Source organism: Brassica rapa, chromosome A07 (assembly GCF_000309985.2).
Source record: "Brassica rapa cultivar Chiifu-401-42 chromosome A07, CAAS_Brap_v3.01, whole genome shotgun sequence".
NCBI lineage: Eukaryota > Viridiplantae > Streptophyta > Magnoliopsida > Brassicales > Brassicaceae > Brassica > Brassica rapa.
In genome coordinates this window covers 23,569,605-23,682,190 of record NC_024801.2, presented here as the reverse complement: position 1 = coordinate 23,682,190, position 112,586 = coordinate 23,569,605, and the positions used below count along the sequence as shown (strand labels likewise).

The 112,586-nt window shown below is 37.2% G+C and overlaps 29 protein-coding genes, 3 long non-coding RNA genes and 1 other non-coding gene across 46 annotated transcripts; 15 read left to right on the top strand and 18 right to left on the bottom strand.

Moving 5' to 3' along the window:
* The first annotated feature begins 357 nt into the window (after positions 1 to 357).
* Positions 358 to 4,556, top strand: LOC103831193 (two-component response regulator ARR11). The gene is made up of 5 exons (XM_009107064.3): positions 358 to 2,631; positions 2,727 to 2,879; positions 2,956 to 3,348; positions 3,433 to 3,509; positions 3,591 to 4,556. The coding sequence occupies exons 1-5, from the start codon at positions 2,526 to 2,528 to the stop codon at positions 4,398 to 4,400; spliced, it is 1,539 nt and encodes a 512-aa protein (XP_009105312.1). The 5' UTR covers positions 358 to 2,525; the 3' UTR covers positions 4,401 to 4,556.
* LOC117126884 lies at positions 4,463 to 5,015 on the bottom strand. The gene is made up of 2 exons (XR_004449612.1): positions 4,934 to 5,015; positions 4,463 to 4,745 (listed from the first exon to the last, which is right to left on the bottom strand). It is a non-coding gene; the product is annotated as an uncharacterized LOC117126884 (long non-coding RNA).
* Positions 5,016 to 5,081: 66 nt separating this feature from the next.
* LOC103831192 (protein HHL1, chloroplastic) lies at positions 5,082 to 6,572 on the bottom strand. 2 transcript variants are annotated; one of them, XM_018653275.2, is made up of 6 exons: positions 6,251 to 6,572; positions 6,033 to 6,170; positions 5,855 to 5,941; positions 5,677 to 5,724; positions 5,428 to 5,591; positions 5,082 to 5,347 (listed from the first exon to the last, which is right to left on the bottom strand). In XM_018653275.2, the coding sequence occupies exons 1-5, from the start codon at positions 6,515 to 6,517 to the stop codon at positions 5,445 to 5,447; spliced, it is 687 nt and encodes a 228-aa protein (XP_018508791.1). In that variant the 5' UTR covers positions 6,518 to 6,572; the 3' UTR covers positions 5,082 to 5,347; positions 5,428 to 5,444. The 2 variants fall into 2 exon arrangements, with proteins under 2 accessions (XP_018508791.1, XP_009105310.1); XM_009107062.3 differs by having other exon boundaries at positions 5,449 to 5,591; positions 6,251 to 6,571.
* Positions 6,573 to 6,736: 164 nt separating this feature from the next.
* On the bottom strand, positions 6,737 to 11,764 carry LOC103831191 (probable thimet oligopeptidase). The gene is made up of 20 exons (XM_009107061.2): positions 11,407 to 11,764; positions 11,212 to 11,336; positions 10,977 to 11,140; positions 10,802 to 10,892; positions 10,069 to 10,248; positions 9,890 to 9,970; positions 9,624 to 9,704; positions 9,444 to 9,536; positions 9,284 to 9,364; positions 9,045 to 9,207; positions 8,800 to 8,920; positions 8,642 to 8,714; positions 8,389 to 8,493; positions 8,175 to 8,272; positions 8,054 to 8,099; positions 7,824 to 7,920; positions 7,482 to 7,555; positions 7,288 to 7,392; positions 7,132 to 7,212; positions 6,737 to 7,040 (listed from the first exon to the last, which is right to left on the bottom strand). The coding sequence occupies exons 1-20, from the start codon at positions 11,561 to 11,563 to the stop codon at positions 6,930 to 6,932; spliced, it is 2,127 nt and encodes a 708-aa protein (XP_009105309.1). The 5' UTR covers positions 11,564 to 11,764; the 3' UTR covers positions 6,737 to 6,929.
* An 878-nt stretch (positions 11,765 to 12,642) lies between these two features.
* Positions 12,643 to 15,367, top strand: LOC103831189 (signal recognition particle subunit SRP72). Its single transcript, XM_009107060.3, has 6 exons — positions 12,643 to 12,890; positions 12,968 to 13,104; positions 13,256 to 13,608; positions 13,688 to 13,784; positions 13,866 to 14,147; positions 14,238 to 15,367. The coding sequence occupies exons 1-6, from the start codon at positions 12,752 to 12,754 to the stop codon at positions 15,210 to 15,212; spliced, it is 1,983 nt and encodes a 660-aa protein (XP_009105308.1). The 5' UTR covers positions 12,643 to 12,751; the 3' UTR covers positions 15,213 to 15,367.
* On the bottom strand, positions 15,299 to 15,774 carry LOC103831188. Its single transcript, XM_009107059.3, has one exon. The coding sequence runs from the start codon at positions 15,660 to 15,662 to the stop codon at positions 15,477 to 15,479; it is 186 nt and encodes a 61-aa protein (XP_009105307.1). The 5' UTR covers positions 15,663 to 15,774; the 3' UTR covers positions 15,299 to 15,476.
* A 245-nt stretch (positions 15,775 to 16,019) lies between these two features.
* Positions 16,020 to 17,512, bottom strand: LOC103831187. Of its 5 annotated transcripts, none has more exons than XM_033276107.1 (2): positions 17,429 to 17,512; positions 16,020 to 17,139 (listed from the first exon to the last, which is right to left on the bottom strand). In XM_033276107.1, exon 2 carries the CDS (start codon positions 17,083 to 17,085, stop codon positions 16,150 to 16,152), a length of 936 nt encoding a protein of 311 aa, XP_033131998.1. In that variant the 5' UTR covers positions 17,086 to 17,139; positions 17,429 to 17,512; the 3' UTR covers positions 16,020 to 16,149. The 5 variants fall into 5 exon arrangements, with proteins under 5 accessions (XP_033131998.1, XP_033131996.1, XP_033131999.1 ...); XM_033276105.1 differs by having other exon boundaries at positions 16,020 to 17,126; positions 17,429 to 17,493; XM_033276108.1 differs by having other exon boundaries at positions 16,020 to 17,126; positions 17,409 to 17,459.
* A 237-nt stretch (positions 17,513 to 17,749) lies between these two features.
* LOC103831495 (putative F-box protein At4g11580) lies at positions 17,750 to 20,352 on the bottom strand. Its single transcript, XM_009107376.2, has 2 exons — positions 19,304 to 20,352; positions 17,750 to 19,179 (listed from the first exon to the last, which is right to left on the bottom strand). Exons 1-2 carry the CDS (start codon positions 19,669 to 19,671, stop codon positions 18,585 to 18,587), a joined length of 963 nt encoding a protein of 320 aa, XP_009105624.2. The 5' UTR covers positions 19,672 to 20,352; the 3' UTR covers positions 17,750 to 18,584.
* A 183-nt stretch (positions 20,353 to 20,535) lies between these two features.
* LOC117126885 lies at positions 20,536 to 22,965 on the top strand. The gene is made up of 2 exons (XR_004449613.1): positions 20,536 to 20,673; positions 20,774 to 22,965. It is a non-coding gene; the product is annotated as an uncharacterized LOC117126885 (long non-coding RNA).
* LOC103831185 (protein Iojap-related, mitochondrial) lies at positions 22,715 to 24,366 on the bottom strand. The gene is made up of 4 exons (XM_009107056.3): positions 23,934 to 24,366; positions 23,763 to 23,847; positions 23,562 to 23,665; positions 22,715 to 22,984 (listed from the first exon to the last, which is right to left on the bottom strand). The coding sequence occupies exons 1-4, from the start codon at positions 24,261 to 24,263 to the stop codon at positions 22,907 to 22,909; spliced, it is 597 nt and encodes a 198-aa protein (XP_009105304.1). The 5' UTR covers positions 24,264 to 24,366; the 3' UTR covers positions 22,715 to 22,906.
* An 884-nt stretch (positions 24,367 to 25,250) lies between these two features.
* Positions 25,251 to 28,307, top strand: LOC103831184 (uncharacterized membrane protein YuiD). Its single transcript, XM_009107055.3, has 5 exons — positions 25,251 to 25,477; positions 25,690 to 25,846; positions 25,942 to 25,992; positions 26,086 to 26,178; positions 26,270 to 28,307. The coding sequence occupies exons 1-5, from the start codon at positions 25,326 to 25,328 to the stop codon at positions 26,339 to 26,341; spliced, it is 525 nt and encodes a 174-aa protein (XP_009105303.1). The 5' UTR covers positions 25,251 to 25,325; the 3' UTR covers positions 26,342 to 28,307.
* A 530-nt stretch (positions 28,308 to 28,837) lies between these two features.
* On the top strand, positions 28,838 to 30,787 carry LOC103831183 (remorin 1.4). The gene is made up of 3 exons (XM_009107054.3): positions 28,838 to 30,121; positions 30,226 to 30,307; positions 30,441 to 30,787. Exons 1-3 carry the CDS (start codon positions 29,355 to 29,357, stop codon positions 30,654 to 30,656), a joined length of 1,065 nt encoding a protein of 354 aa, XP_009105302.1. The 5' UTR covers positions 28,838 to 29,354; the 3' UTR covers positions 30,657 to 30,787.
* On the bottom strand, positions 30,654 to 32,009 carry LOC117126886. The gene is made up of 2 exons (XR_004449614.1): positions 31,822 to 32,009; positions 30,654 to 31,789 (listed from the first exon to the last, which is right to left on the bottom strand). It is a non-coding gene; the product is annotated as an uncharacterized LOC117126886 (long non-coding RNA).
* A 145-nt stretch (positions 32,010 to 32,154) lies between these two features.
* LOC103831182 (cyclin-dependent kinase G-2) lies at positions 32,155 to 35,895 on the top strand. Of its 2 annotated transcripts, XR_625866.3 has the most exons (7): positions 32,482 to 34,067; positions 34,440 to 34,575; positions 34,660 to 34,748; positions 34,939 to 35,050; positions 35,143 to 35,249; positions 35,330 to 35,504; positions 35,603 to 35,895. XR_625866.3 is itself a non-coding variant. In XM_009107051.3 (6 exons), the coding sequence occupies exons 1-6, from the start codon at positions 32,482 to 32,484 to the stop codon at positions 35,427 to 35,429; spliced, it is 2,130 nt and encodes a 709-aa protein (XP_009105299.1). In that variant the 5' UTR covers positions 32,155 to 32,481; the 3' UTR covers positions 35,430 to 35,838. The 2 variants fall into 2 exon arrangements, 1 of the variants encoding a protein (XP_009105299.1); XM_009107051.3 differs by having other exon boundaries at positions 32,155 to 34,067; positions 35,330 to 35,838.
* Positions 35,896 to 36,665: 770 nt separating this feature from the next.
* LOC103831181 lies at positions 36,666 to 39,165 on the bottom strand. Its single transcript, XM_009107050.3, has 4 exons — positions 38,379 to 39,165; positions 37,449 to 37,880; positions 37,055 to 37,382; positions 36,666 to 36,965 (listed from the first exon to the last, which is right to left on the bottom strand). The coding sequence occupies exons 1-4, from the start codon at positions 38,871 to 38,873 to the stop codon at positions 36,823 to 36,825; spliced, it is 1,398 nt and encodes a 465-aa protein (XP_009105298.1). The 5' UTR covers positions 38,874 to 39,165; the 3' UTR covers positions 36,666 to 36,822.
* A 344-nt stretch (positions 39,166 to 39,509) lies between these two features.
* Positions 39,510 to 43,491, top strand: LOC103831179. 2 transcript variants are annotated; one of them, XM_009107049.3, is made up of 2 exons: positions 39,510 to 40,584; positions 40,659 to 43,491. In XM_009107049.3, exons 1-2 carry the CDS (start codon positions 40,582 to 40,584, stop codon positions 41,430 to 41,432), a joined length of 777 nt encoding a protein of 258 aa, XP_009105297.1. In that variant the 5' UTR covers positions 39,510 to 40,581; the 3' UTR covers positions 41,433 to 43,491. The 2 variants fall into 2 exon arrangements, with proteins under 2 accessions (XP_009105297.1, XP_009105296.1); XM_009107048.3 differs by having other exon boundaries at positions 40,656 to 43,491.
* Positions 43,344 to 45,290, bottom strand: LOC103831178. The gene is made up of 2 exons (XM_033276104.1): positions 43,467 to 45,290; positions 43,344 to 43,434 (listed from the first exon to the last, which is right to left on the bottom strand). The coding sequence occupies exon 1, from the start codon at positions 45,240 to 45,242 to the stop codon at positions 43,470 to 43,472; it is 1,773 nt and encodes a 590-aa protein (XP_033131995.1). The 5' UTR covers positions 45,243 to 45,290; the 3' UTR covers positions 43,344 to 43,434; positions 43,467 to 43,469.
* Positions 45,291 to 45,666: 376 nt separating this feature from the next.
* On the bottom strand, positions 45,667 to 48,937 carry LOC117126881. The gene is made up of 2 exons (XM_033276103.1): positions 47,396 to 48,937; positions 45,667 to 47,321 (listed from the first exon to the last, which is right to left on the bottom strand). Exons 1-2 carry the CDS (start codon positions 48,546 to 48,548, stop codon positions 46,651 to 46,653), a joined length of 1,824 nt encoding a protein of 607 aa, XP_033131994.1. The 5' UTR covers positions 48,549 to 48,937; the 3' UTR covers positions 45,667 to 46,650.
* Positions 45,742 to 46,348, top strand: LOC103831177 (uncharacterized protein At4g04775-like). Its single transcript, XM_033276111.1, has 2 exons — positions 45,742 to 45,920; positions 46,003 to 46,348. Exons 1-2 carry the CDS (start codon positions 45,747 to 45,749, stop codon positions 46,291 to 46,293), a joined length of 465 nt encoding a protein of 154 aa, XP_033132002.1. The 5' UTR covers positions 45,742 to 45,746; the 3' UTR covers positions 46,294 to 46,348.
* Positions 48,938 to 49,599: 662 nt separating the features above from the next.
* Positions 49,600 to 51,290, top strand: LOC103831176 (p21-activated protein kinase-interacting protein 1-like). The gene is made up of 3 exons (XM_009107045.3): positions 49,600 to 50,513; positions 50,643 to 50,940; positions 51,043 to 51,290. The coding sequence occupies exons 1-3, from the start codon at positions 49,845 to 49,847 to the stop codon at positions 51,108 to 51,110; spliced, it is 1,035 nt and encodes a 344-aa protein (XP_009105293.1). The 5' UTR covers positions 49,600 to 49,844; the 3' UTR covers positions 51,111 to 51,290.
* A 35-nt stretch (positions 51,291 to 51,325) lies between these two features.
* Positions 51,326 to 52,199, bottom strand: LOC103831175. The gene is made up of 2 exons (XM_009107044.3): positions 51,981 to 52,199; positions 51,326 to 51,856 (listed from the first exon to the last, which is right to left on the bottom strand). Exon 2 carries the CDS (start codon positions 51,835 to 51,837, stop codon positions 51,562 to 51,564), a length of 276 nt encoding a protein of 91 aa, XP_009105292.1. The 5' UTR covers positions 51,838 to 51,856; positions 51,981 to 52,199; the 3' UTR covers positions 51,326 to 51,561.
* Positions 52,200 to 52,552: 353 nt separating this feature from the next.
* On the top strand, positions 52,553 to 57,667 carry LOC103831174 (transcription elongation factor TFIIS-like). Its single transcript, XM_033275148.1, has one exon. The coding sequence runs from the start codon at positions 54,300 to 54,302 to the stop codon at positions 55,074 to 55,076; it is 777 nt and encodes a 258-aa protein (XP_033131039.1). The 5' UTR covers positions 52,553 to 54,299; the 3' UTR covers positions 55,077 to 57,667.
* A 2,112-nt stretch (positions 57,668 to 59,779) lies between these two features.
* LOC103831173 (receptor protein kinase-like protein ZAR1) lies at positions 59,780 to 63,023 on the top strand. Its single transcript, XM_009107042.3, has 2 exons — positions 59,780 to 61,569; positions 62,169 to 63,023. Exons 1-2 carry the CDS (start codon positions 60,081 to 60,083, stop codon positions 62,828 to 62,830), a joined length of 2,151 nt encoding a protein of 716 aa, XP_009105290.1. The 5' UTR covers positions 59,780 to 60,080; the 3' UTR covers positions 62,831 to 63,023.
* A 231-nt stretch (positions 63,024 to 63,254) lies between these two features.
* LOC103831493 (transcription elongation factor TFIIS-like) lies at positions 63,255 to 66,508 on the top strand. Its single transcript, XM_033275147.1, has 4 exons — positions 63,255 to 65,364; positions 66,075 to 66,165; positions 66,259 to 66,320; positions 66,456 to 66,508. The coding sequence occupies exon 1, from the start codon at positions 63,716 to 63,718 to the stop codon at positions 64,493 to 64,495; it is 780 nt and encodes a 259-aa protein (XP_033131038.1). The 5' UTR covers positions 63,255 to 63,715; the 3' UTR covers positions 64,496 to 65,364; positions 66,075 to 66,165; positions 66,259 to 66,320; positions 66,456 to 66,508.
* Positions 66,159 to 68,982, top strand: LOC117126621. Its single transcript, XM_033275146.1, has 3 exons — positions 66,159 to 66,516; positions 66,659 to 66,949; positions 67,057 to 68,982. The coding sequence occupies exons 1-3, from the start codon at positions 66,505 to 66,507 to the stop codon at positions 67,660 to 67,662; spliced, it is 909 nt and encodes a 302-aa protein (XP_033131037.1). The 5' UTR covers positions 66,159 to 66,504; the 3' UTR covers positions 67,663 to 68,982.
* Positions 68,983 to 69,269: 287 nt separating this feature from the next.
* LOC103831172 (F-box/kelch-repeat protein At1g67480) lies at positions 69,270 to 72,567 on the bottom strand. 4 transcript variants are annotated; one of them, XM_009107039.3, is made up of 5 exons: positions 71,915 to 72,567; positions 71,623 to 71,692; positions 70,722 to 71,538; positions 69,876 to 70,194; positions 69,270 to 69,804 (listed from the first exon to the last, which is right to left on the bottom strand). In XM_009107039.3, the coding sequence occupies exons 3-5, from the start codon at positions 71,213 to 71,215 to the stop codon at positions 69,496 to 69,498; spliced, it is 1,122 nt and encodes a 373-aa protein (XP_009105287.1). In that variant the 5' UTR covers positions 71,216 to 71,538; positions 71,623 to 71,692; positions 71,915 to 72,567; the 3' UTR covers positions 69,270 to 69,495. The 4 variants fall into 4 exon arrangements, with proteins under 4 accessions (XP_009105287.1, XP_009105289.1, XP_009105286.1 ...); XM_009107041.3 differs by having other exon boundaries at positions 70,722 to 71,532; XM_009107038.3 differs by having other exon boundaries at positions 72,044 to 72,567.
* Positions 72,568 to 76,925: 4,358 nt separating this feature from the next.
* LOC103831170 (small ribosomal subunit biogenesis GTPase RsgA 1, mitochondrial) lies at positions 76,926 to 79,169 on the top strand. The gene is made up of 5 exons (XM_009107036.3): positions 76,926 to 77,671; positions 77,932 to 78,150; positions 78,229 to 78,423; positions 78,510 to 78,694; positions 78,776 to 79,169. The coding sequence occupies exons 1-5, from the start codon at positions 76,973 to 76,975 to the stop codon at positions 78,966 to 78,968; spliced, it is 1,491 nt and encodes a 496-aa protein (XP_009105284.1). The 5' UTR covers positions 76,926 to 76,972; the 3' UTR covers positions 78,969 to 79,169.
* Positions 79,170 to 79,217: 48 nt separating this feature from the next.
* On the bottom strand, positions 79,218 to 80,657 carry LOC103831171 (60S ribosomal protein L17-2). The gene is made up of 6 exons (XM_009107037.3): positions 80,542 to 80,657; positions 80,432 to 80,468; positions 80,298 to 80,338; positions 79,660 to 79,993; positions 79,515 to 79,582; positions 79,218 to 79,421 (listed from the first exon to the last, which is right to left on the bottom strand). Exons 1-6 carry the CDS (start codon positions 80,542 to 80,544, stop codon positions 79,377 to 79,379), a joined length of 528 nt encoding a protein of 175 aa, XP_009105285.2. The 5' UTR covers positions 80,545 to 80,657; the 3' UTR covers positions 79,218 to 79,376.
* LOC117127016 lies at positions 80,050 to 80,182 on the bottom strand. The gene has a single exon (XR_004449776.1). It is a non-coding gene; the product is annotated as a small nucleolar RNA snoR74 (small nucleolar RNA).
* Positions 80,658 to 83,781: 3,124 nt separating the features above from the next.
* Positions 83,782 to 89,946, bottom strand: LOC103831169 (endoplasmic reticulum metallopeptidase 1). The gene is made up of 21 exons (XM_009107035.3): positions 89,318 to 89,946; positions 89,155 to 89,240; positions 88,897 to 88,998; positions 88,508 to 88,614; positions 88,339 to 88,439; positions 88,109 to 88,196; positions 87,604 to 87,692; positions 87,296 to 87,435; positions 87,033 to 87,198; positions 86,815 to 86,950; positions 86,611 to 86,704; positions 86,384 to 86,513; positions 86,244 to 86,303; positions 86,029 to 86,147; positions 85,668 to 85,792; positions 85,309 to 85,533; positions 85,041 to 85,201; positions 84,783 to 84,946; positions 84,607 to 84,689; positions 84,430 to 84,515; positions 83,782 to 84,353 (listed from the first exon to the last, which is right to left on the bottom strand). Exons 1-21 carry the CDS (start codon positions 89,531 to 89,533, stop codon positions 84,210 to 84,212), a joined length of 2,622 nt encoding a protein of 873 aa, XP_009105283.1. The 5' UTR covers positions 89,534 to 89,946; the 3' UTR covers positions 83,782 to 84,209.
* A 5,585-nt stretch (positions 89,947 to 95,531) lies between these two features.
* Positions 95,532 to 100,962, top strand: LOC103831168 (meiosis-specific protein ASY1). The gene is made up of 22 exons (XM_009107034.3): positions 95,532 to 96,281; positions 96,390 to 96,446; positions 96,868 to 96,964; positions 97,050 to 97,118; positions 97,195 to 97,287; positions 97,441 to 97,561; positions 97,651 to 97,720; positions 97,818 to 97,859; positions 98,198 to 98,326; positions 98,402 to 98,515; positions 98,606 to 98,648; positions 98,736 to 98,771; positions 98,863 to 98,987; positions 99,089 to 99,101; positions 99,245 to 99,321; positions 99,408 to 99,509; positions 99,615 to 99,765; positions 99,848 to 99,927; positions 99,990 to 100,050; positions 100,134 to 100,279; positions 100,362 to 100,478; positions 100,573 to 100,962. The coding sequence occupies exons 1-22, from the start codon at positions 96,279 to 96,281 to the stop codon at positions 100,624 to 100,626; spliced, it is 1,800 nt and encodes a 599-aa protein (XP_009105282.1). The 5' UTR covers positions 95,532 to 96,278; the 3' UTR covers positions 100,627 to 100,962.
* Positions 100,963 to 101,281: 319 nt separating this feature from the next.
* On the bottom strand, positions 101,282 to 102,523 carry LOC103831167. Of its 4 annotated transcripts, XR_004449641.1 has the most exons (4): positions 102,266 to 102,523; positions 101,814 to 102,117; positions 101,473 to 101,531; positions 101,287 to 101,438 (listed from the first exon to the last, which is right to left on the bottom strand). XR_004449641.1 is itself a non-coding variant. In XM_018652760.2 (3 exons), exon 2 carries the CDS (start codon positions 102,097 to 102,099, stop codon positions 101,824 to 101,826), a length of 276 nt encoding a protein of 91 aa, XP_018508276.1. In that variant the 5' UTR covers positions 102,100 to 102,123; positions 102,266 to 102,436; the 3' UTR covers positions 101,282 to 101,531; positions 101,814 to 101,823. The 4 variants fall into 4 exon arrangements, 3 of the variants coding, with proteins under 3 accessions (XP_018508276.1, XP_009105281.1, XP_009105280.1); XM_018652760.2 differs by having other exon boundaries at positions 101,282 to 101,531; positions 101,814 to 102,123; positions 102,266 to 102,436; XM_009107033.3 differs by having other exon boundaries at positions 101,282 to 101,531; positions 102,196 to 102,386.
* A 6,501-nt stretch (positions 102,524 to 109,024) lies between these two features.
* Positions 109,025 to 111,202, bottom strand: LOC103831166 (F-box protein At1g67340). The gene is made up of 3 exons (XM_009107030.3): positions 110,415 to 111,202; positions 110,174 to 110,336; positions 109,025 to 110,072 (listed from the first exon to the last, which is right to left on the bottom strand). Exons 1-3 carry the CDS (start codon positions 110,633 to 110,635, stop codon positions 109,338 to 109,340), a joined length of 1,119 nt encoding a protein of 372 aa, XP_009105278.1. The 5' UTR covers positions 110,636 to 111,202; the 3' UTR covers positions 109,025 to 109,337.
* Between the last annotated feature and the right edge of the window lie 1,384 nt (positions 111,203 to 112,586).

Below are 112,586 nucleotides of genomic sequence, written 5' to 3'. Positions count from 1 at the left end.
TTTTGTGTACTTCCAGTTTAAGTTTTAATATTAATCCACCAGATGACAAAAAAAAAAAGACAAGCTGTGTACCATTTTCGTTTTTTTTTATTCTTCTTTTGTCGTTCTACTAATTTTCTGCAATAAAAATATAAAGGTCAAACCTTTAAAGTCTTAAAAGAGTCAAAGATCAAAACAAATGAAGTCTTGACTTAAGGTTAACGGGCATCTATAATATTAAAGGAGAAGGAGTTTTAAAAAATCTACCTATGAAAAGTTGTTGCACCCTTTCATTAGACTTAACTATTTTTTTGGTCTAACTTTATATTTCTCTAATTATCTCTAACTATTAAGATCTTACCATATATTTCTCTAACTATAAAAAATCTACCTACTCATTATAAATTATTTCTATTATATATAACCAAAGTTTCTAAGCACGTTTATATTCTTTCGTTCTCTTTCTACAGATACAAACTTTTCATTCAGCAAAAAATACCTACATGAAACAGACTCACAAAATAAATATTTATTGCTTCACTGTGTCTATATTAATAATTCTTTGAAGCTTGGTGTTACAAAATAAATATCTACACGACTTCAAATGGTAAAGGCGATGATTCTGATAATGGCATCATGTACTTGGTGCTTCGAAAATGTTATCATTTACGAAACTATATACTCTTCATGGATTATCGGTTTAGGTAGAAAAATAGTTCTATATATTTTCAAACTTTCACATATCAACATTTGGTGAATCTTAAATATGTATTATAATTAATTAAAATATAAAAAATAACATTTTAATAAATTTTCTATTTTTCGACTTAACAACTTTAAAATATCCAAATATTTTTATGTCATTTTGTTCATTCAAAATATCTAAGTCAAATAATTAGCTCAAAATATAGTAATATACTAAATCATTTTCTAGATTTTTCATAAGATAGTAGATCAACAATTGTCAAATACGGAAATTCATCGTTACGGGTGATACTTTATTTACATTCTAATATATTGAATCAGTTATAACAAATAAATGCATAAATTTATTTATGGAACTTGAAAACATATTTTATTGACGGGAGATTTAGTTGGAATTGCACATCAAATCTTTATTATTAAAAAGGGAAAGATTCTTAAAAAATCTACTTATACAAGGTTGTTAGACTATTTCATTAGACTTAACTATTTTTTTGGTCTTACCTTATATTTCTCTAACTATAAAAATACTTTACATATTTTTTTCTAATTTAAATGAACTCATTTATTATTCTCCTATAATCTATTATATAATTACTCTAATAATAAATCCCTATGAATATAGACAGATTATTCGAACATGTTTACACATAACGTGATCATTACCACATATAGTTCAATTATTAGTATAAAATTTTCAATGGCTTAGTTATGTTTAATATAGGTTGTAATGGATAATCATCTGGTTTGTAACAAATTTTTTTTTCATTTTTCAGTTCGGTTTATATTTTTCGGTTCCAAAAATATATGATATGCTCGGTTATCTATAAAAATTCAGCGTAATTTTAGTTTTTTTCCAGTTTGGTACAGTTCAGTGCACGCGGGTAAATGTACTCAAACCTATACATTATCTTATATAGAAATTGTATAAGAAAAATTTATTTAATTTCAAAAATAAACCCGCGCTTTCTAAGCGCGGGTCAAAATCTAGTGATCTAGTTATTTAGGAACAAAACTGCTTGCTGGGACCACCTGAACTACGGTACAAATGCTCAATCTATGGTGGTTAATTTATGAACAGTTTCTGTATAAGTCTTCTCAAGTTAGCCCAGAGAGTAGTTGCCGCTGGCCCGCTGGTACCTAGCTTGGTTCTGAAAAGTCAATGACCCGATATTGTATGCTCATCTAAGAAAAAAAAAATTTAATTATAGATGAATACTCTTGTTGCAAAAAGGGTTTTATAATTTGAAATAATCAGATCCGTCCGTTGTAAATTGCTGTTACATGATTATGCGCTCCAAATACGGCTATAATTTTAAAAATATTTATCTATTAGAATATAAAAGTACAATTATAAAGAGAAAATTCCATATTTGTGTTTATAATACCAAAAGAAAGGTATAAAGATAATTAAATATTTAAAAAAGTGTTATAATCCATAATATTATCATAGCAATATTTTAATAACAATTTGAGGAATATTGAGCAGTGAAAGACATCAACTTAGAAATCTAAAGCAAGAGGAACAAAATAGAAATTCTAACAACTTTCTTTTTGTGTCTCCAGTGAACTTAGACCGAACAATATTCTTCTTACACAAAATTAATTAAAACTATAATTAAAACACAAATAATTTGGTAACACAGAGAGAAAATGAGAGAGGCAAAGGACTAACGTACGCCACCAGTGACTGTTTATCTAAACGGCGCCAAATATTCTGAGTGTTGTCTTGTCTTTTCACAATAAAACGCAAACAAAAACCCACTCCCACATTCTTCTTTCTAAAAAAGAACACACACACAAACCACTTTCTCTCTTCTGTCTCTTTCTTTTGCCAGGCGAACATGGATAAAGGCTTCTCTCCCGTCGGTCTAAGAGTTCTTGTGGTTGACGACGACCCAACATGGCTCAAGATTCTTGAGAAGATGCTCAAGAAGTGCTCTTACGAAGGTCTCTATCTCATGTTTTAGACTCACTCCTCAACACCACCTGAGATGTCTCTCCTTAACTTAATTTCCTCTGCTTTTGAATTAACTCTGTTGCAGTGACTACATGTGGGTTAGCTAGAGAAGCTCTGAGACTGCTCCGGGAGCGTAAGGACGGATATGACATCGTGATCAGCGACGTGAACATGCCTGACATGGACGGCTTCAAGCTCCTTGAGCACGTTGGACTCGAGCTGGACCTCCCTGTCATAAGTCAGACTTCTCCACAAGCACAAATCAAGATCTTGTCTGATAAATAGTTACTAACTTTGATGTTTTTTTGTTACAGTGATGTCAGTGGACGGTGAGACGAAAAGAGTGATGAAAGGCGTCCAGCACGGAGCGTGTGATTACCTGTTGAAGCCCATAAGGATGAAGGAGCTGAAGATCATATGGCAGCACGTTCTGAGAAAGAAGCTTCAAGAAGTGAGGGACATCGAAGGATGCTATGAAGGAGGAGCTGATTGGTTCACAAGAAACGATGAGGCACACTTGCTTGGAGGAGGAGGTGAAGATGTTTCTTTTGGGAGAAAGAGGAAAGAGTTTGACTTTGAGAAGAAGCTTCTTCTTCAGGATGAGAGTGACCCATCATCGTCTTCCTCCAAGAAAGCAAGGGTGGTTTGGTCTTTTGAGCTTCATCAGAAGTTTGTCAACGCTGTTAACCAGATCGGTTGCGATCACAGTAAGTACGTTGGGACACTTCAAGTTTCTTTCCCCTTGTCTTTTTCATAGAGACGTGATTTTTAGGGTCTCTTGTGTTTGGCAGAGGCTGGTCCCAAGAAGATATTGGACCTCATGAATGTTCCATGGCTCACTAGGGAAAATGTTGCGAGCCACCTCCAGGTAAAACTTTACCTTCTCGTTAAATCAAAGGGGGAAGTGAAGTGGAGATTAAGCTTTTTGTCACTTTCTGTTTTTTTGTAGAAGTACAGGCTTTACCTGAGCAGATTGGAGAAAGGAAAGGAGCTAAAGTGTTATTCTGGTGGAGTAAAGAATATGGATTCACCTCCAAAAGATTCCGAGTTTAATACAGGCCACCAAAGCCCTGGCAAGAACAGCTATGCCTTCTCTGGAGGCAGTTCTGATCCAAAGCAACTTGCTTCATCTTCTGTGTCTGACCCCAGCAGTGATGTTCATATGCCTCCAAAAGCGAAAAAGACGCGTGTAGAGTTTGATCCTCCCATTTCCTCAAGTTCTGCGTTTGAGTCTCTGCTTCCCTGGAGTGATGTTCCAGACCCACTTGAATCAAAGCCCCAGATTCTGTATGGGAGCAGCTTTCTCCAGCAACAACCATTACCAAGTCAAAGTCCCTATGTTGCAAATTCTGCACCAACTCTGATGGAACAGGAAATGAAGCCTTCGTATGAGACTTCTGTGAATGCGGATGAGTTTCTCATGCCACAAGACAAGAACTCTACCGTGATCCTTCAAGATCTGGACTTGTCCGCTCCCTCTGCCATCTCCAGCATAAATGTAACCAACGATACAGAGTCGATTCTGAGAAGTTTGAGCTGGGAGCTTCCGGAATCACATCATTCTGGTTTTATAGACACTGACTTAGACTTCAGTTGGCTTCAAAACGAGCATTTTCTTGCAAACACCTCCGGGAACTTCCAGTTTCAAGACTACAGTTGTAGCCCATCTCTCCTTTCCGAGCTCCCACCTCACCTTTGGTTTGGAAATGAACCTGACGAGTATACCCTCATGGTAGACCATGGCTTATTCATATCTTGAACTTGCTCCATTAACTTCTTTTCGTATATTGGTCGGTGTTATGCATAAAGATTTTGTGTGTATACCTGAAAATAACCTTCCATGATCGAATGCATGTACAATAATCCATGAGTGTTATAAGCTAATTACACCACAATGATAAGACCACATGTTTCATACTGTCGCTTAAGATCTTCACACTGTCACATTGCTTTCGTGTTTCACGTGTTTCTGCTCCTGGTATGAAAATACTAGACCTATCATATCTTGAGAGCCAAGATCTCTACACATTGTATCTATTTGCAAGCTTAGCATTTCTCCTCGTTCCACACTTGACATTCTTTTTGGACATGACGCATGAGATATCTAACAGATGCCACCAAATCCAAAATAGGAAGCTAAACAGGGTTATGAACTTCTAAAGTATCCCACAAAGTGAATCCCATGTATGCAGGCAATCGATTGGTTATCTGATTGAGATCTAGTTCATTCATAACAAACAAATATGTAGCTACAACATATTGCAGTGTTCAGAAAATTGGACGAGTTTTTACTTACTAGGGCGATCAGGGAGGTCCTACTTACTTTCATCACTGCAAATGGTCTCTGTTCTCCCATAATGCTGCCTACACAAAGTTTTTGAAGATCTCTGTTCCGCAGTTGATAGTTGAGGATTTCTAGGAAACAGTGGGAAAAGATTTTCAGTTTTCTAAGTACTATCAACAACGACTAAGAAACGATGAACTCGCAAAGTTGTAACCAAACACCTCTTTCTTTCAACAAATCTACAGACACAATAAGTTCATATGTTACAAGAGAACTGTTTCTCTGAGAGGTATATAAAGAAAAAATGTGCACAAAATAGTGGGCATCTCGTCCTATCCAGTGAATTTCTGCATCCATATCAACACGGTTGAGAGAGACATTAGGAATCACCCCACCAAGTGTCAATCGTTCAGCCTTGGACCCTGGAAAATAATAGCATGTATCACTTTGGAGAAAATACAGTAAAATCCTACTGAAAATGAAGCAAAGAAACATGTGGTACCTGTTTATACTGTAAACTTACTTGGCTTTGTCATCAGGGCTTCCTTCAGTTTCTTCATCTGTCCCAGGATTTAGTGATGATATCTTTCCGAATGACTCTTTTGCATCCCCAAAAAAGTCTTTCACTTTGTCGAATACTGTTTTAAGCTGGTCCTGGGTTGGGAGCTGTGTTCACAATAAGTACAAACATATATGACAGTAACCCTTTTTATCACACACTATATGGAGTTTTAGTGGCTGTATAGCTCACCTCGATAACATCTGAGGTACTCAGTGCAGCTCTCATATTTCCATTTTCCTGAATGTATAATTCAGACATAATAAGTGGAAAGAAAAAAGAAAAAGAAGCAACCTTTTCTATGGTCTCACAGAATCAGTCCTCCAACAGAGCTACCAATGACTGAAGACAAGAGTTTGGAGAGCATTACAACAAGTTTGTAGCCATATCGAAACTCAGTGGCAGTCCGCAAGACACGATGCTGCTTAATTGCTGTCTTTTGTATCTCCTTCTCATCCTGTTGAAGATGAAAACAATCAGAAAGAGACAAACATTACACAGCAGAATCAGACCAAACAGCTAAATAATAAGCAGCTTGTCTTGCTTACTCTGTAAATAACAGCAGCTATGTTTCTTGCAATGGTGTCTTTGTAGATATACTTCCCCAAGAGGTTATCTTTAGCAGCAACCATGATCTTAGCAGTTGTACCACCAGCAATTATACTTAGTGGATACCAAAGATATACCTGTTTCAAGAAACACTTATTACACAACAAGACTTCAATCTTGACTTCAACAAAAGAGGTGATGGGAGGGAGAGACGAACATTGGCCATACGAATAAAGATAACGAATCTAGGGTTTCCGTCATCTTCAATCTTAGGCATAGGAGGAGGCGTACGTTGATACTGACGCGCCGCCATACCTTTCTTCCCCTTCGCCTCCACCACTAAAGCCTTCCTCCGCTGCGCCCTCTCCAGGCATGGCGTTCTCGAGGTGAACAGTGAATGTCTAGCTAAACCGAACTCTTCGAGTCTTCCCGTGTTCTTCAGTGGAAGCCGAGTTAACGCGTTGAGAGACATACTTACCTCCATTTGAGCACTTAGATTCACCAACGGGGGCTTTTTGGGATGATGATGATGATTTCGTGGATCGTACCTTATCCATTGTGACGTGCCACGTCTCCTACTCGGTTGAACCGAACCGGGATTGTAAACCGGATTTGTGTTTAGCCACTCGATCAACTCTTTTTTCTATGTACCAGCTTGAACCACCTGATGTCAGCGTTGGCCACTCAACTAAACCCAATCCTCTCAAAATCAATTTCGGATTCATTAGTTTCAGGAAAAATAAATTGAAAATTATCTTAGCGTAATCATCAACATTCAGTCCTCTCAACTCATTACCAAACATCAATACACGATGTTTCCGACAGCATTAAAAAAATGTTAAGCTTCGCTAATGGATTCATTAAGGGATCCTCTAAAGGTGCGCACTGCGCAGATATCACAAACTATACTTTGACCGGCTCTCAATGTAAGCTTCTGTTGATGGTTCCCTTCCAAGAAAACTTGTAAGAAGTTCCATGCCCTCTTTGCCTCCTCCCGGGGCCAACACCTAAGAAGAAAGCTGTTGTGTTACACTCACTGTCATAGATTACAAAAAGAAGTAAAGAATAAAAACTACGCTTCTCGTTATCTTTTTTTACTTTGTCTCTGAACTGCAAGCCATTATACAAATTCGGATGCCCATCTCCAAATTGTGAAGCAAATATATCAGCAGCATAAACCTGTGAACCGGATTCTCATTATTAAAGAAAAAACCATGGCAAAGAGCAATCAGCGCAGTGCAAATCAATTAATACCTCACTCCATAAACGGCTGTAACATGTTGCTTCAGAGCCGATTACAGCACGTGGGAAACATGAAGCAGGGTTTGTTCCTTCCACCACTGGTAGCCCTAACATTACCTATAGACGAGACACACCGCTACGTACGTATTAAGACAACTTAAGCGCCGTAAATGAAACATACTGCTTTGAGAGTTTCTGCTTTTTACCTTTGGATGAAGACTCCTGATTAGTTGGTGAAAGTCCACATCATCATCCGAATATATTTTCTGATCGAATAGACCTGAGATTATCAATGGTTCAAGTATCGTTAGTCAATCCCAATATTTGCCTTAATCATGAAATGCCTATTACTGAAGTTATAATAAGAACCACTCTCTACTGATCATACTAACAAACCATTAGTCCTAACAGTGGTGAGAAAATTAAAATGAAGTGGATACACTAAGATGAATCAAACTGAAGAGGTATATAATCATAAAGACATGTTTTGACAGTAGCCTATTAAAAGTCACTTTGTTCAGATAAGATCACCGAAAGAGATGCCTCACAGTATAGTAACTCTTGAAGCGACTTGAGTGCAGAGAAGGAATATCGCCAACGTTTGAGTGTTTTGCAGACTTCATCCACAAGTGGCTTGGTGATATCCTGCATGTCCAGCGAGTTAAATAAAGCAGTCAGTCTAAAAGGGCATCAGGAATAAATCTCAAGTTGAGCCAAATTATTATTACTAGCCGACCAAAAAAGAATTGTCAACCATTCTGTCATGCAAAGCCCTCACCTGACGATAACCTGATATTAACTTCAAGGTGAAACTCTCGTAACACCTAGAAATACAAGAATCATATTCCATCTGTAAGGCACTGTGTTAATACAGAAAATAAAAACTACAGTTAACTTGCCAGTTTTCCAGTAGTTTAGAAGGGATCTCTCGAAAGTCAGGGTCAACACGTAGGCCTGAGAATCTAGCAAATGAAGCACGATTGCAGATATGTTGGACCTATATTCCAGTGGTTAACAAGTAACATTAGTTCAAAACATGCTTCAACATATACAAAAAACAATGTACAGCATCATCTATTCATTTTTTCCAAGTAACCAATCTTATTCACGTACCACATGGCCAAACTCATGAAAAAGATTAACCACCTCAGAGAACCCCAAAGGCACAGCTTCACCACCATCCTTTGCTAATTGTGCAATAAGCAATGCCACAGGAATCTAGAGACAGAAACAGAACAAAATAAATGCCAGAATAAGAATACCAACACGTTCAGTTTCATTGGCCCAAGATTTCCAATATCATAATTATCTTCGAACTGCATGACATTTGCGCACAAAGGTATGACATGGATGTAGGATTTGTCACCTGACATGCACCATTGGAGAACAGTGCATTGTTCTGAAGAGCAACCACACAGCTCTGACTAAATTTCCCTTCCCTGTTAAACAATATAATGCTCACAACTTAAAATAAAGTGGAGAAATGAAAGTGAAAAGGGGATTAAGCTAAGGTTACTTATGGACCTTGAAAACATGTCAAGATAGAAATATCCCAAAAGCTTTCCAGATCCGGAGTCAAAGACGGCAAATGCTCGAACATCATAATACCAGACATCAATTTCTGTAACCTCTTCAATCTTTATTCCTGCATAGAGAAATTGGTCAGCAAGCTATGTCGAGGATGGAATAAATAAATATCCTCGAGCCACATAATCAAAATAAAAAATTATTAAGAGCCAAAAGATAAAGAGTAAAGACTCTAAACTCACCAAAAAGGTCCTGACATATTTTAAAGATCCCGGGAAGGACCAAACTGACAGGAAAATATTGTCGGATATCTCCAAAATCAAGATCAAACTGCAACTCCTCTACCCTCTTTATATAATATAGAAGATCTTCTACACTAAACGGAAGCTCCCCTTCTTCTTTCCTCTGATATTATAACCCAGCAAGTTGAGTATTGTGAAAGGCATCACAATTATATGAAATAGACATCATTATATTTTACCTTCAAGTCTTTCAAAAAGGACAACTCTCTACTAGCCAAATCAGTTAAATTGGAAGAGATGTCCTCCAGGAACCTGATCACCTGGACACAAGAAGGCGCATCAGTTTAAACGACATGATGAATAATGATAAACTAATAACTTGAAGGATCTTTCACAAACCCTTGTTGATGTCTTTGACATCCTATGATCAAGAGCATAATCTGCAAAGTGTGCATAACCAAGTAAGCGAGCTAATCTATGGCGCGACTGCACCTACAGAGACGAGTATAGTAAGATGTCAGCTGACTGAAATCTGCTGCAGGCTTCTGTCAAGGGTTACTAGAATAAACATGCAAGTACCAGTTTTTGTAACACCGGAATATTGGCATCTCCACATCTCTTCCCATATGCCATAGCCACCGTCTTCCTTGTCTTGGCTATCTGCAAAGATTAAAACAACAGCCAAAATATGTTCATAGAAAAATTCAAATGTATTGGCGTGAACACATAGAGAGATGATGAAACTGTACCCAGTTATAAAAAGCAATATCAAGAACTGGTATATTATTGTATCTTCAATGTTTTATGTGGCATGGCAATTAAAAAAGGTTCATGGGAATTGTTACCTTGCACAACTCTAGGATAGCTGCCACGTGATTACTTTCCAAGGTGAGCTTGAATTCTTTATTTTGAGTTTTATCCAAACTCTGAAGGAGGAAGTGTAGAAATGGAATTTAGTTATGAAAAAGTCAAACTCACAAATTTGCATGTGAATAGTAAGCTAAATAACATTTCGCGTAAACACCTGAAGGAATTCCAGAGGCAGACCACCAAGCTCAGCCTCGGTAAAAAAGAGACAAGAACTATCTTCATTTAAATTCTGAACGTATCGCAAGCTTAGCTCATCAATTTCATTTCTCAATCTATCCACTTCCTCTCTTTTTGTTGCAGTAAGGTTCAGACCATTGTGCTCGAAGTCTCTAACCTGTCACTGATAAAACAGAAATCAATACATTTGTTCAACTCACACATCTAAGTAAAGAAAAAAGAAGGGTGCAAGCAACTCTTGCAAATGTGCTACGAAATAAAGCTCATTACTGCAACCACTTTCTTCTAGAGCAACGGAAGGAAGATCATAAATCCAAAACCTCTAGTCAAACCCTAAATAGTGCTATTTGCTTGTCCATGAGGATAAGAAAATCTCAAAAGACTTTTGTTACATAGGTAGAAAAAAAAACAAGTGTTGGTTCTTATCCACAAGTCGACATGTTTTACACAATTCAAGGCCTATCAATCTACTTACTACAGCACAAGTAAAGCACATTAAGTAAACATCAATAGTACAAAGTCATGGACTAACAAACTCTGGAATTGTGAAGGAGACACTACAACTGATAACAACTACGCTAAGGAGGACATATCTACACAACTATTGTACTTTAAAATCAGCTAATAGAATGATTCTTTTGCTTCAGAAACTCCATGATCATGTGATATATGACAGTCAGTGAAAAGCATATGATTCAGTTTTTCCTTACCAGACACTGTAGGTAGCGTTTAGCTTCGGGAGAAATTGATTCCCCCTTTGCAGCATAAATTCTGATAACACGGTAAACATCTTCGCGTTTTCTGATAAGCTTGCACAAAGATACGATCATCAGTTCAATCCAAGAAGACAGTAAACCAAAAGGAATCATTGAATCAACAAAACACCTGCAGGAGAGAAGATGAGCGTCTATCTTCACCTCTGCTTCAGCGCTAGCTTTACGAACATTATCGTGTGGAGATAACATCTTAGGAATCACACAGCATTGTATAAGAGGAAGCTGCCTCGCTTCAAGTTCCGCCAGTGGCAACACAACATTCTCATAAGAGATCTACATAAATCAACAATCAAGTCAGAAACGTTTCCATATCCATCTCGTTTCTTCAAGTAATTTCGATTAACCTTGTTAAGAGGAACCAAGGCAACAGCATCATGAACTCTCGTGGAGATGGAGATAATCTCGTCAGCTAAATCGAGAATCTCCTTCGCAGATAGGTTAACACAAACAGTATCGCATCCAGGAAGACCTAAATCGAGAATCCCTCGTCAGCATTGTGAGATTCGAATTCAATCAAGCGGGAGCTAGAGAGAGAGTACCTTTCTTCTTGGATTTGTGCTTCTGAGACTTGAAAGCGAAGATGGCGAAACTGACGGCGAGTCCGAGCAGCCCGGCCGCTCCGGTGAAGGTTACAAGTTTGAGCTTCGTAAGATTAGATCGTCGCATTTTCTTGTCGTTTTCATCGTTTTCCGTCATTTTCGTCTGCTGTTTTTCTCTCTCTCTCGGGAAAATAAATTGGGAGTGTGGGAGGGAAAAGCTTCGCGTGTAGTGCCCCTCGCTCGCCGATGGCCCAAGTTAGACGGACGGGACAATCTTCTTGTAAATAATATTTTTGATAATTGTCATCATTTTTCTTCTTCTTAATTCCAAGATATCTAGAATAATCAAAATTATAGTATTTCTTTTTAATATTTATTATTAATCTGATAAGTTTTAATTTAGTAAATCAAGCATGAATTCACAATGTGTAGGACAACATATGGTATTTTTTTTCCTAAATGATATCTGTAAGTTATTTCAAACAATACATGTTTTTAAAGAAATGTAATTGGCATATTTACAAGAAACAAAAGTATGGTCTAATTTTACAAAAAAAAAAAAAAAGAGAAAGAAGTATATGGTCTAAGGCTTCGAATGGTAACTGCGGTTTGAGCGGTGCGAGACAAACGGTTTAATTCTGGTGCAGTTTTAACAGTTATAAAAACGTATAAATATATAGTATATGTAGAGACTTTTGTTACTGTTAACTGCAGTGCGGGGGGACGGTTCGTAACATTCGAAGTCTAAGTCTATCTCTTCTTTTATTTCTGTTATTTAGAGAAAGAAAGAGTCATGGGTAATATAATTATATAACAGTCTGACCTTAATCTCATCGTTATCAATCTAATTAAAAAAATTAATTTTCACGATAATTTTGTTTGGATTTTTTAAAAATATATTTTATCTATTTTCGTCTTTGTATTTAGAAAATTTTCCTCATTTCATAGCTTGATTTTTTTTCTAGCAACAATAAAATGGTCGAAAAAATGATATATAATTCTTCTTTTAATGCAAAATTATTACAAACAAACAAAAATTAAACTTCAAACACCGGATAAAAACATATTCTCTTTTAGTGATAATCCATATATCCATTTTTAATAATCGATAAAAGTTTCCATAATCTTATCTTTTGCCATTCTTAATTCCGCATGATGTGTGTTTCAAATAGTTGTTCTACTTAAGCACCACCACTAAAAGAGACTCAAAAGAGAATCTGGATAATGCCATAGGCCCATTAAAAAGCCCATAAGTATCGTCAACTATTTGTTGAAGGAAAAAGAAATGCAGAAAACCCTTCTCTAGCCCCAATCTCCGTTGTCATCTCCGCGAAAAAAATCCGCCATGGCTCCTAAATCGAAAGAGAAACCGAAAACCTCGGCATCGTCACAGCCTCCTCCAGCAATCGAAGATCTCTTCACTACTCTCGATAGGCACATCCAGCGATCTGAATACGAACAAGCCGTCAAGGTAGCTGATCAAGGTATACAGATCCAACGTCTCTATGATTCTTCTTAAATTTTATAATGGTGAAATTGAGATTGTGATTGTTGGTTACAGTTTTGTCGATTGCACCTGCCGATGAGGACGCGATCCGATGCAAAGTTGTGGCTCTTGTCAAAGACGATAAGATCGACGATGCTCTCTCCGTCATTCATTCCTTCCATAAGCTTCCCATCGATCTAGGCTTTCAAAAGGTCACTTCTCGTATACTAATCGAACTACGTTTAGTCTAAGAATCACTGAAGAAACCAATTTTTCTTGAGTTAGTTGAGATCTACAAAGATAATGTTTATCAAAAGCTCTTCTGAATCTAAGCTCTGATGGTTTCTCTGTTGCTTTGAATAGGCATATTGTTTATACCGTCAAAACAAGCTAGACGAGGCTTTAGAGTGTTTGAGAGGTCGAGAGAGAGATTCAGAGACTTTGCTTTTGGAGGCTCAGATTCTCTACCGTCTGGGGAAAACAGATGCTTGTGTGGATGTGTATCGGAAGCTGCAGAACTCCGAGATTGAGACTGCGGAGGTCAATTTCGTGGCCAGTTTGGTTTCAGCTGGTAAAGCTTCACAGGTGAAAGGAGCGTTGGAGTCGTGGAAGATCAAACCAACTAGTAGCTTTGAGTTGGCTTTTAACACTGCTTGCTCTTTGATTGAAAACAACAACTATGCTGATGCTGAACAACTTCTGCTGGCTGCAAGGAGGTATGTCACTATAAGTACGCTTGACTACTGATTGTACACTATACTCTTCTCTGATGAAAATACTGTTGGGTTGAGACAGAATTGGTCAGGAAACCCTCACGGATGACGGATTTGCTGATGAGGATATTGAGAATGAGCTGGCCCCAATCGCTGTCCAATTAGCATATGTCCAACAGGTATTTTTGTGCTGCTCGTCTTGTACTTAGCCTCCTGTTTAGATATCTTCTAGTTGTTAGTGACGACATTTTTATCATCAGGTCCTTGGACAAACTCAAGAATCCACCAGCTCTTATGCAGACATCATTAAACGAAACCTGGCTGATGAATCGTCACTTGCTGTTGCTGTGAACAACCTCATTGCCTTGAAAGGTTCCAAAGATGTTTCTGATGGCTTGAGGAAGCTTGATCGCCTCAAAGAGAAAGACTCCCCAAATTTTCAGCTTTCTCAAACACTTGACGCAAAGCTTTCACAGAAACATAAGGAAGCTATATATGCCAATCGCGTCCTTCTGCTCCTCCATGCAAATAAGATGGATCAGGTCCTTTTTAAATCATAAATCTTGTTTGTTCCTATCTTATATCTTCTTTGCATATTTGGCTTGACCATTTAAGAGAATCTTATACCGCAGGCACGAGAACTCTGTGCTGCACTGCCAGGTCTCTTTCCTGAGAGTGTTAATCCTGCATTGCTTCAAGCTGCCGTTTTGGTGAGAGAGAACAAGGCTGCCAAAGCTGAAGAACTTCTGGGACAGTTCGCAGAAAAGTTCCCGGAAAAGTCTAAGTCGGTTCTCTTGGCCAGGGCACAAATTGCTGCATCGGCCAGTCATCCTCATGTAGCAGCAGAGTCCTTGTCCAAAATAACTGATATTCAGCATTTCCCTGCAACTGTTGCTACAATTGTCGCTCTGAAAGAGCGAGCTGGGGACAATGATGGTGCTGCTGCTACTCTTGACTCAGCCATTAACTGGTGGTCAAATTCGATGACTGAGAACAATAAGCTTGGTATATTGATGCCGCAGGCTGCTTCCTTCAAGCTCAGGCATGGTCAAGAAGAGGAGGCTTCACGGCTATACGAGGAGATTGTGAAAAAGCATAAAAGCACAGATGCTCTCGTGGGTCTTGTGACTACACTTGCTCGTGTCAATGTCGAGAAAGCAGAAACTTACGAGAAACAGCTAAAGCCGTTGCCTGGGTTGAAAGCTGTTGATGTGGATAACCTAGAGAAAACCTCTGGTGCAAAACCCATGGAAGGTGCCGCTGCTGCTGCTTCAGCGATGCAGGAAGAAGTGAAGAAAGAGAAGGCAAAGAAAAAGAGAAAGAGAAAGCCAAAGTACCCCAAGGGATTCGATCCAGCAAACCCGGGTCCACCTCCGGACCCTGAAAGGTGGCTTCCGAGAAGGGAAAGGTCAAGTTACAGACCCAAGAGAAAGGACAAGCGAGCAGCTCAAATCCGTGGCTCGCAGGGCGCAGTGACCAAGCAAGAGAAACAAGAAGCAGCTCCTTCGACTTCAAAGTCAAACCAAGCGACCACTAAGAGTGCAGCCGCTGATCCCAAAACCAAGCCTTCTTCCTCTAAGGCTTCCAAAAAGAAGTCTAGGAGATGAATGAAACATCCTTTTTACAGTATTTTCTAAGAGAACAAATGGACTACTTAAAATGACGACACTTTGTTTTCTGTTTTTTGGATTTGTTAAGTTTTGGTTGTCATGACCCATTTAAGATTTTGGTTAATTTATCAGTTTACATATGTTCGTTTGCATTGGTATTGAATCAAGAAGAAGAGCAAGAAGAGTCGATTAAATGCACAAGAATGTCAATAATCAAAGTGATATAGATACAATGAAACAGTGATTTTGGTTATTAACTAATCACTTTTCAGGTTTCTTGCGGAGATCCTTCATCCATTTAAATCCAAGTATGGTTTTCCCAAAGATTCTTCTGCTTCCATCTTTGTCCTTCTTTGTTTTCTTTTTGCCTTCATCTTCTTTTGTACAACTCGGTGGAGGGTCAGGGTTTGTATCCCATTGATCAGCCCATGATAGCCCTGAATCCATCTTCTTTTCTTGAATATATTTCAGAATCAAAGAAACATTAGCCTACCTAGAGGAGTATCTTCATAACTTATTTGTAGCTTTCTTCTTCTTGTCTCATTTCCCTTGGTTTAACTCTATTAGTTTTCAGTTTTTTTGTTGTTGTTATTACTGGTAACCTAACTCTTGTTTTACTACATTCCTCTCTATTTTTGGTCATCTGCTTGGCTGGCAACTTGGCACAAAGAAACAATCTTATATTGTTTTTCTTAATTGAAAATTAGGCCATCTTACGGTTTAACCGTCTTTCACCTACTTTTACAAATGAAAACATTTCACATCCAAAAAAGCACATCCCATCTCCAGACTCCAGTCTCCAGATAGTCCAGAACTATAATTTGCTTTATCTGATTTAAATTATGTTACATAATCCTTAACAAGTTTTCAGAACTGACACAATGATTCATCAGTTCAATAATCAAAAGCTATCACGAGATCGCTAAAAACTCATCTAAAAGAACTCGACATGATCAGCTATTTCTCTGCATACCAGTTTTGATTCCGCAGCCAAACTAATGCTTTTAGCAATAGCAAGACCAGTAAGCTTATGCGTAGACGTTGGCTCATACTTCTTCACCTCTGCATCATCCTTCCCTAACAACAAAGCCCCTCTCGCAGGAATCACATTCTCCCACCAAAACTCCCTCAACACCTCATAGATAATCCTCCAATAGCTTCGGTCTCTCATCACACGGAAAACAGAGCTCCCGTTCAGCGTCCAGCAGTACAAGTCCACCCATTCCCGGTCCATTATCTCCATCTGACCCTGCATCTGAGGCATGTAATAGAACGGCACTTTGGACCAAGGCAATACAGTCTCTGTCTTCCCTTTGTTATACGGACACTTCACTTCTAGAATCCCAACGTCAAGAACTCCATCTGGAGAAGCACCAAGCCAGTGAAACTGCTCTTGGGAGTGAAGAGCAAACCCCATCGAGCCAACCTCACACCCCATGATTCTCTTGTACCTCTCTATCGCAGCTGATTCCATCTGCACACCCCAGTTCATTGCAAATTTTGCAGAGTCCTCCACCACTCGTGACGACTCCGAGTCATACACCTTCTCGTGCCAGAGCTCGGAGCGGCGATTCTTCTTCCAGAAGCCGAGCGCTGTACTGAATGTGCTCGTGGTTAGCTTGTCTTTCCGTAAAGCAAACCATTCTTCTGATTTCTGAGGGATGTCTGATGGGGAGAGATGGCTTGAGACAGCTAGTGAAGAACGGGGAGGAACAGCAACAAGGGGTAAGCTTGTCTGAGAGAGGACTTGTAATGCAGTGGAGGAAAAGGGCTGTGAACTGCTTCTGTTCCTAAACTTTGGTCTCGGTGAAACTGAAGCGCTTGGTTTAGGGATAAGAGTGTGGAACATGGGAATTGAACAAGTCCTCATTTGGTGTTGAAAGGAAGCAACTTTACTTTGGCTTCAAGACCCTACAGAGAAACCCTTTTCAAAATAAGGTGAAAAATGCAATCTTTGAACTTTTATAATCATCAAACAGATTCAGAAACTAGTGGAAAACAAGAGAGCACATACGAAAGGAACTAAAGCAGAACACTGATAGAGAAGTTTTGTGATTTGCGTTTCAATGTTTATCCACGAAAAGGCGAAATGATTTAGCAATCACCAGAGACACTAAACGATCCTAATTCTGAAGAACCCCTTTAACCAGAAAGAGAAATTGGATTATATAAAAGATAATATCGCAAGCGCACAAGGTGTTCGATGATATTACCAGAACCGCACTTCAGCGACCGAGCCGGGGGAGAGGAAGCAGAAGATATGGATTTAGTTGGTTTCATTTGGTTATTTATTTATTAGTTGTGATTTTGATTTGGTCTACCGGTTTAGTCAACTGTATACATATACGAATGCGTTGACTTTGTTTAATTAAAAATTCAGAATACTTATTGCTAGAATTCTTCTAAAGTTCTCAAAAATTTTAAAATAAATACTTTTATTTAATAAAATCACTTTAAAATCAATCAACCATTAATATGATGACATATGGAAAAATAGGTTCTAAAAATCTGAGAAATTATCTCTGCACACAGAATCAATTCTCTATCTCTTTCCTACTTTATTTGTATTTTTTACCTTTTTGATCTTTAAATACTCTATTAGAACTCATCAATGGAGCTGCTCTTATGCTTGCTTACATTTTTTATTATGGTATCAAAATTTTGTTTCCGTCAAATTTTGTGATTTCATATTCGTTTTCCTCCATTTGTTTATACAGTCAAGCCAAATAAGTGTGGTATTGGTGTTCTTACAGTGTCAAGCCAGTTGGTGCACAAAGGATTTTTTTGGTGCGGTTAGAATCTAAAACTTTTGGGTTACTGTATTTTTCTACGGTGGTTGTTGGGTGATCGGTATCTCTTCAGCCGGTTTTTACAAAACTTGTACAGTTTCGGTGTCAATCTATTAGAGCTGAGCTTTGGACAAACCGGTATCTATCAATAATACAAAAAAAAAATGTAAATGTGAGGAGCAAGAAAAAAAATTTAGTGACAAAGTAATTTCCATGAAAATAAACATTTAATCATGAACAAATGTTAACTTTCAATAAACTGTTTTGAATTTATGTGAAATATAAAAATAGATTGATAACAGATTTATAACGATTGTAGAAAGGAATAGTGACAAATATTTTCCATGAAAATAAACATTTACTCAAACCTTAATCATGAAAAAAATGTTAACTTTCAGTAAACTGTTTTGAATTTATGCGATAAATATATAAAGTAAATTGATATATATATATATATATAAAATAAATTGATAAGAGATTTATAACGATTGTAGGAAGGAACAATAAAAATAGTCCAATAACCAAATATTTTCCATGAAAATAAACATTTATTCAAGACACTAAACAAAACTTAGAAATTTTAAAACTCAAGTTCCTTTATCTCATCAGTTTTCCATTGCGCCATGGACAACATACAGTAGTTGCAGTGAAAATCCCAACGACCTCGCATACGTCTCCGCAACTCGTTGCATGTCTCGCAATGATTTGAACACACGATAAATGTGTCAAGCTTTTGAGTGGCAGTTTGTACGATATTTTCGGTCTCTAAACCTGACGCCTTTATGTAGTTATTGTAGTATACATTAGCAAATCCTTTACAATCTATGTATAAGCAATGTGAAAGATTTAGGTTCCTGAGGTTTTGGTGATCAGTGACAAGCGACAATAGTGCATCTATGTATAAAGCTGCACCTCGGAAGCTTAAACTCTCCAGGTTTGAGAAGTAACTCACAATTTGATAGGCTAAGTCATTGTCTAAAAGCCGGATAAGCTTTAGGCTGGTGAGGTTCTTGCAGTTCTCTCCAATGGCGCGAAAGTTAGCATTTCTAATGGGTAAACCAGGTTGAGTAATGACTAACGTTTGGAGATTCTTCCACTGGCTGAATGTAAACATTAGTGAATTCTCATTTAGATTATGATAGAGCGGCAGTGACAATTTTTTTACGTTTGGCATCCTGAAAAAAAAACAAGAAAAAGTAAATAAACACACAAGATAAACACACAAGATTGCACGATACCACGCTTATACACAAATTTTTCTATCATATAATGTGCAAATCTGTTTAAGGGATAACTTACCTTGGAGCAATGATCGCGAGTTCCTCCACTTGTATATAGTAACAGTTATCAAAGACTAGATTTGTCGTGACTGAGCTGTTAAATTTAGTTATCTCAGCCAATATATTTCTGAGCTCATATTGGTGTTCTTCGTCATTAGACAGATGGTCTGCCTTATCAGGAATTTTTGAAATAATTGACTTGAGATTACTTAAGTCTATAGTCTTCCATAAAGATTTGTTGTGAGAAGCAAGGAACCAAGAGACACAGACGCGAGATGTCCCCTTGATTATATCAACAACGTTGAGCATCCCAAATATCTTGGCTAATATGTTTTTCTCCATATTTTCCCACCTTGAGATTTTTTCTAAGCTATTTGGTGTTTCCATCTTAGTGCAGCTAAAAACAATGCAAATTGCAAAGTAATAGAGTTTTCTAATGATTAAAGTTCAGAAATTTTAAAGAAAATAACAATAGATTCAACAGTATTGAATAACCGATTTGTTAGAACAATCAAAAGAGGCAAACAAAAACGTTGAGGAAATGATACAATTTATAGAGAAGTCACAGGACACATATAGGGGATTTACTTGTGGGGATTGTAAACCATTTCTGAATTGTGAAACTTTGGCTACTATATTAACTGAGCACAGATATTTTATGATGGGGCATATTGAAATACTATTACAAAATAAAAAAAAACAATTTAAAGACTTGTATGGCCTATAAGTAACCCATTATGAGATATTTTTCCAAAAAGTTATATATAAACAATTTAATAAAATGGATATATTTGATATGAAATCAATTTACATGATAAAGTTATTTATAAATAGTAATATATTTCTGTAAAATTAAATAAGATATGTAAATAAATAGTAATTGATCTTTTTGTGAAGATATTAAGAAAATCTATCTATATTATTAAAGTAGAAGTCTCATCTCTTCTCTTTTCAGCCATTGCTACAAGAAGCATATGCGGAAATTCATTGATTCCTCTAAAGACAACAAAACCACCCCTCCACATCGAACACCTTACGAACCAACATGATCATTCTTACCCTAACTATTATATTTTTCAAACCCCCCCCCCCCCCCCCATCAACAAATATTAGTATTACCAAAGGCTGTACCAAATAAAAAAAATCTAAGAATATACAATCATAGGTCATGCTCAAATATGAATAAGAGCTAATGGAAAACATATTACACAGTCTAATAAATAACATATTTCACATTCCCGAGCCTATTACAAACCATATGCTTAAGGGTCTTTATCTTGGCTGATAACTGCATCCAGACCATTCACCACATTAGACAACTTTCTATTTGAGCCACTGAATGAGCTACTAGTTCATGCGAAAAGAAAGCCACCACAGTTACTCGTGCTGGTTAGTAACTAAGATTCGTTCAGACCTTTCTATAAGACTACATGTATGGTGTGTTGATTGTATCTTGAGGGGGCACTTACGGTCATTTCTTAAAACTCAGCTTGGACCGTTTGTGGATTCTGAGCATCCAGAGATTATGTCGAACCCGGGGGCTTTTGAGGCAAACCAGGTACAAAAATCTCTTCCGAGAAGCCATATTCTCTCAACTCTCAAAGTCCTTAAACCATAAACATTCAGGTGAAGGTAGGTTGCTGCACGTTGGATGTACATAAAGCATCTGAGTGGGAATGGGATGTCTCTAGAAACCCAAGTGGAGTCCCCACAGATCGCATACCAGACTCGCAACTCATCTCCTTCGTCAGAGAAGCTATAAAAAACACTCTAACTTTCTAGTCAAACTATACTGGGGTTAAAATCTTAATCATGAAGCAGAACCTTTTCCAAAATTGAAGATTTAAGTGGCATATATTTTCATATAAATCATATGGATGTATGATGTATCCAAAGAGCAATAATATATAAAAGATACCCAAATATAAACAGTTTATTAATTAATTTCTGTTTATTATCACAATTCACTCACTAGTAGTATCAAAAAAACATTTTAACTTCATGATCCCACAGACAGATCTCACATGCAGAAGAAGTATTCATGTCGTTATCCTCGCCGTATCGATGCCAAGCACAATTATATGCTAAGAATTCACTAGTTCGACCATCACACCCGCACTTGTCTGGAACGTACGCTCCTTTGAGCTCTTTCATCACCTGTGTGCCAAGCCACCGAATGCTGCCTCCAATCTTGTCCCTCATATCCACCAGCTCCTCCAACGTTTTTGACATTAACGGTTTTATTAAAGAAGACAAGATCTTGAAACCCTCTTGTTTTGTTTCGCCTCCATGCAAAACCGGTCCTGGTATATACATAGACTCAAAGCATATCAAAACTTGTTTGGCTCAAAACGTTTAAATTGCTAAACATGAAGATAAACGCAAAGATACACAACATGCATCGAACTTATAATAACAAAAAAAAAAAAAGAGAAACTCAGGTTAACAATTAATATATATCTTGCTTACCCTCCTCGTAGATGTCTCTGCCTCCACCACAGATTAGGATCAGTCCATAAACATAGGTTGCTTCTTTGTTTCCTTTTTTCGCAGCTTGAGATAAAAGTTTGAGTCCTTTGTGTTTATGGTTTCTTCGAAAATAGTTGATGATTCCTTTGCGATACAAGGCTTCAGGATTCCCGTTCCTTCGACATCTCTTGTAGAAGTTAGATAATCTTTCGGTCCTTACCTTCCTTTCAAGTTCTTTTTTTTTGTTAAGTACCTTCCTTTCATGTTCGGTCCTTACCTCCCTTTCAAGTTCAGGGTCTTGATAATGATACCAAGTCAGAAGAGTGAGTTCGTGGAGGGAAAGTCGAGAGATTACGTATTTTTCATCGCATGTTCTTTTAAACGTTTTGGAAACTAATCTGAGATTACGAACGGCTGACAAGGAAGAAGCAGCGGTACGTGAAGAAATCTCCACAAGAAGATCATCAGGCAAAGAATCGAGAGAAACTCTTCTTTTGTTAGAGTTCTTGAATATGCAAGACGCGTGCAAAGAGGAAGATCTCATGTTACCTAAGCTTCGTTTTCCTTTTTTTTTTTAAGGATACTATTTACATTCTAATTAAGTTGGTCAATTGTTGTTATATAGAGAGGCCTACATTCGTTTTCCTTTTTTCAGTAGGAATAGGAAAAAAAACAAGTGGACGAATGAAAACACAAATTAGTTCCTTTTTCCATATTTAAAAAGGATAAATAAGATAGAAAATCAAAATTAAAGAAAAAAAATGCGTAAATCTTATTGTTTTTTTAGCTCATATATATCTTGTGTTTACTTTTATCCAATTTTCCATATTTGCGCTATTCTTTCTCTCGTTTGAATTTATTTATTGGATATATAACTATTTATACCGGTTTATTTTCCATAAAATGTTTAATAGATTTAGAAAAAAAGTCATACCTTTCACCGGTCTCGATTTTAGTGACATTGTTACATATCTTGTGCTCTAATTTCCACTCCACCGGTTTTTGAATCACACACCATGTATTCTCCATCAAATATTTTATAAAATTTAGAAGAAAAAAAAAATCCCATCCTCAAACCCATCGAGGATAATATCCTTAATGGGGAATATGTTTATTACAAACTGTTTGTCAATCGAACAGTGGGCTTTCTGGATCAAGAACTCACTTGAACCGGTTTCTTCTTTTTGGAGTTGTTAATTGGTCGGACCTTTACAAAAGCGTTTTGCAAATCCTGCAAAACAAAAAAAAACAAAAAGAAAGGGTTCGTTTGGAAACTGAATGAAGGAGCAACAACAGGAATCTATGAAGGCATTAATAACCTAGCCTTTGAAGACTACTCAATTGTTTTGTCAACAGATGAATGGTATCAGATGAACACATAAAAGAGAATAATGGCATGGTAACATCTCACAAACTTTAATAGATCCTAAATGAGTTTCTCTACTAGCAAGGGAAATAACGCATAATGTAAAGAGCAAACACAAGCTTATTATAGAGAGATCGGGGAGTGTCTTTTGATAAATGCAAATGAAATCCCAAAAGAGAGCAAGAGAAGCATTGTAGTAGTCCTATGGTAAAGATCTAGTAACAGGTTAGTTCAATGAATCAACTACTTGTCCTAGCCATATTATATCATACTAGAGGGCACACTTTCTAATACAATCTCTAACCTCTAATTGTTGGATGATGATGTCTAAACACAAACCCCAAGCTAAAAGTTTAAGCTTTTACAAACGATGACCTGATAATTAGCAGTAACCAATATACACTAATCTACACCAAATCTGAGTAAGGTGAAATGTTTATACCTTGTCTGAATTATCATTAGCTGACGCCGGTTCACCAGTCCAAAGACTCTCCAAATTGAAGTAAACCCTGGCCTTCTCATCAAGCGCATGTACTACAAACTTCCCTACACCAATACAAAAGGCAATTACTGCAAACTCCACAGAGAAATATATAAAAAAAAATCAAAACTTTGAAGTGAAAAATAAATAAAAAAGACGAACCGTAGTCAATGACAATCCACTTGGTGTCGTAGCCTTGTACACAAGGAAGCATCACATGTTTCTCTCCTCTCTGCTTCTGCTTAGCCTGTTCAGTGAATGCAAGAACCAAACGATCAATAAAAGTAGATTCTGAAGTATCTGATTCGAATGTAGAAGGAGTTATATACATACCCTGTAGACGAGGGCCTGAGCGATGTTCTTCAAGTGCCAATCGGATCTTCCGGTGGCGATGATCGTGACATCGGCCCAGCAAGACTGGTTCTCCGTTGGAATCACAATCACGTTGTCTGCTTTCACGTCGGAGAGTATCTTCTCCACTTCGGCGACGGAGAGGACCTCTGAGATATCACGGGCGGCGCCGGCGGAAGAAGAAGAGAAGGAGGGAGGATTCGAAGCGGAAAGACCTAGTAGCTTCCATGACTGATCTGGAAGCGACGGTGACGGTGGTGATTTGAGGAGGGAGGGGAGAGAAGAGCAGCGAGATCGGAGAGCCGCCAACATTAGGTTATACCTTTGTCCTTCGACGATTGACCTCAACGGCGATGTGCTGGGTTCGATTTCCACTTTTCTTTTTATTTGCTTTATTAAATCACTTGTTAAAAATAAATTTATTTGAAAATCACGTGTTGTCTTAATCCCGAGTCTCCGATCACCGTATTAGCGAACGCGTACTAGGCTAGCTAACCACATTTTAGAACACAGGTTAAAATCATATTCATTTAAATAATCATATTAAGTTTTGTTATACTTCTATTTCTATTTAGATGTGGATAGTCCCATTTGAGACTCTAAACTTATGATCATTAATAAATCATGGTTGAAACCGACTCTGATGGAAGAGTTAAATCAATGGTAAAAGTTATACAAAGTTGTAGAGGCTTTTTTTGTTCTCTAGTCATTTTATGTGAACAAGAATTTGTGTGTTTCCATCTTTATAAATCTATCATACATTTAAAACTTTGTATTATTGTTTGGAATTTCAAGTCCACGATAGTTCTTCTAGAGTAAAACCATAAAGGCATATTCCTTTGTAGACTTGCAAACAAAGAAGCATATTCTGGTCAACCACACATATTAACCAAAATATAAAATTAAGTTAACGTGAATATAAATTCTCATTTCACATGGTATATTTTTGTGAATATACACTCAATTTGCTGGATTTTAAACAAGTAGCCGACTTTTTTATTTTCTTCGGGATAAGTTATAGTACAATAAAAAACTCTATAAAAGTACTAAGAAAAAATGTAATTAAATAAAGTCTTTGGAAACAGAATTTATAAGATAATTCTGGATAAATTACATTTTTCTACTTCCTTAAAAATGTTAAAATAGAAGCAGAAACGTTGGTTGTTGCCGAAGCAAAAGCGAGAAAACAAACTAAAGAAATATTTTGAGGAAGAAGAAGAAAAGAGAACCTGAGGATTTGAACGGTAGCTGTACACGAGATTTTTTCCACGTCTTATGGTAGAAGAAGAACCGTTGGTTGTCGTGTCTTCTTGTCGGCTTTACGTGAACGGTAGAAGTCGAACCGTTGGTTGTCGTGATTGATTTAAAGCCCTAATGAGATCCATCGATCATCGTCTAATGGAGGAATCAGCTGATACGTCTTCCTCTTCCTCTTCCCCTTATTTCTCTATTTTCACGAATTATCCTCTGATCTCCGCCGTCTTAGCTTTTACCATCGCACAAGTCATCAAGTTCTTTACCACCTGGTACGTTTACGGCTTTACGTGCGCGTATCACTCATATATATTTGTTCTCCTTCTCTTGTCTTCTTGTTTAGAGATTATTTGATCAGACTATTCATAGCTTCTGAGAATGTTTTAAATAAAATATTTATTCTAAGATTGTTGAGTTGCAAGCATCAGGTATAATTGAGCTTTGAAATATAGTGAATTAAACTATTTTTGTAAGTTTTATGAAGGTATAAGGAAAAGAGATGGGATCTGAAACGACTTGTTGGGTCAGGAGGGATGCCTTCTTCACATTCGGCAACAGTCACAGCTCTAGCTATGGCTGTTGGTTTACAAGAAGGCTTTGGAGGATCTCATTTCGTTATCGCTTTCATTCTCACTTCCATTGTACCTTTTTGCTCACTCAGTACTTAATCACCTTCCTTATCACATTTTGATGGTTAAATAGCGAAGGGTCTTGTGTTTTGTGTTTTGTGTGGCAGGTGATGTATGATGCAACTGGTGTAAGATTACATGCTGGACGCCAAGCCGAGGTTTTTGATTTTTTACTGTTTTCTTTAGGTGTCGCAAGCTCTGTCTTTTTTATATTTTTTTTCATACTCATTTTGAGTCTGTTTCATTTTCAGGTTCTCAATCAGATTGTGTATGAACTCCCAGCAGAGCATCCCCTCGCTGAAAGCATGCCACTGCGTGAACTTCTCGGTCATACGCCTCCACAGGTAAGATCAGACCAATAGGGACTTTTTTTTTAAAATGGCTTTCATTAATTGTCAGTACCTGAAGCATAACTATTTGGTGTCGTGTCATCAGGTCGTTGCGGGTGGAGTGCTTGGAACTGCCACAGCAGTTTTTGGATACTTTATCACCTTGATAGTCAAATAGCTATTTAATAAGGTGCAGTAAAAGCTCGCATTTTCTATTCCAATATCGTGTGTGGGTGCCACTGGTGCATAGCTGAAACAGCCATATTTGTGTTTTTGCTAGTTAGCATTTATCTTTATCATTGACAGCATAGTATATAGGTTTGATCATGTAAGGAAAACATGAAAATGTCATTACACAGATTGATGAAGTTGTAAAAAAGGAGCTTGTGCCGTGAACTACAAGTCGACAACGAACATGATCTATTTGGATGTAGCAGAAGGCATACTTTGATAATCAGCTTTATGAAAAGTTCTATCTCTCTCGTAAATTTTAGAGTAGCATCCAATGCAAATCAAATCCAAGCAGTGGATCCTCTCTCCCAAATCTTGAGGTTATTCCACCTCGAAGTTTCATCACTTTTAATTTCCTTTTAACTTCCATGAGATAGGCATAGTTTTTTCATGTAGTAATGCTTATTTTTCTCTAAATTATTTGGCTCATTAAACACATGTCTTAGCATTAACTTAAGTCTCCTATGCCACTTGATGGATATTGATTCCTTTAATGTTGATTCAACCTCCTGAGAAGAATCAGTAGATGTATAGTATAAATAAATACGTCAAGATGGACAAGGGAACATACTTGTCTTCTCCGACTAGTCGCCGCTCCGAAATCACCAGTTCAAGACTCATCATCAGGAATATAAGAGGTTGTGACTTTAAATGGTTCTACTCATAATTTCCATGAAGCAAATGTGGTGAGGATGAAGAAGGATGACAACAGAAAGGTTAGTAGTCTATGTCCCCATGAAAGAGATTGTGGATGAGCATTCTGGATGCAGGGGGGACATTGATAGAGGAAAGAACAAACGGAAATATCAAAGATCGGTCTTGTCGATTTGATACACTATAATCTACGCCCGGACTTTACATTCCACTAACTTCACTTCTAAAAAAAAGAAAAAAACTTCACTTCTAAAGTAATAATTTCAAAACTCAATTTGATGCAGTTACTTTTAAAGTTTCTGTGTAAATAAAATTTTACATAAAACTGCACGAACCATGTTTCTATCTATGATATTTCTAAGTACATGGACCAATAAAACCTGCTTTAAGTAATGTTATATTGTTCAGATTTTTTTTGTTTTCTTATACATTAATCCATCCCAGTTTACAGCTACTGAATGCACTCTTTCATCAATAATCAGAAACTTAGCAGAAACAGAAAATGTGAGTTAAAAGAAGTACCATAATAATGAATCCATAAGAAACCAAAGACGGTCCACAAGCAGTAGAGGGGACTGTCAGGAGGACCACGTGAGTTTGTCAGTCAAACACGGACCCGCCTTTGTTCCCAGCCCGGACCGACAAAACCCATCTCTCGCCGCTCCTTCCAAGATCTCTACCCGTACACGTGCCATAGTCTTCACGAAACTGCCTTCTTTTAAAATCTTAATCAAAGATTCTAAAGTTACCGTTAAAAAGTACAAGTGTATCTTTAAAAAACACCACTCTCGGGAACTACATTAGAAGTTTTAACTTTTTTCATAAACTCTTTGCTTCATCCGAGATTCCTCCTAATTGTTTGTGATTGTTCCCATTGCATTTGCATTTGCATTATTACCATCGCTTTATATTATTAACACTGTATTTAGTAGTATTATAATGGTGATTGTTTAGTCACTTTCTCCCCACGTACACATGATTATTAATAATACTATTTTTTTTGACCAAAAAAAAATAATAATAATACTATTTTCTAACAGTGTTCGCAGCATTTTCACGAACGAACCAGATCTGAACATTATTATAAAAACCATTACCACTATTAAATCTGAAAAGAAAACAAAGAAAAACCCTGGGCCTATATGATTCTGTGTTAACTGATGTTTAAGAGACTTACAGTCAGATTAGTGATACGTAGAAGAAGTATTCAAGCGATTTAAAAGAATGGTACGTAGTTGCCTAATTATGCAAATACTAGAAAAAAAATTTAAGAGATTTTTAAAGATGGATGTAACGTTTTTCAATACTGTTTTGTGATTGATACCGTTTTGGGCTAAGTGAGGTGTTCTATCTATTATTAGACAAACATTGTTTTGTGATTGATATTAAAACGATACAATCATTTTCGTTACACCAATCAAATCTACGGTGGATTATACAGTTCAAGTAAATCCAAGTGATGTAATGTATGAATTATCTAAAATAGAAATCAATGAGTGGCATAATAATGCGGATACGAAATCAGCAATTGAACAAAATTTGATACTCGATTATAGGAGACTAGAAGGTCTAATATCTGAAAGCAACAGAAGCTAAAATCATCTCTAACCGTATTTCATTTTTTTAGTTCAAACTTCACTTAAAACTATTTTTTATCTACTTTATTTTTACCTTTATAATTAAATAAAAAGAAAACTATTACAAAAATAAAAACTAATCATATATATTATTTTATCTTTTGCTGATTACTATATTGTGGAGTACAAAGTTGAATAAAAACGTAATTTTACTCTAGAAATACTTCATTTGCCTTTTTCAAAAAAAAAACTTCATTTTATAGTAGAAATGGTGTAGTACGTTGAAAATGCTCTATTCACATAAAAATATCAGTACCACAGCGTTATCACGAACCAGATCTGAGTATTATTACAAAACCAACATTACACTATTTTCTTAAAACAAAAACAGAGAAAACGTTGGGGCTATGTACATTAATATCTGCCATTCCAATAGAAAAAGACAGAACTAATTGGAGTTATAAAGACTATCATTCTCTATACACAACAACCCATCTGGCATTAATGGTCTCTCTCTGCTAAATCTCTCACATCATCAAGTTAGGTGTACGAGAGTGACGACTCTGTGATTGCTTCGCCACATCTTCCTCACTTCCTCAAAGTCATCTCTCTTTCTCTGTCCATAACTTTTTAAATGGATGTATAAAACCTTATAGTACTGTATTTTTATAAGAGTTGAATATAGATCTTTTTGTTTTATTTTCTTTTCATTTATTTATCTTGAGAAGAATGAGATCTCAAGGAGTGGAAGATAACAAAGGGTGGCTTGGACCAGCCACGCCGGAGATTTCTAACGGAAATGGAAACACCGGTTTTGAGTTTCAAAAAGGTGCAAACCGGACACCAAACCACCAACACCGGTCCACCATTGGAAAACCGGCACCGTCAAAATGGGACGACGCTCAGAAATGGCTCTCCGGCGTTGGTCTTGCTCGCGGCGGAGGCGGAGAGAAGAACCACCACAGCTCGAGGAACTGTAAACCGAGAAACTCGAACGCTGATGACCTCAGACTCATAGCTTCAGCTTCGCAGAGAGAACGCGAAGGAGAGGATCAGTACGTTGAGTACGACGAAGAAGAAGGAGCGGCGGGAAGGCCCGAGGTGGAGACTAAGAACGTAGACTGCGGAGAGCCAGGTGGTTCGGTCTGGAGGAAAGAGAGTATTATTAATCCGACGGCTGTGATTCGATCGGTGTGTGTGAGGGACATGGGGACTGAGATGACTCCCATCGGTAGCCAAGAGCCTTCTAGAACGGGTACGCCGGTTCGTGCCACGACGCCGGTTGGTAGAAGCCCTGTGACGTCACCAGTGAGAGCTTCCCGCGGCGTTGAGGCGGTGAGGACGGAGACGGTGGTGACGGAGGGTAGAAGCGTTGAGAGTAATAATAATGAGAGGATTAGATATGGAGAAAATAATAATGATAATAAGGCGATGAATGCTATGGAAGCTCGAGCCATGGCTTGGGATGAAGCAGAACGCGCTAAGTTCATGGCTAGGTGATTAGCATTAATTACATTAATAGATGGTTTAATTAGTGTTAACGTGGCTTCATTATGTAGACCAGTGTTTGAGGATTTATTATTTTTTGGAATGTGATTAGGTATAAGAGGGAGGAAGTGAAGATACAAGCTTGGGAGAATCATGAGAAGAGAAAGGCTGAGATGGAGATGAAAAAAATGGAGGTAATATTATCCTCCAATGGAAAAATTACACGTGTTCAATCCGAGTTTCGGTTCGGTTTATAAAACCAAAAACATTGTTGATCGGTTTAAACACAATTCAAAATGTTTGAGAAAATGTGTGAATGTTGTGTAGGTGAAGGCGGAGAGGATGAAAGCTAGGGCGGAGGAGAAGTTGGCGAACAAGCTGGCAGCGACAAAGAGGATAGCGGAGGAGAGGAGGGCAAACGCGGAGGCGAAGTTGAACGAGAAGGCGGTGAGGACATCGGAGAGGGCTGATTATATAAGGAGAAGTGGACATTTGCCTTCTTCTTTTTCCTTTAAGATTCCATCTTTCTCTCTATGTTGGTAGCCACTAGTTTGTGTTTACTTATTGATCTCATTATTGTGTTTAGAATGTAATCGTGTATGGATTTATGTGATGCAATAACTAACGGCTTTGTTTGGGGAAGTATAGATAGAATAAAAGAGAAAGTTTGGAGAGATGGATAACGGTGTTACAAGTCTTGTCAACTTGGAAGCTCCAACTCTTGACCCTCCAAGTGTCCCCTCTTGTGAGCCACTTAAAACTGTAGAATCCTTCTAGCTAATGCTTCTCATCCAGACCTTAAACTCTGCTAGCGCATAAATCATCTTAGGTGGAAAGTTCCCTCAAGCCTTTTGTCAGTTCTAACTTTTCTTAATGAACCATAATATCCTTGGAAAACGTCGTTTAGGATAGAATAAAAATGAACAGAAAAAAACACATGCTAAGGTTTAGTTGAGCACGTTTTGAATTTTGCACAGCTAAAACAAAAAGATCTACATAGATAATGATTGTTGCATAGATAATGATTATCCACTGGTTAACAAGCTCAGAGAAAGTTGACGGGATTAAGATTTGTGATATTGGTTTGCACATTGGTTTCAGTTGTTTTTGGTTATTACTTTTGTATGTGTTCACGCAGCTGATCTAAATATTTTCACCAATTTTGGTGTTCTTTTGAATTTGCAGAAAGAACATCTTTTATGGAGAAGAGTGCATCTCTCATTTTTCTAGGTATGGGTGTTGATAGAATTGCTAAAATGACAAAGAAAACCATTACCAATAATTTGAAATGATATCAAATGTTGAATTTAAAGAGGTCAAAGCTAAAGTAAAACCCTGATATAAGAACTGAGATACATAATCATTAGTATGATATGTGAAATTATAATTTGTAGACAACATTGCAAATCAAACATACAGTTAGTAGTCATAACAAATTTAACCATCGAGAAAGAAAATAATGTGTTTAATCTTCTGTTAGCATATAATATTATACCTAAAAATTATCCATATATTTATTTATATAGTATTATTTTCTAGAAATTTTGTATATTAAATTTTTCCTTTCAGTATGATATTATTGGAAATTATTTGTCAAAATAAATTATTAATTAGAAGAGAATTTCCATAAAAGCAGCCTAATTAAATTTTGTTAATTATTTTTATAATGTGCAAACCTTTTTGCTATCCTTTTTTTTTGTCAACCAACCTTTTTGCTATCCAATCTATCAATTCAATAAAATTGTGTTGAGTTTAATATTCAAACTAAGCTAATTTAATTAAAAAATAATAAGTTTAAAATATCTATATAATTAAAAAATGTTAACAGTTTCGAATTTTATTTTAAGTTTTAGGAATTATAAAAAAAAACTAAACTGTGGATAACCGACTACAATGAAATAGTATCAATTAGACTTGGACATAACAGAAAACTACAAGGCTTAGGGGGCTTCTCTTAGCAATGCAAATAAAACAGAGGGGTACAATACTAAAACTAATATAGAAGGGAACTAAAAATCGATAACTAATTTACAATTACGTCCTTAAGCTCCCCGACTCGAGAGACGCCTCTTTTGTCTCCTCTCCGCCATTGCTCCGTCCCCTCTCGACGGTATCCACCCGTACTACATCCTCAACCTCATCTCTACTTCACATATATCTTCTCGTTTCCTCCTCTCTTCCAGCAGGTCTCGCTTTCAATTTCTAGGGTTTCGCGGTTCAGATCACGAGCTCTTGCTTTCAATTCATACCGATTCAATCGCGAGCAGCTGCTTCTTCCGGCGAAACCTAGAGAATCAGTCTCTGCGATTCTGAATTTGAGCACGGTTAGTCACTTTAGCTTTGATTTCGTGGAATTGAAACTGTCTATATGACGGCTGGGAGGAGTATTAGGTATCCTGATCATGAACTGAGAGGCCGCCAAGATTCGAATTCTAGACTTTCGAGGCGTGATAGTGTTTACTCAAACGAGAGTTATGAACAGGGACGGGTTAGTAATTTAAGACACGAGGATATGATTAGGTCCGGAGCTGTTAACAGTAGGGAAGCCTTTGTTGATCGTGGACCTAAAAGATGTGGCCTTTCAGTTTCAGCTAGGTCTGTGGATAGGGAACCGGGTGAGCTCTCTAGTGAGAGTGGCTCTGATGAGTCTGAATCTGTGGTGAAAGGTAATGGAGATGTGAAGCAGGTGGAGGATAGAGCTCAAAGCCCTGTAGAGAAGAAGAGAAAGTTTTCACCGATTGTATGGGATAGAGATGAAAAACCTTTGGAGGCCACCCCTCTTCCTCCCCCACCTCCACTTGTTAAGAGGTCAAGCCAGCCACCTACGGTCAACTGTGATGGTGACTCTCGTTTTCCTCCGGAACAGAGTAACATGCGTGAAGATCCTAAGCAAGTTGGTCTTCTTGAGGTTTCTGCTCCTACTTTGTCGTCTCCGGTAGAGATATCTTCTTCGTGTGTGGTGGAACAATCATCGAATGCTGGGAAGGATGGAAAACAAGAGGATGCAACGCACCAGGATGAGGAGGAAAACATGCCAACAAGGCATATCTCATCCTCTAGGTGGGCTGCTGGTAATAGTTCTCCGACTGACGAGGGTGAAATAGTAGAATTGGAAATAGATAAAAGGAGGAAGAAACTACTTCAGGGCAGATTGCCCAATAAGTCTTTAACGCCTGAGGCTGGGGAGTCTGTTAGGGAAGGTTGTAGATCATCTGGTTCCGATGAAAGGAGACACCATTCTTTGCCGGGAAGCAGAGATGATTTTGAGGAAAAAACTGCTGTTAAGGGTGACTATATGGAAATAGATGAGGAGGAACGTAGAAGAGGAAATGCTAGCGACAGTCTTACTGAAACAGATTCTGATGACGAATATGTTCGCCATGAGACACCTGAACCTGCTGGTCCTCCATTGAGAAGTATAAACATGCTCCAGGGTTGTCGAAGTGTTGATGAGTTTGAGAGATTAAATAAGATAGATGAAGGCACTTATGGTGTTGTTTACAGAGCGAAGGATAAAAAGACAGGTGAAATTGTGGCATTGAAGAAGGTGAAGATGGAAAAAGAAAGAGAAGGTTTTCCGTTGACTGCTCTTCGGGAAATTAACATACTTCTTTCTTTTCATCACCCATCAATAGTGGATGTTAAAGAGGTGGTTGTGGGTAGTAGTCTTGATAGCATTTTTATGGTGATGGAATATATGGAACATGATCTTAAAGCATTGATGGAGACAATGAAGCAGCGTTTCAGTCAAAGTGAAGTTAAATGCTTAATGCTTCAACTTTTAGAAGGCGTCAAGTATCTTCATGACAATTGGGTGCTTCATCGAGATTTGAAAACATCTAACCTGCTTTTAAACAATCGGGGTGAGTTGAAGATATGTGACTTTGGTTTGGCTCGGCAATACGGCAGCCCGCTGAAGCCATATACTCATCTGGTTGTTACGCTTTGGTACAGGTAAAGCCCGTTTACCCTTTCTAGTTAAAAATGGTGCGTTCTTGATTTTGTAATTTAGTTCCAGTGACTTTGCCGTATATTTTGGCCATCATTAGCATAACGTTAAGAGAGTCTTGAGGTTGACTTAAATCCTTTATGTTTCCACTTTGAGTATAGTTTCATTATATGCCAGCTTAGCTGTTGAATGCTAATGTTTTTGCGGTATTACCTTGGACATCACAGAGAATGGCACATTCAGAACTAGACACATTAGGAAATATTCGTTCTTCAGCTTTATTTTCTTGTTTTGTTCCTTCTGTTGACTCTCCCTTTTTTATAGAAAATAATCACTTCCTCCAGGACCAAGCTCAATGACTGCATTTGTTTTCCCAGGGCACCTGAACTTCTCTTGGGAGCGAAACAATATTCTACAGCCATTGACATGTGGTCACTGGGCTGTATCATGGCAGAACTATTAGCAAAAGCGCCATTATTCAATGGTAAAACTGAGTTTGATCAACTTGACAAGGTATTTCAAACACAGGTTCTGACGTGGGTTTACAGCCATCCAGGCACATTCAGCTTATAAAGAATTGCTTCTTTTAATTTACAGATTTTCAGAGTCCTGGGTACTCCCAATGAATCAATTTGGCCTGGATTCTCCAAGCTGCCTGGAGTCAAGGTCAACTTCGTCAAGCATCAGTAAGTGTGTAATATTCAGCTGTTATGCAAGCATACCCTTCGTATAAATTTGCTGAAACTCTCTATTGTTCTCAGGCTTTCTAGCTTTGGGTGATGTGGTCTGGCATTCTTGTTCATTAGTGATTTCTTTTTTTTTCCGGCTTTGCATAGTTGTTATGTCGTGCTTCTTACCACTAGCTTGTTCTTTCAGGTACAACCTATTACGTAAGAAATTTCCAGCCACTTCATTTACTGGTTCACCAACTCTGTCCGACGCTGGCTTTGACTTGCTGAACAAGCTCCTGACATACGATCCTGAGAGGGTAATAAAATATATATGACATGTATGCTCATTCAATATGCACCTTGATAGTTTTTTTGACTTTTGAATCTGTGGGGATTTTTTTTTCCATAGAGAATAACTGTTGATGCTGCTCTTAAGCATGAATGGTTTAGTGAAGTCCCTCTGCCAAAATCCAAAGATTTCATGCCTACTTTCCCTGCTCAACATGCCCAAGACAGGTGCTGAGATCTATCTCTTGCTTAAACTGAAACAATCACTGGTCAACTTGACTTTTCTAACTTTTATTTTCTGTGCCAAGGCGTGGGAGGAGGATGATAAAGAGCCCCGATCCTTTGGAAGAGCAACGTAAGAAGGATCTAACACAAACCGAACTTGGGTCTGGTGGTCTGTTTGGCTGAAGTATGGCTCACGATTGATGCTCTCAGATACCTTGGAATTACCACATTAAGGCTAGGGCTGCTGCTTAAGCGGAGGTTGGAACGTTTGTATCTCAGACTATCATTTGTACTTTTCTTTACTCTTTTCGAGGGTCCATGGTGATTTGTGAAGATGATTTTCCTCCTATCGCCAGCTGGATTCCTTGCAGGTTTAATGTGTTCACAAGCTAGGTTGGTCAGTTAGTAGAGCTGCAGCTTTCTGACAGTGCTTGTTCTACAAGGTGTGAAATGACAATAAAAACTCATTCCCTACTGAAACTTATGTATGTAGCAGTGTTATTGAACCGTTTATTTTTTTCTTACCGCTGTTGAGGGAGAAAACCTATTCTTTTCACCTACAATCCTCTTAATCAACTCGGTGTTTCTTTTATTATGTATTATTGACATTGCGATTGCAAGAAACACTGGTGTTGCAGTTGAGGTGACAGTCTTGTCTTTGAAGAAGAAAGATGGTTGCCGATGAATCTCTACAAGGTACTACATAGTCTTTGATTTTGATTTTGTTTCCCTAGTTCCTCAAGGTCAGGTGATTGCTTTGAAACTTCAGAAATGTTATTGTCTTTGATTTGTAGGGAAAACAGTGTTTTTGAATTCCTTTTATACTTTAATCGCCTAGGAGCCCAACCCTGCAAATGTCCTCGGTTCTCGTAACACCGTTTAGTAAACCATCCTAAGTTCTCTGAGATACGCTTTTGTTGTTGACTCCAAAGTCCTTGAAACGCTTTGTTAGGCTCTCATTCGTAAAACTAAATTGTCATTGTTTGTTCAACTTTTAAAGAAGCTTTTGCTGGAAAGTTTTTATAAACCAGCCAGCTCTTCTTGAATCCTTGAAAGCTTTATCTTGCATTTGTGCATGTGCTCATTCCACGATTTTGACATTTTACCATGATTTTAGCCGGGAATAGCAGTATTCAAGCTGTAACTCTTGGCCGGAGACACTTACTAATGGTGCTCCAAGCGAGTCATTTTCAAAAGAGTTAAAACCTATCCCAGATTTTGTACATATACCAATCATTTCACATGCAACTTGCTGGAGTGCTTTGGTAATCTATAGCTTCAGGTCCCATGCTGTTATCGGTCAGGAATAGATATCAGCCAAGCGTTTAAAGAAAGAACACACGAGAAGTGCATTGTGGTGGCGATCCGTGTTCGAGATGCTAAAAACAACAGTTTATAGTAACAAGGTTCCTACAAGTATGTGGTGCTAAAACCTCATCAAAAAAGCTTATTTATACACTAGACGTAAACAAATTAAAGAGAAGCCTGTTGTGTCCAGTTTTCTTCTCATATCAATTGAAAAATTTACTATATGGCTAAAAAGTAAAAAGGGTAAACCTGTTTTATGATACACCAGTCATTCCGGACTGAAAACTATAGTCTTCCCAAGTACAAAGGTAACTAATGAGAGCTCAATGAAGAATATTGTGTTTATTAGATGCCTGTCTACTGTCCACCCGAATATCGTTATCCCTCCTGGATTCATCTGCAAATACAAAACTGCAACAACAATCATCTATAATCAGCCATCATGCCTTGTTTGCATCCAAACAATGAAAATGAAAAAAGGGTCAACACAATCATCTCACCAAAAGCTTGTCTTTTATGGTATGCGGACATGGACATGTAAGAAGGGAAGTGATTGTTATTATTATTAGCAGGCATCCTCATGTAGTGATCCATCGACTCCACATCGCTCTCAGAATGTGAAATCTGAAAGGAGATGGGCGGATTCGTGGTGGCCTCCAAGTGAACTCCACTAGGAGAAGTCCTTATCTGAGTTGCATCTGTAGATGAGCAAGACATAATCGCATGCCATTTACTTGCAACTGATGCTATCGCTTGAGCTCTGTGAGATATCTTTGTAGCTGCGTGCAAACATAAAATGATTCCAACAACTTGAACCACCGCCGAGACCTGAACAAAAAGCTTTAACCTCACCGTATAACAAGAAACCAAAGAAGAAACAAAAGCTTGACTCACCGCGAAATCACCACCGTTTATATACGTGATACGTCCGCTATACGCAGTGGTCTGGAAAAGCGTGGTAAACTGGCTAACCGTGACGACCAGAAACTGTAGAAGCAGAAAGATGCGGAACCTGTGACTTATCTTAGAGAGGTAATGACGCAAACGGATGTGCTCGTAGATGAAAAGAGAGATCTCAGACTCTCCGTCTAGGAGCTTTGCGTAATCTTCAAAGTGAATGACTTGCAAGTTGCAGACCAGATGAAACATGGCACTCGCAGCTAGAAAGATAGTGCTTAAGTAAGTCCATGACATGATCATAGACAAGAGAATCAAAACAGAGAGCCATGGCTGGTCATGAGGTACGTATAGCATCCTAATAATCTCACGAACAGCTTTTAGTCCGAAACAGGGGAGAGACCAAAGTGCAAGCAGCCTCACAGAGTTCTGTAATAATGGAAACAAAAAAAAAGGTTTCAGCTTTCCATAACCCATGATCTATCACAGGGTTCTGTAATAAGGAAACACAAAAAAGAATTCAACTTTCCGACAACCCATGATCTATCACAGAGTTCTGTAATAAGGAAAACATAAAAAAAGGGTTTCAGCTTTCAATCCAAAACAGGGGAGTGACAAAAGTACAAGCAGTCTCACAGAGTTCTGTAATAAGGAAAAACATAAAAGGTTTCAGCTTTCCGACAACCCATGATCTATCACAGAGTTCTGTAATAAGGAAACACAAAAAGAATTCATCTTTCCGATAACCCATGAACTATAACAGAGTTCTGTAATAAAGGAAAAAAACACAAAAAGAAATCAACTTTCCGACAACACATGAACTATAACAGAGTTCTGTAATAAAGGAAAAAAACATAAAAAGGTTTCAACTTTGATGCAACCCATGATCTATCACACAGATTCTGAACCAAAGATAGAAAGAATCACCGAGATTTGCTGAATATACTGAGCCTTGAGCCGTCCCATGCGACCACTGAGCTGATCAACGAACAGAAACTTTCGAATCCCGTGCTTTCTCAAGTTATGAGAAACGCAAAGAAGAGAGACGCCAGCTAAACACGCCTGCGAGACGACGATGTTGAGCTCAAAGCTCTTGTACTGATACCTCTCACAGTCTTTGCAATGCCCTAGCTCCAACACTGTCACCGGAATCACCAACCCGACTGTCAAGAACACGATCCAAGACAAGACGAGGCTTTGCGTGGAGGATTGGTTAAAGCCAAGGAGAGTTAGAAAGGTCTCGAGCCACTGGAGGGTTTGACCGAGGTCGTCGTCTTCGTCCTCGACGACGCCGGAGAGAGGTTGTTGTTGCTCTTGATCGTGATTCGAATCGAGCAACGGCGTTTCGATGAGTGGAGGTTGATCACTCGACATCAGAGAGTGAATAAGTTTACAGAAGAAATTCACCGCAAGGGGAAACATCGGAGCTCGTTGGTGGCGGTTTCGATCTCATTTAAAATCGCCTGCATGATGATGTCTCGGCTTAGATCGACGGTTGTAAATCATTCCGATTAATCTGAAATCGGGAACCGGAAAAAAAAATTAAATTAAGAAATGTAATAATCCAAGAATCGAGGGATTGGCATTTAGCGCTGTGACTTACAGTGGGAGGAAGTTTATAAAATTAGTTTCTCCGTTGCGTCTTTTAAGCCGTTAGATTGAAGATTAAGTTTCAACGGTCGATGGTGGATGAGGATCATAATTGATAGAGTGAGACCAGTACCACCTGATTATTCATTTGAGATAAATTTTCCTTTCCTTATAGTATTTGCTGATTTTCACTTCATAATAGTAATCACCGTTTGATTTGGTTTGACAAAACAGGTATATACAGTACATGGTTTCTTTTTGTTAAATATGATAGCATTTCCACTATTAATGGTGTTAAATTAAAAAAAAAAATCCTATTAATTATGACAAGTATTATGATGTATGATGATCTGCAGATAATAATTCCGATTCGATTTTTTATAATATCGCCAACGTATGGTTTCTCAAGTTTTTCTTTGTTTATTTGTTAAAACTTAGAAGCAGGCCATCATAAAGTTCAAAGCCTGCACATCCTGGGTTGTTTCAGTCTTCGAAAATCAGATCCCAGCTCTTAAACTATTCAGCATATCAGTATTATTATTTTCTTACGTCATCCGGAAAAAAATAAAGTAAACACTAATAGCGAGGAACACGAAGCCCATATCTAAACGCAGCTAGAAAATCTGCTAGTAATGTCACATGATTCACATATTTTTCCCCAAATAAACTTTACCTGCTTCCAGAAATTGATTTGAGATAAGATTATGCTATTAAAATACGGGTTAGGTGACATGTTCATATTTATTGTTGGTACTTGGAATTATAGTTCAATCAGGAATCGTTGAAAAGCTACTGCGACTACAAAGACAGCACAAGATGACAAGAAGCATGCATAGTGGTTTTTGTAGACTGTTCTGGTTGTGTTTTTTTTTTTTTTTTCCAGCAAAAGTACTTATCATTCAAAAGAAACATACATGATTCAATACATAAACCGGCGGATGCATGAACAATCTCCAGACACAAAAGCCCACATGAAGGCGGCAACTAGAACTCACACCGGGGCATTTATTAAATATGATAATGATATTACCGTTCATTAATTTTTATCACATGTATTAAAGTGGTAACAGTCATTTTCTCCTTTTCTTTTAATAAATCTAAGCTTTAGCTGCGGCCCGTCCTGAAACTGTATAAGGATGAAGCTTTATGTACAGTTGATAAGTTAGTTATCTAATTAAATCTGTAAAAGTGCCAAGTTTTGTTTAAAATATAGTATTTTATTTGTAACACGAGTGAATCATTATCCAACCATACAAGTTCATCATCCAACCCAATATCATTATCTCCACAAATATGGGCCAGTGGGCCGGACAAAGAAGGTCCGAAGATAAAAGGAAGAAAAAGCATAACCGCTGATTCAAAAAGCGTTCTAGCTGAAATCAAGATTAACCGCTCACTTTCCTTTGACGCTAAAGCAGGTACGTATAAAACGTTCAAACCCAACATAACCAAAGTAAAAAAGAAAACAAAAAAAATATCTACAAAATTTTCACAAAATATATTTTCATCTCAATCTGCATTAGCATTCAATCCTCAAAAGATGGTATATAATTCTCTATCTGTTTCCTACTCTCTTGCCATGTTGGTTAATATTACAATGTATATATATTATAGCAGGACCAACCAGCGAGAAGAAGGCCAAGACCTCGACCTCTTGAGACCTCTGGTGCTACAATACTCGCCACGTCTCGCGTCGTTTACACAAGAACCAAGACTTCGAAGAATCCAGCCTCTTTCCTTGTCCAGAAACTCTTCCAGCTCGTTCTCTTCTTCTCGTCCATCACAACTCCCTTTCATCGCCACCTTCTCGCCATTCTCTCCGTAGCCGATGATCACATCCTTGCGTTGCAAGAAACGGTCGAAACATACTTCCCTTCTTCCACCTTCGCCTTCCTCAAGATATCCGACTTGCTGCTCGCATCAGAGTCTCTCCCCGAGAAACTCGACGCGGTTCTTGAGAGGCTTCCATGTTTGATGAGCAGAGCCGCGTGGCTAGACTGGATCCTGATCCACGCCATTTATTGTCTTGATTCTCTTGTGAACGTGTTGGGACGTTGGAGAGATAAGAACAAGGGGGCGAATGAGAAAGAGATTACGGTGGATAGGAGTTTTAGCAGAACAGGATCAAACTATGAAGAGGAGCAGGAAGAAGAGAAGATGAAGTTAGGGGACGATGAGGGAAAAAAAGTGACGTACAAGGAGGCGTTACAGAGAGGAAGCAGCGGAGAAGATGGTGGAGGAAGCACAGGTCGTAGCAGCAGCAGTGGCGGCGGCGATCCTATTATGGAAATGTTTGAGAACGGTTGGATCACGAAGCCCATCAAAAGAAGTAGCAGAAGCGCTGATTCGCTCACATGCTCTCGTTCTGATTCCTACGAAACCACTACATGAGATGTCTTTTTAACTCTTTGTCTTTTTTTTTCTTCTTCTGTAGCAATATAAGGATGGTTGGTTACACAACAGCAACAACAACACAAACCAATAAACTATATTGTCCTAGTCAACTTTTTGTAACTTTTTATGTTGATATCTTTGTAATTATCATATTCTACCACAATCTTTGTGTGTTTTGTATAAAACATAGAAACATAATAGGCTTGTAAGGATGCTTTAAGGAGAGGCTTGTGTTGTTATGTTAATATTGATGTTCCGTCCACTGAGATTGACACTAAAGATGGTATCACACCTTCTTGAAGCACCATCTGGATACAAGACTCTCTCTTCCACTGAATAGAATCAAAAGGCATGAAACAGCTTGCTCTTGCTCTGTCGTGTCACCCATGTCTAGCACAGTTGCTAGACTGCTGATCATGCCTTTTGTGAATTGTGATGATACAGTTTCTGTAGAAAGAAGCGGAAGTAATAGAAAAAATAGAGAGAATAGAACAAAAATAATCTATATATTCACTTAACTAAATTGTAAAAGATGATACAAATATACAGAAGGAGAAAATAGTTGTTAACTACTAAATGAGATATCTTCATGAAAGAGAAAGAGAAAGAGAATGAGAATGAGAATGATCCATTCTGTATTTATTTCATTGGGTAGCTATGCGAGACAGACTTCAAACAGCAGATAGAATGCAGCATTGGAACGTCGCAATCAACACAACTTGTGTTCTGTGCAATGAAGAGCAGGAATCCTGTTGCCATTTGTTCTTTGATTGTCGATACTCGAGACATATATGGAGAAGGCTGATTGGAGGTCTCTTGCTTGCCGATTTCACCACAGACTAGAATGCGCTCAAACTGCTCGTGTCCAGGCCGAGACTCACCCCAACAAAGACTTTTATCCTTCGGTATGCTCTACAAGCGACAATGCACACAATCTGGAGAGAACGCAATGCTAGAAGGCATGGAGAACATCCACAAGATGCTAGCTGCTTGATCAGGTTTGTGGACAAGACAATGAGACTCATGTTGCTTTCAGTGAAAGGAAAGGGCCAGAAATATCTTGATGAAGGATTGAGCACTTGGTTTGGGATACAAGAAACAAATGGAGGAGCTGGATAAATTCTTTTATTTATAGCATTCTGCTGATTCTTTAAATATAAAAAAAAACTAATGCACTAGATGTAAATAAGATTTTTTTGGTTTGAATAAATTTTACATTCATTCAAAAAAAAAAAAAGAGAATGAGAATGATCCACAGTTAAGGGGATCATGGCAAAGATCAAGTAGACCAAGTTGTCCTTGAATATGACTGCACACCTTAAACTTGGTGAAAATGTCAGCAAATTGATCAGAAGTCTTAGTGTAAGTTGGAGATATGATTCAAAATTCCACCTTAACACGGATATGATGGCAGTCAATTTTACAATTAATGTACTTGATTTGTTCATGAAAGATTTAATTCAAGGTAATGTAAATATCTAGAAACCCTTAAGAACCTATGATACATATGTAAATTTTTGATTGAGCAATCTACATAATTAATAAGACAATTATAACAATATTAATATTTTAACATTAAGAACCTCAAACGGGTATCATACCGTTGATGTTGCTCTAAGAAAGTCGGTGATAGGTTGATAAAAAAAAGTCGGTGATAGATGAGGTTTTGGTGCGAAATCGGGAGAAAATGTGCCCATGCTTTAAATGGACCCAATTTTTTTTTTTAATTTTTAAATGGACCCAATTAAACTCAGAAATGAGTTTTTGCATCAACAATGGAAAAAGAGACAACAAGTCATTAATATTGAGACTGGGAATCCAAATACATTTTCGTTCTTTTTGTTTGTCGAGGTGGTTACATATAGTTAACGATCATGAGCTAGGTAAATGATAGTTATAAATAAGAGAAAAAAGAAAACATGAAATATCTGATAACATATTATTTGATACAGCTTTAACTTATAAAGAAATCTCTAAATACCTAGAGATTATCGTCGGACTGATTTCGCAACAACATTACTTTCAATCAACTAATTATTCTTCATAACAAGTATAAGAACAGAATAGGTCTCCACCAGATGTCTTTATCTTTATTTTGTAAGGACAATGCCTTCCGCAAGTTTTGCATATAGGTCGAGTTGGATGAGTGTTTGGAAGATAATGAATCGTTTCCTTGTCAGATGTAACAACAGTTTGTCCGGATTTCATATACGGATCCCTTCCCAATAGACAGTCGACGTGGAGGGTGACTTCACACTCGTTGCATGCATATAATCCTTCCTCATGTGGAAATATATCTTTTTCGCATATTTCGCACCAGTAAAGTTCATCATCATCTGCATATTCTTTGTACGAAAATACGAGCAAATGCTCATCATGCTTGTACCTTAATTTATGTGGAAGAGTGGCACAACGAAAGCACAGAACAAAACCGCATTCAACACAATCTAAAGGTTGTTCCTGTCGGTATCGACAAATATAACACGGTATGCTTGTGTATTCACCACAAGTTATGAACAAGGGATGTGGATGAGAGTAATGATTAAACGGCTCACAAATAGAAGCACACAGCGTGTCTAGCTTCCAATCACATCCCTCGATCGGACACACATACGCGAAACCGCATGAGTTACGGTCACATTTCCTACACATGAAGCAACTTGTGGTATACGCGAGCTCTAGGATCAATGGATGAACATGTAGCATAAATTGTTTCACCCGGGGAAGATATGCACATGATTCATGTAAAATGAAATCACATGATTGCATACAACGATACACATTACCATCACCGTAGAACGGAAGCATGCACGCTTGACAATGCTTGTTTTCATCATGGAATTGTTTTTCAAGTTTTATTTGATGACAAGGATGACCCTGATGCAGTATAACTCCATCACCTTTATCTTCAAATATTTTAGTATTTTCATATGTTTCTTCAGGTTCTCCTTCAAGTTCTTTCCCGTTCGACACGTCGCGTCGTAGTGCACATCTAGAGTGCATTGCATAAATGCATCCTTTCACACAAGAATATTCTCCGTAGTTTATGTCTATCTTTTGATAACAAACTCCACAATCAGCCGACTCCTTGAAAGGGTTACTAGGAGTAAAAGCGAGACGGTGATTATGACGAGATACCTTTATAACATATGGTAAGTCGATACACCTTTTATGAACAAAGAAATCACATAGGAGACATGTGTATAATAAGTGAGAATAATCATCATCCACCAATCCACAAACATCACAAGCCAAAGTAGATTTCCTGGGAAAGTAATGGAGGGTATGCTTGTGCCTTTTAGGATTGTATATCTTAAGGGATATTGGTTTTCTCGAGCAAATAACATCAAGTGCAAAATCGCAAACAAGGCAATAGTATAATAGACAAGAAAAAGGACAGTAACCTTGACAAGAACAACATCTTGAATTAGGGTATTGCTCAGACCAGAGAAGTTGAAGAGGATGCTTTGGATGATCAGAGGAATGGTAAATAGAAGGAGACTCAACACATTCTTTGTGATATGGACCATTACAGTAGCTGCAAAAGTAATAGGTATCTGTTTCGATCTTCATGTGACAATTTTCGCAAGTATCGTAAAATATTTCTTCACCCTCTTTTTTGCTGCAATGAAATAGAGAATGGAGATTATTGGAATTTTCGTTGAAACAGGAAGTTTTGACTATGCGATAGTTGAACTGAAAGCTTTGTCCGCTAATTTTTGCCGGTTTGGTATGCTCTTTTTCTTTTTCATATCGTTCTTTTGGGCACAAGAGATGACATGAACGAACTTGGTTAAGAGGATCCATGGGTTAGGTTATTATTTTGGTCTGAAGATTTAATGTTTACTTAATACAACAACTAATATGGTATATATATAGGGCTGCCGATCTATTTCCCCACCAGAACTATGGTGTCGCACTATTTCTCCATCAAACTATTGCCTCGTTTCGTTTCCCCACCAAACGAAAGTTAAATATCTATATACCCACCATATCAAAGTTAAATATCTCTTTCCCCACCCGACCAATTTCGATGGTTAAATGTCGAAACCCCAGTACCAAACCATCAAACCTCCGTTAGTAAACCGAAGGAAAACCCAAATATTGCTAAACCGGACCTATATCTCGGTGAATCCCCGACACAACGGTCAAAAATCCCAAATCTAAAAAATCTCAGATTGGTAAGAACCCTAGAAAAAACTGTAGAATGTGAATCTCAGAGTTCTTCTTCTTCTTTTCTTATTGTCGAGTGCTTATTGCTTTTTGTTCTTAATCTCTTCTCACTTTGTGTTAATTTTCAGATCTAAAGCCATGAGTAACGTGTCTGGAGCTTCTAGTGGTTCGTCAAGTGGACGTTCTGGAGGCAGAGTGTTTGGTGTGCCGAGACTTTGTCATTGTGGGGTTCAAATAATGGAATTGGTTTCTAAATCCAGCAACAATCCGTACCGGCGTTACTATCGTTGCGGATATGCTGTATCTAAGAAGGTAATTTGATTAATCCTTGCTTCTTCTTCATTGTGTTAGTTAATGTTTTCTTTTCATAATTTTTTGTCTAAATAATGCACAGCTCTCGAATGACAACCACACTTTCAAGTGGGTCGATGAGGCTTATTTAGATGAGATAGAGGCATTAAAAATGAAAAATGCTTCACTTGCGGCAAAACTGGAGACAGTTACAATGGAGAGGAATGAGTTTGAGAGAATAGTGTTTGAGAATATGCAAATGAAGCTTGAGAAGGAGATTTTCGAGAGAGTTGAAGAGGCTTTGGTTGAATCATCTTCTACGATGAAGAAAATGATGGTTGTTGTAGTTGTTTTGTGTATGGGCATGGTTGGGTTTAGTAAGCTCTTTGGTTGAAAAGGTTTATATAGGAATGACCTTTGTTTTAGTAATCTTGTGTTTTGTGTGTTTGATCATTGTGGTTTGTGTACTTTGACATGGTTTCAATTTTATTAATGCAATGACTTTGTCTATTTTAAGATGATTGTTAAGCCTATTTTATTCAGTAGAATGCAATGATTTTAAAGAAAATATACAAGCTTTTAGTTGCAGTAACAAAGATAATATGAAGTGCAAAACAAAGATAGATAAATGTCATTACATTACATGGATCCAAGACCATGAAGTTCAAAACCAAAGATATATGTCATTACATAGCTGTCGAAAATTAAGTTCAAAACAAAAGATAATAGATGCCATTACATATCAAATCATTCAAGCTTGAGAAACACTAGCTTGAGTGAGAGTTCCTTGTGAGGCTTCACCTGCAGTTTGAGATGTGCTTACCGGTACCGAATCATCATGCTTGCCCTGCTTTGCATGCCACCTCGAGTTGTGATTAGCCTTACCACAAATGCCACAATGCATAGTCCTTTTCTTGGCTTTTGGTAGCTTCTTGGTTGGTGACTCATTCACACCTCTTTTCCTTGTCTTATCCGCTTTGGTGAGCTTCTTCTTCTTCTTCCCTGTTTCTTTCCCTCGTTCTCCCTCTGTTTCTTCCCCTTGTTCATCCTCTACAGGTGGAGCATGTACATCAGGAGCATCTGTTTTGGGCCAAAACATAGAACCCCTGACTGGAACAATTCCATCTGTGTAGTTTCTTCTCCACTTAGCCGTGCGAAACCACTCACAAACATAGTCTGACGGATCAACCTTTAACTTCAGCATCACACCATATGCATGCTTACATGGAATTCCAGTGATGTCGAACTTCCTGCACGAACAAGTTCTTTTCTCCAAATGGACACGATGAGTTTGGCCATTCAATCTTGAGTCAAAGTAGCCTTTAACGCTTCTTCTAATAACACATTTGTTGGCTCCGTCTTTAAAGGGCTTATCAACAAGAGCCTTAGCGAGAACTCTCTGCACATATGGTGTACATTTTCCTGACAAAGAGAGAGCCAATTAAGTTAACTGAATTTATATTTTTTAGATATTAGAAGTATTGAAAAAAACTTACCTTGGTGTTCATGAGATTCTCTGGATCTTGTGGCTATACGTACCATAGCAAGTCTTGCTATTGTTTCGAGCATATGCACAAATGGCTTCTCTCTTGCCTTGTTGATGGAGCTGTTAAAGGACTCTGTCGAGTTGTTCTCCACATCTTCGCAGTAATTTCCCAGCTTGAAGAAAGCTCGGCACCAACTCTTCGGATTTGTAGCCATAACATCTGTATACACACCTGTATCGTAGCAACTTAACCTGTCCAAGTTTTGCTGATACTTTGCTTCATTGTAGCTCCATGCTACACTCCATATGTAAGACTTCATCTGTTTTTTGTTGCCATGTTTCTTCTTCAAATTCCCGTAAATGTGTCTTACACACTTCCGATGCTCCATCTTAGGCAACTCTATCTTAATAGCTCTGATCAATCCCTGAAACAGAACCACAAACTTAATCAAACAAAGCTTTGATTCTACTATCTCGGCAGCATAATCTTTAAGGCGTGCAAACTGTTGATCATGTTCACTCTTAATCCACTTCAAAGCTTTATTCCTACCAGCTTGACACTGAGGCCTAGACACACTAATAGACCAATTTGCCATGATCAATTCCTCGATCTTCATAGGCATATAGTATGCCGGCTCTTCACGGATCTTGTTCACAAACAACCTAGCTATCACAGGGACCTTCACCATCTCACACTCTCCATTAACCTCACATGTGTGGTTATCTACAAACAACCTAACTCTCCAAATTTTATCCTTCGGCAGGATCGAAGCATAAATTTTCCAGCCACAAGCTTCATCATTCTCACCATGACCAGCACATTCGAAACCAAGCTTATCCTTATCATACCTGTATTGTCTGATATTGCAGCGAGTCCTAAGAGCATAATCGAGGACTCTGTCTTTGAAAGCCACACCATTGAAGAATGTCTGGTCTCGGTACAAATGCCCATCACCACGGCGTATATGCGTCCTCATTCTCTGTGGGGCTTCAGGATTTTCTTCTTCCTCATTATCTTCATCACTCTCAGGCAAGACGTCATGCTGAATTTGCGGCTCACTCACGAAATTTCGCAACAATTCGTCGAGTTCAAACTCTTCTCGCTCAACTTCTTCATCATCAATTTCGAACTCTCCTTCGCCGATTATAGGTACTACAGACATGGTAAACACGAATTCAATCGATTTCCTGTTGTTTTCTCTCAGGAATTTTCTCCCACTCTCTCTATTTCACGTTCTAGGGTTCTTGGGTTTTTGATTTGGGGATTTTTTGGGTTTAGATAGATTAGGATGGTTAAGTCGGGTTAAAAATAATTAAGTTCGGTTAAGTCAAGATTCAGTATTACTAACCCGTCTTAACCAAACTAATTAACCAACTAAACATGGTTTTACGTGGATTTGAGTGTTTAACTTTTGTCGGGTGGGGAAAGAGATATTTAACTTTGATATGGTGGGTATATAGATATTTAACTTTCGTTTGGTGGGGAAATGAAACGAGGCAATAGTTTGATGGAGAAATAGTGCGACACCATAGTTCCGGTGGAGAAATAGATCGCCAGCCCATATATATACACTGGAAAATAGTTCATATGTTTACAAAAACAGCATATCACGCCAAGTATTGCAATTTTTGTTCATTTCAAACTTCCTCACATGCAACAAAGCAAGAATGGGATTCTTTTACAAATGTTAGAGTTTCAAGTTTTGATTATTACTTTTTGAATGAAAAAGCGAGTGATGAAGGAAACAAGTTATTCAATGTTACTTTTATTTGCTTATGCACGTTTATACAGCTATATTTCAAATGTTGGCCTTCGTTATGTTTCACGTTTATATGACACTTCATTCTACGATGATATAACAAAATGCTAAGCAACAATAAGGCATGAATTGTTCCCCTGTTTTTTTGGTGATAAATAATTATACTTTTACTAGTTGTTTAATTTATGAAGACCATCTCCGTTGCTTAAAATTTTTAAACCAAATAGTATTATTATTTTACTCAAATTTAGTTCGTTTAATAAAATTTGAGTATTTAAAAAAAAATCAACTTATTAATAATTTGCCGAGTATCATTTTCTTATCGTTAAATAGTATTTCATAATATACATCTCAACTGAAATGAGATTTTTTTTTGTCTTTCTCTTATTTTTAAAGTCGAGCTATTGTTTTAATTTTCACTCTTCATTTCATGTTTTTTATACGTGGCATTTCTTTTTCGCTTATCATATCATCGTCTCAGTTGCATGGGTATAAGTTGGGCTTTATTATAAATTAGGTTATGTTCTTAATGGGCTTTTTCTTTGTAATGGTCGAATAAAAAGAAAGAACCACAAATCTAATCGGTTTAGTCTCTGGTTTGATTTATGATTACATTTTATGACACAACACAAACAAGCAAGTTAATACATCGGTCCTAAAACCCTAGTAGCTGTCGTGACCCCAGAGAGAGAGAAAGCAATGAGCATCATCGCAGGCTCCTACGAGAGATTCATATGGGGTTTCAAGCTTAAACCCACAAAGCACGACGCAGACACTCAAACCCTAACCCTCTCCCCTCTCTTCTCCTACCCTTCCCACATCTCCTCCATCACTACCGTCGCTTGCTCCGGTCCCGCCGCCGCTTCCGGCGGCTCCGACGACACTATCCATCTCTACGACCTCCCTTCCGCCTCCTCCCTCGGCTCCCTCCTCGACCACAACCACACCGCTTCGATCACCGCCCTCTCCTTCTACACTCCCTCTTCCCTCTCCTTCCCTCGTAATCTCATCTCCGCCGCCGCCGACGGCTCCGTGGCCATCTTCGACACGGACCCTTTTGTCCTCCTCAAGTCCTTTCGTCCTCACAAGAAGGCTGTCAACGATCTATCGATTCACCCTTCTGGGAAGCTCGCTTTGGCTGTTTACCGTGACGAGTGCTTTGCGATGTTGAATCTTGTGAGGGGGAAGAGGAGTTTTTGTTGTAGGTTGGGGCACGAGGCGAGTCTTGTGAAGTTTGATCCGAGTGGGGAGAGGTTCTTCATGGTGGTGAATAGTAAAGTTGATGTTCATCAGAGTGAAGATGCTAAGCTTCTTCTTGAGCTTGATAATGGTAGCCGCAAGCGTATACTCTGTGCTTCTCCTGGGGACGTGAGATTCTCTCTGTACTTATATATCTCTTTGTCTCTATATAGTAACTTGTCTTCCTCAACTTGTCTTTAGAGCTGTTTTGATTTTAGATTTTGTATAAGGCTAAAATGTTTGATTAATTTGCAACAGAGTGGGACTCTGTTTACAGCTGGTGAGGATAGGGCCATAACAGCTTGGGACACAAATAGCGGGAAGCTTGCTTATTCCATACAAGATGCTCACCCAGCTCGGATCAAGGGTGTCGTCACGCTTACTAGGAATGAAAATGACGGTGCGTCGGAAGATCCGTACTTGGTTGCTTCTGCATCTTCTGATGGGATCATACGAGTTTGGGACATGCGAATGGCTGCTAAAGAGAATGCAAAACCATTAGCCGAGACAAACACTAAATCAAGGCTTACTTGTCTTGCCGGGTCAGCTCTTAAATGTGAGTTTACACGTTTCCATTAAGCATACAAAAACAATGTAATACTAAAACTCTGTAGAAGATTGTGACATATGATTCTTCATCTTCCTCTGTTTTATGCAGCTATGAGACGGCCACAGATTGGAAATCAAAAAGCTCAGAAGCTAGAAGAAGGGCTGAACACAGAATGAGAGCTGCTTATTGACTACTAAAAGCTTTTGTGCTGACAACTATCTGATACAAGTTTTGGTAGAATCTTAAAATATGATCCATCATGTTTTTGTCGAATTACAATCAAACAATTTTGTTAAACCCTCAGATTTGTGAAAGAAACACATACTTACTATTTATAATTCACATGAGTTATGGCATAATGTGAATCATTCACTCCTAACTCGGCTTGTTGTGCATTACAAGTAATCACTTACTATTTATAATTCACATGAGTTATGGCATAATGTGAATCATTCACTCCTAACTCGACTTGTTGTGCATTACAAGTAATCACTTGTTTATTCAAACTGCATCGAACCAAAACGTTGTACGGGAAAGCTGATTCAATGTATGTTCTCAAATAAACAAAAAGAGCGTCACACCGTTTGTGAATGCATGAAGATTTGCAAATGGAAGCAACTACATGGCTCAATACTGAGTAGTGTTGTTTGGGATCTTGCCTTGTTTCAACTGAGAAAGAGCATATTCACCGGTACGGATGAGATCGGCGACGTTGTGTTTGGAAATCTCTTCGGAGCCAAACAAGAAGATGGTCTTAATCTCAGCTTTCTTGGCGAGTCTTGAAGCGTAACTAAGCTGCAGTTTCGGTGAGTTCACGCTCCTTAGTAACTGGCGGTACAAGGAAAGAACTTTGCCTCTGTTCTTTGCAGCCTCTTCTGCTGTTAACCATAGCAGGCTCGTCATGACAACACAAGAATTGTCCCTGCAATAAAAGAGAGCGAAATGTTCATTGAGTAATTTCATCGAACACCTGTTGCGCAAGAAACAAACGCTAAATGATGTAATAACACAACAGAGACGATGCATCGCCTAAACTCTTGACTTGCCTTTAGCTGGGAGAGATTTTCAACGGACGGCGAGGATCCGGTGAGCGAGCAGGGGAGCCTAATCTCAGGATCAAATCAAGAATCACCGAGAGAGAGAGAGAGAGAGAGAGAGCAAATCCGTAATTAATGGTTTGAGTTTCTTTCACACGGTTCAGATTTGTTTTGGTTCTCGTAAACCAGCTCCCAGTTTCAGCCTAACCAGTTTCAATCTCTGGTTTATTTAAGGACAATTGTCAATAATAGCACATTTTGAAGTTTATTTCTCAAAAATAGCACTAGAAGAAGAAAGTCACAAAAATGACATTCATTAAAGGGTAAAATATCCCTAATACCCTTGGTTTAAAATTAAATAAACAAACAAAAATAAATAAAAATAATAAAATAAAAATAAAAATAAAAAAAAAGAAATTTTTTTTTATAGTTTCAGATTATGTGCTTTCAGATTTGAAATTTTTATAATTTTTTTTTTGAAATTTTTTTTCGAAATTTTTTTTTATTTTTTTTTCAAATTTTTTTTTTTATAATTTAAAAGTACTTTTTGAAACTGTTTTTAAAATTTTTATTTTTTATTTTAGTATTTATTTTTTATAAAATTTTAAACCCTAATTCCAAAACTCCACCCCTTAACTCTAAACCCTAAGGTTTGGATTAATTAACCCAAGGGGTATACGTGTATATTTACCTCTTTAATGAAACCTATTTTTGTGACTTTGAGCCTTGAGTGCTACTTTGGGAACAAAAACTTGGTTTGGTGCTATCCTAGTCTTTTTCTCTTTATTTAATCTTCTTTAAACCACCGAATTATCTGATTAGACCAAATAAATAGTGGTTCTCATAAACCAGCTCCTTATTTCTGCTTAACCGGCTTCAGTCTCTAGTTTAGTTACTTATATCTCTAAACTACCTAGTTAATCATCTCCAAAAATAAACTCTATTTTGAAGTTTCTAAAACTCCATATTTGAAGTTTAAAGGTGTTCTTTTCCAAAAGAAAAACTTCAAACTCAACTTAAAAACTATTTATATTTTATAATATGGTCCTTATATTTGTCATAACTAATTTGAATTCATAAAACTTTTATAAATAACAAGCACATATATAAACATATTACAATAATATTAATTAATAAAATATTTTATTAAATATAAAAATTTAAATAAAAATAACTTAATTAATATTAAACTTTAAACAAAATAAAATGATTTTTTGTAATGCATATATGATCTATTAGTGAATTTTGAAGTAAAAATGTCTCTCCTTATTTGTACTTTGTAGATTACGAGCTAAAAGTTGTTGAAATCGGGTAATATTGATATTTCTAAATACATTAGTTTGGAACAAGAAAGTAAAAGAAAAACATAAAATATTGCTAAAAGACTAATTTTTTCGATGATATTAATACTCATGAATACATTCGATATGAACAAGAAATAATTGTACGAAAAAACATCAAAAACAATAACAACAACCATCTTCAGTTACACAAAAAAAATTTGGACAATATTTGAAAATTTGAAGGTTCCGGATCAAACTTACCTGAATATTAGTATTCTTGTAATATTTAAATTTGTGTAATAGTTATGTCTTTATGTAATTTTTAAAATCTTTTTGTTAAGTTTTTTTTGTATATTATTGTTGACTAAATCTAGCTTAAAATATTTTAGATCTTATTTTAAAGGTTTATTTAAATTTATGTGTAAAATTTAAAATCTGTAAACAAAATTTAAAATATTTATGAGATATAATTTTTTTAACGATTAAAACAATAAACAAGAAAATATTTATGAATCATAAAGGTGATGTGTGATTATAGGGACCAAAATGCAAATAAAAATATGAACCTTCAAATTTGAAGTTTTGAGTAGTGAAACTTCAAATATAGAGTTTCATCCCTCAAAACTTCAAATTTGAAGTTTTTTTTTTTGAAAGCAAAAAAAAGTTATAGAATGTCTTTTGGAGATGCTCTAAGCCAAATAAAATAGATCATAACCAACCATTGAATTTGGAAATTTTGTCTCATAAGATTATATTATTTAATAAAATCTTGAAGATAAATAAAATTAAGTGAAGAAAATGGAAAATCTTACAACGGTTAGAAACAGAAGACAAAGAAAAAGGAAACTTTGAAGAGGCCTGAGTTCCAAGTAAGTAAACGTGTGTTAGGGAAACAAAATCAAATCTAGCAGGAGTCGGTTAACGATACTCTCTCTTTATATACAAACACGTAAGCTCACTCTTTCTAACAATACAAATCATTCTCTCCACTTTCGTTGCTTCCAAACCCTATTTTCTCAGTCGCGCGAGAAAGAGAGAGAGAAGGATGGAGAAGCATGAGTTCTTAGAACTGTTTGAAGCTGCAACCAAAGCTGCAAAATCTGCTTCGAGAGGAGACGTTAAGAACTCTCCTGCGGTCTCTAGGTGCGTCGAAGCCATAAAGCGTTTGAGAGAAGCTCCAGAGTCACTTGCTTGCGAGATGGTCATCGATCGCAAATACCCTCAAATTGGAAAGAGTCACGGCCTTTTCACGGAGCACAAAAACCCTAGAATCCAATCCGAGGGAAAGATTCTTTACTCTCTTTGGCTCAGATATCTCTACGCAACGGGGAGGAAACAGAGCTCACGACCTCGTGATCGGACGGTGGTGAAGAATAAGAAGAAGCTTGTGGAGGAGGAGATGGTTTCGAGGACGACGACTGGGGATTCTAACCGAGACAAAGTGCGTGAGATTCTTCACAAGTCCTTGTCTAAAGTGGCTGTTGAGATAAAGGAAGGAGTGGTTTCTTGCGATTCTTGGAGTGTGGCCGCGTCCGTTGAATCTGCAATGTTTGAGAAACTAGGTTCTTTTGAAGGGACTCAAAAAATAAAGTACAGATCGATTCTTTTCAACATGGGAAATAGCAGCAACCCAGACCTGAGAAGGAAAGTGCTGTTCGGTGAGATCAGTGGAGAGAGGCTGGTGACGATGGAGAAAGAAGAGATGGCTAGCCACAAGATTCAGTTGGAAGTTCAAAAAATCAAAGAGAAAGCCAGAGATAAGGAAGAGAATCGAGTGAAGAGTATGATCATGTTTCAGTCAGACAGTATGATCATGACTTAAGCACAAAATATAGATTCTCAGTTTATTAATTGTATAGTAATTAGTCTCTTGTCTTGGTGGTCTCAATGTAAGAACACTTTTAAAGTTCTGCGTTGCCAAGTTTAATTTGCAACTCTTGTCTTGTTTCATATGTTAAAAACAAAGTACATATATATTCTCAGTCTTATTACATGATTTGATTCAATGTTCGATTTCATTACTCGGTTGGTGCGAAGCTAATGTTTCCACAAATTTACCAAACAATGTATAAATGTTTGCTGAGAATTATTTGATTCATCATTCTGAATAGATGAGCTCCCAAGAAAGCGTGGCTCCTCTTTAGCAATACTTTGACTCTGGACGTTCAAGATTTGTTGACAAAAAAAAAAAAAGGTCCCAATCAACATCATCTTCGTCATCACACTTTCTACTGTTCTAACCTGATCTCTTGTCCACAAGATATATACCGTTGATACTATCTTTAGTCAGATCACCAGAATATATTAGTCATTTGTCATACACGATTTGATTAAACAGACAGTCTACAAACTTTTCAAATGTCCACAAAAAAATGCAAAAGCTTCAGTTGCACTACATCAACTTCACCATTCTGCAAATATGCAATAATGCACCTTCGGGGTTCTCATAAAACAGACAGAAACCTTACATGATCTATACACATTCAAACTCTCAAATAAACTTGAAATCACATCTGATAACTACTAGTACTCAGTAATCAGCCTAGTTGACAAAAAATAACAATAGTGTACAAAATAACCATAGTTCCAACCTCTATAAGAACTTGTTATGTGTTTAATCTTTCGAACTCTTAGCGATGCATATACGTATGAACGAACGCCAAAGTCTCTATCAGTATTGTACATTGTATACGCTTTTATCTAATAACAAGGTGATTTATCATAAATATCACATTGCTGTGGATTCCATTAGAGAAGGCTGTAATGAGGCTCTGGTAAGCTTAAGTAATACAGGCTACCATCAACGATACTGCATCGTACCAGCAATCATTAGATAGAAGTAAGGAGTACAATAAATAAGACAGACGTCCAGAAATGCAACAAATGTAATGAAAATTCTTCAACGTCTACATGTTACCATTAACTCAAAACGTGCCAGTGGTATCTTTATGGTGATAAAGAATGGACACATCAAATTATCCCAATATGAAAATATTTGTCGACATAAAATGTGGAAATGCATTTTTTCATGAAATTCTATTTTACAAAAAACCAAAACGTGAATACGTTTTTGAAGAAAAACATGAAAATATATTTTCCGCAAAAAATAAAAACTCTTGTTTCCCTCTAGAACACATAAAATTATGTTTTCTACAAATTGTAAACTTGTTTTTAACATAAAATTCTATCTTTTTTGTTAAAATCATAATATTTTATTTTCTTTCAAAAGCTCCAAATTATAAAATCTAATCCGGATATGAGACTTTGCATTTTGTATTTTTAAGAGAAAAATATAATTATTTTCATAAAAAATGAAATGTTATGTTTTGACAGAAAACTTAAATCAGAAAACTTAAATCAGTTTTGGATTAAAAATCATATTTTATATTTATGGCGCAAAATATGGAATTGCATTTTAGCAGAAAACATGATTTATGTTTTCATGGAAAAACTATTTATGTTTATAAGTGTCTAAAACACAATAATGTAAAACAAACAAATCAACAATAATAATATAATTAATTTAGTAAAAACTCCTTTATTAAAAGAGTTTTCATTACATTCTATCCCCTGAGATAGTACTCTCATATGACGTGAATTGAATTATTCGTTGTAAAATCGTTCGTAAATTTTCTAAGTTTATAATAATGTAGTTATCTAGCGTTAAAAAAATAATGTTTGTATTCGAATCGCATCTACATCTTCTTGTCCATTCAAGAATATAGGAAAATCGCACTGCACCCAAATCATATCTCCCAATACATAATTCTAATTAATTGCATCTGTTTCAAAACTCATTGCTTCCCGCATAAAATAACAGTTGTGCTTAAATTACTGTGGCATTCGGAGCCTTAACCCATTTAACATGGCACCAACCCCCTCCCAAATTTAGTAAATAGGTGTGATAACTTTATTATCCATCTGAAACCAAAGTAATCGGCAAGCATCGTAAATACTTAGGTACTAAATAAGAAAATATCAATAGAAACATAATATGAATGAATATTTTAACCGACTTTGGACCATATTATCATTCAGTTAACTGTTACCGGAATTCAGGAAGAGTAATCAGTTTATTATGTTGCTTCAATCTAAATATATTAGCATGGCAACGCACATATATTCATATATAAACCTCTAGGCATACCTAAGTTTAGTGAATATAAAATCTGGTCTAGCTCTGCTCCTCATAAAGATGAGCAAAAATATCAATACATCATAATATAGAAAATAGAAAACAACATAAGAAAATTATAAAACTTGGGTGCAAAGCAAAGGGATTACGGTTTCTTGAGATAAACTCATCCAAATGGTGGAATCAATGAGTGCATCACAAAAAAAAAAAAGATGAGTGCATTATGCTGTATTCATCATTAATAATCTTGGTGTAGAAATTATAATAGATCACTCCAAATCATCATTATACCTAGAGATCCATATGATCATTTTATAGTTTTATCATTTAAAATATATATAGTATTTCTGATGTTCACACCGTACCGAGACGATATATGTATGGTAGCACGTGATGGTAGTTTGTTGGTCTATTCTACAAATCGAACTACAACATATGACAGAAACATATATGATGTACTGTATAGTTGATACCTACAATTGCGTATACTGGTCGGGAAAGGATATCCATACCAAAAATGAAAAATGACCATATTAATTTGGTACAAAATTTGGTTTTATATATATATTAGTTTGGATGTCTTGGGTCTAATTTAATTTCAAACAGTAGATAAACGTCATTTTATTGCACGATATAACTGGAGTAAAAGTATTTTATGTATATTTGGAATTTGGTTAGATGTATTACATGATTTAATCTCATTTTGCAAGTTGTCTCTCATAACTAATCTTAAATAAGATAAGATCATAGATTCCATGCTTTCATTTGCTTCTAAGCATGTTTTAATGATTGTAAGGTGACATTTACAACGCAGCACAAAAAAATACTACAAGTTGATTACGTCAATTACTGAAAATTCCTTTTAATCTATTTGATTATAGGCAGAAGGATTGTAGGAAAACGCACTTAGTTGATTGCAAAGTTGGAATAATCAGAAAAAAAGTTTCTAAAACTCTTTATGTATCTTAACAAAAGTCCTTATAATGTTGTGAGACTTTAGAGAGATTACAAACAAAAAAGTTGTGTTCCAAAAAAAAGGAAAAAAAGAGACTACAAACACGTGTCAAAGACATGGGATTTTGCTCGGCGGCTACGTGAGGGACCGGAGCAGTTCCCAAGGAGTTACTAATACGATTATGTGTTCCGTACCTCTTTGATTTGTTCTTGATCCCAACACTTAATCCCTCTGTTAAATACCCTAACCTACACTTGTCTTTCGTGTTTGTGAGGACCACTATGACATTTGGATTCTCTCTTTTTATAGTTAAGTAAATCAATCAGTGACAATTAATTCCACATGCCAATACTAATTTTAAACCTTTTTCAGTTGTCTGTAAGTCACAACTATTACTAACATTCTTTTTTTTTTTTCCATCAAGAGTTATATTATAAATTGAAGGGCCTAGCCCAAAAATACAAAGCCCAGCCAAAAGGCAAACAGAAAACATAAAACAAGGCCTCAAGCCCACATCGGAAACCTTAGAATCCACTAACGACAGGGTCACCACCGCTCCCGTGAGCCACCGTCTCGATCCACAACGAGACCCCCGCAACGCGCTAAAACCCCCGGTGAAACATCCATCGATCGATCCACCGGTACACACCCGAGCTCGACAGCTCCATATCATCGTCACTGCAACCGCCTTCAACCCAGAGATTCTATCATCGGAGAGATCGATCGCACATGCGAGATCACCTCCGCTACCATTGATCACCACCACCAAGAAGAAGGCTTCACACAAACATCTCCAAATACCACCGGAGAGCCTCGATCGTCTTCAGACGAGAGCTCCTCCATCAGAACAACACCGACAACACAAAACCAAAAAAACCTAAAACGGAACTAGGAAAACCCGAGAGCCGGCGACGCAAGGCAAAGAACACCTTCACCCCCCGGAAGCTAAAGCCGGCGAAAGCGGAGCTGAGGAAGCCTCCGCCTCCCGGAAACAAGGCCGGCGGCGATGGAGCTCTAGAAGCCTCCACCTCCCGGAAACAAACCCTAATCTAAACAGCCTATTTCCTCACACCGAACCCCACACAATCGCGTCGTTACTCCAGCCGCAGAACCACCGATGATGTCGTAACACTCTCCGAGGTGTCGACGACGGACAAGGTCCGGACCAGAGCTCCAACAAAGCGAACGAGGGAGACCGCGTTGGAAAGGCAGGGGAACTTCTTTCAGCGGGAGCGCGAAGGGCTCCGGCGACGGCACGGACGCTCACGTGCCGGCCGTACGCCGGACCCTTCGATTAGATCTACTTTCTCTCTCTCTGTGTTTCTCTCTCTTTAACCAAATTTTTTTAACTATTACTAACATTCAGTCAGTAGAAATTGATAAACCTTTACATGTTATAGTAGTTTTGGAAAAGTGAAAAACATATATGAACAATCTAAACACACTACTACCAAACTTTGAATACGGATTACAAAACCACAGTAACACTAGTAGTAAGATACAAGTTTTCAACCTTAATTTTTAAATATGAATAATGTTATTGAAATTGTGATTAAATATTGATTACAATAAGACAAAAAGGGTATAACTAACATAAATAAATACCCTGACACGACCAACCAGTCTCTTCCGTCACCTTCCTTCAACCATCGTCTTAACTCCACAACTCTCTCCTCTTCCCTTCACTCTCCGTTCAATTAACTTCTCAGAGTAAAGAACCAAAAAAAAAAACAGAAATGATCATTCTCTCTCTTCTCCTCCACCTTCTCATCAACTCCTCTCCCTCCCTCTCTCTCTCCCCCGACGGCCTCGCCTTACTCTCCCTCAAATCCGCCGTCGACCAGTCCTCCTCCTCCTCCTCCGCTTTCTCCGACTGGAACGACAACGACTCCGATCCTTGCCGCTGGACCGGAATCTCCTGTACCAACATATCCTCCTCCTCCGGCCTGCGCGTCGTCGGAATCTCCCTCGCCGGAAAACACCTCCGCGGCTACATCCCCTCGGAGCTCGGGTCCTTAATCTACCTCCGCCGTCTCAACCTCCACGACAACGAGCTCTCCGGCTCGATCCCGACTCAGCTCTTCAACGCCACCGCGCTTCACAGTCTCTTCCTATACGGAAACAACCTCTCCGGCGCTCTGCCGCCGTCGATCTGCACCCTCCCGAGGCTGCAGAACCTCGATTTGTCTCGAAATTCCCTCTCCGGGACGCTCTCTCCCGATCTCGGTGACTGTAAACAGCTCCAGAGACTGATCCTCGCCGCGAACAAATTCTCCGGCGAAATTCCGGGAGAAATCTGGCCGGAGCTGAAGAATCTCGCGCAGCTCGATCTCTCTTCGAACCAGTTCACCGGTTCGATCCCTAAAGAGCTCGGAGAACTCAAATCGATTTCCGGTACAGTTAATCTCTCGTTTAACCACTTAACCGGAGAGATTCCTAATTCACTAGGGAACCTACCGGTCACCGTCTCTCTCGATCTCAGGAACAATAACTTAACCGGGGAAATCCCTCAAACCGGGTCCTTCTCAAACCAAGGACCAACCGCTTTCCTCAACAACCCGAAACTCTGCGGGTTCCCTCTACAAAAGTCATGTAAGAACGGTGAGAAAACCTCGCCGGAGAGTAAAAAGTCGCCGGAGAATAATGTGGATTCAAGAAAAGGGCTAAGCACGGGACTGATAGTGTTGATCTCTGTAGCTGATGCTGCGAGTGTAGCCCTAATAGGGCTGGTGATAGTTTACTTGTACTGGAAGAAAAAAGACTCTGAAGGAGGATGCAGCTGCACAGGTAACGAGAAACTCGGCGGCGGTACGGAGAAAGGCAAAACTTGCTGCTGCGTCGGTGGGTTTCCGAAGGAAGAGGATTCAGAAGCGGAGGATAACGAGAGGGGCGGAGAGGGTAGAGGAGAAGGGGAGCTTGTGGCGATCGATAAAGGGTTCTCATTTGAGCTAGACGAGCTTCTGAGAGCTTCTGCGTATGTTCTTGGGAAGAGTGGGTTGGGGATAGTGTACAAAGTGGTGCTCGGGAACGGAGCTCCGGTGGCGGTACGGCGGCTTGGAGAAGGAGGGGAACAGAGGTATAAGGAGTTTGTGACGGAGGTTCAAGCGATGGGGAAGGTGAAGCATCCTAATGTGGTGAAGCTGAGAGCTTATTATTGGGCTCCTGATGAGAAGCTATTGATCAGTGACTTCGTCAATAACGGCAGTTTAGCTGATGCACTTAGAGGTAAACTAAACACTACTTAGACCATAAAAGTAAAATTTAGGTTGACTTTGTCAACGCTTTTTATATGTTGACGTCAGATTGAGGTTAGATGTGACATAGTTTTGCTTGTAGGGTCAACATCTGGTTGAGTGGTTAAGATCCCATCTACTAATCCTTTAAAAGCTTACACACTCGAATATTATATTATTATTTGGTTTTGTTTTTGTCTATACAAACACTTCAATATTCTATTCAAACAATGATCAGCTTGCTGTTTTTTTTTGTTTTGTTTAAAAACTGGACCAAGATTTCTTTCTCTTTCAGGAATCTTTTGTTTTTCTTGAATAGTATAGTTTGAGTTACAAGTAAAACAATTGTAGTTGTGGTTTAATTTACTTTGGTAGTGTAGTAAATCAGAAGTAAGTACTAAAAGTTAAAAAATGAGTGGGAGAGGAAAAACAATGATGAGATATTTACAATGTGGAGTAGGAGAGAGAGATGACTTGTAGGTTAAGAGTAATGATTCTACAAACCTACCTCGCTGGATCCTCTAGTTGACCCGTCTTTTTCTCATCGCAGTTTACTTTATTATTTTGCATTTTTATTTCTTTGGTAAATAGGGAGGAATGGTCAACCATCACCTAGCCTAACATGGTCAACGCGACTAAAGATCGCAAAAGGAGCGGCACGTGGGCTAGCTTATCTACACGAATGCAGCCCAAGAAAGTTGATACACGGCGACGTCAAGCCTTCCAACATCCTTCTCGACTCTTCCTTCACTCCTTACATCTCCGACTTCGGCCTCACGCGTCTCATCACCATCACCGCGCCTTCCGGCGAACCATCCTCCTCCTCTGGGGCCGGCGGTTTCTTAGGCGGAGCTCTCCCTTACACTTCTATCAAACCGTCGGATAGATCCAACGGCTACAAAGCTCCCGAGGCTCGTCTCCCTGGAAGCAAGCCTGCTCAGAAATGGGACGTGTACTCGTTCGGTGTTGTCCTTATGGAGCTTCTTACGGGGAAGTCGCCGGATTCGTCGCCGCTGAGCTCGTCCTCGTCGTCCACGGGGGTTGCTGAGGTGACGGATTTGGTGAAGTGGGTGAGGAAAGGGTTTGAAGAGGAGACTCCATTGTCGGATATGGTTGATCCAATGTTGCTTCAAGAAGTTCACGCTAAGCAACAGGTCTTGTCCGTATTCCATCTTGCTCTTGCGTGTACTGAAAGTGACCCTGAAGTTCGTCCACGTATGAAGAACGTCTCCGAGAACATCGACAGAATATGATTCAGTTATTATACCATATTCATTTTTTGTTGTTTGGGTCCATTTTTTTGTTTTATAATAGTAGTTCTTAATTACACGAGATCCTGTAACTCACTCCAGAGTCTAGGGACCAGTCTTCAATCTGTGTTTATTGTCTCTTTTTGTTGAATAATTATTAATTGAAATGAAAATTCAATCAAATGGTTTATAGTTATTAGAAATGTCAAATGTCGCAAAGTTAGCGATATAAATAAGCTGTTTCCAAAACAACACACATATTTACATATATAAAAAAACTACACTTTTCATGTAAACAGCTTATTACGTGTGTTGGCTTCTTCTCAAGTTTCTACAACCACCTTTGTTAATTTCCAAGGGTAGGGAATCACACAATTTCTGTAATAACATTGTCAAGTGTAAGAGGACAGTAAACACACAAGAAGTTCTTTTTCTTTCTTTTTGACGTATAATAATTGCAATTACTGCCTAACCGGCTTCAATCTCTGGTTTATTTAGTCATCTCTAAACCGCCGAGTTATCTGATTAAACCAGAAAAAATAGAGATCATAACCAAAAATCAACATTGAATTTGAAAATTGTATCTCAGAAGATTATATTAATTTAATAAACTTTTGAAAAGATAAATGTTGAAGAAAATGGAAAATCCTATTAACGGTTGGAAACAGAAACAAAAGAAAAGGAAAGTTTGAAGAGGCTTGAGTTTCAAGTAAATAAACGTGTGTTAGAGAAACAAAAGCAAATCTATCAGAGGATTTGGTTTACGATACTCTCTCTCTCTTTATATATGTAAACACACGTAAGATCACTCTTTAACAAACCAATCTTTCTCTCTACATTCGTCGCTTACAAACCCTATTTTCTCAGTCGAGAAAGAGAGAGAGAAGGATGGAGAAGCATGAGTTCTTAGAACTGTTTGAAGCTGCAACCAAAGCTGCAAAATCTGCTGCGAGAGGAGACGGTAAGAATTCTTCTCCAGCGGTCTCTAGGTGTGTCGACGCTATGGTTCGTTTGAGAGAAGCTCCCGAGTCTCTTGCTTGCGAGTTGGTTGTCGATCGCAAATACCCTCAAATTGGAAAGAGTCACGGCCTTTTCACGGAGCACAAAAACCCTAGAATCCAATCCGAGGGAAAGATTCTTTACTCTCTTTGGCTCAGATATCTCTACGCAACTGGAAGGAAAGCGAGCTCACGACCTCGTGATCGGACGGTGGTGAAGAATAAGAAGAAGCTTGTGGAGGAGGAGATGATTTCGACGACGACGACGGGGGATTCTAACCGAGACAAAGTGCGTGAGATTCTTCACAAGTCCTTGTCTAAAGTGGCTGTTGAGATGAAGGAAGGAGTGGTTTCTTGCGATTCTTGGAGTGTGGCTGCTTCGGTTGAATCTGCTATGTTTGAGATACTAGGTTCTTTCGAGGGGACTCAAAAAGCAAAGTACAGATCCATTCTTTTTAACATGGGAGATAGCAGCAACCCAGACTTGAGAAGGAAAGTGATGTTAGGTGAGATCAGTGGAGAAAGACTGGTTACGATGGAGAAAGAAGAGATGGCTAGCAACAAGATTCAGTTTCAAGTTCAAAACATAAAAGAGAAAGCCAGAGCTAGGGAAGAGAATCGAGTAAAGAGTATGATGCTGTTTCAGTCAGACAGTGTGATCATGACTTAAGCACAAAATATAGATTCTCAGTTTATTATTAAATATATAATAATTAGTCTCTTATCTTGGTGGTCTCAATAGTGCTGTTCGTTTCGTCGCCGCAGGTTCTTGCGGCTGCGGCTGCGGCGATTTTTTTCAAAAATCTTGTTCGTTTGATTGACGCAGGCACCTGCGTCTAACCGCCGCGTCTGACGCCGAGTGTTGCGTCTGCCGCCGAAAAATCCCGCGATCGCGACTTAAATCGTGCGTTGACTTAAGATATTTACATTTTTGCCCCTAATATAATTCAGTATTTACAAATATACCTAACCCTAATAGCCGCAGACGCAACTCCTTCTCCCATTGACGCAGCTCTTCCATCTCTCTCGATCTCGATCTCTTTATCCATCTCTCTCGATCTCTCTCTCCATCTCTCTCGATCTGAGCCCTCTCTCCATCAGCAAGTGTGAGATGACTTGATCCATCTCCGAGTTCTCTCGGTCTCTCAATCTCCGACCTCGAGCTCTCTCTCCATCTCGCTCTCTCTCTCTCTCTCAACTCTCTTCCCCGACACAAACCCTTCTCAAGCTCTCTCTCTCTCTCTCCATCTCTCTTCTCCGACGGAAACCCTTCTCCAGAGCTCTCTCTCTCTTCTCCGACGCTCTCTCTCTTCTCCGAGGTATATTGCAGATTCAAGCTCTGCTTGATACTTATGTTCTAACGCTTCCTCTTTGGTCCGAGTCTGATGAATGTGTTGTGTTGCAGATTCAAGCTCAGTTGAAACCCATCTCCAGAGCTCTCTCTCTCAGTCTCGGACATCTCGAAGCTCTCTCTCTCGATCTACTCATCTCGAAGCTCTCCCTAGCATCTCCCAAGCTTCGTCTGTCTCTCACTCTCTCGTAAGGAACCTCTTACACAAAGCTCATGTCTTAGTTCAGATGTTTGATGGGTTCTTATTTGTTTTTCAGATGTATTTGCGATTTAGATGTTTGATGGGTTTCTCTGTTTTGGGATTTTGTGATGATTGTATTAAGAGTTAAGAGTTAAGGTTCCATTCAGATATTGATTTGATTCTTAATCGGGTGTTATTACTTCAGTTTTTGTGTGTGTGATATGTTGTTAGCTTCTTTTGTTTGATGCTGTTAGCTTCTTTTGTTTGATGCTGTTAGCTTCATTAGCTTCTTTTGTTTGATGCTGTTGATGTTCTACTCTGTTTAAGCTTCATAGGTTTGTTGTCTAGATTTTTTTTTGTGAGAGTAAAGGTTTATACAAAAGGTTTTTTTATTGCTTATTGTTTAAGCTTGATAGAGTTTGTTTAAGCTTGATAGTCATTGAATGTTTACAGTTTGTTTGTTGGTCAATTGATGGGTTTTGCTTCTAGCTTTTTTTTGTATCCTTTGCCATGTCTTACTCTAATTTTTACAAGGCTCACCTGTGTTTATGAATTGCTCAAGTTACTTCCAAGTGTACTAGTTGTCTTTGCTCTAGGTTGTATGGTTCTCTCTCTGTTCATGGAGCTCTCTTTCCAAGTGGTTTTAAGTCACAAAACAAGTTATTTTTTTTGAGTCTGATGCTCTGGCTCTAAAGGTCTGTTATTTTTTTTTTGCAGGTCGCAGGCTCTCACAAGCTCTCTGTCTCGAGCTCTTCTCCGAGGTGTTCACTTCCATCACTCTCTCCAAGCTCAGACCCTCTTTAGTAAGGTTTGTTTCCTTAGTTCTCTGTTTACTTGAAATGTTCTTACTTGCTTGGTAAAGAATAGAACTTTTGAACTGACATTTGATTTTTTTCCTCAGACTGTCCCTGTTCCTCTCCAGCTTGCTCAGACTGTCCCTGTTCCTCTCCAGCTCTCTCTCTTGTAAGCATTGTACATCTTCTTGTCTTTGTTTGTCTTTTATGGGTTTGTATAATATCTCTGATGGGTTTGTGTTAAAGAATAGACACAGCGGTTTTGGTTATTGACTCTACTCGGTTTCTCTCTTCTTTTTTGCAGGCTCTGTCATCTCAAGCTCACTCTCTACCGCTGTTCCTCACTTTTTAAGATGGCAAAAGAGGTAAGGCTCTCTCACACTAGTCTTTCTTGTTATATGTATGAAACTGTATTGCTTTAGGTCAGTATAGAACTTGAGTAGTGTAGGGAACTGAACTGTCTTTAGGTCAGTATAGAACTTGAGTTTATGTGTTTCTGTGATTTAGACTTGGACTCCTGAAGAAGTTAGGTATTTTTTCGAACTCTATGCGGAAGAGAGAAGAAAAGGAAATAGAACGACATCAATGAATAAAGTAGGGAAACAGAACATCATAGACGCGTTCGAAAAGAGGTTTAAGAAAGGATTTCTTGAGTGGCCTTTGTTGAAGAACAAGTACGACACAAGTAGAAAGAAGTACGTCAAATTTAGGAAGTTGATTAAGAATAAGACAGGTCTTGGGTTTGACAGCATGGGAAGGGTTGATATGTCAGATGATTGGTGGAGTGAGCGTGAAAAGGTCAGTTTCTCTTATCTCTTCTGTGTATTTTCTTTTGCTTCATTTGCTTATATTTGCTTCATGATTCCTCATTAACTTACTCTTTATTTTTTTTTTTTGTTATATAGGAGTGTCCTGGGATTAGAAGATCTGTATGGAAAGAAGAATTTAATATGGATATGTTTGAAGAAGAATTTGGTGCTGTAGTAGTAACTGGAGCAGAAGGATGGAGTGCTCAACATGGAGAAGCAAGCTTGAACTCTGGAGTGGGTGTAGATGATGGTGATGAAGTCGATTCTCAGCCAGCAGCAGAAACTCAAGCAGCAGCAGAGACAGAAACTCAGCCGCAGCTCCAAACACAAACCCAGCGCCAAACTCAGACTCATTCTGGAAGTTCGAGAGGAAAAAGAAGGCGTAAGGAGAAGGATATGGTTGTAGAAGCTTGTGACAAACGTACTGAAGCGCTTATGGTGAAGAACAAGATAGCAGAACGGATGTTGGAGCGTCAAGAAGCTTCAATGGAGCGTCAAGAAGCTTCTAGTGTTGAGAATGTGTTAGAGATTCTGTACACATTGCCTGGAGTGAGAGAGTGGTCTCCATTATATGAAGCAGCAATGGAACATCTTATAGACAGTGAAGGGAGCAGAAGGGCTTTTATAACAATGAAGACAGATGAAGCTAAGACTAAGTTTCTAGAGCTTAGGACCAAGATAAAACGTGACTATGAAGCTTAGGACTATTATGGAACTTAGGACTAGTATGGAACTTTTGCTTTTGGTCTGATCTTTGTATGAAACTGCCTTTTGTATATGCTGGTTTAGTAGACTTGGTTTTGAATCTGGTAACAAAATGTTTACTTCTCTTATGTCTGTGAAATAAACTCATTACGTTTGGTCTAATGTGTGATTGGTCTAATGTGTGCTTGGTCTTATAAACTCATCTGCTCTAATTACGTTTATAAACTCAGCGCCAAAGTCTAGGTCTAATAATTATATATATGCCGTGTGTAGTTTTACAGGTTTGTGTGATTGGTCTATAATAATTATATATATGCCGTGTGTAGTTTACAAAATGTTGTTAAATCTACAATTTTACAATTTTACAAATTCATAAAATTAAAATATGAAATTTTACAATTAAAATATGAAATTTTACAATTAAAATATGAAATTTTACAATATTTTACAATTTTATAATATTTTATTTATTTAAAATATAATTTTTAAAATTCATAAAATTAAAATATGAAATAAATGAAAATTGCGTCTGCGGCAACCAAACGAACAGAATTAAATCTACTTTCTGCGTCTGCGGCTGCGGCTGCGGCAATGTCCTGCGTTTACGAAACGAACAACAAGCTGCGGCTGCGGCTGCGGCTGCGGCTGAGTCTGCGGCTACAAAACGAACAACAACCAAACGAATGGCCGCAGCCGCAGCCGCAGACTCAGCCGCAGCCGCAGCCGCAAAAACCCGCGTCAGTGAAACGAACAGCACTAATGTATAAACACTATTTGAATGGTTTAGTTTGTAACTCTGCCTTGTTTCATTGTAAAATACAAATATAGTTTCTCAGTACCTTGCCACTACTTCAATGCCTAACGAGGTTCAGGTGGCTTTAACAAGATTATTATCTTAGGAAGATAAAACGTTTTCCGCAAATTTTATACAAAGTTTCCGATCTTATTTTCAGCCATTGTCTCATTAGATACAACAAGACCAACTTTAACATGTTCCTTGCTAGATTTAACTTGGTCATTCGTCCTAGAGTTACCGTTGGGATTGGATCATCTGTTGGAATCATCTCGGACTGGTTAATCTGCTTCACTAGGAGGAAGTTTGAAATTAGCTCCAATATTTTGAACTCTTACCACTCTCAACAGCTTCTTCTGCAAGTAGTGAACTATTGAAATTAACTCCGAAACAGCTTTGATAAGGTATGAATGAATACATGATGTATGTGGTATCCGTGTGATATGATATTTAACTTTGAGCTTGTAACAAAAATACAGGAACGTGGTTAGAAACTATTATGAGACAGAAAAAAAAAAAAAAAACTATTATGAGACAGGGTACATATGGGAACATTATGATCAAGATAAAGGAAGAGGCAAAGGCGTACGTCTCTTCACCGGCTGGTCTGATCTTACATTGTTGATAATCTCCGAAGAGTATCCCATTTTTTGAAATCCCTTCTCCAAACGAAAGCTAAAAACTACAGACGCATGTTAGAAGACCAGTTTTGATATAGTGCTTTTTCATGTTTGGTCATGGTTGGTTTATAGAGAACATCCCACAGTTAAGACTACGATTACATGTTGGCAACATCGTTTAATCCACATCGTTTAGGAAATTACCATCACAAATTAAACATAAATCAACACAATCATATGTTACAAGGAACAAACAGTGGAGGAACACCACAACAACACTAAAGCAGTTTCAAACAAAACACTCTCCACTTTATTTAAAACCAGTGTATCAACTTATAAAGAGACAATGCTCTCTTTGATTTTGTATTCGTGTAGAAAATGTACCGACCACAATGGTATCAGTAAGATCACATCAAATCAGGCTGTGATTGTTACGCTACATACGCACGGACCAGACAGTTTTATCTCAGATGTCATCCACTGCTTGCCTGGTGCAGCATCCGGATCATACATTAATGTGCTGCGACCAGCTTCTTCCTGAGATGAGAAAAGCAGAAGCTTCCCATTCAGCTTACCAAACTGGAACCCGGCCCTGGAGCTTCCTGAAAGCGGAAGAGCCACCACTTCCCAAGTTTCATCTTCTGCATTGAACACTGACATCTTCCTCTGGTTCTTCCAATCAATACAGAACAGCTTCTTTCCTACTTCAACATGAGCTGTCACCATCTGCATACATAACCAAAGACTCAACTCAATCATACTAATGCTCAATGATCAAAAGCTAAAAAAAGACTTACAGTTAAACCGTTTTTGTTGCCACACCAGGAGCCGCACTGAGGGTTATACACATCAACAAGTTTAGAGTTACCAATGGTGAAGTTAGATCTCCCACCCATCACGTAGAGCTTCCCGTTGAAGCCGCTAGCGAAACATCCCCACCTCGGACGCCTCAGAGACTCTATGAAAGTCCATATACCAGTCTCTGGATCATACACCTCTGCACTCGACAGACTCTCACCGTCAACAGCGTGACCTCCCACCACATAAACAAGCCCATTCACCTCAGCGCAAGCAAAGTCATAGCGTGCTTCCTTCAAGTCTTCTAGTCTGCTCCAGCTGATTTCATTACAAAAAAACAAACATGTTTGAACATAAAAATCCACTCAATTAGGCACGCGGGTTCGGATATTTCGGATAGTTTGTAATTCGGGTAGCTCATAATTGAGGTAGTTTGGTTACACCAAAGTCTAGCCAAATTAAACTGGAAAAAGTTTGGTTCGTTTTAGAAGTTTATACCGAAACTAACCGAAATTTTGGATTTTGATTATATTTTCGGATAAAATTTTGGCTAACTTCGGATAATTTCAGTTAGTTTATTTAATTTGATTCAAATTTTGGTTTATTCTATTAGTTCCGTTTGAAATTTGGTTCATAATTTCTTTTGAAAACCTGAACTAATATCAAATTGAACCGAAAACCAAAGTTTTTCTAAACATGCCGATCCGAATCGTCTTCCTAACCAAACTAACCAAAAATTTTGGTTTGGTTTGGCGAGTTCGGTTCAGTTCAAAACCGCAGGCCTACTACACTCAATCATTGGATCAAAGTTCACAAAGGATGCTGAAATCAAGAAGAAGACGAACCTGTTGAGGCAAGTATCAAACTGATAAACATCAGAAGATGCAACAAGAGAACCGTTGATCAAAGCACAACCAGCAACAACAAGGAGCTTCCCATCAACCACAACCACCTTAAACCCTGTTTTGGCAGGACCGGGCATAGGTGGAAGAGATGATAGTTTACGTCCCTGACAGTCCATTACCTCCCAGTGGCTCTCTTTCCCTCCAGCATTCGTTGTTAAGACATAGAGCCACTCCTCAAGCATACCGGCAAGTCTTCTCACAGTAATAAACTCTTTGCTCTTCACAACATACCTCCATTTCTTACAGACACGTCCCATGGAAGGGAAGCTAGCACGCGGAACCAGCGCCAGACACATCTTTGCCACGTCATCAGACAATCCCGGGATTAAAGGGACGTCCCGGTAATTCTCAGAACCAAGATCAAGATTGTCTTTGGAGAAACACATGCCGTTACTTACTACAACCCTTTTCTTCCCACTTACAAAAGCTTGCATATTTTTGACTAATCTTCTGAACAGAGAGATAGACAAATCTCTCAATACAATTTTTTTTTCTAACTAAAAGTAAGTTTTTTTGTGTGTATGAAAATGTTATTAAAGAATTTCGTGAAAGCCGTCACGTATATTGATTTTCAAAGATAAAGGAATGAATAATGTAGCGGAGAAGAAGACTATTGTAGAGACAACTGATGAGTGATGATGATGATGTCCAGCACAATCTAGTTCATATCCCATACCACTGGCGCCGGTTCTACAAAAGTTAGGATCTAAGATTGATGTTAAAGTAATGTTGTTTCTTCTCAGACACATCTCTGTATCTATCAAAAAACAAGATTAAAGATAATGTCAACAACAAAGAAAGAGAGTTACAAGATTGCAGCTAGAAAAGAAAGAAGACATACCATTAAAAGGTCAAGCTAGAGAAGGAGATTTAGCCACCCACAACGTCCATCTTTAGAATTTGTGAATGTTCTGCAATTTTTTTTCCAGAAAAGTCAATTCTTGAACCAAGTCAAGAAGAACCAATAAGAAATTTGAATATCAATTATTTCCTGAAAATATGAAAAGTTCAAATTCTAACAGAAACTTGGTCAAGATCTCAAGATCAGTGCTTTCATATATGAACAGAAGAAATCCCAAAATCAATAAAAAATTACAGTAAAATGGAGGAATCAATGGGGATGGTGATCAGACCTGAAGCGGATGATCCATTTCAAAAGAGGAAACTTATAAAAATAGAAATCTAAAATGGCTAAGACATTTATAGAATGAAGCGGAAAGAAATAGCAGAGATAAAAAAAGGATAAAGAAGATTGAACGTACCGACAGAATATGGGAAGCCTTGTCGTGTTTATGCGTTGAAGTTGGTGCAGAGAAGATAACATTGACAGATAGAGAAGATTTGATAATAATAATGGTGGGAATTTAAAAGGGAACGTGAGATTATGAATTATTTAAATACGCAAAATAACAGGAAGGAAGCAGCATGCGGTGGATCGCTCTAAGATAATAATGTCAACTAGTCACCACGTCACATTCACCCCCATCACTATTTACTTCTTTATGTATTTTATATTTTTCCATTTACTTTAGATTACACAAGACATGTTCTAATTCAGACAACGAAAAAAAACAAGACATGTTTTGATTCAAATAAAATATTTCATTTATGTCCACATTCCATTTATTTTTATTTTCTTGTACTATTAACTCCTATTATAAATTAAGATTCATTTAAGAAAAATATTCATTTCTTTATTTGTATTTTTTTTAAATGTATAGAATGTTGTAAAGTAAATTCTTGTTCATAACTTTGAAATCTGGTTATGTGATCGTTGTCATAGTTTACGAATATAATAATAGTGATCATATCAAATACCTAAATTCAATCAAGGACAACGAACGAAGAAAATGAAAGGAGCAATAATAATTACTAAACAAATGAAAGAATCGTATGTATAGATGAAAATGTCGACAATATCTATGATGGATTAGTATGTTGCACAATAACACTGGATTCATTTCAATTTGCCCACAATTTAATTCAAGGAACCTGCCTTTTCTATAATATATATATATATATATATATGTGAGTTTATTATAGTTTAAATCACTCATTAGTTGTATTGTACATATGATTAATTACTGGATGTAACTTTTGATGATTAATTGAAAAAAATCCTTTAGAAAAAACTTATTTTGATAAGCTAGTCGGTTTTCAGCAGAGGTGGAGATCTTTTGTGTCTAAATGAACATGCAATCGTATCCCTTCGACCCCTCCCCCTTTGTCTCTATCTGTGGGACCATGAGGCTCTGTTAAAGTCGTGTGCCATTGCATCTATTCACTTCCAGCTTTATCCTTCTTTCTTTGTAACCTTCGAATATGCTTGAAGAAACAAATTAATTTTAGTATTATCATAGCTTAGATTAAAAAATACTACCCGTTTAGAAATGTGTATTATATTCACTGAAAAGAAAAAAGTGTTCTTGAGTTTCATCAAATCGTCAAGAATGATTACTTTTTGTGGTAGGGTTTTGCAATTAAATTATGATTTCAAAAATAGATGTATATAAATACCCAAGTAGGTGGTGGTTTAGAAATGTGATTTACAAAACTTGTTCTTTTAACCATGAACAATCATATTTTAGTACTATCTTAATACTGATTTGATGAGACTAATGGTTTATATACTTTATGAGTTTTTTTTTTGTGAAAATGTGGTTTATATACTTTATGAGTTTGTAAGATATACACCAGATTATAGAGAATCGTTTGGACCTTTTTTTTTTTTTGAATCGTTTGGACCTTCCAATTCATACATGTGGATTCAAATTTGTGAATGAGGATTTTCCATATAAAACCTCATTTACATTCAAGAATACATTTCTGTACATAATATCATTTATAGGATCGTTTGGTTTATTACTTCATAAATTACTATACAATATTGCAATCTATCCTCATCAGTAACTGAAATAATATTTTACATACTGTTAATGGAACTAAATAACAATATATTCTTTGTATGACTACAATGTAGTACATATGCTCATAAACTACTTCTTGATATTTTGTTCGCTTAAGGATTTACAAGCGAGAGCCTAGATATTTTCTAAATTTTCCAAAGCATGATTAGCGAGAGGAGAGAGTGTGATGATTATGGATTGTTAATTTTAATAGTTTACAATCCTTTTGCCACAATTACAATTACTTCACTCCAAGTCCGAACAAAAGAAGCTGATAACCAGGAGCATATGAGGGTTGATAACTATTCAGAACTCAGAAGTTAAAATCTGGTCGAACCAATTTTATTGTTTTTAATTAAGATAATGTTTTCTACTCTGATATATGTATGGCAAAATTAAAGTAAATAAATAGCGTTGTCACCACATCAAACCCACGTCAGTTTCCAAGGCAAAAAGGGAAAAAAAGTCCAATACGATCTTATCCCGTGAACTTTTATTCTTAGTTATCCTGGAGTATATACATTTATCATCCATCTTTTCCTTTTTCAAAGATACAGGATTAATCCCAAACCAATAAATAAGTTCAAACTAATCTTTTGAAGATATGTGCAGACAGTGCAGTCTACAAATAGATCATCTTTTCAAATATGTAAATGGACCATAAGCAAACATTTGTTTTCATATAAATATTCATGAGCAATATATTTTAGGTTCGCATTGTATGTAGATCAAACTCGAAAAGTATTGACATCTTAAATCCTTCACCTTACTACTTAACTAAAAGGTCTCGGATCAATCTTTGCCTTATGCCAACCTTACACAAAAGACGTGCGAATTATTCCATATTTATACTATTAAAGCAGGATCCTATTATCATAATTACTTTAGGGGTATGTTTCCTTCACTAACATTGCATGTTTCATTAAGGGCAATTAAATAATATTAATACAAATCTATATTGGGTCATTATTTTTGGATCCAGCCCAAATCAAATCTCTTTTGGGCCATTTGGCCCTATTAAAAAATCAGATTCAGTTCTCACTTTTTTTTTTCCTTTGGACCACTGAGTCCAAATTCAAATAATTTTTTTTCAACTATTCTTAATTATTATTTTTTTCTTTTCTTAATATAATTTAAGCATTCATAAAAATAATTGAATTTTTTTATTGAAAAGTATAAATATTTATTAAAAGTATATAATTTTTTAATTAAAATATTAACCCCATAATAATTATCAGAGTTATACCAACTTAATTCATTAAAAAAATAAAGTTTAATTTTTTAATATAAATAGTCATTTAAAATGAAATACGATAAATAAAGATAAAGTTTTTAAGTCTTTTATAAAATAAAACACAAATATATGAAAATGTGACATTTACTAAATATTTGTCAATTGAAAAAAAAAAAATAATAAACCCGCGCTTTGAAAGCGCGGATCAAAAATCTAGTAACGTTCTTAAATGTAATGCTTACATGTTTATACTTTATACTATTGGACCCATTCTTATATACATAATGTGCTGAATAAGAAGTGGTTAAATGTGAAGATACTTTGTTAGTGAAGCCTATATACAAAAAAAAAGAAGAAGATATCATTGCGGTTAAAAAGTCTTTATTTTCTGTCTCATGAAACAATGAAGAAAATAAAAGGAAAATTTCACAAAGTGACAACCATTTACACTTTAACTATATTTTTAATTATTGAAGTGATATTTGTATTACAAAAACTTGAAAATATGACCTAACTGTTCAATTTTAACTGTGAAAAAAGATGATGTAAATTTATTAAAAATAATTATTAATTATTTTAGTTAATAAAATAACTAAACAAACACAAAATACATAAAATAAGTAAAAATTAACAAATAAAATTCAAAATAAACTTTGAGATTTTGGTAAATGATCATTTACCAAAATCTCAAATATATTAGTTGAAAAGTAAGACAAAGCAAACAACTTTGTGAGGTTTGACTTAAACAACCCACCATAATGAAAAGAACGATTGTTATTTATTTATGGATCTAAAAGTGGCGACCCGAAAGCGATAGCTACATAGCCTACATTTCTTTTCTTTTTTCTAACAACGTTTTCTTTATCCGTGTGATGCTGACAAATTTTAACCATTTTAAGGACGGTTCATGTTGATTTACGATTAAAACTAGTATTATAAATCCCAATTGTTTAGTTAGAATAATCAATAATCCCATTTGTTACATGGCCGTGAGTCACCTCAGGCTATAGATAACATTCCAAATTTCCAATAATCAATAATCACATATGTTACATGGCCGTGAGTCACCTCAGGCTATAGATAACATTCCATCCCTTTTTGGAATTCTTGGAAATCTTAGACGAAAGGTATACAACGATTTATTTATGCTCAGACGTTAGCTTGATTTTTTTCTTTTTAAATCAATTTAGTGACCAGTTCACCATTCGAAAATAGTATCATTTTTTTGATAAATATTTGGAAATAGTATCACTCGGTCATTGTTTAAAATTTCACTTTTTGGTGGTTCATAATCCTTAAAGTATTTTGGACTCAACAAATTTTAAGTTTTAACTGTGAAGATTTTTTTTTTAAATGACATAAATAACCAAATTAATTGTTTTATGCTTTAAGTTTTACTCATATGCATCACCATACTATATTGTAGAGTGGGGATATAGTATAGATATCTTATACACGTAAACATCTCATAATCTTCACGAATGAAGAGAATTATACCCATACAATGCTCCAACCAACCTTTTTGTGAGATTGAAATCTTGTTTGGCGGTAGGTTGCCTAATATAGAATATTTGAAAGTCTATGGACTCATCACAATATACACATCACGAGTACTTACTTTTCTTAGGCACTTTATTTAGTCAAACATGGAGACGATCGTTGGTCTAAGATAGGATTGAAGCTCCTTTACGTTGTGAACAGGGACGTGCAGCCTCGCTAAGAAAAAATTGAAGAAGAAACATTCGGTAGTTGGGATAAAGAAAAACATGAAAACACACAGAAACGCAATAAGATCAGCTTGGTAGTCACTAACCTTAATTTTAAGTTACTTCCACAGGTTTGTAAGTTATAACAAATGTAAATTACTATTTCTCCAGATTATACGAATCCTCTTAAACGACCAAACTCTCCACCGCTAAGCTTTTTAGAAGCTATGCAGATATAAGTTGGGCTTTGGGCCCATTAAGACTCGGCCCATTCTAATATCTTCTTCTTCTTGCATCATCACTCCCATCAGCGAAGCCATTCTTGGACCCTTCCAGAATATTCAAATGCAGATATCGTCTCTCTCCATCATCCGCCACTCTTCTCCTCTCTTCCTCCGTCGCGCGGCGATTCACCACGGCGGACACGGAGCTCGACTCGGAATCGGAATCGGATTCCGCCGCAGCTTCCATCTCCTCACACTCTCAGCTCGACGAGACAACCCCGATGTCTTCAGAAAACCCCAGCCGAGCAAAAACATGCTCAGAGCCAAGCACATCGGCAAAGACCACTCCTCCTTAGCTCCCGTTCTCTCTCCCGACCACAATCCTTCGCTCTTACCTTCTCAGGCCATCGGCACCGTCGCCACCGCTCAGGCGAACTTCATGCGCGTCGTCGTCAAGGACCGAGACGGAGAGGGAGACGATCGTTCTTCTTCTTCGTCGTCGTCTAAGGACGGAGTTGAGCTGCTCTGCGTGGTGAGAGCAGTGCTGAAGAAGATAAGGAGGAGAGTGCTGGTTGGGGATAAGGTTCTCGTGGGGTCAATCGATTGGGTTGATCGGAGAGGGATGATTGAGAATGTGTTCCAGCGGCGGTCCGAGATTCTTGATCCTCCGGTGGCGAATGTTGATCACTTGCTTGTTCTTTTCTCGCTTGATCAGCCCAAGCTTGAACCGTTTACTCTCACTAGGTTCTTGGTGGAGGCTGAGTCCACTGGGATTCCACTCACTCTTGCCTTGAACAAATGTGAACTCATCACCGAAGAGGCAAGAACTCATTGCTAGTTTAGATACTCAAATGAAGAGCAGTGAGCTTTGTTTACAATGTTCTTGTTTGCGTAGCTCATCGCATGAAGGCGCTTTGATTAGAGAAATGTTTGTAAGGAATTGGAATCTTGGAAGGTTGTGTTGATGGTGTTTGAGTAGTTTGTTAAGTAGAAAATATACTTCAGGGCTTTTGATTAAAGAGACATGATCTTGTTGTTCTTGTTCTTGATTAGAGAGAAATGATCTTTGTTTGGTTACAGGAATTGGAATCTTGGAAGATGAGACTGCGTGGATGGAACTATGAACCGTTCTTTTGCAGTGTGGGAACTAAAGAGGGGCTTGATGCGATTGCGTTCGTCTTGAGGAATCAGACTTCTGTGATTGTTGGACCTAGTGGTGTTGGAAAGTCGAGTTTGATCAACATATTGAGGAGCAGCTCTGGTGGTGGTGACGTTGAAGAAGAGAATTGGTTTGAGCCTGTAAGGTTTCTTTTTGTGCTTATCTGAACTTTGTTTTACAATATTCTCTTGGCTTGAACTTTGGTTATATATAAGCAGATAATAGGTAATAAGTGGTTTGAAGATCAGCGAGTTGGTGAAGTTTCAACTAGGAGTGGTAGAGGCAAACACACAACGAGGAATGTGTCGCTGCTGCCGATTACTGAAGGTGGTTATCTCGCTGATACTCCTGGTTTTAACCAGCCTAGTTTGCTGAAAGTAACCAAGCATTCACTTGCCTTGTGTTTCCCTGAGGTTTGTACCTTTTGTCTTGTGCTCATTTCGCATGTAGACTGATTGTGAAGGATGGATTATTTGACTCTCTCTTTTTTTTTGCTTAGATAAGGAAAATGATAGAGGAAGAGAAATGTGGATTCAAAGATTGCTTGCATATCGGAGAACCAGGATGTGTAGTGAAAGGAGAGTGGGAAAGGTATCCTTACTACCTACAACTGCTAGATGAGATAAGAGTCAGGGAGGAGTTTCAACTCAGGACTTTTGGAACCAAAAGGGAAGGCGATGTTAGGTAACTGTTTTGAGAAACCAACAGGCTTTATTATTGTCACAAAGCCTAAATAATGGACTAATCATAGAATCGTTGGGATAGGTACAAAGTGGGAGGAATGGGTGTGAAACAAGCTGAACCAAGGCTACAGCCGAAGAAACATAGGAGAGAGTCGAGGAAGAAGGTTAAACAAACAATGATTAGTGAACTAGACGAGTACGAAGATGAAGAGAGCGACTTGGACATAGAGGACGACCCAATTGTCCAAGCCATTGAGAACGAGAAAGAAAGATGATGAGAAGATCCACGGAGTCAGTGTCTATTTTCACGAACAAGTCTTTTGTATAAAGAACGAAAGGGACAAAGTAAATGAGAAAATCTTTAGTAAAAACTTAGAAGCGGAGAAACTTAGCAAAGCAAAATAGATTTTACTTTTGATGCTCATTTGTTGCACATACTAAGTACCAACACTTCATGTTACCAGTTCACTTTCTAATGAGCAATTCTTACACCATCGAAGGTCATAACATAACATAGAAGAATGGTAAATAGAATGATTTAGATAGAAAGATTCTAGTAACCATGATTAATAATTCATAAGACCAACATTTAACTCTATCCATTGTCTTGAGAATATGGAGAAAAGGGAACAAAATCTCGTTCAGGAAAACAAAAAAAAAAGATACTGAAAATAAACGAGAGCTTAGGCAGATGATTTCTTCGACTTGGCTGCCAACTGGGTCTCCGGCTACAATAATCAAAAACACAAACAAACAAATTGAGACTCACTCTTATTAAGAAACAACATCGTGAGATTAAGACACCGTATAACTCTTATTACCTCTTTCTTGACAGACTCTTCCTTCTCCGACAGAATCAACTCAATGTGACATGGGTTGGACATGTAAGCTGCATATCAAGAAAGGAAACCCATTATACAAGAGACACGTGTAAGTAAGATCAAAGACAAATTATCAAAAACTTACGATTGATTCTTCCGTGAGCACGGTAAGTCCTTCTCCTCTGCTTTGCAGCCTGGTTGACTTGAATGTGCGAAATGAAGAGCGCATCAACATCCAAACCTTTCACCTCAGCATTGCTCTCAGCATTCTTGAGCAAATCAAGAACGAACTGAGCAGACTTAGCAGGCCAACGTCCCTGACCATTGGAGTGCCTGTTCTTAGCTTGAGCAGTCCTTCCAACACCTCTGCAGAAACGGGTGAAGGGAATAGCCTGCTTGTGAGCTATCACATCCTCAAGGTACCTCTTGGCCTTGAGCAATGGTAGCTTCCTGATGGCGTGCGCTGTTTCCCGAGTGTTCTGTAAGCAAAATACAACAAATATAGTTATAAAGTCAAAAGTCACTAATATATAATTAATGTACCATCATGTACTGAATCTTTATAGTTATAAGAAAATGAAACTAAGATTCACCCAATCACGATGACCAATTCAATGTCCCTGAAGTATACGTGAGATCTGTAAATTGCTACAGAACTCTGCTTTTTCTCAATCAGGTTTTACTTAACTATAGAACGAAGAAGCTACCATTCACCTAATCGTAAAGCCTAGCTACATTGGAATCAAATGAGAGAAAGAGAGAATGAATGAAGAACATGTATACCTTGAAGTGAACCCTAAGATCGGATCCTCTAGCCTTGCAAGCTGCAGAGATCAAAAGCAGATATACATCAAAAAAAAATCTACAAAAATGAGACAAATGATGCTGAGTTAAGTTTGTTTTTCAAGAGGGCTTACACTTGGTCTGGTTGTCGGGTTCTTGCGAGTACTTCACCTGCAAGACAGAAAAACAGAATCAGAAGGGCGATTCTAAGAGAGAGATGATGTGAGAAGCTTAAGCAAGTTACCATGGCTGCGGCTAACAGAAGAAGAGATAGAGAAATAGTTGTGAAGAGACTATATATGTGCAAAACGGCATAAACCCTCAAAAATTGCGAAACCCTACTTCATGTGGGCCTTATTTTGTCAAAATAACTTTTTGGGCTTTCACGAATTAGCCCATTAACATTTAATGTTTGAGTAGAGAAAATTGTGAAAAGTTATCCTTATATTAAAAGGAGAAAAAATTGATGTGGTTTGACGAGAAATTTTTATTTAGTAAAAAGTTTAGATGTTATGCAGTGAACATTTTTCACTAAACTGTAAATTTAATGCGTTTACATCGACATTCATTTAAAAGAACTTTATACCATCTACGCTTTTTTTGACGAATACTTTTACGTGATAAACTTTCAACTTCAAGTTCAATTAGTTGATTTATCAATCCTTTCAATATAATCATAACATCAATAAAACTTCTTTATTCTTTTATAAGTTTCTATTAAAAACAGTAACCCATCTAATCTATTGCCATTAAGTCGACAGATCCGTAAAGACGACAAAGCGATGAAACTTTAGTATGATGACTAAGATTAAACCCAGTTAATGTTTCTTGCATATAAACACATGTATTAATGTTAATAGTATTGAAGTTAAAAAAAAATTATTTACTTTCAGGATTTCATTCAGCGCATTTTGAGTCGACTTCAAGAGAGTTGAAGACTTTAATTTATTATGTTATGCAAGCTTTATGTTATTTTGGGTTTTTTTATTCTAAACTAATTATGTGTTTTAGAGGGTCGAATAACCTTCGATTTCTTTTATTATGCAACTTTGTTTTTTGAATTTAAAGGAGCTATACTTTTTTTTTATTTCACACAATTATTGTTTTGATTATACAGTGAAACCTCTATAAATTAATAATGTTGAGATTACACCAAAACTATATTTTTTTTATTAATTTATAGAGATATTAATTTATCGATATACTAAATGAAGCAAAAACTCAATTTGGGACTATAAAATTATATTATTTTATAGAGATTTTTAGTGTATATTAATTTAAAGAGGTTATACTGTAATATGTTATTGATTCATCTTTTCGATTTTATTTGTTAAATCTCTAAATCCATAACTACTAAAACGTGATAGGCGAAATATAAAAAAAATTAAAAATTTCCAAATCTTTTTCTCAAACTTGCAAACACCATATATCAAATTTCAATATTAGTGCACTCATTATAAAAAGTTTCTCCCCTGATAATAATCATACCTTTAGTTTTATCTAACTATCGCTTAAAGTATACATTATGTTATACATAATCATAATATAGTTATGTTTTAGAGATGTGGTTCTCGATTGGGTGCTTCCTCACAACAATACGAACAAGTCTCAAGCTAACGATGAGTTTGCCTCTCCCTCTCTAGTCTCTTTTACTTTTACGTAATAATCGACACGGAATTATCTTTTGTATCAATATAAATTCGATATTCTTAAACACACGAAACTATTGAGCATAACAACAAAAGAAAACAATACAAAAAAGCTAAGCGAATAACGATCTTGAGACTTTTTGGCTTCAACGCATCCTCGAGAGAGAAGCTTCGACATTAGAGATGAGCATTAGAATATGAAGCTGGACTGTATCAACAAAGATAAATCTATTATACATAAAATTAAATTATATCATAAATATTTATTTACTATATCTATTTGGTCATTTATATGACGGAGACCATTAGGGGTGGACGTTCGGGTATTTTTAGTTCGGGTTCGGTAATTTTGGATCGGGTTCGGATATTTAGATTTTGAAAAAAAAATTAAATTTGGCATTTTTCAAATTTCTTGTATTTAAAAATATAACTTTCACTTAACTAATTTTTTATTTTTGGTAGATTGAATGGTTAATAAATTTGGACATAACATTTTGAAACTAAAAAGACATTAATTTGGTTATTGTTTTTAAATTTTGGATGTAACTTTTTGTTTATTTTTGAAATAAAAAGTTTGACATGCATTTCAAGTGAGTAACAAATCATTTTCTCAGTAATTCTATGTATATCATATAAACTTAAAGTATGTGTAGTATCAATATAAATATTTTATATAAAATGAGAGATGTAAACTAGAAATATATGGTTAATTATACATATGTTCGGTTATCTTCGGGTATCCATTCGGGTTTGGATATTACCCGTTCGGGTTCGGATATTACCCGTTCGGGTTCGGATATCCAATCTCTTTAATTTAATATCCGTTCGGATATTTTGCTACTTTGGTTCGGATTTCGATTCAGGTTTTTCAGATCGGGTTCGGATGCGGCTTCGGATATCGGGTAAAGTGCCCACCCCTAGAGACCATTATCTGTGTAAAGTTTTAAAATTCTAATCATATAAATTAATTCGTTGATGTTAAATTGTTAATAGAAATTTATACATAAATTTTATAATTTGAAAATCTTATTAATATGAGTATTGAAGTGGAATAATGCTATTAGTTTTTAAAAATTATAGGTGGATTTAACAATTTCTGATAATATACGCTTTGGTTATCTATTAGAATAAAAATAAAATAAATAAAAAATAAACAGACTCTAACGAAAACAATACAAAAAAAAAGCTAAACGTAGAAACGATGAGATTTTTGGCTTCAACGCAGAGAAGCTTCGACATTACGCATCATTGTTGGAAAAGTGAAGAGCTCAGACTCCATGAAAAAGTTGACGTGGTCTTCAACCCTGGCGGGGTAGCGACCAGGGCGTGGCTTTTTTGAAACTTTCTCCACCTGAATAAATCTCTTGGGAGGGTCTTGTAGTTGCTTCTCGTCTTTGTCGACTTTATCACTCGTGCAATCAGAATGAGTGAACCGAGTACGTGCCTCGCAAGGAAACAGAGAGAACGTTATCAAGAGGAACACGATGATGAATCTGATGGTTTTAGAAGCTCTTGCCATGATGAATTGAAAGAGACAGAGAGATTGGTAAGGGTTTAGCTTTTTTTGTTTTTTGTTTTTGTGGTGTGAGGAAAATTTTGGAAAATTGGTTTGCGTATTCGTTTCTTATATAGAAGACCTTAGGTTAGTAGAAGGTCGAGATAATGATTTCGTAATTTGAGTGATAAACCGACCTTATTTTTAATTTATATTTTTGTTATTAAGTGAAAGCCGACTTATCTTTTGTTACAGTTTTACTTTCCTTTTTTCTCCTTTCTTTAGTTAATGATAATCCAACTTAAAATCCAAATCAAAGTCTGACCAAAGATCACATCACTGTTTCAAATCTCTGGTTTATTGAATTTACTTGTACAGAAAGTTAACTAACCTAATCTTTCATGACAAAACGCTGTCAGGCTTGTTTCTTTCTTTCAACTTTTTGAATCCTTAAGTCTCCTTAGTTTCATGTTCCATCAGAAACACACTTTGCATATAAAAGTTATTAAGATTTACATCAGAAAGTTGGTTTACTGACGTAGATGAGCATTATTAGACTCTGTTACACTGATATTCAAACTCTCCGTTGTCTCTTTATGTTGTGTAAAAAGGGTTAAAATTGTTGCTGGAGAATATCAACAAAGATAAATCATAATCAAATATAGCGACCATGTTATTAAAAAAATCATAAATATTACTTATATAAATAAATCAAGAAAAACATTGAACTCTATGCCCCCGTCCGTGATTATTATTCTTTTGGAGAGACTAAAAGGAGTAAGTAGAAAGAAAGCTACTGTAGGCAATGACATCAGACCATCCAGGGAAAAGACTCTTCAAATGTCTAGTTTCTTCATCAACACGTTGATCAAGAACAGCTAAGTCTACTCTCAGTTCTTCTTCGCTATTAGCCTGCCATAATCAAAACATGGATTCAGTCCCGTTTACCTTAACTAAAGGGATTCTAGAACATAAAACTTGGTGTTACCTCTAACCAGAAGATCCACTTCTCACTGCTGTTGCCACTCAGTCTCAATATATAAGACGGAGGACCACCCGATGGGAGTTCAGGAGCTGCAGTGACAAGGCCATTTCGGTTTTTACTGGATTTTTTAGTAAATGGATTAGAAAGAGAGAGAAAAATGGAGAGGTCTTTGTGTCTGACCTGGAGGTTTGCCATCTGCAAAAGACCATCTTGATAGTGGTCCGGTTACGTTTAGAACCGAGACCCAGATCTCTTCCAATGACCTGCAAATAGAATATGGCGACAGTAAATAGCAAAACAAGACCCAACAAAAAGTTTATTTTTGGAGTCTTTTTATGGATTTTAATCCAACTTACCCCAGAGAGAGTTCCAGATGAACCCTGCGAGTTCCGTTATCAAATGTTGTTGACGGTTTATGAATTTTTAAGTGCGGTAATTGGCTATATCGTTCCAAAATCTTGTTGGCTTTGGCAGGGAACCTCCCGTTTGTTGTTACTACACAAGAAATAGGGAAAAGTGCCTGCAGATACCATTCAATTCTTTAACTCCAAGCTGAATACACCTTACTATCTTGACTACAGCATGTAAGAGAGGAGGGAGTCTAACTAACGTACCAGCCAAGCTTCTTGAGGAGACACTTCAGCGTTTCCCAGTGAAAAAGAAGAGCCGGCATGAAGCTTCTCTGCCACCTCCGGAGCATGTTTAAAAACGAACTCCATTGAATTTGAATCAATGACGGCTAAATCGTAACTTGAACCTGTGATTTCATTTCCACCTATATAAGGCACATTTAGAAAATTTACTTCGATTCAGTAAGAGAAGGTTTACATCAATAACGCCAAAAAAGGATAGCAGATCCATATTGGGTGAGTAAAGGGCTACCCGCAGAGAAGAATGTGTGTTGCAGTATAACTCTCTTCGGTGCATCTTTGCTATAAGGAAAGAGCTGTGATGATACCGCCAACATAACCACAGTGAAGTGCAGCAGGAATTTCAAGATCGAAGCTTTGGCTAGCCAACGACCACAAATTGGTATTATTGGGCCCACACACAAGCCAGTGACAATTCCAGTGACCGCAGCTACTGCTACATCTGCAAGATAAAAACCTGCAAAGCGAGATCGTGTACAGAAATTATCTTAGCACTGACTTGCAATTGCAACAGGCCTTCTCAAATGCCGTGAATCGATAAGCTGAAACCAGAGATGCTTTCGGAAAGAATCGAGTTCAGTAAAAACTAACCATAAGGTGGTGGAACTGCTCCCATCATTCCTGTCTTCTCAATCAGAAGTAGTGCAAGAATGCCACTAAAATAGACAGAATACAGAAGGCATGGAACAAGGGCTATCACATAAAACATGGGAGACCTGGATGAAATGAACTTTTATCACACAAGAGTTTAAAAGAAAGATATGTCGTCTAGAAAACATATACCAAGAAGAATTATCAGAGGTGGAAGTCTCGACTATGTTTAAATCAAGTTTATAAAATATCAGAGGTGGAATTATCAAAAGAATTTCAAGTTAAATTTATCCTCAACGTCACAAAGGTTAGATAATGTTAGCACAACACTCATAGTTCACTGAAAGACAAGAAGTCTTACTTGATTGAATCATGGCCATAGGACTTGACAGATACATAGAAAGCAATCCACCCCAGTAGCATAGAAATGCAGATTACAAATGTCATGAATCCTCCATTTAATCCAGCGAAGAAATATGCCTGAAAACGTTTATCCAATTACTCATGGATCAGCCTAACAAGAAACAGAACTTTGAGGTAAAAGGTAAACTAAGATGATCAAACAAAAGTGCATACCGATGTTACAAAAGCGTAGAGCCCAAATGCTCCCCAAAACCTTGCTTCATCAGATGTTTCCTGCAAGATCATAGCTGAAAATTATTTTCTAGTAATAGACAGGGATGCGAGTGAGCCAAGAGGAAGAATAAGGACTTTACAACTTTCATAATCTTCTTAGATGAAACACCTTGACAGTGTGAGACACGATCATAAATAGTTCTTGGAAGTAAAAGACCAAAAAATGAGCAGGGGATGAACATCAGGAAAGCTAAGTATAAATGAGCAAACCTGCATTTCCAGAACAAGTATAGTAAGTCTCCCCTACCAATAAATATCAACATTCTAGACACCTTAATTTAGCATTAAAAAGGGATATAAAACCAACCAGCTCATGGGATAAGCAAAGAACAATCTGACGACTGAAAAGAGAACTGGGAATATGACACCAAGTAAAATCCCAGCGGTATGTTGTATAAATCCTATCAGGCAACGGTTAAAAATGTTGAATCTCCGAAACACCTCACAAGGAGGAAGGAGTATATAATAAATAAATAAAAGATTAAGAAAATATACGATTGCATATTTTTACCTTTCAAAAAAGCCCAGAAGACGGGTAACAAAGGGTGTATACCAGGGTCCCGCATATACAAGAAGAAAGGCGCAAGAAAGAACAACGCGGCTGGAATGTTGTGCAGTACCATGGCCACTCTTCTTGGATAATACACCTGATAGATTTCGTGATTTCAGCTTGTCAAGAGACTGTAACCAAGCTATAAGAAAATGATGAACAGAGTCAAAAGCACCCACCATGAACAGTGTTAAGTAATCAAAGAAAACAGCTCTTTCAACCATGTCCCTGTTAGCATCCATGTCAAGCGACTTTCTTTCAGTAGCAACCTTCAGCTTAGAAGAACTCGTGAAGGCTTTAAGTATACTGATTAAGTTTTCTCCACGTGCTTGCATGCTTCCAGGTCTGGTTTAAAGATAGTCTGTGAAACGAGGGGTACTAAATAATAAACAATAGTAAGGAAAAGTACAACCATAATTATATATACCAAAATGATGCATACAATATTCTGTCAACTGTATCAAAGGAAGTATGGTAGTAGTAACCGCCTCGAAGAAAGATAATGTCTAGCCCGGGAATGTCGCCATAATCTTCTGCAAACATTCTGTAATCGGTGTCTCCGGGAATAACAGGGAAAACATCCTGGGGAATTTCACAGAACAACTTACAGTCAGTGATGCAGATGAACACGAAACAAAATGGTAGGACACAGTATATCACTGAACCGACTATCACTTGGGAAAAAAAGAGAGCAGATTTGTGTGTGAGCGTGCATGTCTATCATAGGGCAAAAGAGTGGGAGAGAGAGACCTGTGCAGAACTCTGCGCCATTGGATGCGTTGCTGCTTGAGAGTAGACATTGGAAGGCCACGATCCAGGTCCTGATTGGCAGACCAGATCTGTCAACCATCAACATCAAGTCAAATGTACGAGCAATTAGCACAATAAAAAACTTCAAAACAGTTACTCACTGACAAGCAAAGACTTGATACTATCACAAATAAACCTGATACACATATTTCCTAGTGTCTAAAGGATAACGAATGTGTATGCATAAATTTCTAGAGACAGTATATTGTAAGAGAAGTTTTTCTACATGTTCAAGGCAGTGGTCTAGACACATGTTTAAAGATAAGCTTTTTTTGTTTCAGTCATCACAGAAGCTAAAGAGAAGATCAAACTTACGAACATCATTTTCATGTAGAGGAATAGATTAGCAGGGAAAGGAACTTGCCATAAGTAAAAAGGCATTATTCATTAATACTTTCACAGACATGTCTTAGGGAATACTCATAAAACATAGATCAGATCTTACCAATACCCCCTGTCCCAGAAGCTTCCACGTTTACAAAAGCTCCAATGGTGTCTTTCAGCTTATGCTGCGTCATGAAGCCGTGTGAGCCCTAAACAAACGACAAAAAGCCACACAACCATGCAAAGTATTAGCTTAATTTCAGCACCTTGACTATGCTATAAACTTCATCCTATTTACCAAATAAAACAATATCCCATGTGAAACAGTACTAAGCACCATAAATGTTTTACCAGCATAAAAAGCTCTTCAGCACCGTTGAAGAGAAAAATTATAGGTTGAGGCGGGGCCCAGCCTGAATCTACTACCAGTCTAGCTACTTCAAGCAGTGATGCTGCAAATAGAAAAAAACACACAACCATGATATATTGGCCTAGAACTAAAGAAATGTACCAAACGCACCTACACATGACGCACAGTCACCAGCTCCAGGGGAGTTGACAGGACTGTCAAAATGTGCATTCATCAATACAGATGCATCGGTGTCAAGAGAATGCATCGACGAAATACTGCAAGGAGTTCAAAAATTGGTCAAATGCTTAAGCATTAATAAGTGGGGACACAACTATTCAATGTTGCAGACTATTGATGACTGAATAAAATAGTAACACAAACAAGGAAGGCCTAAAGTCTCCTGAACAATAAATACAAACCAGAAAGTCTTAACACAATAGACCTTGATTTCCTCAACATTCTCAGCCAGACTAAAAAAAAAACTGTACATAGATTGCCTTTACCAGCAAACGGTAACTAGCTAACTGCAATTCTGGCTAGAACAAAAAAAATAATACCGCATAAGTATATTAGTATGGTTTCTGTAACCAAGTGAAATGTTGTGGCCAAGAAACATCATGCTAAAGGAGCCATCCACCTGCGTCTCCTCCACCTCAACTCTACACAACAACAAGCATTCAATTTTTCATCTCAGATCAATAAAAAAAAAGAACATTCTTTTTGATATGCTGAAACCAATTAATATTCTATTTATTGAGTGCATGTGAAGTGACAAATCTTCATTAAACAACTCGTGATATCTCTGATTCAGTCACCTTAGATTAGGCCCAGCTCTCTCCTTCACCATCTCCAACTGAGATTTAATGTACGTTGCAGCTTCTCTAAGCCCAGGTCGTCCCTCCTAACAAAACCAATTAAGGATTATCAGAAAAGGAGATAGCGTGAGAGAGAGAGAGAGATGAAACGACGTCGAATCACCTGACGACCGTCGATCTCCTCGGCCAAGACGCGGATGTGTTCGACGGCTCTGGCTTCGGAGAATCGATCTAGAGGCGCGTCGAAGGGGAGCGGGGAGATGTGTTTCATATGGAGGACGCAGTAAGCAATCGCCACCATTAGAGCGTAGAGGGAAGCGATTGAGAAGAGGAACTTGAAACCCGTGGCGTCTCCAGAGCTCAGCCTCCAAAACGCCATCACTGCGAATCTCGAAGATGGATCAAGCAAGTTTCGTATTATGTTATGTTACGTTTGGTGAAACGGAAACGGAAACGTGAAAGGCGTCGCTGGCGAGGAAGAGTGTTTTTTTTTTCGTGGGTCCGAAATGCTTACTTTTAAAAAGGTTTTAGTCAATTACGTAATTATTTGTTTCTATTATCTGATTGGTATAATTGATTTCCTAAAGGTTTTGGAATGGATATTCTAGACTATTAAAGTAGGTGAGACTAGACCATCCGGAATTTCAAATTTGCATGTGTATCGACACATGTCACCATGAAAGTGATATTGTTGTGTTTTTCTGACTTTTAATTTATAAGATTGCCTATGGCTATGGTATCTAGCTACTTCTTTCTATTTTAGGGGTGCACAGTATCATAATAAGTGGTATATAGTCCGAAAATTAAAAACTGGGCTATGGCCCAACCTGAATTTTCTTAAAGATGGCCAACATAAAAATTAATATAGTGATATAACAGTTTTTTTTTATTAATGTTTTAAAATTTAGTTTATGCGACAAATCGTTTACCATTATTTTAGAATCTCATTTAAGTAGTTCAAATTAATTTTAATCATCCTAAATTAGTTAAATCAAATATCAAAGTAAATTATAAGTAATTTAATTATATCATTTTTACCATCAATTTTTCTATAACCAAACTGTATATATAAATTTTTTTCTCCGACTTTGTTTTTAGTGCAAATTCACAATTTTATCTGATTTCTTTAAATTTATATTTATTAAAATAATTCTAATAAAACACAAAAAAAAATATCTAAAGTAAATATAAATATATAATAAAATAAGCAAATAATTTATTAACGTATATATTTCGACTTCTTTACTACATTAGTTATTTATAAAATGCTTAGTAATTACCCCCTTCCCAGTACCTTTTTCCACATATATGATCTAATTAAGCTCCCATTATCTTTTACATTACTAAAGTTAGTATAGTAAATAATCATAAGAAAACAGACAATTTGTCAATTTCTAGTTACAAGTTCATAGGAACCTGAAAACAGCCATCCAAAAGTTCAAACTATTCCAAATGTTTAGGCTGATGAGATCCAATTTTCCCGTATAAAAGCAAAAAAATCTAACAACCAAGATGTTTCCTTATTTTTGTGTGTTTGCATGTATATGGCAAGAACAACACAACATATTGATCAACACCGATCATAGTATATAAACAGAGGGTTTGACAAGAATTTCTATCTCTCTCTCCTAATATCCCTCATACACCTAACAACATGCATAATTCTCTTTTCTATACAAGTCTTAGTCTTTCTTCACAAGTCTACTAATTGCATCTTCTCTTCTTCGTTTCATGTATGAGCCAGCTTAACACTTCCCTTTCAAAAGGTCTATCACAAACTCATATGATCGATCATATTAACATCACGCTTTCGAAGATCCAGTTTGGCCTCAAACTGAAATGATAGAACTTATACAAAAAGACAACTTCAGCACTATAGCTTACCATCATTGGTTTCTTGAATGGGTTAAGAGTTACTTTTATTTTGTTAAATGGATTTATCTAGTTTTCCAGTAGATGTATATTACAAATTATTATGGGTGCACTTGAAAAATTAGTAAAATTATTAATTTTAGAAAATGTTTGGGGGCACATCACTACAAGAAAACATCGGGATACTGAGGGAAAAAATCGTCGGTATGTCGTCGGAATAACGTTATTCCGAGGACATACCGACGAAAAAAGTCCTCGGAAATAACTCCTCGGAAATTCATAATTCCTCGGAATTCCGTCGGAATTTTCCGACGGAATTCCGAGGAAACAAAATTCCGAGGAAACTCCGAGGACACAATGTTCGTCGGAAGGTTCCTCGGAAAATACCGAAGGAATTCCGATGGTCCAATCCTCGGAAGTTTCGACGAAATATTTCTCGGAATATTTATCGGAAAATTCCGAGGGAAGAAAGTTCCTCGGAAAATTCCGAGGAACATTTGTTCCTCGGAAAATTCCGAGGAACATTTGTTCCTCGGAAATTTCCGAGGAACTTTCTTCCCTCGGAATTTTCCGAGGGAATTGAGTTTCTCGGAAAATTCCGAGGAATCCTTTCCCTCAGACAATTCCGAGGAACTTAATGTTCGTCGGAATTTACCGAGGGATAAAAGTTCCTCGGAATTATCCGAGGACCTCCATTCCCTCGGAATTTTGAAAAAAATTTATTTTTTTTAAAAATTATTTTTTTTTGGAAAAAAATTAAAATTTTTAAAATTTAAAATTAAAATTGAATAAAACATAAAATAAAACATAGTAGATAATATTCAAATTTAAATAAAACATTCAGAGTTTTTGGAAAAAAAAAAAACTACGGGTCTTGAATGTTCGGGAACGTCTCGTTCGGGTACATCCTCTTCATCATGTCCATCATCTGCTCGTTCAGCCTCTTCTGGGTCTCATAGCCCGCCTGTTGAGCTGCCATCTGAGCCTCCAACGCAGATATCCGATCATCCTTGTCCTTCAGCTGAGCCGTAAGAACTTCTGGATCAACATACGCATGTGGTGAGTAAATATGTTTGCAAATGACTGCGCTCCTGATCAGTAAGTCGACGGTCTTTTGGTTTTCCGCTAAGTCGTCCAACGTCTGTGAAAATGTCTGGAACCTTCCAATGATATGTTGCCCGTTCGCCTCTATCATCATGCCGAGCAGGTCTTCTGTTTTTGGTCTGAACTTCTGCTGGAAAGTAGTACTCGGCAAAGTTTGAAGTTTCTTCATTGATCATCTGTGCGACTATAGACCCTTCCACCCTACTTAAATTTTTCACCATCTTCTTCAAATGGAACATATACCGCTCATACAGATACATCCATCTATACTGCACAGGACCACCAAGCTCCAATTCTCTTACCAGGTGAATAACAAGATGCTCCATAACATCAAAAAATGAGGGAGGAAATATCTTCTCAAGGTTGCACTGAATCACAGCTATGTTAGTCTTCAAATTTTCAATACCTTCAAGAGTCACTGATCTTGTGCATAAATCGCGGAAGAAACCACTTATCCCTGCAATTGCTTCATGAACATTTCGTGGTAATAGTTCCTTGAAGGCAAACGGAAGGAGACGCTGCATCATTACATGGCAATCATGGCTTTTCAAGCCAGTAAACTTTCCTTCCTTTCTGTCGATACAGTTACGCAAATTAGATGCGTAACCGTCTGGAAATTCCACATCGTTTGAAATCCAATCAAAGAACGCATCCTTTCCCGCTGCATCAAGTCGGTATATGGGAAAAGGAGCCCTACCACTCTCATCAACATGAAGTTCTGAACGAGCACATATATCGACTAAATCCAGTCTTGACTTCAAATTATCCTTTGTTTTACCTTGAACATTAAGGATCGTGTTCATCAGGTTGTCAAAAAAGTTCTTCTCGATATGCATGACATCTAAATTATGCCTTAGTAGATGATCCTCCCAGTATGGCAGATCCCAAAAAATACTTTTTTTGTGCCAGTTATGTAGGTTTCCAACACCATCTACCGGAAAATGCTCATGTCCACCGACGTCTGGCGTTCTTTCTGCACCAAAATCTCTAAGTTGTGTCTTCAAATCTTTCCCACGAATTTCCGGAGGTGGACTGTCAAACACCCTCTTGTTCTTCGTAAACAAATTCCTACTTCTACGATATGGATGATCTGGTGGTAGAAATCTCCTGTGACAGTCAAACCAACACGTTTTCCTTCCGTGTTTTAGTTGGAAAGCATCAGTGTTATCTTGACAATATGGACATGATAGCCTTCCATGCGTTGTCCATCCAGATAACATACCATATGCTGGAAAATCACTTATTGTCCACATTAGTACTGCCCGCATTTGAAAGTTTTCTTTATACGAAACATCGTATGTTTCAGCACCTTGAGTCCATAGTTGTTGCAACTCATATATTAGTGGCTGAAGAAACACATCAAGTGATCTCTTAGGATGCTCTGGTCCGGGAACGAGAATCGAGAGGAACAAAAACTCTCGTCGCAAGCACAAGTTTGGGGGTAGGTTGTATGGTGTAAGAATGACTGGCCATAGAGAATACTGTCTTCCACTCTTGCCAAACGGGCTGAAACCATCAGTACATAATCCAAGGTAGACATTTCTTCTCTCATACGCAAAGTCGGGATACTTTGATTGGAAATGCTTCCACGCTTTTGCATCTGAAGGATGTCTGATCTCACCATCTGTTGAGTGCTCCGCATGCCATCTCATTGGTTGCGCTGTGCGTTCAGACAGATACAGCCTCTGCAACCTTTCCGTCAAAGGCAAATACCACATCCTTTTATATGGTACTGGAATTCTTCCACTCGTATCTTTATAACGAGGCTTCCCACAAAATTTGCATGAAACCCGCTGTTCATCCGCCCTCCAATAAATCATGCAGTTGTCTCTGCATACATCTATTACCTGATACGATAAACCAAGACCAGCTACGAGTTTCTGAACCTCGTAGTATGAGCCAGGAGCTACATTATCTTCAGGTAGAATACCTTTTACATAATCAGCAATCGCATCCACACAGTCTTCAGCCAAATTATAATCCGTCTTAATGCCCATCAATCTTGTAGCAGATGATAAAGCTGAATGACCATCTCTGCAACCTTCGTACAATGGTTGCTTTCCAGCATCCAACATATCATAAAATCTCCTAGCTTCGGCATTGGGTAAATCTTCCCCTCTAAAATGATCATTTACCATCTGCTCAGTACCTACACCGTAATCTACATCCGTTCTAATTGGATCTTCTAATCTAACCGGTGGCTGAGGTTCGCTAGTACTACCAAGTTCATAATCAGTTTCTCCATGATGATACCAAATTTTGTAACTTCGTGTAAACCCACTCAAATATAAATGAGTCCAAACATCCCATTCTTTAATAACTTTTTTATTTTTACAATTAGAGCAAGGACATCTTAACATACCTGTTTTTGCTTCCGGTTGTCGGTGAACTAACCCCATGAATTCGGTTATACCTTGTTGGTATTCTTCCGTAAGCAATCTCGTGTTCGGATCCAAATGAGGTCGATCGATCCAAGAACGAAAATAATTGGAAGAAGACATGTTTTTTATGAATCAAATTCGTGTGTAAAGAAAGTGAGAGGGAGGATGAAGATATGGTGTGAATGAAGAGGAAGAGGGGTGCTTGTATTTATAGGTGAAATCCTGCCGACGGTCCGAGGAAATTCCGACGGAATTCCGATGCAAACGGCTAGTTCGTCGGAATTTCCTCGGAATTTTTTAAATCCCCCAACGGCTCTCCAACGGCTCTCTAACGTCTATAATATTTCCTCGGAATTCATCGGTTTTTTCCGAGGAATACTAGTTTCCTCGGTATTCCGTCGGAATATTCCGACGAAATGTGTTTTCCTCGGAATTCCGTCGGAATATTCCGACGGAATTCCGAGGAAGCAAAATTTTGTATTTCCTCGGAATTGCCTCGGAAATGCCTCGGTATATTCCGAGGAATTCATTTTCCGTCGGATCGTCCGTCAGAATACCGCTGTTTTCTTGTAGTGCATGCACCCATATAAAACCCCAGTTTCGCCTTTAGCTTCAACCCACATATGAATCCTCACCTCGTTCACTAGACCACAAATATGAACTAATGACCCAGGGGCGAAGCCAGAGCTACCACTATGGTGGCACATGCCCCCGTAATTTTATGAATATTAAGTTTTTTGTATGTAAAAGTACAAAGAAATCAGCTAGATAAGATGGTTTAGTTGTCTTGTGCACCCCTTAATGTCTCAAGTTTGAACATTCCTTACTGCGTTATTAAATTTTGCACCCACAAGGAAATTATTCTGGATTCGCCCCTAGTTGGTAACATTAATGTTGTTTTATTAATGAGTTGATTACACAGCTTTCACATGCAAATTCACTCCACTGATCGGTGATCAGATCCTCTCCATATTGACGGTACTGTTATGAACCTCTTTACACTACGATCACTCAAACCAGTCTTAGATACGTCCAAGATTTTTTTTTTTGTAAAACTTCTTACTAGCTGAATCAGAGGCGAGAACCATTATCTTAGGTTTGGAGCAAAATTTTCATTATTAAGGATCCGTGTTGATTGTTTGTTTAATCAGTCAATTTCTTTCGGTAATGAGCAGTCTGCACTCTCAGTTGCAAATTCGTAAATAAACTAATGATTTAATTTATTTACTAGTTAAACTTACAACTTAATATTACCAACCAATTAGTTTTGTCCTTCCTTTACTTATTTTTTTTTTAAATTTCTTTAATATGTAAATATGTAAGTGTAACAGTAAAAACTTACAAAATTAAGTTTGTTACATAGAGCATTGTTTAATTATATTTACAAAAAAAAGTAAGTGCTAGGGGCTGTTTATAAATTTTCATAAAGTTGAAGTACTTTCCCTTAATAATTTTTAAAACAATACTCAAAAAATTTCGAAACCCCTGAGGTGGGGTCCGCTCCGAGCAACTGATTTGGGTAGCGCTTGTGCGTGACTGTTTTAGCCTATAGGAAGTTAGATAAAATCGGTCTATATTACCCCTACTATCTTCCTAAAATACCAACTTTGCCCCTAAATATCCTTCTCCCTATAAACTGTAAAACTCGCTTTCTCTCTCACTCTCACTCCCATTTCAATTTATTTTTTCGAAATTTTATCTTTCTCTTTCTATCTCTAAGTTTACTAGCGGAAACGAATCTTCTTCTCCACTCCAAACCTCTCGAAAATGGTGAGTAAAGAGGAAGCCGATCATCGATTTATCCTAACCTGGGTGAAGTTTTCGCTTCGTCTCTAGTTCTCGAATCTGATTCTCTTCTTCTTCTTCTACTTTCCTCAGGTAATGGCTCAGAAGCTCAAGGAAGCTGAGATCACCGAGCAGGACTCGCTCCTTCTGGTAAGCTAAGCAAACCGCCTTCATCGAGCTTTCGTTTCCGTTTCTTATTGTTGATTCGCCAAGTTTCTCGTTCCTTACTTGTACTGATGCCGATCACTTCGCGTTAATCATCTAGATATGGATTTTTGTTTTACGTTCATCATCGAAATGGATTTTGGTCTTCGTTTATCATCTAGAGATGAGATGTGATGAAGAGATTTCGTCTCTTGATTTTTGTGAAAATGGCTAGTTGCTTCCTCGTGATTTTAGCAGATTATCTTGATTTAGATCACGTATACTGTTTAGAGATTGATTTCGTACCTCGATTACGTTTCAAATCACTGCGATACATTTTGATTTGAAGAGAATCGAGAAAGGTTTCTTCGTTAATGAGCGTTAAACACTGACGTCGTTGTGTTGGTGTTGATTTTTGTTGAAATAGACTAGGAATCTGCTTCGTATAGCTATCTTCAACATCAGCTACATCAGGGGCCTCTTTCCCGAGAACTACTTCAATGATAAATCTGTTCCTGCTTTAGGTACGAAGCTAATAATCTGAGATCGCCCTTGGTTCGATTTATATAACTATAGATAATAGTAACTGGGTGAATGATTTTGAAACAGATATGAAGATCAAGAAGCTGTTGCCTATAGATCCTGAATCACGCCGATTGATTGACTGGATGGAGAAAGGTTTTTTGTATCCTAATGATTTTAGAATTTTATTACGCTTCTTTTCAACTGATTGTGTTCTCGTCACGGGATCTAGGTGTCTACGATGCGCTACAGAAGAAGTATTTGAAGACGCTCATGTTCTGCATATGCGAATCAGTTGAGGGTCCGATGATTGAGGAGTACTCATGTAAGTTCTGGCGAGATGGTTTGATTAGCTTTGTTAAAAAGTGTGGTTTGCTGTTGAGGATATTATACGATTGATTGATAGCTCACAACTTTCTATTTTTATATGTATGAATCATCCGTTGTTGATTTTGATGAAGTGCCTGTGTTACTGCAGTCAATTTCAGCTATTCGGATTCTGATAGCCAAGATGTCAGGATGAACATCAGTCGTACTGGAACTAAGAAACATGGAGGAACTTTTCACTCCACTGCTGACATTACCCAAAATCAAATGAGGTGTGCACTGTGTTAAGATATTTTTGAGGTCTAAATGGTTTTGTCTTCCCTGACATGCTTTGTAATTTTCGTGATTGTGCTGAAATCAGGAGTTCAGCTTGCAAAATGGTTCGCACACTAGTCCAGCTGATGAGGACCCTCGACAAAATGCCAGACAAGGTGATGAATATTTTAAGTATCCTTCACGTCTATTCCATTTACATCAGTTTCCAAATTGCTGATGACAGAGTTTACTATTTCTTTGCTTCTGCTACAGCGCACCATAGTGATGAAGCTTATGTACTACGATGATGTCACGGTATGGTTTTAGCATTTATAAATTCGATAAACATTGGTGATGTTATTATGATCTTAATGCAGTTTGAATAGAGCTTCTAAAGTGTAATGACCCTGAATGCCATATTAACACAGTGATAACGAGCAATCAAATTCTGCGCTTGTGAATTCCTACTTTAGTTATAAGTTCTATAGTCTTGTAATATGCACATACAGCTTTTTTTTGTTGTGTTTACATATAATATTTTTCTTTCTTTATTAAAAATGTCAGTGCTGTTCATTTGATCTAACTTTTCTCCACCCTGCATGATTGAATGCTCAGAAGAAAGACTGACAACTGTTACTTGAATCTTTTTGCAGCCACCAGATTACGAGCCACCTTTCTTCAGAGGCTGTACAGAAGAAGAAGCTCAGCATGTCTGGACGAAGGATCCTCTGAGAATGGAAGTTGGGAACGTTAACAGCAAACATCTCGTGTTAACGCTTAAGGTAATGTGATTAAAAATATATAACTCTACACATATAGCGTCTTATGATGTCTACTCATGTGGATGATCTGTGCAGGTCAAGAGCGTTCTTGATCCTTGTGCGGATGAAAATGATGACATGCAAGATGATGGAAAGAGTACAGAACCTAATTCTGTACATGATGAGCAGCCTTCTGATTCAGATAGCGAGGTTAACAGTCATTTATCTGCTTTTTACTCAATCTTTACATTCTACGTGGTTTGCCTAAAACGTAATCTGTTTTTTTTCTTTTGTTTCCAGATAAGTCAAGCAAAAGAAACTCAATTCCTTCTGGCGCCAGTAGGTAATGATGACTTACAACAAATCTTAGTATGATGTGACAGTCTAGTTAAGTTTTTCACTAAACTGAGTAAACCTGTTGATCTAACAGAGAAACAAGAGGATGATGATGGAGAGGTTGATGAAGGTGAACCATTATAAAATATTAGCGCAAAAACTTGACTTGACTGAATAGGAAGAGCTTCCTCTAATTTCACCTACCTGTAAAATGCTTCAAGATGACACACAGGATCCGGTTGAGTCTCAACAGCAGCTAGAAAGGGTGAAGGACTGGATCAACTCCCGCCACCTCGATACTCTGGAGGTCACAGATGTTCTTGCAAACTTCCCAGATATCTCAATAGTAATGCGTTTTTCCTCTTCCTATCTACCTTAGGAAGTGTAATCGAGCTCTTTCATAGTTAGTTTCTTGCCGTTCTAAGCCACTCTCTTTTGTTATTCCAGGCTCTGACTGAAGGTAAATCAGTGCTACATGAAAGTCCTACCAACAAGGAACCATGAAGCATCGATGAATATGAAATCTACAGCTTTCTACAATTACTATATACTGTGAACTTCAGAGTCTATCTTCCTCACTAACAGTTACATCCTGACTTTCAGAAATCATGGATCAGCTGGAGAAAGAAGGTGTTCTTTCGAAAACAGGGAAGGAAACATACATTATAAACAGAGAAAAGGTATACAATTGATCCTATTCATTTGATGTCATTCTCTTTGCTTTTTAATTTATCTTAACCATCAGCTAACCCCAACACATAACCAGACACCACGGAGCGAATTCAACTTTGTGAAAGATGAAGCTGATGGTAAAACTGCTTCCAAGGACGAGAAATCTATAGCTCCTGAAGACTACATGTACATGAAAGTAAGAGACTCTGACTTCCTACTCTATGTTTAATATACATGCAAAAATGATAGCTAAATAAACATGATCTTGAGATCCATCATTGACACACATTTTTTTTGTTAGGCTCTGTACCATTCTCTTCCGATGCAATATGTGACAATTACAAAGCTTCACAACATGTTGGATGGTGAAGCCAACCAGACGAAAGTTCGTAAGCTAATTGACCGAATGATCCAAGAGGGCTACGTGGAAGATTCTAGCAACCGCAGGCTAGGTTTGTTGTCTCAGTTCAGACCCTTCTCTTTTAAGTTTTGTTGGTCGTAAGGCTTACTCACTGATGAAATTTGTATATACAGGGAAGCGTGTAATACACTCAGTTTTTACCGAGAATAAGCTAAATGAAGTCAGAAAAGTTCTTGCCACAAATGATGATATGGTAATTCTTCAGACTGTTGAATAAATCCTTGTAAGAGCTTTCTAATGAGAATGGTTTCGCAGGACGTGGATGTTGAGGAAACTGTAAACAAGACCAACGGCCAAGACGCGAAACTAACCCCAGGTATACTCTTTTCCGTCTCTAGCTTTTAGCTGTGTTAACCGATCTTGATGTTCACAGAAAAACTTTTTTTTGAAAACAAGCAGATGTATCTACACGCGGAGGCATCCACTCTATTGGATCAGACTTGACACGCACGAAAGGGAGATCTGCAATGCAGCAGAACGGATCGGTGCTAAGTGAACAGACCATCTCGAAAGCTAATAACACTCCGATGAGCAGCAATGCACAGGTTGAAATCACACACCACTGAATAAACATATACTTTTGTTGACTCTTGATTAAGTGTACCTAATCTGGTATTTATGGATCAGCCTGTGGCTTCGAGGGAGAGTTTTGCTGTAAAAGGAATGGCTGCTAAAATCTGCACGGACGCGGGCACAGACTCTAGCCAAGCCTCACAAGACAGGCGTTACAGGAAAACCAGCACGGTCTGTTAATACAAAACCACAGTCTCTTTTATGTTTTCAACTTAAAAAGTGATAATTTTGAAACTAACATGCCCTTTTGGAATTTGGTTATCAGGTGAGAGACCCTATCCTGCAGTACTCGAAGCGCCAGAAATCTCAGGCTAATTGATGATGGTACCACAGTATCATACACGAAAGCCACCATACTCGGTGGCTATGATAGTATCTACCAATTCCCATAATCCATAAACTCTCCTGATACACTCGCTTTATTCCCATGCTTTAAGTATTATGATCTTTGTTACTTTTGGTACGAGACTTGTTGTGGTTTTATGATATTGCGTATCAGACGCTGCCTTTTGCTTTATCGTTTCTTTTCCCGTTCTGGATTAGTATATCTGTTGCAGACTATTTTCATGCTTCTTTTCCCTTTTGAGAATATATTTCAGTAAAAGCAAACATGTTTATTGGGGATTACTTACACTAGTAAATCATTTAGGCTTTTGTAAAATTTTCCGTCATTGTTCCTCATTGGATAAACACTAATTCTTAACCTAAAGATTATACGATCACCAGTCTATCGGAAGCATACACTTGCTGGAATCTCCTATAAGGTTTATCTCGCAACTTAAAAGTAGTGGTCTTAGTCAGATATTGATTGAAACATTCGTGATTTGGTTGCCTTTGGAGAGGTTGGTTTGGTTACTTGTGTAAATGATTTGATCAGGGCCTCTCATTGGTGACAGAGTCTTTGTTTCTTTTCTTAGTGTGATGAGTTATATTAGTAAACCAAGAAGGAAATATTTAAGCAACAAAACTATAAATAACATGACAAAGACTCATCACTTCAGAAAGTATATTTATATTCAAAGATGCAAATGGAGAATCAAACAGCTTTACTACGAAACAATGAGAGTATACCCCTCTCTCAATTGTAAAAACAAGTCTAGAGTGATTATTATTGAGTTTGTACCACGCTTCAAGACACATGAAAGAAAAAAAAGAGACGAAGGCAGTACATGGGAATTGAAACAGAGACCATCTATCCAGACATCATCACAACACATCTTCTGCCTGCAACAGACGAGACAAAAGGATCAACAATGAGTTCCTTTTGCTAATGAGCTGAAACTTAAAATATTTAAGAAGAAAGACTGTAGATTCTAAAGCACATATGCTAAAAACTCCTGGAATAAACAATATACACCACACCACTCCACGCCACAATGTGGATATACTACTGAACATAGTTCACTCTTCAAACCCATTTCCTCTAACACAAAAGCTAAAGCATGTATAGACCATTGCAGCTACTTTGACTCATATTTATATACTAGTAACGATAAGAAAACTCACAATTGTTTGATTAGTTTGAGGAAGAAGGATGGTCCTGAAGGAGATCATCATAAGGGTCTCTGCGACCAGCAACCTGACTGATCTGAGGATCCCAACGAAGCTGAGCGTTGTGACGCTCAAAAGTCCAGAAACCATAAGGACGAATAGGCAAAGCCCACATCTCCTTAATCTTCTTGCACCTCTCGTGCATCTCATATATGTGCTCCCTCGCTTTCCTGTCTCTCACCTCCGGATCCTCCATCAGCCTCAGCACCAGATTCTCCGCGAACTCCATTATGAAACCCATCTCTTTCCCCTCAAATCACTGCAATTCAAAGAAACAAACTTTCTCAAAATTTGATTCCCCCAGTCTAGATCTAGGTTACGTTTCTATGAGCCGTACATTTACAACGATCAATCTCTTTACTTGATTACTCCTAAGACAAAAGCCTTTGAAGTATAAGGAGACTTACGATTAGATACGACACCAGAGGAGGATGAAGATCGCAGAAGCTATTTTGCTTTGGGATTGGTCAGAGAGGCCCCAGAGCGAGTGATGAATAAGAAAACAGAAATCTGATAGAGATATAAACTGCGTGTTGTTTGGTACTTGAAAACGAGGCAACAAGATGTTTTTGTCTTCTTAAATGCCACGCGGTTTATTTCTCTTTTTACGCAACGCCGTGATCAAATTTCTGGTGAGCCGCTCCTCCTGTCAACAAAAGCGACCCTTTTTTCTTGTCAACAAAAATATTAAGGCTCCGAATTAGAGCGGTGCGAGACAAACGGTTTAACTGCGGTGCGGTTTTAACAGTTATAAAAATGTATAGATATATGGTATATGTAGAGATTTTTGTTACTGTTAACTACGGTGCGGGACAGAGCGATCCTAACACTCGAACCGTAAAACATGCGGATTCAAATAATTGTTAGAAAAACTCATGAGCTTGAATATTTTGAAAAGTGGATTTAATAGCTTATCTAGTTTGAGCAAATGACCTTGAATATTTCACAAACCAATGAGAGCTCTGGCTAGGCCCAGCCCCAAAACAAAATGGACTGGAGGCAAAAATAATAATTTGGACTGATTACATATAAAAATGGAAAATGTAGATTGTTGTATTCAAACTCAGCCCCACAAACATATATATCCTACGCTAGACCATCTATGCTACTAAAGATATTTGTTCAACACAAAGTTGAATTATTATATATCTTAAATAATGCCGGAAGCGCATGCTTAATTGGCTTGTACCCAGGAATTGCTACCGGCTCTGGCATTGATAAAACAAGAGAAGCCAACATAACGGTAAACATTTTTTTTTTAAAAGGGCTTTCATATTAAAAAGAGAGTACAGAGATACACAAGAAAGAGATACAAAGGTTGCAGATTTTAATAAAACAGGAAAGAAGGAAGAAAGCACATTGAAATTTTTTTCAATTCAGTGATTTCAGAACAAAAGAGAGGAGTTAAATCCTCGACCAGAAAGCGAAAAGCTCATATCCTAAAGTTTTTCCAGAATTCTTCAGGGCAGAAGCCTTGAACCTTGCTGTACGAGTTGCAACTTCAAAAATTTTTATAGCTGGAGCAGTAGTTCCTAGATGGAAACGGGCATTCCGCTCCTTCCAAATTTCATACAAACATGCTTGCCATATCTGTAGAATAACCAGTTTGAGAATCTTATCACAGGGAAGAGAACCAACCAGTTAATAACACTTTGCCAAGTAGTTGGGGCATTAGAAACACCCAAGCGGACCAAGCACTTTCTCCAAACTTCTGCAGAGTAAACACATTCGAAAAACAAATGGTCTCTGGACTCTTGGAGTAAGCCACAAAGCAAGCAAGTACATTTAACATCAAGACCCCAAGATAGGAGCCTGTCCATGGTAGGATTACGGTTTAACATGAAGAGCCACGAAGTAATGGCTTGTTTAGAAACCGATGCAGCATGCCACACCAAAGACGTCCAAGTAGAGGGTTGTCTCCTCTCCCTTGTGTAATTCCAAATCTCCTTAGAGATAAATTTATCTCTCTGAACTCCATTAACTTTCCAGAGAATCTTATCATTTCTTTGTCCCAGAGATAAAGTGGAGATGAATATATGAAGCTGAAGTTGCCTTTCCGATCGGGGGTGAGGCAAAATCCAACTACCATTTACTAAGCAATCACACACAAGAGAATCAATAGAGATCCCAAGATCCATAGGACCCGAAATACCCAAGTATTGAATCAAAGGACCGAAAGGAGTCCACGGATCCCACCAGAAATAAGTTTCACCGCCATTATTAATCTCATAGTAAACCAGAGTTTGAGCAATTGGGCGTAAGTTGACAAGCTCCTATCTTGGGGTTTGAGCAATTGGGGGTAAACATTTTAGCTAACCATATCTTTTGATTGACTCGTACCATTATGGCTGGTTACAGACGAGACTAAAAGTAAAAATGAACCCTATCAAAACATTCAAACTCATTTCAATTTTTAGGTCAGTTTTCTTTATTCAATTTAGATCATCCAGGGTCAATACTTATGTGAACGGAAAAACAAAAACACATGTTACTCTTATATAAAGAAGCAATTCACATTGAATAGTAAACATTAGAATTTTTTTTTATCTGAGATTCAATCAGAAAATCAATTTTCTAATGAAAAAATATAAATCAACTATGATATTTTTCATTTCTCTAAAATTGGTCTAGTCAAATATACATTATACCCTTTCTGTATTTCAAAGAAAGAATTTCTAGATTTAATTTTTGTGAAACAAAAATATATTTGTTTAAAAAAAATTCTATATTTCTAAAATAATTTAGTAATTAATGTTACTAAATCGTATATTTTAAAAAATATTAATTAAAATATTTAAAATGATTAAACATCATAAATCGATAGTATTAGAAAGTGTATAATAAATTAAATTATAAAAATTTCTTGTATTTTTAACATGCGTAAATAATCTAGAAAATTATTTTCTTAAAAATGAATGAAGTATATTATTTGGAATATAATAAAGCGGACAACTCTAACGACATGAAATAAATGGGATGAGCCTTCGACCACCACCACCTCACCTTTATTCCATGTTCTAATTATTCAAAAAATTATTAAAGTATAAAATTTTACTTTTATTATTTTGGTACATTTACTATCTGACTCCCTACAACAAAAAAAAGAAGGTACATGAACAGAGATGGTCCACTATAAATTTTAATTGATTGCAACAGAAGGTACTATTTAACCGAGTCAACTTTGGCAGCTGACTGGAAAATTTCTACCTACTAAATTAGTAAATACATTCATGAGAAGTAAATAAATTGATGCAAGTTTTTTTGGTCCAAAACTTAATATTCGGGGTAAATTGTAAACATGACAATTTTCTAAATAGATTATTTTCAAGTTTTGATCACAAAAATAAATCACAAAATGAAAATGATCAAAATATTTCATTTAATAGGTAAAAGAACTCTAATACCCTAGATATAAAAAAAAAAAAATTTAAAAAAATAATTTATTTGTAGTTTTAGATTATATGTTTTCAAATTCGAATTTTCTTATAAAATTTTTTTTTAGAAAAATTCGATTTTTTAAAAAAAAATTTCAAATTTTATTTTTGTAATTCGAAAATACCTTTTGAATCTATTTTTGAAATTTTTATTTTCAAATTTTAATATTTATTTTTTATTTTATAAAATTTTTAATTCTAAACTTAAATCTCCACCCTTTAACTCTAAACCTTAAGGTTTGAATTAGTTAACCTAAGGGTATAATCATATATTTACCTTTTTGATGAAACATTTTGGTCATTTTGACTCTTTAAAATTTATATATGTGACAGAAACTTTATAGTGCTATCATAAAGTATTTTCCTTGTAAATAATGTTTTGTACCTTTGCAAATCCGAATTTTCCATAGCGGCATTACTAAAAATATGTACATAACAAAAAAATTTAAAATTCATGGTGGACAATTACTTTTCTACACACAGCATAGCCTCACCATTGAATATAGATTGTTAGATACTTTTATTTTTCTAATAAATAAATGTTTTTAAAATACATTTATATGTTTCTACTGTATTTTATTAATTAATTATGATAAATTTCAAATATATGTTTACGAATTAATATTGGTTTTAAATTATGAGAAATAGCCAATCATAAAAATTATGTATTTGTGTCAAATGTTAATATATTTTTAAAATATGTGTGAGAATATCAAATAAATGCATTTTTAGAAATAGGAGTATGTTGTAAGACCAGTAAATAATGCACTATGCACTTTTAGTTATGCATGCGTTTGAGTGTTGGTTACCAAGTTATTAACGCAGTTCATTAGGCGATGTGTTTAGTCCTGCCCTACTTGTCCCGGCCATTAAAAGGCTGGTGGATTAGTGTCGTCCATGGTTCGTCCCGGGGAACGATTCGAGCTTTGTTGATAATTTGTATTCGTTAACTGCAGCATATATTGGTTACGTAGAAAACAAAAATCGTACGTTAGAAGCATTGCTTTGTCAACCACAATATCAGCATAATCAAATGCTTTTAGATTTTACGCTTAATTTTATTTGGCAGATTTTTTTCCCACATATACACTCCTCTTTCTTTACAAAATACACTCCTCTATGTTTTTGGAGGATATAAACGTCATCATAAAGTTCCTTAAAATGTCTTCTATTAGTCTACAAATTTTGTCTGAAACACAAACTTTTGAAATTTAGTTATGTATACGAAAGGAATATTTTTAAAGTATATTACTATCAAATTGTGTGTTCTGCGTAGTTTAGTGGTAAAAGAATATATGCAATAATAACTTTTTGTAACGCAAACTTTAAAGTGTAAACCAATGATGATGGGGCAATAAAATCAAAGATTAGTCTATGCTAATATTGTGCTTGTGGAGACAATGAAGTATCAAAGAGGGTCCATATTTATTCAAATCAGACGTTACTTTCTGCTAATCCCAATTTGATTTGCAATGAGGATTTCCCGGTCTCTCTAATTTAATTACGAAAAGGAAAAAGGAAAAGAAAAAGGCACGAAATTAATGAAGACAAAGAGAGCTATATAATCGCAGACCCCATGATGCTTTGTCAGCCATTAATCTTAAATTTATAGTCTAATCACTACTTTTAATCATTAACTGCTGCCTGCTGGTATGAGTTTCTACAATATTCAGTTTTAAGTTACAACTTTTACCTTGAAAGCTAAATCTCAATTATCAAGACACGTTCATGTGTCTATAGTTATTGTCGTGCGGGTTTAGTATTACCCAAATCTTGAATTAGGTGTGCCCTCAAAGACTCAAAATGTTCCTCAGTAGTTTTTTTTCTCACTAGTAGTAATGTAGTATGTTTATCACCTCGAAATGCCGACTATCAAAAGAAAATCCGCCAGTTCATCAGAGGAAGAAAAATAATAGATCATTTCACTCTTTTTTTATCAATAACAATAGTGATCTTGAACTCGATTTACTGAATTCAGAATCCAATGTTCTGACAACATATCATAGGGGGAATTAGGAAGGGCTTCACTATCACACCGACATGGATCACGATTATATGTTATTTTTTTTGGAATTTGATAGAGTTCTATATATTTTAAAAATATTTTACCATGTAATAATACAAAAGTTTAAAATTATACCGCGAGTACAACACATGGTATCACCTAGTATTATAGATAAGACATACTATGATTGAAGAATCTCTTAAGGAAACCATACATAAACTTTGGTCTTAAGATACCCAAGCTATACAAACAGTATCATTGTGATACTTCCAAACAAATCATTAGGAACCTATAATGAAACTTCTTTTGACCCATAATTGTTTTATATTTGAAGACAGTTTTAATAGATATTGGTAACGAATCATTACTATATAAAACAACAATCCGAGAAACAACGGACTTGGAAAGCATATCCATTATATGGAAGTATACCCTTCTTTACGATGAACATATGGGAGTATACTTTCAACTCTCATACCTATATTAACAATAGTTTTTCTCAATTATACATGTTTACTTTTAAATTATTCTATTTTTGTTTCTATTTTTGCTTTCAGAGTTTGCTATATATCGTCCGTTCCGTCATGTCACATTGCTCAAATTTGAGTGGGACAGATGCATGTGTGCTTATTTACTATCGCCACATTAAGTACCAATCGCCAGAATCTATCGGTATTGCTAATAAGTTATTATTTGCCTTTGATTTTTTTTTTTTTTTTTTTTTTTTTTTTTTGTTCAAACCTTCATTCATTCATTTAAGCAACTAAAGTTCATCAGTACTAGCAATCTCAGAGAGACTGTTAGAGAGCTGAAACAAAGCATTTTTTGCCTTTGATGTGAAACAATTTTTGTGGGACGCCACAATGTAAAATTACATTCTACAATTTTCTGAAAACTTTTCTCTATCCTAATATATATATATATATATATATATATTGACTGCAAAAACAAAAACTCTCAGACGTTGCGGAAAACAGTATAAATCAGGTTTGAACACTAGGTGACAAATCTCATGCAAAATAATAAACATGATGAGAAAATTCGATACTATGCCTTATGAAACGATGCAACGTTCAGTATAACAAGAACATGAGATTCGATCAAAAGTCTGAAAAACGCTGTTTCTTCTATGCCGGAGAACAGTGATCCATGAATAAAAAGAGTTTACATATATTTTCTAATGAAGCAGAATATAAAACTATGGTTTTCACAAATAAAATGAGAGTAAAAATCTAAGCGTAATTGGGGGATATGTGGTGTATAGAGTTTTCATTGCTACAAGCCTACAAGTGTCTTATGCCCCGGTCCAGACTAACCGATTGATGACCGGGTTTATTTGGTACCTGATAAACCGAAGTCTAACCTAACAACGGGATTCCAAATGGGTCAGCCTAAGACATGCCAGATTATGTAGTAAATATATAATAGCTATAACCGTAAGAAATGCATGCCAAAATAGGAGGCTGCTGGCTGGTGATCAAGATTTTTTCAAATGTCACAATTGGGGTTAGACCATATCTTTCCAAATCTTCGCTCTGTGTTCATGTTCGCATGTTAATGAAATGATCTAGCATTCATATCGTATTTTAATAGACTGTTCGTGACATGGTCTTGCATGTTTTCTTAATTCTTTGTATGCTTGAACTTTCTTTTATTTATTGTGTTACCTGCATAGAAAAGGAAACATCTTTCATATGTTCAACGATTGAACGAGGGATATATTTTCATTCAGTTTCGGACTTGCCAAAGAAGAAGAAAAGTAAGCACCTTACGACATTACGTACACAAAGATAAAAGAAGAAAAGTATAACTAAATAACTTAACCAAAAAATCAGAAAAAGCATTCTAGCCGTTCATTGAGAGACTCATCTTTACAATCGATTAGAATACAAAATTTACTCTTTTAACGCCACATCTAACCGTTGGTAATATTTTAATCCTAATCTTTCCACTAATCAAACAAAAAACGAAACTAAACAAAGCTTCGTTTACCTCTCATCTTCTTCGCGTCTAATTAAAGCAGCCGTTACTTGTTCACCGTCAACTCATGGGCACCAATACGTTATCACCGTTAACGTTTCCCTCAATCTGAACGTTACCTTCTCCGTCACCACCAGCCGCATCTTGCTCCACCGGAGCACAATCCATCTTATGCCGGAGTTTCCAATCAAGAGCTTGACACGCGCGTGAACAGTAATTCACAACGCCGCAAACAGAACACCTCCTAAACTCATGCTTCCTCGTCTCCGGCCGTCCACATCCGCCGTGAGAACACAACCTCAACCCATCTCCGGGAGCATCTCCGCCGCGCACGGCGAACCAATCCGCTAAAAACCGGTTCGCCGGATGTATCTCCGGCGCCGGGACATTACATCCGAAATCACTCAGCAACGGACAACCACGGATTTGGTTAGTGACTTGAGGCTGCGACAGAGTGAGCCACGAGCAAGCTTCGTTCCCGGAGGATAAGACGGCGGCGAGCTCACGAGCGTTGGCTTGAACGAGGAATCTCCGACCTTCGGAGACGTTCTGCGGAACACCGTAACCGTCTTGGAGACAGTGACCGAGCTCGCGCAGCGCGTCGACGTGTCCCAAGAAAGCCGCACGCGCGCACAAAGCCACGCCGGCTCGAAGATCCTTGTCGTTCTTGGAGCCGCCGCTTCCGTTGAACTGAATCACGGCTAAAGAGTATAAAGCAGGCGCGTAGGAGCTAATCGCGGCTTTAGCCATCAGCGACGCGCCGTTTCCTCTGTTTTGCAGACAGTAAAACCGAATCTGTACCAAAAGTAGAAAACAAGACAAAACGTTAAACCAACAAATAAAAAAAACGTTTTAACTTTTAAGTAAAATTAAAAAGATTTAATTTTCAAACTAACCATGCCGAGAGTGTAGCAAGCTTCGAGGCTTCCGGCGTCGACGCAGCGTTTGAGAAACCGGTGAGCATCTTCCGACCAATTCTGCGCCTTTACGGCAATCGCTTTCCGAGACAATCTCGACAGAACAAGAGGACTCGTAGCTAAACTCTTTAATCTCTTACATCTGTTACACAAAACCAGTTATCATTTAGACAAAACAGAGCTTTGCCCGAAAAATAAAAATATTAACCGGAAAGCTTACGTCATTAAAACGTTGATGAAATCAGCAGGGCATCGAGATGTAGAAGCAAGTCTGCGAAGGATAGAAACAACAAGATCGTCTGGGATTGTATCTAACAAATCTGGTCCGGCTTTAGATACCGGGGACGAAAGACATCTTCGTCGTTTCTTTCCCGGCGTAAAGACGCCGTCTCCAGCATCGGCGGAGTAAAAAGCTCTTTTGGTTTTTTTTACGGGCAACATAATCTTCTTTCTGTGTGTGTCTGAAGGATTACAAATCTCTCTCTCTCTATCTAACGCTTCTGGTCCCCTTATCTCTCTATCTCATTTTCGTTTATCTCTTGAGGCTTATAAATATACAAAGTGGTTGAGTTGTATCTCTCTTCTCCATGCGGTACATACGTATGCGAGTGTTTTTAATGACTATTTTGCCCTTGTACTTTTGTTGTATTACCCGGTCAAAACGTCGTTGACCCAGCTTTCTGCTTTTTTTTTTTCTGTAGGTTGAAAATCCCTCTCGCACGAATATTTATTGTCGATGGAGAAACAGAAAAAGAAGAAACTTGCGGAGAGAAGCAAGAATGGATCTTTAAATTTATAATCCGTTTTCGTGAAACGGTTTAGGGGATGACGATTAAAATGAACAAAAAAAATAATTAGAGAAACTAACTCCGGAAAAAAAGACCAAAAAAAAAATAACCCCGATTTATTATTTCCACCGTGGAAAATGCTTATTTACTCGCGAAACTCAGCGCGTGTAACGAAGTTCTCAGGTAGGGGAGGGTGGAATTCGCGTGAGGGGAAGAGCGAGTGGGGATTTGGGGTAACAGGCAGAAGCAGAACTTATGAATAGACGGAGCGGAGAGAGGTCAAACGTAAAGAATCAGCCAATGAATGAATTTTTACAACGGTTACTTACTTCTTTTTATCTTTTCTTTTTTCCTTTTGCAGTTTCTCCGTCACGACGTTACTTTTCCCGTTGTTATTTATATTTCTCGAAAAATATATTTATAACATATTTTATAATATTTTTTTATAACGTGATTTATTAAGACATCACATTTATAAAAAAAAAATTACATAGACATTCGAGAACGTTATAAATTATAACATGACTAATATTAACTTAAATGAACATATGAATAGATGTCAAGACGTTATTAATTATAACATGACTTATAAGTTGATCACTAAACTAAACTAACTAATCTAATATATGTGAAATATTTTTAAATTTTAAAAATAAAATAAAAATCTAAAAGTTGACATCATTTTTTAAAAATCTTCAGTAGAATATGTTTTAATATTTACTATATATTCTACCAAATTTTTAATAGAGTAATTGTTTCTGATGATCACCATATTGAAAATTTTCAGAAAGACCAAATTTATTGGAACACTACGGTTTTGTCTTGTTAATTTTTTTTATCCATGCGCATATTAATTATTTGACAACCAATAAAAAAGGGTAAAGATTAGCAATAGCGTGCTGCTACTTTTAATGTCATCGTCTCCTACGGTTTTTCTTTACCTTTTTCTAACTTATTTTAATTGTTTTATCATCGTCTCCTACGGTTTTTGTTTACCTTTTTTGCTAACTTACTTTAATTGTTTTATTATCGTTTACAATTTTAGAAACACCAGTTTGTGCTTATTTACCAGATTATAAGTTTATTACAAGAAAAGTTCGATGATTCGTATACCTTGTAGAATGTCTAATAATCATGAAAGCATACAAGATTTGACATTAGTTTGTGCACAAATAGGATACGTCTCAAATTATATTAAATTTATATACCTATTAGACTACCAGTTGATCTTCAGACCTCGCTACTAGATTCCTCCTCTATCAAAATTTACACATACTTTTTTCGTCCATCTACACATATCCAAAAGCTTTAGTTGTTAGTTACTTCTCTTGAAGGAAAGAGGAAGCGCATATTTTAATAATAATACTTATCTTCAATTTCTCCTTTAGTCGCAATGAGATGTTATCATGTATAATTTATATAGCAAATGAACAAAATGAAATAAAACCCCTTGTAACCGAAAATCTATATATATATATATATATATATATATATATATATATATGTCATTCAAATGAGAAGTATATGGAGAAAAAGGAATGTATGGAAACATTTTTTCCCATGAATGAATGCATGGAAACTTGGTGACATGCCTTCAAGTCTTC

Excerpts from the sequence above, each read along its gene's own strand:
- LOC103831193 (XM_009107064.3), top strand. The coding sequence starts at position 2,526 with ATGGATAAAGGCTTCTCTCCCGTCGGTCTAAGAGTTCTTGTGGTTGAC. Across the intron at positions 3,349-3,432 it reads CCAGATCGGTTGCGATCACA|AGGCTGGTCCCAAGAAGATA; the intron begins GTAAGTACGTTG and ends TGTGTTTGGCAG. Across the intron at positions 3,510-3,590 it reads ATGTTGCGAGCCACCTCCAG|AAGTACAGGCTTTACCTGAG; the intron begins GTAAAACTTTAC and ends GTTTTTTTGTAG.
- LOC103831192 (XM_009107062.3), bottom strand. The coding sequence starts at position 6,517 with ATGGAGGTAAGTATGTCTCTCAACGCGTTAACTCGGCTTCCACTGAAG. Across the intron at positions 6,171-6,250 it reads TCTTTATTCGTATGGCCAAT|GTATATCTTTGGTATCCACT; the intron begins GTTCGTCTCTCC and ends TTCTTGAAACAG. Across the intron at positions 5,942-6,032 it reads TAGCTGCTGTTATTTACAGA|GATGAGAAGGAGATACAAAA; the intron begins GTAAGCAAGACA and ends CATCTTCAACAG.
- LOC103831191 (XM_009107061.2), bottom strand. The coding sequence starts at position 11,563 with ATGACGGAAAACGATGAAAACGACAAGAAAATGCGACGATCTAATCTT. Across the intron at positions 10,893-10,976 it reads GCTCATCTTCTCTCCTGCAG|AAAACGCGAAGATGTTTACC; the intron begins GTGTTTTGTTGA and ends CAAGCTTATCAG. Across the intron at positions 9,537-9,623 it reads TTCCGGTGTTACAAAAACTG|GTGCAGTCGCGCCATAGATT; the intron begins GTACTTGCATGT and ends TCGTCTCTGTAG.
- LOC103831189 (XM_009107060.3), top strand. The coding sequence starts at position 12,752 with ATGGCTCCTAAATCGAAAGAGAAACCGAAAACCTCGGCATCGTCACAG. Across the intron at positions 13,105-13,255 it reads TCGATCTAGGCTTTCAAAAG|GCATATTGTTTATACCGTCA; the intron begins GTCACTTCTCGT and ends TGCTTTGAATAG. Across the intron at positions 13,609-13,687 it reads CTTCTGCTGGCTGCAAGGAG|AATTGGTCAGGAAACCCTCA; the intron begins GTATGTCACTAT and ends GGGTTGAGACAG.
- LOC103831188 (XM_009107059.3), bottom strand. The coding sequence starts at position 15,662 with ATGGATTCAGGGCTATCATGGGCTGATCAATGGGATACAAACCCTGAC.
- LOC103831187 (XM_033276107.1), bottom strand. The coding sequence starts at position 17,085 with ATGAGGACTTGTTCAATTCCCATGTTCCACACTCTTATCCCTAAACCA.
- LOC103831495 (XM_009107376.2), bottom strand. The coding sequence starts at position 19,671 with ATGGAAACACCAAATAGCTTAGAAAAAATCTCAAGGTGGGAAAATATG. Across the intron at positions 19,180-19,303 it reads CTCGCGATCATTGCTCCAAG|GATGCCAAACGTAAAAAAAT; the intron begins GTAAGTTATCCC and ends TTTTTTTTTCAG.
- LOC103831185 (XM_009107056.3), bottom strand. The coding sequence starts at position 24,263 with ATGTTGGCGGCTCTCCGATCTCGCTGCTCTTCTCTCCCCTCCCTCCTC. Across the intron at positions 23,848-23,933 it reads CTCAGGCCCTCGTCTACAGG|GCTAAGCAGAAGCAGAGAGG; the intron begins GTATGTATATAA and ends TTCACTGAACAG. Across the intron at positions 23,666-23,762 it reads GTGGATTGTCATTGACTACG|GGAAGTTTGTAGTACATGCG; the intron begins GTTCGTCTTTTT and ends GTATTGGTGTAG.
- LOC103831184 (XM_009107055.3), top strand. The coding sequence starts at position 25,326 with ATGAGATCCATCGATCATCGTCTAATGGAGGAATCAGCTGATACGTCT. Across the intron at positions 25,993-26,085 it reads ATGCTGGACGCCAAGCCGAG|GTTCTCAATCAGATTGTGTA; the intron begins GTTTTTGATTTT and ends TTTCATTTTCAG. Across the intron at positions 26,179-26,269 it reads TCGGTCATACGCCTCCACAG|GTCGTTGCGGGTGGAGTGCT; the intron begins GTAAGATCAGAC and ends TCGTGTCATCAG.
- LOC103831183 (XM_009107054.3), top strand. The coding sequence starts at position 29,355 with ATGAGATCTCAAGGAGTGGAAGATAACAAAGGGTGGCTTGGACCAGCC. Across the intron at positions 30,122-30,225 it reads CGCGCTAAGTTCATGGCTAG|GTATAAGAGGGAGGAAGTGA; the intron begins GTGATTAGCATT and ends GAATGTGATTAG. Across the intron at positions 30,308-30,440 it reads TGGAGATGAAAAAAATGGAG|GTGAAGGCGGAGAGGATGAA; the intron begins GTAATATTATCC and ends AATGTTGTGTAG.
- LOC103831182 (XM_009107051.3), top strand. The coding sequence starts at position 32,482 with ATGACGGCTGGGAGGAGTATTAGGTATCCTGATCATGAACTGAGAGGC. Across the intron at positions 34,068-34,439 it reads GTTGTTACGCTTTGGTACAG|GGCACCTGAACTTCTCTTGG; the intron begins GTAAAGCCCGTT and ends TTGTTTTCCCAG. Across the intron at positions 34,576-34,659 it reads AGTTTGATCAACTTGACAAG|ATTTTCAGAGTCCTGGGTAC; the intron begins GTATTTCAAACA and ends TTTAATTTACAG.
- LOC103831181 (XM_009107050.3), bottom strand. The coding sequence starts at position 38,873 with ATGTTTCCCCTTGCGGTGAATTTCTTCTGTAAACTTATTCACTCTCTG. Across the intron at positions 37,881-38,378 it reads AGTATATTCAGCAAATCTCG|AACTCTGTGAGGCTGCTTGC; the intron begins GTGATTCTTTCT and ends CCATTATTACAG. Across the intron at positions 36,966-37,054 it reads CCATAAAAGACAAGCTTTTG|TTTTGTATTTGCAGATGAAT; the intron begins GTGAGATGATTG and ends TTGTTGTTGCAG.
- LOC103831178 (XM_033276104.1), bottom strand. The coding sequence starts at position 45,242 with ATGGATCCTCTTAACCAAGTTCGTTCATGTCATCTCTTGTGCCCAAAA.
- LOC103831177 (XM_033276111.1), top strand. The coding sequence starts at position 45,747 with ATGAGTAACGTGTCTGGAGCTTCTAGTGGTTCGTCAAGTGGACGTTCT. Across the intron at positions 45,921-46,002 it reads GATATGCTGTATCTAAGAAG|CTCTCGAATGACAACCACAC; the intron begins GTAATTTGATTA and ends AATAATGCACAG.
- LOC117126881 (XM_033276103.1), bottom strand. The coding sequence starts at position 48,548 with ATGTCTGTAGTACCTATAATCGGCGAAGGAGAGTTCGAAATTGATGAT. Across the intron at positions 47,322-47,395 it reads AGAATCTCATGAACACCAAG|GAAAATGTACACCATATGTG; the intron begins GTAAGTTTTTTT and ends TCTCTTTGTCAG.
- LOC103831176 (XM_009107045.3), top strand. The coding sequence starts at position 49,845 with ATGAGCATCATCGCAGGCTCCTACGAGAGATTCATATGGGGTTTCAAG. Across the intron at positions 50,514-50,642 it reads TCTGTGCTTCTCCTGGGGAC|AGTGGGACTCTGTTTACAGC; the intron begins GTGAGATTCTCT and ends AATTTGCAACAG. Across the intron at positions 50,941-51,042 it reads TGCCGGGTCAGCTCTTAAAT|CTATGAGACGGCCACAGATT; the intron begins GTGAGTTTACAC and ends TGTTTTATGCAG.
- LOC103831175 (XM_009107044.3), bottom strand. The coding sequence starts at position 51,837 with ATGACGAGCCTGCTATGGTTAACAGCAGAAGAGGCTGCAAAGAACAGA.
- LOC103831174 (XM_033275148.1), top strand. The coding sequence starts at position 54,300 with ATGGAGAAGCATGAGTTCTTAGAACTGTTTGAAGCTGCAACCAAAGCT.
- LOC103831173 (XM_009107042.3), top strand. The coding sequence starts at position 60,081 with ATGATCATTCTCTCTCTTCTCCTCCACCTTCTCATCAACTCCTCTCCC. Across the intron at positions 61,570-62,168 it reads TTTAGCTGATGCACTTAGAG|GGAGGAATGGTCAACCATCA; the intron begins GTAAACTAAACA and ends TTTGGTAAATAG.
- LOC103831493 (XM_033275147.1), top strand. The coding sequence starts at position 63,716 with ATGGAGAAGCATGAGTTCTTAGAACTGTTTGAAGCTGCAACCAAAGCT.
- LOC117126621 (XM_033275146.1), top strand. Across the intron at positions 66,950-67,056 it reads GGTGGAGTGAGCGTGAAAAG|GAGTGTCCTGGGATTAGAAG; the intron begins GTCAGTTTCTCT and ends TTTGTTATATAG.
- LOC103831172 (XM_009107039.3), bottom strand. The coding sequence starts at position 71,215 with ATGCAAGCTTTTGTAAGTGGGAAGAAAAGGGTTGTAGTAAGTAACGGC. Across the intron at positions 70,195-70,721 it reads TTTGATACTTGCCTCAACAG|CTGGAGCAGACTAGAAGACT; the intron begins GTTCGTCTTCTT and ends TAATGAAATCAG. Across the intron at positions 69,805-69,875 it reads GCAACAAAAACGGTTTAACT|ATGGTGACAGCTCATGTTGA; the intron begins GTAAGTCTTTTT and ends TTATGTATGCAG.
- LOC103831170 (XM_009107036.3), top strand. The coding sequence starts at position 76,973 with ATGCAGATATCGTCTCTCTCCATCATCCGCCACTCTTCTCCTCTCTTC. Across the intron at positions 78,424-78,509 it reads TTGCCTTGTGTTTCCCTGAG|ATAAGGAAAATGATAGAGGA; the intron begins GTTTGTACCTTT and ends TTTTTTGCTTAG. Across the intron at positions 78,695-78,775 it reads AAAAGGGAAGGCGATGTTAG|GTACAAAGTGGGAGGAATGG; the intron begins GTAACTGTTTTG and ends TCGTTGGGATAG.
- LOC103831171 (XM_009107037.3), bottom strand. Across the intron at positions 80,339-80,431 it reads ACCCGACAACCAGACCAAGT|CTTGCAAGGCTAGAGGATCC; the intron begins GTAAGCCCTCTT and ends TGATCTCTGCAG. Across the intron at positions 79,994-80,297 it reads ATCTTAGGGTTCACTTCAAG|AACACTCGGGAAACAGCGCA; the intron begins GTATACATGTTC and ends TTTTGCTTACAG.
- LOC103831169 (XM_009107035.3), bottom strand. The coding sequence starts at position 89,533 with ATGGCGTTTTGGAGGCTGAGCTCTGGAGACGCCACGGGTTTCAAGTTC. Across the intron at positions 88,197-88,338 it reads CTGAAGAGCTTTTTATGCTG|GGCTCACACGGCTTCATGAC; the intron begins GTAAAACATTTA and ends TCGTTTGTTTAG. Across the intron at positions 85,793-86,028 it reads TATGGCCATGATTCAATCAA|GTCTCCCATGTTTTATGTGA; the intron begins GTAAGACTTCTT and ends CATTTCATCCAG.
- LOC103831168 (XM_009107034.3), top strand. Across the intron at positions 99,510-99,614 it reads AAGACTACATGTACATGAAA|GCTCTGTACCATTCTCTTCC; the intron begins GTAAGAGACTCT and ends TTTTTTTGTTAG. Across the intron at positions 100,280-100,361 it reads CGATGAGCAGCAATGCACAG|CCTGTGGCTTCGAGGGAGAG; the intron begins GTTGAAATCACA and ends TTTATGGATCAG.
- LOC103831167 (XM_009107032.3), bottom strand. The coding sequence starts at position 102,099 with ATGGGTTTCATAATGGAGTTCGCGGAGAATCTGGTGCTGAGGCTGATG.
- LOC103831166 (XM_009107030.3), bottom strand. The coding sequence starts at position 110,635 with ATGTTGCCCGTAAAAAAAACCAAAAGAGCTTTTTACTCCGCCGATGCT. Across the intron at positions 110,337-110,414 it reads TTCATCAACGTTTTAATGAC|ATGTAAGAGATTAAAGAGTT; the intron begins GTAAGCTTTCCG and ends TTTGTGTAACAG. Across the intron at positions 110,073-110,173 it reads CTTGCTACACTCTCGGCATG|ATTCGGTTTTACTGTCTGCA; the intron begins GTTAGTTTGAAA and ends CTTTTGGTACAG.